At 31.9% G+C, this 144,179-nt stretch overlaps 2 protein-coding genes and 1 long non-coding RNA gene across 3 annotated transcripts; all 3 read left to right on the top strand.

Annotated features, from left to right (window-relative positions):
* Positions 1-34,895: 34,895 nt before the first annotated feature.
* Positions 34,896-82,031, top strand: LOC139503248 (ankyrin repeat domain-containing protein 6-like). Its single transcript, XM_071293008.1, has 9 exons — positions 34,896-34,916; positions 37,005-37,103; positions 52,127-52,225; positions 53,055-53,129; positions 54,247-54,345; positions 56,362-56,460; positions 68,093-68,191; positions 81,128-81,226; positions 81,939-82,031. Exons 1-9 carry the CDS (start codon positions 34,896-34,898, stop codon positions 82,029-82,031), a joined length of 783 nt encoding a protein of 260 aa, XP_071149109.1.
* An 11,112-nt stretch (positions 82,032-93,143) lies between these two features.
* On the top strand, positions 93,144-97,672 carry LOC139502994 (uncharacterized). The gene is made up of 3 exons (XR_011658992.1): positions 93,144-93,244; positions 97,168-97,266; positions 97,546-97,672. It is a non-coding gene; the product is annotated as an uncharacterized lncRNA (long non-coding RNA).
* Positions 97,673-101,014: 3,342 nt separating this feature from the next.
* On the top strand, positions 101,015-143,805 carry LOC139503247 (uncharacterized). Its single transcript, XM_071293007.1, has 17 exons — positions 101,015-101,131; positions 101,952-102,050; positions 103,475-103,573; positions 105,389-105,487; positions 107,056-107,154; positions 111,448-111,546; positions 113,078-113,200; positions 115,716-115,769; positions 115,932-115,959; positions 123,126-123,383; positions 133,995-134,672; positions 134,883-134,989; positions 135,824-137,068; positions 138,199-138,229; positions 140,847-141,115; positions 141,749-141,776; positions 143,492-143,805. Exons 1-17 carry the CDS (start codon positions 101,015-101,017, stop codon positions 143,803-143,805), a joined length of 3,747 nt encoding a protein of 1,248 aa, XP_071149108.1.
* Positions 143,806-144,179: the final 374 nt, after the last annotated feature.

Raw genomic sequence — 144,179 nt, 5'->3', positions numbered from 1 at the left:
TCTCAACATAAGGGGGTCTTAACCTTACTATATAAAGGAGGAGAAAGGGAAAATATAGAAAAAAAACGGAGACCACTAACTCTACTAAAATGTGATTACAAAATTATTGCAAAGATTCTATCTGAAAGACTTAAGATAGTACTGCCTAAAATTATTCATACCTATCAGAAAGGGATTGTTAAAGATAGAAATATAAGCGAGGCTAACCGAATGATTCAGGACATTATAGAATATATTGACATCGAAGAAGAAGAAAGTTTTATATTATTTTTGGATCAACAAAAAGCGTTCAATAGGGTTGAATGGGAATGGATAGATTTGATTTTGGAGAAATATGAATTAGGCGGGAAATTTAGAGCATGGATAAAAATGCTATTTTACAATTCTACTACATGTATTAAAACAAATGGATTTGTATCAATATACTTTTCGATTACTCGCTCAGCTAGGCAAGGGTGTCCAATAGCGCCTCTCTTGTTTATCATACAAGCTGAACCCATGGCATGTGCTTTTAGGGGTAACACTAAAATAAAAGGATTAAAATTACCTGGTGAGGGAGGGAACTTTACAGAAACTAATATGTATGTTTACAGATGACACCCAGGTATTAAATGAAAATGAAAAATCTGTAGAAAATACTTTTAAAATTTTGTCTTTATACGAAAAAGCTTCGGGTTCTAGAATAAACTATGACAAAACAAATGGATTACTTTTAGGGGCTTCTAAAAGAAACCGATTTAAATTTGATGAAATCAAATGGATTACAGGCAATGTTAAAACATTAGCGGTGTGTCATGGTTATGAAATAGATCACGATGATATTAGGAGAAAAATAATAGATACTGTTAAAAATTGTCTACACGTATGGAAAGGTAGGAAGCTTACATTTACAAGTAAAAAACTTATAGTAAAAAAAATGATACTTTCTCTCTGTTCGTACGAGATCGAAATACGAGGAATTCCAGATTAATATACTAAAGAGCTAAATAATATAATTTGGAACATTATATGGGACAGAAAAGTGAATAAGGTAGATCGAAATGTCTGCTGTTTGAATAAACTAAAAGGGGGATGGGAATGGTAAGGAAAGAAACGTTTATAAAAAGTAAACAAACACAACTTGTATATCGTTTTATTCAGGAGCCATTGGAAAGCTGGAATGCGGTCGGTAAGCATTGGCTGCGGAAATTTGATAAAAAATATAATGATGTCTTTTTGTATGTAACTGTTCAGCTTTAAATGGTTTAGATATGAAGCAATGCCACACGTTTGTCAGAAAATTATAGATACGTGGTCAGGATTCATTCAAAATGTCACCTTCAAATAAAAGTTATATTTTAAATACGAAAATATTTGAAAACTCTTCTATTCGTTTTAAAAATAAACCATTGTATTTCCGAATTTAAAAAATTTAACAGGCAATTCCTACAGATTTCGTGCTAATTTTGAAATCTTGCGGAAACCAGAATTTTGAATTATGAAAGTAAATTAAAGATATCAAATGACCTTGAAATCATTAACTTAAACAACCAAACAATTAAACCACCAAAGTCAAATCTCAAATATATTCGTACGGTTTTGAATAAAGATGTACCTCCAAAATGTCAAATTAATTGGGAGGAAATATTTGGAACTAATATACCTTGGAAAAATATGCGGTCGGGTTTAAAACATTTGAAAATTGAAAATAAAATAAAAGGATTTTAAAGAAGATCCATGCATAATATTTTATATACTGAAGAAAGATTAAAAAAATGAAAATTTCAAATGAAAATACATTTGTCAAAATGACAGTAATATAGAAACCCTGCAACACTTATTTTTTAGTTGTAGTACATAACAGTTAATTTTTAAACATCTCCAAGAAATACTAATCAAATCAAACATAGGAATGAATTATTCTTTTGTTGAAAAGGACATTCTGTTAGGTAAAAATACGGGAGAACTAAAATATGATAATTGTTTAAACATGATTAACATATATTTTAAATGGACACTATGGAAAATTAGGATTTCAATAAAACTTTACAAAACTCCTAAAACACCGCAAGATATTTATGACAAATAATCTAATATTAGTTCTTCTCTTGAAAGGCGTTGACATCATTGATAAGACAAAATTGGATTCGGTAATCATGAAAATTTAGACAGTAAATATAGTATAAAGTTAAAGTGCATTTTTCATGGTTTATCGTATAAGAATATGATAATCGATCTGATCAATTTATACAAACATAAAAAATATATATACAAAAATTAAACTATCATGTTTGAAGTAAATGCACATCTTGTGTGTGGGTATCTTATTATTTACATGAACTTACTATTTTGAAATTAAAGTATATAGCTGGTAGATGCTCTAATATTTTGTACACCAATTGTAAATCCACGGTAAAAGGTGGACTACATTTTATTGCCTTCTATTTCCCCTGGATAGATGGTTCATTTTGGAAACAGGGACCCTTAGTCTGTCCCTGGACGACTAAGGTAATTGTATACAATAAATATTTAGGAATGAAACGTTTAAATATGTCTTAAAAAGAAAAACTGGGTCTGGAAAGGGAAAATTTTGCTAATGAAAAGGCTATGCTCATATTTAGAAGACAAACTGTTTACGTGGTAAAGAGCTTGTATAAGTTGGATACACATGATGTAAAGTTATGTTGAACACCTACACTGAATTGCTTTAAACTGCATTTTTCGTATCATTTACAGTCTTAATCATGTAAAAATGTATTATTCTGAAAATCAAAGACATAGAATGGCTCTACCATTACGTATATAAACTAGCAATATATAGGACAAAGGTCTAAAAGACAGCTTTATTCAAAAAGTTTAAATGCTTCTTAAACTTAATATTGACTATAAAGTTGCACCTTGCTATAGGTATGTGGTAGGACATGGACTGGAGGCATATAGGATACAAACTGTCATTTGATATTTCATTGTTATTTATCAGTCTTTAACTATATTATGCCATGCATATTTCTTAATACAAACAGTACTAGTTACTCCATTCAATGCTTAGTTTCATCTTTTCCGCGGCATGAACTACCCGTAAATTGACAAAATAATGTTTGTTTAATTTGCAAACAATAGCAAGCATTGTGTTTTCTCAGTGATTCAGTTTTCAATCAAATTGCCTAATTAACACGACTTCAATAACTGTTTTAATTTGTTTTCGGGGCATTATCATTTATTACTGAATTCTGCAATTTCCGTAAAATTAACGAAGATTACCGAATCTGAACCACCACCACCATCACATACATCACTCATCATTACCATCACTGATCATCATCTTAATCAATAACACACGTATATTGATGTGACCACTGCATATAATTCTATCACGACTGCATATATCGTTGTGACCACTGCATATAATGTTTCAACCACTGCAGTAATATTTTCTGGTGTTTTTTTGTTGCTTGTCATTTAACTATTGGCTTCTAGTTATCATCACCACTCAATTTTTTCTAATGTAATTTTTTAAATCACACTGCCGGTAAAAAAAAATCCGAATATGGTGAAAATTTCAACAATGAGTCCTCAATCCATATCTTTGATTTAGAGTTTTAGATAGATTGGTTAAAACAAAATAAAATTACTGAAGTACTTAAACATTTTTCAAATTATTACTATTTGGCTGAAAATTCATATTTATTCACAGTCACCACCACATGTAAACAAAACGGTGCACGGAAGACCCGATTTTCAGATTAGCAACGACCGCGACATCCTCTGTATCTGTATGAATGCGTTGTCGATACCAATTCTGGCTTTAATATAACGGGTTGAGAGAGCGCGCCGACTACAGTGTCCAGTGGCGGATCCAGAAATTTACATAAGTGGGGGCCCATTGACTGACCTAAGAGGGGGCCCGCTCCAGTCACGCTTCAATGATTCCCTATATAAGCCACCAATTTTTTTCCCAAAAGGGGGGGGGGAGATTCTTTACTTGCTTTTCCACAATATTTGTTGCGTGGTATTCTCAGAACTTCTTTGCAGTTATGTGTCTCTTAGAACGTGCTTTTTGGAGAAATTCGTCTGGTTCAATAGCGGGAATCTAGCTTGTTCGTCTTGCAATTGTCTGGAGGTCTTGTAGTTCCAGTTTGGCAAGCATATTGGAGACACACCCGTCCTCTCTTGACTTGTAACCTATGGTGATAAATCTTTCCGCTTGACGTTGTATCCTTTGTAGCTTATTTATGTTTGTTACCGTGTAGGGCTCCCATACTATGGCTCTATATTCAATCGTTGATCAACGAGCGAGATGTAAGCTGTTTTTTGCAATCTTGTGGGCAGTATTTCAAGTTTCTTCTTTGAAAGCCTAGTGTTGAATTTACTCTCTTTGTCACGTTTAATATGTGGGTGGTCCATTTAAGAACTTCCAAAATGTGTAGGCCTAGGTACGAATTATGCTTGACTTGTTGTAGTATGTGTCCATTTAAACTGTAGATTTTATGGCTTTTGTTTCTGATACTAAGGATGTATCATGTTTTGGCATTGAACCGCATTCCCCAGTACATCCATAATGTACAAGCTTCTGACAAAATGATGAGGCCTTAGAAAGAGTTATTTAAAAGTTATCCTCTGTGTCCCTTCGCCATTCATTAGCGCCTGAACTAGGTATCATAAGAGTCAATTCTAAGCTCGTTCCCCTAAACACCTGCCTTAGTATATTGCACGTTTTACCCTCAATTAGTCTTCCTTTTTGCGCAAATAGTTATTTTATTGATTCGTTAACCATGTTAACCCCATCTGATAAGTTTGTGTGATCTTACAGTTAAACCTCGGTGATTAAGGCTGATCAATCATTATTCCTTATGTCAAAGTCACATCTTCAAATGCCATCAATGTCTTCCACGCAGTTTTTTTTTCCTTTTGAAGCAATCAGAGAACCATATCACAACTGGTAAAGACATGGAGCACAATAAGTGTGTGTAATCACTCATTTCCAGGTGCATTTGTAAATATATTTATCCAAAGCTTTTTGCCCTCCAAAACACAATCCATAGTTCGTCTACCCCTGTCACGGAATAGCGAAACAAAAACCACTATTCGAATCATAACTCGTGCAAGTTCGTGTTTCATTGCATCAGACACATGCACCATGATTCTATTGTCAGCCTCTTAATGTGAACATGTTGATAAACTTGAAATACATCTCGCGGTAGATAAGATAGAATATCCTGAGCATTTGTTATAAGAAGCAAGAGCTACATTTAGGGAAAAGGAAATACACAGACGAATCCAGAGTCAAAACAAGATTACGACAACAATAAAGATTTTTAAGTTTTTATTCGAAACAGCTTGCTTAATAGATTTTGAAAGAAAGGTAGTTGTAGCAACAATTACTCATGATGTTCTGTGCTATCCACCACATGGTGATGTTTCAAGCTTAGCATCATGTTCACGTAAAGAGGCTGACACTTATCAAGATGCATGTGTCTGATGCAGTGAATCACAGACTTAACTGAGTCATGACTTGAACATTCGATACTGATGTTGCTGTCATTGCGGTTTCGCTTCTTAGTGACATAGGGGCAGACAAACTTTGGCTTGCATTTGGAAGTGGGAAAAGCTCTAAATATATATATATATATCCATGACCTTTCAAATACACTAGGCATTGAGAGATTACACTGGAAAAGGAACTGCGTTGGTGACATGGATGGTGTTTAAAGATGTGACTCTATCATTTAGAATGATGATCGATCAGCCAACATCACCAGATATGGATTTGACCATGTCATTGATAGAACGATACGTGGTTTTGTTGTACGATCGAACAAACTTATCAGATGGGGTAACAAAGCAAGAAAAAATGTGTTTTTGAAAGAGGAAATACTTATTGAGGCTATTCCCACGACTCGGTCTAGTCTTTTTCAGCAAGTAAAACGTGCAACATACCATGGCGGATGCGAATGAGTAACAAACTTGGTATTGGTTCCTTTGTTAACTAGTCCATACCTTATGAATGGCGAAGGGGAAATTATTATCCATGGGACCCTTTAGGACAACTCTTTGTGAGGCCTCTTTATCTGATCGATAGGAGCTTGTACATTATAGATGTAAGAAACAATACCACGATCTTTGTAAATTTGGAAAATGAGATCTCAGATTGTGAGTAAACATGTATTTGCGGCCATAAATAAGTCATTCTAAAGATGTTTAAGAACTTTAGTGATTTTTTTTAATCAATCTATTTAAAACTCTACATCGAATATATGGATTGAGGACTCATCTTTGTAATTTACGGTATATTGATTTTTTTACCGGAAGTGTTAATTTTGTATTTAAACATATGAAGCTGAATAGAATTAGTGGTTTTGAGGATGACTTAAAGCCAAAAGTTAAAGACAAGCTAAAAAAAAAACAATTTTATTTACAGTTTGAAAAAAGTTGAATATAAAAAGGAAAAATTATCAATATTTCTATGTCCGCCATATTTGATATTACCGGAAGTAAGGGTTTTAAAAACATATGTCTTATACATTGTATCCATGAGAAGCCTCAAAGAAAGGTTCCTGCACAATGTCATGATAGTAGCAATACTTTTAAAACACATTTCCTAAAAATAAGCTTATAGTAGTACTATATCCGCCATGTTGGATTTTACCGTAAGTAAGGTTTTTGAAGACATCTTATCTATATCATTTATCCAAAAGTAGTACAAAATAAAGGTTTGTACCAAATATTATAGTATATGATAGTAGCATGTTAATTACACCTTTTCACATACTAGCCTTCAATATTGGGCTAATTTAAGTATGATGTCCGCCATTTTGGATTTTACCGGAAGTGATGCATTTTCTTCAAATGCCTCCCTATCTGAAATAAAAGAGAAATAGTTGAGGAAGGTCCACATGGTCTTTGCCAAATTTCATGCTTGTAGCAGGATATGCACAATTTTACTACATCAATGGTTCTCTGAACAATTAGTTTTTAATATTGTTCTTACATTTCTTCTGAAAAAAAATCCACATGTTTGTTATTAGTTATACTCTGAAACTAAAAGTCCAATCGACCCCTAACTTTGCAGTCAGCAGGGCATACATGTACTAAAAGTTCATAAAACAACGTGGTGCAGATATCTCTCATGAAATTTCCTAGAAAAAAGAAATGGCAATGCCGTAAAAATCGCTTGCTAGGTCCGTAAATCTCAGTGAAATCCTACAATAAAATGTCCGCTCCTAAATTGAAATACTAATTATAATCTGTGTTACAAACAGGTGCTGAAAAATGTACATTATCATAAAATAATCCTTAAATATGTTTTAAAGTTACACAGGATCAATTAAAGCGAAAATATGCGCTGCCGAAAAACTGCGATCAAAATGTCAATTTCCTACAATGACAAAAGAAATTACATTGTGTGCATTCCGTCTCTTTACATGTTGTCTGTTCGACGTCCCCAACTCAAAAGGAACAAATATACAAGTATATATAAGTTTTCGTTATTATAAACCCGCGTCACGTGATGTCTCCTCAATCTGGCGCGAGAGTCGCGCGCTGGACCTGAAATAAAATAAAAACTTTCGAAACTAAACATGAATCTTCTCCGGTAACACAATAATATAGACCCCTTACAAAAACAAACAAACAAACAAAACACACACACACATAACGAACAGTCATGTTTCAAAGGGGGGAAAGACCGTTTACAATTGCTTTTTAAAAGCAATTGATTTATATTTTCAATTGCTTTTTTTGTTTGTTTGAAGATTTTTTTGGTCAAATAATCGATCACAGATATAATTTGTTTCAAAATGTTTAAGATCGTTAAACAATATCCTAAAATTCATTACATGACGTCAAAAAGTATATCGGTAATTAGATATTCTAAAAATAACCGTGCAATATGCTTTTTGCTATCCGCCGTTTTCTCTCTACCTTCAAAAATATAGTTTAACATGTCACTATCCCTAAACTAATCAAATTTGTTAATACATACGAATTAATAATATTAATGTATATTACGATATGACCAACGATATAATGTTGTGAACACTGCATATCGTATTGTACTACTGCATACAATGTTGTAACCTCTGCATATAATGTTGTGACCACTGCATATAATGATTGCACGGCTGCAATTAATGTTGTGACCACTGTATAAATTAATAATCATCAACATACATGGCGTTCAATATACATTTTTCATTAATCTAAGTATCTCACATATCAATAAAGCTATTGAAGGAACCGCGCTAAATTTACGTTTGTTATTTATGTTCATTATTCCATGTTCAACAATGAATAATATAACAGTTTCTTATTCACTATTCAGCGTTCAATGATGAATAATATAATCAATGCGTGCCGCAATGCCAATAATATAGAGCCGTGGTGGTTAGTGAATCGGATTATTAACACAAAGGTTCCTGGTTTGATTACTTTTCCGGAATGATATTTTCATGGACTGAAATTTCGGCTGTCCCTTGACACCAATTGCAAGTATGGTCTTGAGGACACGATGATAGTCCGTCGGAAGGGAACGGTAAATGACTGACCCGTGTCAAAAGAGACATACCTCTTGCACGTTAAAGAAACCCTTGTAGATTTCGAAAAAGATCAGGGTAATTCCGCTACAACGCAACACTCGCACTCGCAAAGGGAAAAGGGATCAACATACGTTGCAAAACTTGTATCCCAATCCACTATAAATAAATATGTTTAAACTTAAAGGGTGCAATTTTGCACATTTTGAAATATACTGCAACGACCATTCAGTTTCCAAAACTGATGCGTCATCCGAAAGATTATCGATATAGGAACACACTGTATATAATTATTGTGTGCCGCAATCACCATTATAGGAGTCACGGAGCACCTACATGCCAAAATACGCGTGAACATTCAGACAAAAGTTTTTATTGAATAATATAATGTATATTTTGAATAACGGAACGGACTGTTGCGGCCCTTCAACTCCTGCTACAAGGAAGTACACCACTAATGCAAGTCCCCATTGATTTCTATGTTAAAATTCCTTAATTTCAAACACGCACAGCTCTTTTGTTTTAAGTTCAAATACAGTGACAATCGTAGCATGTCAAAGCAACACTTTATGGTGTCTGGAACTGAAAAAAAACATACCTTAAAATGGCATATAAGAAAGAAATGGTTTCCCGAACTTCGGATATACCAACACTGGTTATTCAGATTTGACATTCAGCAAAAGTACTCTTTTTTTAATTTTTGCAGTTGTTTAATATGCAAAACTATGAGTCAAAAAGTGTTCTAAATGATTATCAGTCATTCAGCTTTCATTTGATACCAACAATACCTAAATATTCTACATATTCTAAAAGTTACACTCATGCGTAGAAAGCGTTTTGTGTTAAATATTTACTACTTTCTGGTATGCGCTTTCTGGCCAAGGCCGTATAAGCCGTGGTGTAGTGGTTAGTGCATCAAAATACTTACACAGATGTTCCTGGTTCGATTCCCGTTCGGGATGAAAATTTCAGGAACTAAATGTTCGGCTCTCCCTTGACACCATTTTCGAGTATGGTCTTGAGGAAACGATGATAATCCATCAGAAGGGGACGATAAATGACTGTCCCGTATTAAGAGAGAGCTGTATCTCTTGTACGTTAAAGACACCATTGTAGATTTCGAAAAAAGAGTAGGCTAATGCCGCTACAAGGCAGCACTCGCACCCGCAAAGTGAAAAGGGATTAATATAAGTTGCAAACTTGTTTCCCAATCCACTATAAATAAATATGTTTAAACTAAGGCCGAATTAGTGGTATTACACCAAAAAAAAAAAAAAAAAAAGTATCAATAAAAGAGATACCTTATACATGTTATACGAAATATATTTGAAAGCGTATCGATAGAGGAACAAAAGGTATATATTCAATTTTTGAGCCTACTGATTTTTGAATATGTGATTTCGGTGCCGTATTTACAGTTATTATTTGATTACCAGACAACAGATTTTTTTTTTATTTACTATGGAGTAATATACCGTTGTAATTGACCCCTCATTGAATATACCCTTATTCCATGTTAAGAACGCAATGTTTTGCTTTAAACAATGCTTACTCCAGCAATATAAAACTGACGAGGCAATGGATTTGGAATTGAGTGAAATCAATGCGTATAATAAAAAAGATTATTGTTTTTTTCTTATGTTACAGACGATTGTTCCGACCTTTCAAAATGCTTCAACTCGGAATTTGCTTCGCTGTAATTGTAGAACTGTGCAATAGCTATTAATTAGGGCAGCGTATATAATCCATAGTCATAAAGAACTACCAATCAAGACAATGGGTCGAAACGTGGGTGTTTCCATTTGGTAAATTTGAATGCAAATACATTTCCCAAAACTTATTTCAAGCCTTCTTTTCTTATAAGAAAGATAATATGCTAGATATACTTACTGGAGGTAAGATAAGATGATTGAAGCTGTTTATTTTTTCTCTGATGATTTTTATGTACGGTTCAGCTACGTTTATCGACCGGTTGTATGTATCCCTTTTGACACTTATTACGCCACTATAATAGCAGACTTGTTTTTGTACTGTTATGGATCACAATTAATTACCAATATCAGTAAAGACCCGTCTGAATTGCATTTAATGATAAAGTCAACAACACCCACCGTTATCTTTATGATATTTTTCTCAATATACTGCCGACATTTACCCAAAGAAACATACTTTTAATTAATCAAATCTTAACGGTAATAACTATACCTCCTAGATTTAGATATTTCAGTTTTAAACGGAAAACTTCACACAAAAATTTACGACAAAAGGGACGATTTTTCGTTCCCTATTTTTATTGTTCCATGTTTGGATGGTTGTGTTCCTTTGGCACCATCTAACGATGTTTCTATTTCGCAGCCCGTTTGCTAATCATGTATCTGTTGTGACAATTTTGATTTTAACGAACGTAATCTATGTATAACTGGTGAATTATTAAGCCAGTGGTTTCGTTCCCACAAAATACTCAAAACCTTAACTAAATTCTTCCATAAATATTTAGTTTTGAAGTTCGGTTGCACATTAATTTCGTACATGTAGAAAACTTATTTTCAAACGGGATAGCACATCCTAATATTTACAGCAATTTTGTGTACCGTACCCGGAAATTTAGAAACGATCGTGATACTAAAAGGTTACTAATTCCACACTGAAATTAGATAATTCAATATTGTTCTTTTATTGTATCAATATTGATTTTGTTATCAGTAAATTAAAAACAAACTAAATATAACTAGTATGTTATATACATATACACATTCATGGATCTGCAATCTTGAAACTGCACAAGGTCATGTTTTTCTCTGACTGTTTATAACGTCTTTACATTACATCCATCAAATGATGGATGTGTAATGATTGATAATTCAGTCGTAGATGTTGTACTGTTATAACACATACTGTACCAGGTTAAGGGGAGGGTTTGGATCCTGGTAACATGTTTAACCTAGCCACATTCCGTATGTGTGTTCCTGTCCCAAGACACCTGTAATTCCGTTGTCGTCGTTTGTTTATGTGTTACATATTTGTTTTTCGTTCATTTTTTTAACACAAATAAGGCCGTTATATTTTCTTGTTTGAATTGATTTTCATTGTCATTTCGGGGACTTTTATAGCGTTATTGGTTTTCATAAGGCCGTACAGTGACTTATTGTTGTTCATAAAATTGTAAAATGATAAGTCAGTTAGAAACATTGAGGTATTCATTAATATTTTAATGGAGTTTAAAGGGACAAAAGTCTTAATTATTTTTTTTCAAAACCTAATCAAACTCATGTTGTGACTTTTTTGTAGCTTTTATTTATCTATTACTTCACCCCATATCTTATATTCTCTTTATTTTTAGAGTTTTTATAATGAACATCAAAAGACCTGATGCAGTGGTCAACCAGGTAACAAAATATTAATTGTTGTTTTTAGAAATTACTACATAATTGTTTCAGTAACAAATACAAAATATATCAAGGATGGCTCATACATATTTACAAACATAGTCAATGGATCAATATTTATGCGTGCTATTGATGATTGGTATTTGATATCTTTTTTTTTTAACATTCTTAAATTCATCATTGCATTCTTTGCTGTTTTAAGAAAATACGTAATGTGCAGCATACTATCAAGTATCCCTGTTACACACACTTATTACTGAATATCCAGGGAGAATATACAATAACACTTATTTAATTTTATATATAGTTATTTAATACATTTCTATTTTTTATAATTACTTCATTAATAAACATAGTATCATATATAATCTTATTGAAGTATTTCAAGATGTCACAGACGCTGTGGTGTGAAATATACGGAAAAAAATCCGTTATCGGTTATTTTAATACAATTTTGAAACATGTGAAAAAAAATTAATGAGATACAGCGTTGTTACTATTTCTTATAGTTTTTGTTAATTCATACCTTTGTATCTTTACAAGCTTTTGGAGGTGTTTGTTAATACTAAAGAATGATAAGTTACATATTTTTTTTGTTTGTTTCTTATAAGCTTTTGTCATGAAGTTTAATTTACAAATTTGACCCTAATTTCACTACTAGTGACCAGAGACATGTACTCTCTGTTGTGACCTTTATATTTATAAACATTATAATTATACTTATTATACTTATATATATATATATGTTCTTAGGCGGTTTCACATACAAAAGAAAAATATCATTAAACACATGAAAATGTTCAAAGCTTTGTTTAACAGATATGATAAGATACATGTTGTACATTATCTAATATTTTTTGTCTACAATACATTTACCCACCCCCTCCCCCTCCCAAACCCTTTTTTGTCTTTTTAATTTAATGTCATACTTCACGTGCATACATTCATAACTTACATACCTACATACATACATGAATACACGCTTACAAATGCTATAGTTACATACACATGCTACATACATGTACACATAAAAAGAGACATTTACATATATTTGCATACATACACACATATACATACAACATAGTAACATATATGTTTAATAGTACACTTGAAACATAGAAAATAAATACGCAAAATAAACATACTAGTACATGCATTCGTTTTTTTTCAAAAGTTAGTTTTATTTATTTCAAGATCTTCAACACCTTTTTTTAATATTTTGTTTCTTTCTATATCGGCCGAAAAATATAGTTCAACTGAACTTGAGATTTCATATTTACTCCTTGCCTTATTAATGAATTCATAATGTGATTTATAGACTGAAATAATATTAAACTCAGCAAGTGATTGAGTCCAACATAAGCATTATCATGAATTCTGTACGCTACATTGTATTACTAGAGAGTGTAGGCTTATTATATGTTTGTCAATACCTAGTTTGTTAAGTATATATTTCATTGATTTCCAGACGGACGGACGGACAGACGGACGAATGTTTGTCTGTAATACACATGCCCCTTAAGTATATAATATATTCCCCTGTTTATACTATCATATGTGTACCAAGTATCTTAACAATAGTAGCAAATGGGTTTTAAACGCCAAATAATAAATGACAATACTAGTCAATCTGGCCTGTTTTATAGAAGGAAATCAAGGGTTTAAGGATGCTTCTTTTTGTAGATTTTTGTGTTAATATTTCCAATAGAAAAAAACAAATATTGAAAATAGTCCGATGATTGTGTTCTAGCTATATAGATGATATCATAACCATTGTATTAAAGAATGTTTCACATACATTTTTTCTTTCAAATATATTCGTAGAATATTTATAGCACGAAACATAATGTATTCGCCTCAGATTTTTAGCTCATTTTAACATACATAAAACATATTTTATTACAAGTATTTAAAGTATATAAATTACTCCAAAACATTGATATTAGCAATCAATTCATATGAATTTCAAAATAAAAGATGGTTCTATTATGAATTGATATATATTTCCAAAAAAATAGGTCTGTGCCGTTCAATTTCTTACGAATACATTTGAATTTTACTCGCATGTGATGCGCGTGTTTAGAAGGTTTCATGATTTAAGTGTTCTTTTATAATAGGAGTGCATTGCAATCGTTTATAGGTTTTACCGCAAATCATACAACTAACAGAATGTGAATATCTAATATATCTGATAAAATTGAGAAAGGAAATGGTGAATATGTCAAAGCGACAACCACCCGACCATAGAGCAAACAACAGCCGAAGGCAACCAATGGGTCTTCAATGTAGCGAGAATTCCCGCACCCGTAGGTGTCCTTCAGCTGGCCCCTAAAATATGCATAATAGTACAGTGATAATGGACGTCATACTAAACTCCGAATTATACACAAGAAACTAAAATTTAAAATCATACAAGACTAACAAAGGCCAGAGGCTCCTGACTTGGGACAGGCGCAAAATTGCGGCGGGGTTAAACATGTTTATGAGATCTCAACCCTCCCCCTATACCTCTAGCCAATGTAGAAAAGTAAAAGAATAACAATACGCACATTAAAATTCAGTTCAAGAGAAGTCCGAGTCTGATGTCAAAAGATGTAACAAAAGAAAATAAATAAAATGACAATAATACATAAATAACAACAGACTACTAGCAGTTAACTGACATGCCAGCTCCAGACCTCAATTAAACTGATTGAAAGATTATGTCTTCATCATATGAATATCAGGTACAATCCCTCCCGTTGGGGGTTTAGTATCATACTATCATAAAATATATGAGAAGAACATAACCCGTGTCATGCCAACAACTGTTTTTTTTAGAAATAAATGTGTTTAGTTCCGATGCAAAGACCCTATCAGTGAATCAATGATGTATATAATTGATAATCTGAATCTTATATTTGTTTTATGTTGTACAGGATCTACTGAATGCGGTTCGAATTGGAGATGAACAGAAAGTTAGAGAGTTGTTAAAAGAAGGAGGAAGTGTTTCATATCAAGAATCAGTGAGTTGAATGAAGGAAGGAATCTTTATTACATAGGCAACGACATTTCTTTAGCATACTACAAGATATATACGTATACATATATGACAATGATGACAGACAACATAGAACAATTAAATAAATTGAATAATGTAGAGAAATCCTTATAATAACATGCATTACATATACACGTATTAGTTATACGTATCAAAAGGAATGTGTCGAACTACAGATTTAAATTGCTTGGTATTTTGGTTTTATATTTTATCTTGTTCCACAAATTGCTTGTATGTCGTGCAAAACTTATCAAGTTGAAACATTTGTCATTTTAAATCCTTGAATTTACATTTATATTATATACAGCATAACCTTCAATTATAAATTGCCCATGTTTGTTTTAGTAGGGCTAAGATACATGTTATATTGTGTTTACAATTATTTAAAATAAGAGCATGCCATCCTAACACTATATTTAATATAATTGTGTTTAAGTATGTAGACGTATCGAATCGATAATACTATAACACGATTTTGAATATTTTTGATCATCAAACCATGTTAATGATGTTTTCTTATCGTTCTGGTCTCAATTTACTCTTTCAAAAGAATTGTAAACTATTGTCAACTTTATTTAATTAGTAGGAAAAATTATAAGGCAGTGTTTTGCAAATAGTAATAGTTACATAGCGTGCTAGTGACCCAATACGGTATATATGGGGTCAGTAAATTCCATACGGGGTGAGACCCCATATATATCATATTACATCACTAGCACACTATGTAACGACTTTATCATACCGACTATCTTAATGTGTGAAATTTAGACTAGTGACCTATCAAAATAAGCAAACTTCAATACTGAAAACATTAAAAAACTACTTCATCCTATTAAAACAAATGTCAGCAATAAAAACTTGTTAGGTTTAAGTGTGTTGTATATATGAATGTCATTCAGTCTTGCTCATCAATTTCTTCGTCTGTTGAGATCTTTAAGATGTATTATCACCACTGTTTGTTTTTATAACGGGACGTCGTAACATCACAAATAACCGTGTATGAGATAAGACCCGCCTTCCTACTTACCTTATATGAAATATACACGTTTTCCACATAGATGCTTTTTTTAAAAAAACAAATCATATTCCTAGAAGTATATAGGAGGTAAGATACATATATATGTAAACCTCAGATCTATGTACAACCTCAAATCTGTGTCCGTTTCTCAAATCTATGCCCCATCGTGACGTCAATCGCTAATCTATGTCCATAAAAAAATATTCGACCTCAAAACTGTGGCCAATTTTTAATCATGACATCATCCGCAAATCTATGTCCTTAAAAAAATAATTCGGCCTCAAATCTGTGGCCGATTTTTAATTGTGACGTTTTTCTCAAATCTATGTTCGTTATAAAAGAAAAGGCTTTAAAAACTGTGTAATGTTTTTAGCGGCATGCGCAAATTTATGCCCGTCTTAAAATTTCGGCCTTATATTTTTTTTTTTATTAAGTCATTTCCCATAGTTCAATATTAATTTGTTGGTATGTGTTTTCCGTGTGTGTACAAGAGCTCAAGTATAAGTAAATCTAGCAAGATTATTTCGCTTGTATTTAAACAGGGTCTAAGAAAGTTCCTGATTAAAAAATATTGTTTTTTTAAATATGGTCTTGTATGATTTTTGTTTTATTAAGTAATTTCTCCATGTTTGTGGTTAAAATCATGTGTGTGTCATTATTGTATGCCGTCTTCAAGAATTAAAATACACATTTTTTTCTAAAAAGACAGTAAACAATTACTATTTGTATCTGCCTAGTCTTAAAAATTAAAACAACTTCAGCCAAGTTTACATTTGTAAATTCTTTGCCGTTGTTACTCTGTAATATTCTTGGCGGACCATACAGAAATATATATTTTGAAGTTAGTTCCGCTACATGTATTGCAAATTTTCCTTTAAATGGGCCACCAAATGCCAAGCGAGAAAAGCAATCTACTATGTTGCAAATGTAGTTGTAACCTCTGAATGGTGGCATTTTTTTAAAAGTTTATTTGCCAACGAGTCGGCTGTTAGCATAAGTTGCAGGAATTGTGCGCCTTAAAACTGTTGTTTTGGGAATTTCTACTGCATTGTTACAGCACTGGCAGTTCACGTTTAATTTAAATAATAGTACCTTGGTGCTTTCTCTAACGACAGGAAATACTGCACTTCTTAAACAGTAATAAATTGCATCATATTTTCTATGGTCTTTCATGTGGTTTTTGTTAATTATGTGAATTAATTGCTCTTTGTCTAAACATTTTCTATGATTGCTATTTAAGTCTTGAGATTTTTTGTAGATACATTTAGATTCTTGATCATAAAAGTAAAGCGACAAAACCTTTTTACCATTCTGTCCGAAAACGGCACTCTCAATTCGTCAACAATTTTTTTTGCTCCCCAATTTTGATGTTCTTCTTTGGCCTTTGCATTCTGTACAATGTACGACATATCCGCCCAAAACGATTCTGGATTTGAATCCTTTGAAATACCTTTTTTGCGCTTATTTAATATAGTGTATCCTTCATTTGGAATAGTGTCCTGCTCCGCCATCATTCCTTTTTTGCAATGACGTCATATACTTGATAAAGTTTTGTTATGTTTTTACGTTGATGAAAGGACATAAATTGGAGCCAAATATTGCCATAGATTTGAGTAAATAAGGGACATAGATTTGAGATACTACAGGACATAGATTTGAGACAATACAGGACATAGATTTGGAACGTCTATGACGCAATATTAAAAAGGACATAGATTTGGGGAAAGGACATAGATTTGAGGCCGGACATAGATTTGAGGCTTACATATATTCTTACATTGATACGAATTGATTATCGGATTTATCCAATATTGATAGTTAAATTATAAATTTTAAAGTCCGAGCCTCGGCGAGGACTTTAAAATTGACAATTTAACTATCGAGATTGGATAAATTCGATAATCCACGAGTAACTTTGTAAGAATCTGTTTCTCTAATGTTTAAAAAACACATTTTTTTTTGTTAACCGAAAATCCCCTTCGAGTGCCTTTCAGATTGCACGAAGTTGTCAATTTCATTAACACCTGTTATAGCATATTTTGAATCATCCAGTTAGCTAAAAGGTCATGACCCTTAACATTATCCAATGATCTTTTGAGATCACTCGCAAACACACGTTGATTAAAAAAATGTATACAATGGGTTCGAAAAGGGTAAAATTTCCATAGAATTAGAGAAAATATTTTATTCTACCCTCTTATCCACGGACTAAAATCAAATCAGACTGAATAAATATTGAACACTGTTGCCTATTAAACGTAAATGTGATTGAGGACAAGGAATATATAATCGAATATTTATGATCTATGTTTTTCGGTTATCAAAATTTCTTAGTGCACAATATGTTCTTTAATACCTTTTAAATGCCTAAGGGATAATATAACGCAACACGCCAAGACAGAAAACGAAAAAGTCCATACTAAGGACCAACATCGGTATGCAAAAAAAAAGACACAAACCCCATAAAACACCGGTGGATATTGTTTTTTTATAACATACGTTGTCTCCTTCATCATAACATGTTACGTTGAACATGTTATGTGTTTCCCTATCCAACATTATGGTACTACATTTCATATATATGCAGGCGTCGACAATCAGAAATATAATTGATTGCCAGTGGTATTGATCTAGGTTATAATTAATCACACTTAATAAATATAAACATATTTGATTGTCAGACATCACTTTACTAATTTTACTGTACAATTTATGCATTCTGAAAATCTATATTTCCAAACTGACTGTTACCGTCGAATTGAATATTTAAAGTATAGTGCAGCCGTGGAAAAGCAATTGCCTTAAATTATAGAACATGACAAAAAAGACGAGAAAACAGAGTCAGGAATAAAAGAGCAAATTTACAGGTTAAAGCAAATACTTCGTACAATGTAATAGACAAACCCCACAAAAAAATAAATAAACTCCATTTGTTAGCTTTTATCTGCTAATCATTATTGTTATGACATTGTAGTCTATATCATTAAAAGGTTTGGTTATTACTTCCTCATGTATTGCCCAAATCAATCAACCATATAGCAGCATATGTTTAAAATTCGTGACGTTTTATTTTAGTTAATACTGAAACTCATTTTGCAGCAGTTATATTTTATGACATGCTATACTTTCTTTGTCTTTAATTGTTGTATTAACCTCATTATATGTTTTGTTTTATATCCAGTTTGGTTTGACTGCACTTCATTCCGCCATACAGAATAAACATATAACAGTCGGAAAGCTGCTTATTGACTATGTCAGCGATTTAAACTTAACGGATAGGGTAAGAGTATAAAAATAACACTGAACAAAATATTTTAATAACAGACATTACAGAAACGTATTTTACCACAACATTGTATCACTAAATAATATGTTAACGCATGTTTGCGCCTGTCCCAAGTCAGGAGCATCTGGCCTTTGTTAGTCTTGTATTATTTTAATTTTAGTTTCTTGTGTACAATTTGGAAATTATTATGGCGTTCATTATCACTGAACTAGTATATATTTGTTTAGGGGCCAGCTGAGGGACGCCTCCGGGTACGGGAATTTCTCGCTACATTGAAAAAGTGTTGATGACCTTCTGCTGTTGTTTTTTTTATTTGGTCGAGTTGTTGTCTCATTTACACATTTCCCATTTCCATTCTCAATTTTATTGTTGTGTGGTTTTCTAACCAGTATTGTGAAACTGCACTCGGAATCGCTGCTTGGAAAAGCTAACATTACCACTAAAAGTAAGTGATGCATTTTAGAATTACGCTGAACAATTATGAATCATATATCAATGCCTTACATGCCGTTACAAACTTTATTTAACTTATAAAGCATTTAGAAAATAAATAACCTTTCAGTGGTACTGTCTGTCTCATTTTAATCTTATAATTAATCGTTAATGTTGAAAGCCTTAATTCCTTTAAGTTATCATATGTTGATGCAATATGATGAATATTTCGAAATACTAAGGATTTTCTGATCCAAGGCATAGATTGGCTTAGCCGTACTCGGCACAACGTTTTTGGAATTTTGAATAGCCAATGCTCTTTAACTTTGTAGTTGTTTGGCTTCATCACTTTTGTTTTTATCTGAGCGTCACTAGTGAGTCTAATGTAAACCAAACGCGCTTCTGGTGTATTAAGTATATGCCTGATACCTTTGATAACTATTGATACATTAACCCAATCACAAAACACCACTGACATCTCATTTCCATTTTTTGTTTAAAAGATGAGTTTCGGTACAAATCGAATTGATCAGTTAAGAGTGTCAATTGAAAAAAATTGATTTGTAAAAAATCGAATAGTATTTCATTAGCTTTTATTGTAAGGTGCTGATTATTTTTTATATTTTCAAATCATGCTATTCCTATTGTTGGGTTACTCCTTTTAAGGTTGGTCTATTAACTTAATTTGTCCCTTCTTAATCATTAAGCATGATTTGTATATCAGCAATGAATTGTTTTCTTTGATAAACAGTGAATTATAAGAGCAGTGTTTTCACTTATGATATGTAGTTTTGTGTTTTATTGTTAAAAAAAACAGCAGTTACGTTAGAAATGGATGATAATTATATCATATACAAACATCGAATCGGATGTCTTTGTACATAAACCTTGCGTTTGATTATTAAAAAAAATTAAAGGGGTTGAGATGTTTAACTTTATCAACGCCGCATGTTGGCGTCTTTCCGAGTCAGGCATCCTATTAATCACATAATTGTATTATGTGCTAATGCTTGTTTAAGCGCGATGTCGTGAATTTGTTGACCGAATATCTAACTGCTAAATGACAACACATATATGCCAAGGGTAACATACAGTCCTGTACTCTTTCTTCTGATATGACCTTCCCATTTAAATGTCTTTATTGATCTTCAACTTCAACATGTTGCATCCGCGGTATTTATCAAGAAGCGAACCTTTTCTACATGTCATATTTGACCATCTTTGGAAGGTCCTTTGTGAACGAAACTCGCGTCTAGGGTACACAATTTGAATCCTGATATCTATGATGATTATCTTCGACTAACATGATAAAAACGACGGGTGCGCACCATTTTGAGGAAGGATCTTTTAAACCTAACGGGCTAATGATAACTCTCGATGTTTTTTTTAATACTAAATGTTGTGTTTTGTGCACTTTTACCTTACAACGGTTTAATTTACTTTTATTTTGCATTTTCAGTTGCTTTTCTACATATGAACCTGAATATTGCTTTTTAATCTTACATCTTTCTTTTAATTCATTATTTATTCATGTTAACATTTTATTTTTTATCTGTACAGAATGGTTGTACCGCACTTCACCACGCCGCATATCTATTTGCTAGCATACTTCATGATGTCAATAAAAAAGACAAGGTTAGTAGAAAATAAAGCAAACATCAAGTTTATCATATTTCAACCTTCAACATGACACAGTAAATAAAAATATAACTGTATCAAATGTGAATTTGGAAATTGCATATCTGTACAGTTTGCACTTCTGTAATGATAGACAAGGCAATTTCTTTAAAACGTTTTATTATGGCAAAAAAAAACAGTACCAATTTAACTAGCATTTTGCATTTTGTTATCCTGTAATAGAGAGTTCTGATATTGATTTACTGCAGCAACAGTGACTTTTGAGTTTAAAATATTGAAAACAGATATTTCTTCAAATCGCACTCTTATAAATTTAGACCATTTTCCGTTGGAAATGATTTTACGGATAAATAGCCGCCGTTACTCTAAAAAAAGACCCCCGAACGGAGAGTTTATACACGCTACTTTTCCAAAGATCACAATAAAGGACAATGTGTCATATTTTAAACATTTAACATGTAAAAGCCCCAAACTTCTAAGAATTTAAACACTTTCTTTAATTTTGAACTACATTGCACAACTTTCATTTTGGATCTTCACCATAATTTAAGTTTGCTGCTTTCCTTGTTCATTTATTTAAAAATAATGTCGCTATGAGATAAAAGACAGAGACCGTATCAGAAAAAAATCAATCTGAAGAGTTAAGCTTTTTTAACTGATTATTGTTTTCTTTTTCATAATGTACTGTAACACCATTGTGCCAGCGGGGAGGATTGAGATCCCAATAATATGTTTAAACTAGACATACTCTGTATGTATATGTCAGTAGCATGGCAGTTTACTGTTATACAGTGGTTTACTTTGTTTCTGTGTTAATTTTTTATTGTTAATTTTTTTAGTACATTTATAAGGCCTTTGGTATTTCGAGGATCTTATATCTGACTATATATACGGTATGGATCTTTCAGGACTTGTTGTGACCAAAAATTGTTAATTTCTGTGTTATTCGGTCTCTTGTTATAGTTATTCAGTCTCTTGGCAATCACATCTCCTCTTATTTTGTATATGAGTCATTAAAGTTAATGTCTAGGATGTATTCTATCTTCAGGAAATATTTATTAACTTTATATTTAAGGTAATGTCTAAAAGATCTAAAGATAGATCAGATTTGCTGAAATTCTATTTGTTTTATTTTCATCCAATCTAGGTTTGGATTGTCCTCAGGTATTTTTAAATGAATCTTGGTTTGTGAAACATCAGAATAAAAAAAAATGGAATCTACAGCAATGCGGGACGCTACTTTGTATTATATATGTAATGAAAATATGTGTTTAATCCACAATTGATAGAAAAAGAGTAAGGATTACACAAAACATGTAAACCTGCTGCATTTTAGCCCCTTTCATAATCGTGGGTATTGTTTTTATTTTGATGCATGTAATATGTTTGGCGTCCCTTTTGATGACCTGGTTCGTGCCCTTGGCATCTCAGGCTCTTTATTGGGGTTGTTGTCTCTTTGATTGCTGTTGTTGCTGGTGGAGATTTATTTCCCCGAGGGTATCACGAGCCCAGTAGTCAGCATTTTTTGTGCTGACATGAATTGTCATTGATATTGTTATTTTTATAAATTAACTGTTTACAAATTTTTGAATTAAAAAAAAACTAAGGCTTTTCTACCTCAGGCATACATTACCTTAGCTGTATTTGGCAATTTATTTTGGAATTTCGGTCCTCAATGCTCTTCAACTTCGTACTTTATTTGGCCTTTTTAACTTTTTTGGATTCGACCGTCACTGATGAGTCTTTTGTAGACGAAACGCGCGTCTGGTGTATACTAAATTTATTCCTGGTATCTATGATGAGTTAATTTTGACACGTTTCCCGTTTAATTTTGTTTTATTCTATGCTAATCAATAATTAAAAAAAATACCATTCATGTCAAGGAAAACATGATTAGTGTATGATTAATATTAATCATCATTCCCTACAATATGTTTCCTCAACGTAACCGTAAAACTCCTATCACGATAGCGCGAGCTTTGAGGAGACATGATCAACTTGAGGAGGAAATATCAGCAATTTCCCAACATGTATTCCATCATTGTAATGAAATCATGTCATTTACAAAAACAATTTTACCAAATAAATTACCCTTGGATACCATTTTTTGCATTGTGCAATTTTTATGTTGCCAAATTTAAATGTTATGCTTGAATAAGCAATAGTTAAAACGTGCCACAGTAGGACAACTGGATGTGCCTTTTTTTGACAAAATGTGATTCGGCGGCGCTAAATAGTTCTACGCCAAAAATTGAACTATTTGCGTCGGACGACGTCAACTGAAAAATGGCGCGCTTTGGTATTTTTTTTATGTTCTTTTTCAACAAAGTACCAACAATAAATATTGTTGATTGTAAGCATATCTAATTGAAAAAATATATGAGTTTACATATTATTTTTATTTTCGAACATCAAAATTAAATAGAGATCTTATTTTTTTATATCTGAACAAAGAATTTCCGATTTTTATTTTCCGCACTGTAGGATTAAATGACTAAATAAAAAATGGGAACAAAAAAATACCTATTCTTCGATATTCTAAACATTTGTACATCCTCTTCTCGCGAGTTTTTTTTTATCAAAATTTGTATAGAGCAGGGATGGTCAAGCCAGGGCAAACTTGTGTTCCCATTTTAATGCAGGGATCTCAATTTGTATAGGTTTATCCTTACTTGGTCGGTAAAGTTATAATAGGAAGAGTTTCTGTTTTTGTGATTCAATTCTTGAAAAAATATCGAAGCAAAATTGAATTTTACAACATTTGGGTAAAAGTCTAATTTACCATAAAAAAGGTCCAATAATTTTGGAATAGCTTAAATTCTAACATGACGTCCATCAAACGCTTTGAGTACACACCCGTGGTAAAATATGAATATTTTGACAGTGCTGTTCTGATTGTACTCCCACGTCAGATGCTTTTTTATGGATCAGGTACCCGACGTCATAGAAAGATGACGAACGAATATAAGCATTTTACGGGAAAATACACGCTTGTGAAACCGAAAATCATCACAGCAAGAAAACTTAAACAAACACTGCTAAAATCTGGAATACACCAATTATTTTCATACATTAATACATTTATGTAAATTATCATTTGAATTAATCCAAAACTGTCTAATTACGTTATTGAAAATAGTTTAAGCATGTCACTTATTCAGTTTGCTCCGTTCTTAGGGGTGCGTTTCTTTATGGGAACGGCAAATATTGTCATCCACTTAGAGCACTTCGATCCAAAAGAAGTGCCGTTATTATCCTATTAGAATCGAAATAATTCATGGAATGCTTGAATATATCGTGATTTTACCACGGGTTGTCCCTTTATGCCGATATTCTACATAAAATATTTTACGTAAAATATTTGTCATAAAGGGCCAACCTATGGGAAAATCACAATTTATTCAAACACCCATGAATTATCTCTTAATTAGCCCAAAGGTATAATTGAGCTTTCTTAAAATTACACTCATGGACAAGAAAAGGGAAACACATGAGGCCAGAGGGAAGATAAATTTCATGAAAACATCTGAATCAATAATCTGATTTTTTTACTAAATATGGTGAAATTTCGCTTGGACCAACAACAAAAAAACAATCTCCAATGCTATCTTCAACAAGAGAATAACAGCATCCTACATTTACTAAATCAGATAATAAAGGACATACCTCACCAGTATTAGAGACAATAAAATCAACACAGTCTCAATCAACTGTTAGTAATAACAGTAATTTTCTACCGCAATAAGTGGTCTTTTCACCAATGCAACATTTACATGATTTAATGGTGGAAATTTCAATTTTACCTTTAACAATGCGACATCATCGTCATCAGATCAACAACCCTCAGATGACAAAAAAAAAAAAAGAGAAATAAAGCGAAATTGACAGTAACAGTGATAGTAATTTCTAAAATATAATAATCATTCAATTCATTTTAAATCATTTTCAGATTAACCAGTATTTGTGGGATTATCCAATATTTTCATTACTCAGTATGCTTTAACAACTTTTAAAAAATAAACGCAATAAATATCTGACCAACACATGTATTTTATTTAACAAATCTAAATGCATTGCAAAAATAATAAGAATTTCTCCAGATGCTCTACAAATAATAAGACTCACTGTTTTAGTAATATACTAAAAGTATACTGAAAATGGGAAAACACATTTTTGTTTTAAGAAATTATGATTTAATGTATTTGCAAAATAAAGCGAGCAAATTAAGCAAAAAAGTCATCTTGCATATCAACCTATTATTACTAGTACTGTTTAAAACTTCAATTTTTTTCATGTAACCTGAAACCAGTCTGCCAAAAAACAAACAAAAAAACTAAGAAGATGCAATATAAAAACACCAATAAAAAGATTATCAACTTGAGATGAAAGCAAATGTACCTGTCCATCATGTATATTTCCTTTAACAATGATCAAAATACATACTGTGTAACAAGCTTTCAACAAAAGCACCAAAAACAAAAAGCTTTTGACGACTGATAATTCGGTCTTGCTTTCTACATATATTGATATCAATATCAGTTGCAAGTTACAATGTGAACACTGGTATCAATCATAATGATATTGGCTATATCAGGGGAAAATCCATGGCTATATGTACATTAATCATTCACATGAGAGTGATTCAAGTAGACAAAATATAAAATGACTAATACATGTTCAATATGTTAAGATTCCATTCATAGTAGTTAGTGTGTCAGAAATCATTTCTGATATTCTTCCACAGTCATAATAACCTTTCATCATTACCGAATTGAACAAAGAAATAATACGACGGGTGCCGTATACGGTGCAGGTAATTTTTACCCTTCCGGAGCACCTGGTTTTAATCCCGGTTTTTAGTGGAGTTCGTGTTGTTTCTTATATTTATTACTTACTGTTGATGATAATGTCCTTTGGTTTTGTGAGTCTTTGTTTAATCCATTGTTTTGATTGTTATGGTCTTCCTATTTCAGTGTAACTAAATTGGAATTTGAATCTAAGACCTTCTCATAAAGAGATGCTCTGACCCCTGAGCTACGTAGTTCAATGCACTGAAAGCATATACATTTCTCTAAGAATCATAAACGTGGTATACCTTATCCATTTAACTCAAAGTTGCCAAAAGAATGATACATTAATATTAACGTACATGGACCAACAGTATGCTGCGAAGCAATATTGAAAAACATTTCAATAATTCAGGTAATCTGGTTCTGTTAATGTTCCTTTACATTTTTTCAAGGAAAAAAACACCCCCGGGAAATATGTTTCCTCAATTATAATTATATATAAGGCAAAGCACTGAAAGGAAATGGTACCAAATAATTTGAACCAAATACCGTCCCAATGCAATTTGGTGGGGAAGTCTTTACAAAAATAACACCTACCTTCTTCCATTTCCTCTCACGTATAAATAGCGGGTACAAGGTGTGATATGTCGAGGTATAATTACAAAAAAGACAATTTTACAAATACCTGTCTCTTCTAACGAATAGCAACTACTAAATATTTATGCACTCTCAGACTTCATACAAACAACATTTTGATGCGAGATTTCTGGATGTTTTTGAGTGCCGCGTATGCTTTGAAATTGTTCAGTAGTCAGCGAGAAGAAATTTCTTCTTCTGGTGATATGAAATACTTCGATCTTTTCATCTATCATTCAGCCTTTTTTTTTCTTTTTCTTGTATCATCTTTTAATATTATACATCAATATATGCATTATCATGTACACAACATATTTTTCTTCGTGTGGTTATTGGAAATATTTTACCCATCGTATTTTGGTTTTCAGCGGTTCAATATGTCAAAGACGTCTGATGCCTAGTAATAACAGAGACATCCAGTAATAACAATTCCCGCGAAATGATTAAAAAGGAAATTTTGATCAAAAACATTGCTTTGAAAGATGATAAAAATGTTATCTGAATGTGGATTGTATAGATATTGAAAGATATCAGCCCGCTGGGCAGAATATGAAGCTAAATAGCTCGGGGTATGACATTTTTCTATATCTACATATCAATAACCGGATAGCATGTACATATTAAACAAAAGACATAGACACAGATGTTTCTCATGCTACATGTTGACTTACCATCCCAATATTTTACAAGTTATCACAAACAATCCGATGAAATTGGAAAGGGATCGACACAAGCTTTTCGTAGATCAACATTCCTTCAAAGGTTCGCTATATAGAAGTGTTTTCAACTTGATAATTAAAAAGTTGGTTATTATGTTGAATGCATCTATTCCATCAAACTAGAAATAAAGTATACAAAAGATAGAATAAGTTGGCCTCATATCTTGACTCGAAAATGACAGTGAGTGTCAGCTTTTTCATTTTTTTTTTTATTTAATGAATTTGACTGTCCTTTTGATATATTTCGCCCAACCAGTTGTTTTTCAAACCACGCCTTTTTAGAAGATATTTCCTATATTTTGACGTTCTAAATACAGTGGTACAGTTTCAGCAGTAAAAGGAGTTCCAATGGTAAATTGCATTGTCGATATATATACAGCAATGCAAGATATAACTTTATTGGTGAGAGCTGATTTAACATCAACAGCAGCTCTTTGTCTCTGTACTCTTGCAAGAATACAACTGCTGTCTGACTTGTGAACTAATACCGAATACTAAAAGGGTGCCCAGACTTCCGAAAGTCCCTCCATTGGTACGGGAAACACCATATTTTGCAATGTTAATTGAAAGACTAACAATGATGTTCATCTTCAACAGTGTCAATTTGGTAAACAATATGTTGGCGATGCAGAACCGCCATTTCACAAATGAATGAACGGCGACTATGAATTCAAGCCAGACCTTCCTCTCAATCGACATTTGAGATCCACTGACAACACACGGACATATCCCAATCAATCGACCATTTCAATCAAAGGAAATAACACTGATTGGTCTAGGGAGGATGGCCTCGGGAAAGGGAAAGGATTTAAAGAAAATAATTATAATCATTATTATTATTATTATTATTATTATTATTATTATTATTATTATTATTATTATTATTATTATTATTATTATTATTATTATTATTATTATTATTATTATTATTATTATTATTATTATTATTATTATTATTATTATTATTATTATTATAAGTATTATTATTCTTGTGAGATTTGTTTTCCCATTACATTGCTGATGTAACATCTTAACTGTCATCAGCTTAAAAATTTTGGAATTGTACCAGATTATTTCGCAAATTACTATTTTTATCTAAAGTATAATCTTTGCTGAATATGTTGTAAATAGCAAACTGACCTACGTTATATTTTAAATTTAGAATTAAACAAGAGTATTTGTGTTCAATTTCAACAGTTGTTTAATTGTATAAATTTAAAGATTGTAATAGTTTAATCAGATTAGATTGATATGATTGAGTTACTAGTACATCATTATCAAATTGATTAAGGTTATCTAGAATCATCATTATTTATTGATACATGTGTAATTACAGTGAAACGTTTCGATTTTTTTGTTATTGGTGTGTTGTTGTTTTTTTTTAATTTATTTTATTCAGACATAGTCAATGGTTTCGTATTTGTTCTGAATTCATAATCTCTTTGATTTTCGACTTTCTTTGGCCTTTTTGAATATATCTTAATTTTACATGAGTATTACTGCAGAATCTTTTGTGTGCGAAGTTTGCGTCTGGCGTACGAAATATGAATTCTGGAATTATCTCACCTGTTAACTCATAAACGCATAACATTTCGAGCTCTTGTGAGTATATCACAGTCATGTGATTTTGACATAGATATCCCTTCGTTATCTTTCATTTTTTTCAACTATTAAAACATTGTAAACTTTAATCTGCACAGAAAGATGGAGCTGTACATCCAAGCATCAAATTTAAAGAGCTTAGAGAATTCACCACGATGCTAATTAAGGGTGGTATTGATCTCAACATTCAAGATAGGGTAAGTTGATGATAGATAATTGCGGTATGATTCAAATAAAGACAATTATTCTAACGAACTGGTAAAATGACTTTAATGGTTAAAACTATGAAGTTGCGAAAAAAGTTACATGTGTCTTTTGACATACGAATTTGCATTTATACACAGTTTAATTGTTTATTCATAATGTAAAACAAGGATTTTTTTTATTTTTTTCCAATTTTTGTCAATTTTCATTTAGTTTAGCGAAATTTTAACTAAGTTTTTAACTAAGTGGATACAACATTTGTAATTTAGATAACTTTGATAATCTCATGATTTTCCGAAAACAAAATGATTTAAACTTCTCTTTGTAAAGTTTCGAAGCCATTCCAAATCAGTATTTTTACAAATTATCAATGATGAGGATTTTTAACTTGCATTAGAGTTCAATGAAAAGGACAGGACCTCCTCGTTATTCTGATGCTCATTGAAAGATTGAAGTTACGTTTCTAAACTTCCTGTCGACAAAATGCAAAAAGTCCCGGCAATAACAGAATTCATACTAGCTTTTAACATAAACCTGATAACTCCATTCATCTTGCTTTGGTATTACAATTACACCATCAGTTAGGCTCTAATTGTTTTCATGGTTTTTGTGCATTCTTTTCTGAAGTACGTAGATATCAAACAACTTCATCAAATTTTAAAATAGACAGAATCTAAGACATGTCCTATGTACCTAATGTTATTGCTGTATTTATAATAGGTGGTCGTACTTTACATGAGGGAGCAGAAAATATTAACAAAAATGCCGATGGTACAAATGCATTTCACTTACTTGCTAGAGTTGAAATTCTATATCAAAACGAATCATCAAACGCCCACATAAGTTCCATAAATGTTAAACGGGGACTAGAAAGATTTCTGAAGCTGAATGATTCGAATACCAATCGTATAGCATGTTACATTTCGACAATCCAACAGAACGGTATGGACCGCCTTGTTATTCTAATGTTGATGGGAAGATTCTGTCTTTTTCATCGAAAATCGAGATTTATCTGTCCTGTCCTTGGTAATTCTGCGACTTCTTTCGAGACATAACTTTGATTCGATTTCATTTCCTGCAGAAAGCACTGAACATATTGTTCCATTTTGGCCCGGTTTTTACAAAAGGCAAAATCAGAAATTTCGTTTGTAGCCTATGCTCCGGTTATAGATGCCATGCCTCGACATTGCAATAGTATTTACAACTGTGAAACGATGTTTAGATATGTCAAAACGTGCTGGTCAACAATATGATGTGAAAACATTTGACAACTAATTGTATGGTGTAAAATGGTCTATTCTAGACGTCTTCGATGATGAACATTGGCATATGAGGCTATATCTCATGGCTCTTTTGTTTAATTTTTCTATTGGTGTTAAGACGAACATCGTTAATTAATATTGAACCAAATGTATATCACAGTTCATTAGCTAAAACACACAAAAGCGCTGAAGGTATTGCACAGTTTTTTTTATGATAATTAGAAGAGAGAAGAAAGATACCAAAGGGACAGTCAAACTCATAAATCAAAAACAAACTGACAACGCCATGGCTAAAAATGAAAAAGAAAAACAGACAAACAATAGTACAAATGACACAACATAGAAAACTAATAGTTTAACAACACGAACCCCACCAAAAAATAGGGGTGATCTCATGTGGTCCGGAAGAGTGAGCAGATCCTGCTCTACATGTGGCACCCGTAGAACATATGTTGCCATTGTTTGAAGAATTCAAAATACACTCTTGTAAACTATCACCAACCTTCGCATTTTGGGATATGTTTCTTCGTGCATTTGAAATATTGTTGCCAATCGGACGAACTATGCTAGGTGGATACCAGCCTACATATTTAAATATGTTGAATCTGTCTGAAACAGTAAAATCTGTCTTTATGTCATGTGAGTTTTCATAAACATGAACCCTTAAATAGGATCTGAAGTTATATGGCTACAGAGAAAACTATTATTAAAGATTCTAAAGGTTGTAGAGGCATCATATGACTGACAAGGGAACAAACACTGTACTTCGATAGATGCTTTCAAGACACATCCTTGCGGATTATAGTTCTGAAATGAGATCAAGATCGAGATTAGTCACAGATGCAGATATTGAACACAAAGAAAACTAGCCAACGACAATGACAATAACACGTGACAGGAAGAATGTCTCTGATTTGATAGGGTATATGCATTCAAATATAACCTACAAATTCAACGTTGCCGATCATCCTTAGCCATTGATAAATTCTAGTATTTCTCGCAAATTAAAGCCTCAATAAATGTTCATGCGTGCTTTCTTAAATCTCTTGAACATCGCAACCAGATGGTTAAATCTTTTGTGGAAGGCTGCACTAATGAGTCTGAAACGCATGTTTTCTACAGTCCTATGTCCAGGTCTACTCTCAATACTTTCGATGAAACCAAGACCTCCAAACCCAAGGGTTAATCAGGTGACTGTGGTTAGGCACATATAAACCCAGTAAAAATAGTTCGTCATGCTTTAGTTCTTACAAATGTTCATGAGAATGAGACTGTAGTCAGGATATTGGCATATCCTTTGGTCCAATACCTTCCGCTCTGTTTCATGATGATGGTACAATGTGAAAATGTTGAAAAATATGATATAATTCATCTCCTTGAATGACAATTTGCTCTCTTTTCAGTCTTCCAAGTAATGATGATATCTAACAAAAGTGTCAGGCTTATAACTTGATACGCCAGACGCGCGTACGTCTTCATAAGACTCATTCATCAGGGACACTCAGATCATATTAGTTATAAAGCCAAACAAGTATAAAGTTGAACAGCATTAAGGACATAAATTCGAAAACGTTGTGCCAAATCCGATAAGTTTTTAAACGGGTGATAAAGAATAGCAGTAAACATTGCATGTGCATCTATCGCCTCATTGTATGATCCGTAGGGAAAGTTCAGGTATGATTATGATGATCCAAACAAACTAAGGATAGAGTTTGTCGCCACAATGGATGCCAGTCTTGTGAAAATTCCTCCATGTGAAAACACATTTTTACAGCACATCCCATGTGCAATGCTTCAAACGCAATTTCGATAAACTCATACTTTCCAAAGACTCGTGTTGGTAAGAGGGTAAACACGTTTGCTCTCGGTTTTCTTTGAAGGACCTATGTCAGTAGATTTTCTTCAAGACCTTGTTGTTTGTACGTATACGTCAAGGGAAAATAGCTTGCAACAACAACTGTGTATGCAACCAACAGCAATCCGCGTATAGCAATATTTGTTCATGCGAAGGGTCTGATGGTTTTAGAAATCATTTAACTCACCGAGCAATATCGGAAGTATACGACGATGAAAACGATAACTGATGTCAGGTTTTCGAAAGTTGTCATGCCCTTTATTTGTTAAAATACCCCATGCCACCAATCTGTCTAAGCGATCCATATGTGATTTTGTAAGGAAAAGGCACATAAAACCATACCTAAAAAATCCTAGAGTTAGAATATGCGCTGAAACTTTAGTCCATCATTAAACTCATTTTATTTAATTGCCTTGTGAAATGTTTGTGACTGGTAATACATATACATCACAAAAACCAAATTGACTTCGTTTCTTTTTATAAATGCCGTAAAATTCAGAAATATACCTTTACAAGTACATGCGATGTAAAAAATTAATTGAGATTCGAATGGTCCATCTCCTATTTTGTTGCTAGTCTGAATTTTATGAAATATGCATTTGGTGGTTTCATTATTTTCAAATTTAATTTGAAAATGAAATGTCACAGTTTATTTCATTATGAATTTCTTGTTTAGTAACATTTTATTAATATTTTTTCGAGACTTTTTATAACCTCTGATGAAATAAATTGACAATAGTGAAAAAAACTCAATCACTAACCTTTGATTCATTTTAAAAAGACTTGCACCATATTTCAATTCTACGACCACGCAAAATTTAAAGAATAAACTTTTTTTCTTTCCAAAAAGTCATAGTTTAGCTTGCAGGTAGGGTGTTCCATTAAAGTTGAAAAAATTGTTTGCTTGGTCACTCCACTAATAAGACATTTCTGTTAAATCTTGCACCTTTTTTTCAATTAGTTACTGTATCATATAAACATTGTAATATTTTATCTGTACAGAAAGGTTGTACTGCACTTCACCACGCTGCATTTGAATTTACAAAGTTGCTTTTTGAAATCAATATAAAAGACAAGGTAAGTGGATAATAAATCAAAATGCAAACTTAAAATAATAATCAATCAAGCTTTAACGTGACACAACAAATTCCAATATAACTGTATTAAATATGAATTTTGAAATTGCCCATCTTAACAGTTTGCTCTTCTGTAATTATTGGCAATTTATTATCCCTAAAAAATGCCACAAATGTTTCTCATTAGACTGTAATGATATCGTTGATTTTTTGGGTATAAACATTGATTTTTTTATCAGTAAATTTAAAGCAAACTAAATATTTCTTGTATGTTATATACATTTATACACATTCATGTATCTACAATATGTCGATACCTGTATCTTGGCATTGCACTAGGTTATTTTTTTCTCTGTCTGTTTATGAATTCTTTACACTAAATCCATTGCCTGTTGGATGTGTCCGGATTGATAATTTAGTCTTAGATGCATGATTTGTCTATAAGTAGGAATGTGCGTCATAAGTTAAACATTTAAGTACCTCAAACTAATTTGATTTTAAAAACTCACTTTAATGTTGATCCACATTGTAGCCTCTCCATTTATTTTTGATATTCATTGGAATACATTTTTACTGCTTTTTATATGCCTTTATATGATAAATTTAAGTCTCTGTGTGGGAAAAGACAGGAAACTTTTAAGAAACCAGTACGTAAACGAAACGAATTATCTATGAATACTAGTATTCAATAAAAGAGGCGTAGTTTTTAGAAAGTGAAGAAAGTGAAACCGTTGTTTTATTGCTATGTTCAATAGCGAACGATCGTACAGAATCGTGGAAAAGCAAGGTTCAAAATAGAAATCATGATATCTTCAAGATATTGTACATGATTTGTTCGCATACAGGGAAACACCTTGTAGGTTGAATTCTAAATTTAAAATATTTTTCAACTTACACAAATGTACATGCATTTCTTCGTTTTCTGCCAAGTTTTTTTTAAACATGACGTATTCAACCTCACCATTTCGTGAAAAGCCATTTTTTCAGCATTTTCGCTTAGAATTACACAACATTTTTGGATTTATCCGCTAGAGGAAGTTAATAGTATATTCATTTCTACACTAAGGGAAGTAATTTATTCAAAAGGGCTAAAGTCACGTGGTTCAAATCATCTGAAAATATACCCTTGATTTTTGCCATATGATTAATGTGTAACTTTTTGCTGCTGGGTTTTCTATAATAAAAAAAAAACACTTTCAATCAAGAATCTATTGGTTTCGATTACTGGAAAGAGTAAACATACATTTGTATGCACTTTTCATTAGTCGTGACGGCAAATGTCGATATTAAAAAAAAAACTTTGTTTTTCATGACCTATTCATAATGTGAATATATGCTGATTTGATAGCTAAATACAACGAAACTTACTGTTACAGCCCTTTGGTGGTGTAAACTTTCAAAACTAAAGTGTATGGTGTAATGGTGTATGGTGTATAATGCAATGGTAGAATGTGTATCATGTGTATGTTGATATGGTGTGTGGGGTAAAAGAAATGATATATTGGTGTATGAGGAATTGTGTGATAGTGTAACGAATTATATGAATGAATGGTGTACGATATTGCACTGGATGAAACCGAAGTTCATTTTATTTTAATCTTTCGGATTGTAAAAAACTCCTATTTACATATTAAAATATGCTCAGATTTGGTTGTTGCGTTTAGATAATTTTTTCCTGAGACAATAAAACATGTTATATTGGAGCCAGTCTGAGATATGCAAACAACTGATTTCTGTTGATGACTCAGTTGTTTGAAAAAAAGGACATTCATGTTTGCACTGTTGACTTGGGCAGGAAAAAAGAAATATTAATTATACTACACTGGCCATAAACATGACAAATTATTGCATGACGGGATCGTTATCTCGCAAAACCGAGTATACTTGTACTCGAGTTTCCGAGTTCGACTTGACTGGTTAACTGTACACCATGTACACCAGTATTACATTCAATAGCTTGGTACTGTTGTTGTTATTTTATATAATCAACAACCATTAGTTTTTTGCATTGTTAATCGATTTATCTGAAAACAAAGTTCGAAAGATTTACGCTACACTTTAAACATGATCAGTACTTAATATATCGTTTTTTCAAAAAGGCAGATCATGGACTTATTTTTATTTACAAATATATGTGTATATGTTTTATCTGTATTGTTTATATAACCATGCTCATGAAGGTCTGAATTTTATTCATGAATTTACAATATTGTGATCAAAATTCGTTTTTTAAAACAAAAAAATAAACGTATTTTTGTAGTCGCACGCTTTCTTCTAAATTTATTTGCATAATCGGTAATTTTGGATCGTGTAGAAAGAAGGGGAATGGTGTATGGTTTAATGTGTAAAGTGTATGGTGCAAAGGTGTAACGTGTATGGTGTAATGGCACAAGGTTTATGATGAAAGGGTGTATGGTAAATGGTGTAATGGTGTGTTAGTGAGAAGTTTACACCGACCAAGGACTGTATTTTTGTTTTGTTAGTTGATAATATTTTCCAGATATACTAGGCCATATAAGTATTTCGAACATACAGGTATTTTTCTAGATATTCAGTATGTAAACTTTGCATTACTACATGTATAACAATAAACTGTATCTAAAAAAAACACCTAATGATGGTTAAGCAAAATGTACAATTTACAATTTAAATGATACAAAAACATTGACTGTTGGTGCCACGGGTTGGTTGTATCCCTAGTTGTATTGTTGATTGTATTCTTAGGGTGACATTTACTTTCACAAGTGACTTAAGCGTTTTGGTTGTGCACGATCTTTTGTATAAACACCCTTTGCTCTCAAATTGAACGCTTTTTCATCAGATAGTAAACGAGTTGATTTGTTGTGTAAAAGTTCATTTAAATATTTTGGAAGATGTTTTTCGAGGTTCATATGTAACCATTTACTCGTGATAACAAATTGGTAATGACCATTGTTATCAAATGTATTTACTACAGCTTTGACTAGTGAGTAAAATTAACAGCGTGAATTTAGTTAATCTAGTTATTTCTTAAGTAGCGTCTTTTAAATGATGTGACAACTAACAGGGTCATACCTTATAAAGAGTTACGTATTCAAAGTAAACGTGTCAATTACCATGAACATACACATACGGTCGTATCATGCGTGTATGATAACACCATACAAGTGTATACTCATGTTCAATCACATATTTTATAACTTTTTAAGTCTTTCTTGCATTTTATATATTTATTTCTTTGACCTTTGTATATATTTTTGATTGGATCATTTATAAAGAGTCTTTTGTGTGTGAAATTCGCGTCTGGCATACTAAAATTGAATCATGTGATATGTAATTATTTTATTTTACTTACATGTTCTACATGTGGAGATGGATCTACTCAGAAACATGTGACATCACCGGGAATTAGCGGGATACTTGTTTTTTAGTCCTTTATTTCCATGTTGTGTGATCTGCACTTTGTATTTTTTTTTGTTAATTTATTTCGACATACATATCCATTTGTTATCTTTCAAATTTCGTTTATAAATGAAAACTATTTAAACATTGTTATTGTGTATATATACAGAAAGATAGTACTGCACCATATACCACTGCATTGAAAGAGCTTAGAGAATTCACCAAGTTGCTTATTGAGGGTGGTATTGATCTCAACATTCAAGATAGGGTAAGTTTAATCCTATGTCAGTCTCTGACATGACGGTACATAATCTTGTTTGAGGGAGTTCGCTTCTCAGTTTCCAAATAATTATTTTTTTAAATCACTAGTTTATGTTGATAGGGGATTAATAAAGGAACCAAAATGAGCAACAAAATATATATATATATATATATATATAGGTCAATGTGCATATTTCAATTTTGGCGGGAAAATACTCTCTTTTGTCTTTTCAAAGCTTTATCAGATAACTTATCATAATACATGTAAAAGATTTGTAAAATGATAAGTAGGGTCAAAGGGCATTTTTTTAAGGCTTTCAAATGGAAAAAAAACAGAGAATTCCGTAAATCTGACCAAAATCCCATAACATGACAAGCAAACTTCCTTAACTAAATAAACTATAAGTTTAGAAAATGAATATATGTTCAGATCGCATTGCTGTAATTAGAGATTTTAGAAGGATTAACACTGTGTGACATTTTACAATGATTTGTGCACAATGTTACATATTGTATAGAAAATGTGTAATGTGCCTCTTTTTTCAAAGCTTGGTCTAACATTAAAGCTTATTATAATTATTCATATCAAATCAAGTTCAGTATTGTATGTTTTGTATGGTAGTCGTAATTGATTTGTCATTATTCTGCTCTTTTACGGGCAATGGGATTAGTAAGAATAATTTGTATTTGTATGTGTCATATGCCCCAAACTTCTGAACGTTCATAAATATACTAAAATTATGCACTCCCTCTCCCAAAAAAACCTTTATAGATTGTAAGATACAAATAACAAAATTATAATTCGAAATATACCCACTCACAAAATTGTAGTATGTGCTAATACGAAGCTGTTAATAAACTTTGATATTGGCTACCGGGTTGATTTGTTACTCATTGTAGTATTCGTTATTGTTTTTCTCCTATGATAACATATATGAATTCCTTTGAAATCTCTTCGAACATTTTACACACGAAATCACGAGTTGTTTTGTACGTTGTGGACAGAGTGACAACAGATTAGTTGCAATGGTTGTATTCTCAGTTACATTCTCTCAAAGATGACATCTTTATTTTCAATATATCAGTGAGTTTGGACCTTTTTGAATATTGACTCTTCCGTACCATTTAACTTCGTACTTTTGATTAAAGTGATCATCAGTGATGAGTCGATTGTGAACCAAGCTTGCATCTGGAGTAAAATATAGATTGATAAGTTAATAGTACTACCATGAGGAAAAGAATATGTGTCACATTCAGTTATCATCCATTCAAAAAGTTCATGCACAATTCAGATATTTTGTTGACCGTTATGCGATAACTCATGAAATTACATATGTTCTAAGGTTAAATCAGGGTTCTGCGGCGTCGTCGTTTTTTTTTTTCATTTTTGCCATGACATTTTCGACAGTTTATTTTCGACAAATTGCTTTGAATATCACTAACTAATCTTACATATTCTTTTCATTAATTACTGAATCATGTTGAAATTGTAATATTTTATCTGTACAGAAAGGTTGTACTTCGCTTCACCACGCTGCATTTGAATTTGCGAAGTTGGTTTTTGATATCAATGAAAAAAACAAGGTAAGTGGATAATAAATCTAACTTCAAAATTCAAGCTTCAATATGACACAAAAAATATCAATATAACTGAATTTAATGTGAATTTTGAAATTTCTCTCCATTTTGTACCTTTTTAATTATTGGCAATGCTATTTTAACCGGTTTTATATTTAAAAAGCTTATGATTGAGAGTTCATATGTACAATTATCCTTTTTCGTGGTTAAGTTTGAATTTCAAATTTTGACAATGAATATTTCTTTAGATCGCACTTTTTTAAATGTAGACAATTGTCACGGGAAGTATTTTTACTATGTCAACTATATATTACTATGAAGTTTCGTTGAACTGAGAAAATGGACATTTCATCTACAATATAATGTTTTTCAAAAGTCAAGGTATAGGACTGTGCCTCATAATTTGAACATTTTAGTGCCTCATGATTTGAACATTTTAGTGCCTCATAATTTGAACATTTTAGTGCCTCATAATTTAAACATTTTAGTGCCTCAAACTTAGTTCTGTCTTTTGTGATTTTAATTTTTTAGAAGAGTTTATAGACTTACTTTATTTTTTAACTACATTGTACTACTCGGATCGTTCTGGATATTCATAAAGATTCAACTTTACCGTTTTTCAAATGCATTTATAGTCTAATTTTATGTCTCTATGAGGTAAAAGATAGAGGTGATATCAGGAAACCAATACGTCAACGAAACACAATGTCTACAAATTTAACATATCCAATGAAAGAGGCGTAGTTTTTGAAAAGTGTAAAAAGTGAAACCGATATATACATATTTTTTAAAGGTAAATGTGTAAAAAACACTTTTAACTCATAGCAGTATTATTAAATCAGAAGTCTTTATTTATTGTCGACTATCAATTCGTGAATGTTTTTTTTACATGAAGTCTCTAGAAACCATGCTGGTAACAATGTGAAACATTACAGAATACTATTAATGTGGAGTAGTCAATCATTCCAACATTCACGAATTAAATGCCTCCATAGTTTCCAGGTCACACCCTACTACTGTAATACTGTTTATCTATACAAGTTCACAATGTTTTCTTTAAATTGTTAGTTTGGAAGTTTTGTTACATTAATATAATATTTAAGTATATATCTAACACACTTTGGCTAATATATGACCTAGAAGGCTAACAAAAAGTCAGATATGCAAAATTTATATGCATGAAGAATCAGTTTGATATATAAATTCACTTAAAGTTTTATAGAAATGTCTGCTAAAATCTTTGTTTTTGAATATCTTTAAAGCAGAGTATATGTTATTTTACAAATTTTAAAGGCCGTTGTAAAAATAAAAGCATACCCTTACAGATTAATTTTTCAGTTTCAGATTTTTCTCAGTTTGTTTTTTTTAATCTTCTGTTTCTCAAATCTGCTTTTTTTTACATTTGTATATTGTATCTTTAGCTTGTTATTTGCTATGCTGCTGTCACAAAAAGCACATTCAAGTGTTACATTCTACTTATGGGGTTTTGACTTGATAAAAACACCCAACAACAATATACTATTGGGTTTAGTGACTATAAAGAGAAAAAAAATATTCCCAATAATCTTGAATACACATATAGATATATTAAAAAAGTGCTTTTAATAACCGATGCAGAATGTGATTTGATATATAAATTTAACAAAACACACTGTTATGATTTTTTTCCCCATTAGTTGATAATATGTTTTGTAGAGCCGTGACTGCTTCAGACATATTTATAATATAACTATTTCTTAAACCGCATCTTTCATTAGTTTGTACGATACTGTATAATAGATATTTCAGCTGATCTATAACAATTCCATTTTCATGTCTGATATATCATGTGCTGTGATATGAGGCTATATTAAAACTGACGAGGACAGTTATCCCGAAAGTTTTATTATTGTAGAGGTTTGGTGGTTAAATGGTCTAGTGCATCAGGCACAGTGCAAGGTGATTTGGTGCCATGATATCTCAGTAGCATTAGGTCGAATCCGGGATCAGGAAAGAACAAAAAATAATATTACTCAAATTTACAAGCCTCACATTATTGGGCTCTTATTAAGAGGAATCATATACAGAAAGTGTTGCACTGTCATTGATCTGTAATATGTGTCTTGACATTACCCAAGGTCATGTTCTTCTCTGACTGTTTATGACGTTTTTACTCTAAATTCATTTGATAGTAAAATGTACTAATTGATATTTTATATTTGTTTTAGCTTTCAAATACCAGATCTGTATTAAGTGTCGCTTTGTTGTAAGGGTGTCCAAGTACCCGGACAGTGCAACCTGTGATTTTGAAGATGTATTTATTTTCGTATATATCTTAAGCATTTTTCAACTGGTCTCAGTATTTTTTTATTTTGTTGTTATGTAAAACTACTGTCCTAGGTTAAGGAGAGGATTGTGATCCTGATAACATGTTTAAATTTGCCACATTATGTATGTGTGTGCCTGTTGTAAGCCAGGAGCCTGAAATCCAGTAGTTGTCGTTTGTTTCTCATGTTTCTATTTTATATACTTTGTTTGTCATTTATAAGGCCATTCTTCTTCCGTAAACACCCATATATCACAACCAGTGATAATAATCATACTAATAAAAAACAAAAAAGGGTAAAGTGCAATACAAATTTCGAATCAGAACGAAAAGTCATATATATAGATGTATATATAACTCTTCTAAACATCAACCCAACAATGTTAGATCTGTAAATTTGCTTTCGCAAATTTTTGGTTCTTCCCTCGGCGGGATTCGAACCCATGCTACTGTGATATCGTGACACCAAATCGCCTGCACTGCAGTCGTCCCGCTAGACCACACGACCACATGGGCTTCAAAAGTAAAGCTTTCGGTGGCCATGTGTTACCTTTCTACGTCAGTTTTAATCTAGCGGCGTACTACAGTACATGATATATAAGTAGCATATTAATCTATTGCAATAAAAAATCATAATATCTAATAAAATTTGTAGATTTAGCTAACTAAGTCCTAATATTTGTTTAAAGTAACATTCGTTTATAGTGGAAAGTAGTTTTAACGTTGATTCAGCTACATTTAAAAATTACTTGCCGGTCCCTCTCTGTGATTACCATAAGAAAACGCTGGTTCATTTCTCAATCAATCTAACATCAAAGAGGAGATAATTAATTCGATTTACATTCATAGTCTTTTTCAAAAATGATTGGTATGTAATCATTTTAAACGTTTCAAATTTAGGAAATTATATTCGTACATCAATGTTTTTGATACACCAATAACAAAAACTGAAATATATTGAATTGATACACTTTGTAATTATTCAAAATTATATCAGAAACGTAAACTTAATTATAAAATAATGAACCTGTCAAGGGGAGAGAATAATCGCATAACTTTTTCGAATTGACACATAATACAACGAATTGTCACTCTTGCATACGAATGGCACATCAATAGAATATTTTAACTGCGCAATCGTCTGCCACCTTCAATGATGATTCTAAATTATAAATATAACCAAAAGTTGTTAATCTATAGATAGTGAAGACTTATGAAAGCTAACCCACTGTAAAAATATTTTTTTCAATTTTTTAAAACTTCCTCAGAAAAATGCTCGAGCCACTTGACTTTCAAAGCTCAAAATTAACGTTTTTACACAATATTTGAATAAAGTAGTTAAAGATTATTCGCTTCTCAAAGTTTAAGACGCAATAAAAATCGTATGCTTGCACCTTCCTACCGAAATACGGATTAAATTAAGTCCTGAACATTTCGACATTTCTTCGTATATTTATAACAAAACCGGTTTTAACCAAATCACAAGTACGTGTTAAGATTCGACTGAATACCTATATCTCGATATGGTCAGATAAAATTGCTAATATAAGGCATGGAGATATGTATATATATATATTTATTTATATCCATCAATATACATCAATCCAACAATGTTAGATCTGTAAATTTGCTTTCGCAAATTTTTTGTTCTTCCCTCGCCGGGATACAAACTCATGCAACTAAGATATCGTGACACCAATTCGCCTGCACTGTAGCCGTCCCGCTAGATATATATACATTATATATACTAGTATTTCAATACACACAATCATTTGTAAATCAATCAATCTCTTAATGCATGATACAAAATATCAAATAGCATGAATGTAAAAATTAACATGACCTATCGAGTAGACCCTGTCGTGCCGAATGATTTAACCGCCAAATCACACAAACCACTTAACCTAAACGCCACCTATATGGGTAGACAATTCAGAAGAAAATAATTTCATTTTAATTCATAAAATCAACCGACTGAAATTATATTTATTTTTATTGTTTAAATTATTTTATGGACTTTATAGCTGACTATGCAGTATGGGCAATGTGATCTTTAGCTGTTAATTCTTGTGGCATTTGTCACTTGTGAAGAGTAGTCTATAAAGATTTGGTATTGAAGTTTGGTTGTACCTGTCGAAAACTTATTTCAAACGGGATAGCACATCCTCATTTTTACGGAAATGTTGTTAACCGTGCCCGGAAATTAAGAAATGATCCATGTAAACTTGTTGCTCCTTAAAATAAACTTATTCTTAAAGGTTACCTATTCAACACTGTGATAAGATCATTCAATATTGTTTTTATTGGTATAAATATTGACTTTGTTATCAGTAGACTAAAGGCTAACTAAATATTACTAGTATGTTATATACATATACATTTTCATGGATCTACAATCTGTCGATACCTGTAACTTGGCATTGCACCAGGTCATGTTTTTCTCTGGCTGTTTATGACGTCTTTACACTTAATCCATTGTATGTTGGATGTGTACGGATTGATTGCTTTGTCTTAGAGGCATGTTTTTTTATTAGTTGAACTAGCAGTCAGATAACTGCGAGTACTCTCAGATCTGTTTATTTTGTCTTTTTGTGTCGGGATGTATAAGTACCCAGCCACGTCCACTTTTATTTTTTGTCTATCTGATGAGTTAAGCCTTTTTCAATTGATTTTTATAGTTCGTTCTTATGTTGTACTGTTATACCACTGTCCTCGGTTAGGGGGAGGGTTGGGATCCCGCTAACATGTTTAACCTGCCACATTATTTATGCATTTGCCTGTCCCAAGTCAGGAACGTGTAATTCAGTGGTTGTCGTTTGTTTATGTGTTACATATTTGTTTTTTGTTCATTGTTTTACATAGATAAGGCCGTTGGTTTTCTCGCTTGAATTGTTTTGCATGGTCTTATCTGGGCCTTTTAAAGCTGACTATATGCAGTATGGGCTTTGCTCATTGTTGAAGGCCGTATGGTGACCTATAATTGTTAATGTTTGTGTCATTTTGGTGTTTTGTGGATAGTTGTCTCATTGGCAATCATACCGCATCTTCTTTTTTATATCATTTTGCAATCATATCACATCTATTTTTTATATGAGTCATCATACCTAATGCCCAAAATTTTTAAGATCTTCATGACTTATCTATTAACTTTATTTTCAAACTTATTTTCGTAAAAATCACTCAATATAGACCAGTTTTGCTCAAAATGTATAAGTTTAACCAGTCAAAGAGACAATTACATGAACTGACTGGCTCCCAAAAATGTATACTACTAGTTAAAAAAACAGGACGTCAAATTGAACACCGACTATACTAATAAACACACATATTATATCTTAAGGGAGCAAAATGCAGCCAGGATTGAACTGGTTTTGTTACATCCTAATTGTCATACTATCCAATAACGCACATTAAGTTCAGTATATTTCAGTAATCAATGTGATGTCTCGCATAGCTGAAGTTTCCACATTCTTAAAACAACTGTTTCACAATTCAAGACTTTTTTGAAATATATCAAGAAAATCTGAAGTAAAGGTTGGGGTAGTAAAAGTGAAAGAATGAATTGAGATTCTGAGAAGTTTGAGCCAGATTCATGTTAAAAATGTGAAACTCAGCCTTGTATTTTGACTTTAAATGAAGTACACATGAGCTTTCCATATTACGGAATAATGTTTACGAGACTTGTAACTAACAGTGGCTCCGTTAGTTTCGCCAGTTTCGCCAGACGCGCATTTTGTCTACAAAAGACTCCTCAGTGACGCTCGTATCCAAAAAAGATAAAAAGGCCAAATAAAGTACGAAATTGAAGAGCATTGAGGACCAAAATTCCAAAAATATTGCCAAATACAGCTAATAAAGAAAAGAAATGCAAGTTCTATTGATAAAAACAAAACTTATACATTTTGAGCAAAACTGGTCTATATTGAGTGATTTTTACGAAAATAAGTTTGAAAATAAAGTTTATAGATAAGTCATGAAGATCTTAAAAATTTTGGGCATTAGGTATGACGACGGACGCCGGACGCCAAGTGATGAGAAAAGCTAACTTGGCCTTTTGGCCAGGTGAGCTAAAAAGGACATAAAAGATATACATATTTGATGTTAATGGGAAGAATAAGTGTAATGTTTCTTAACACAAATATTTCTCAAGTGAGTCTATGTTCCCTATGAATATCAATCTTACAATTGAAATGATTAATCGGCTCTTACCAGCTAGTTTTTAAGGCTTTTGTGTCTACGGAAACCAGTACGAATAACATTTTGTTCTTATTATCATAAACATTCATGTCAGCTGATGTTGCTAGCACTAGAGAATATTTTATTAATGTCTTTACTTTTGTAGAACATATATTAATTTATAGTTCACGATACCGAAAAAGAGACGGGATTGTTATTACAGCAATTTCGAAAGATCCACTGAATATGTCAACTAAATATTCCATTACGGTCAACACACCCGTGTTGTTGCCAGTTAGATGTTCGAAGGAATGATACTTTACATATGTCATTTTAAAAAAACGAAGATTTTGTTTTTTATCTCAGAGTAATAAATAAAGCCAGTAGCGCCAATGTCAAAAATTCATAAACATCTTACTTTGACACATTCAAAAACTTTTTTTTCGCATAATAAAAACCAGTTGTCGACATTTTTCAACTGAAAAGTACATGAAACATATGAAATTTGTATACTAATGAATTATCATAGGACAGAACATGTTGATCATTTCAATTGTAAGATTGGAATATTGATATTCATAGGGAACATAGACTCACTTGAGAAATATTTGTGTTAAGAAACATTACACTTATTCTTCCCGTTAACATCAAATATGTATATCTTTTATGTCCTTTTAAGCTCACCTGGCCAAAAGGCCAAGTTAGCTTTTCTCATCACTTGGCGTCCGGCGTCCGTCGTCCGTCGTCCTGCGTCCGTCGTCGTTAACTTTTACAAAAATCTTCTCCTCTGAAACTACTTGACCAAATTAAACCAAACTTGGCCACAATCATCATTGATGTATCTAGTTTAAAATTTGTGTTTCGTTACCTGGCCAACCAACCAAGATGGCCGCCATGGCTAAAAATAGAACATAGGGGTAAAATGCAGTTTTTGGCTTCTAACTCAAAAACCAAAGCATTTAGAGCAAATCTGACATGGGGGTTAAATTGTTTATCTGGTCAAGATCTATCTGCCCTGAAATTTTTAGATCAATCAGACAACCCATTGTTGGGTTGCTGCCCCTAAATTGGTAACTTTAAGGAAATTCTACTGTTTTTGGTTATTATCTTGAATATTATTATAGATGGAGATAAACTGTAAACAGCAATAATGTTCAGCAAACTAAGATTTACAAATAAGTCAACAGGACCAAAATGGTCAATTGACCCCCCAAGAAGATATTGCACTTTATAGTCAATTTTTAACCTTTTTTCGAAAATCTCCATGATCTTTTACAAAAAATCTACTTCTCTGAAACTACCGGGCCAAATTAATCCAAACTTGGCCACAATCATCATTGATGTATCTAGTTTAAAAATTGTGTTTTTTTACCCGACCAACCAACCAAGATGGCTGCCATGGCTAAAAATAGAACATGGAGGTTAAATGCAGTTTTTGGTTACAACTCAAAAACCAAAGCATTTAGAGCAAATCTGACAACGGGTAAAATTGTTCATCTGGTCAAGATCTATCTGCCCTGAAATTTGTAGATGAATCTGACAACTCGTTGTTAGGTTGCTGCCCCTAAATTGGTAATTTTAAGGAAATTTTGCTGTTTTTGGTTATTATCTTGAATATTATTATAGATAGAAGATAAACTGTAAACAGCAATAATGTACAGCAATATAAGACTAAAAAATAATTCAAAATGACCAAAATGGTCAATTGACCCCCTAAGAAGTTATTGTCCTTTATAATCAATTTTTAACAATTTTCATAAAATTTGTAAATTTTAACTAACATTTTCCACTGAAACTACACGGACAAGCTCATTATAGATAGAGATAATTGTAAGCAGCAAGAATATTCAGTAAAGTAAGATGTACAAACACATCACAATCACCTAAACACAATTTTGTCATGAACTGTCTGCTTCCTTTGTTTAATTCACATATACCAAGGTGAGCGACACAGGCTCTTTAGAGCCTCTAGTTTCTTTTTGAAATGGTTTGAACAAAAGAGGGAATAAAATATTCTGTGATCTCAATTCAAGGTAGCTCCCCTTGAAAACAGATTTTTTTGTCTGATTTAATGCTGAAATGATACTCTTATACATCATTATATTCCCAGAAATGTCTTTTATTTCCCCATATGAGAGAAACTTTCCACTATTACTAATCACACCATTTACAAAAACAATACAAATACCAACTTTTATAAATTATATGTTTTTGTTGCTATTTATATTCTTATTCATCCAAAATGGACTAGCAAAAAATGTTTCCATGTAGAATTTGTATCTTTAATAGCAAAACATTGTCATGCTTTAAATCCAAAATTGGTTTTTGACATTTTAAATAGTGTTTGTTGTGTAACTTTTACCTAGTTTGAACAATTTTTATTTATCCATATCTGTAAATGAAATATTTAACCATTTAAAGTTAGAACTAAAGAATTGTTTTATCCATGTACACTTTTAAGCTATCATACATAGATTAACATTAATCATCTTTAAACCACCATTCGTTTAATCCATGAGTAACACTTCTTTTTTAATCATATGAACTGATGAGTTCCACAAAAAATGACACATAGCATCACTAATTTTCCTCATTAACACATGATCAGCATTTGGGTCTTTTAATGTTGAAAAGAAGAAACGATTCAGTACGGGAAGAATAAGATTTTTAGCCACATATATTTTATCAACAACTGTTAAGTTTCTTTAAGACACTTAAATTCAAGATTTTATCTGAAGATACCTGTCAGTATAATTTAAGTCTTAAATCTTATCAAGATCAATATCAATGTTTACTCCTAACAGCCTAAGAGAATTGGATCCCCAAGATGCCAGAGGGACAGTCAAACTCATAAATCGAAAACAAACTGACAACGTCAAAGCTAAAAATGAATAGGACAAACAGGCAAACAATAGTACACATGACACAACAAAGAAAACTAAAGAATAAACCACACGAACCTCACCAAAAACTAGGGGTGATCTCAGGTGCTCCGGAAGGGTAAGCAGATTCTGCTCTTCATGTGGCACCCGTCGTGTTGCTTATGAGATAACAAATCCGGTAAATAGTCTAATTCGGTAGATTACATTTATGAAACGGAGGGGGATTGTAGTTACGACGTAAGGCACATATCCGATATCATTTGTGAAACGATTATTTCATAACGGTCAACTAATGCGTATGGCGTCCATAAAATTTACAAAGAGATGATTTCAACTTCACCATTTGGAACTCTTAATTTAATAGCTTCCTTGTGAGCAACAACCCTCTATCAAGAAATCATGATAGGACATGCAAGCACTGGAATATCGTATCAATTGGGAGATGTATACATAAAATGCAGGTGCTGTTAAATGTTGCTACTTCGAAATGGAAAGTTCACAATTGAAAAGCTGAAATCCTCTCTTTTGTCGTAAAGTTTTGGTTTTAATCGACTCTCATTGTAAATTTCTAGATGTAAGTAAGGATATGAGGCACGAGGTGGTCATAGTACAATCGATTCTTACTTTATCAAGATACGAGGCCGACTTAACTGTATCTGTTGTATCCTTTATCTCTTGATCAATGGGATATGTGCGTTCGATAGAGTCACCAAATTTTGAATTATTTAGTCAAAGAACATCATCTATATAGCGGAAAATAGAGTAAAAGGATATTGCTTAGTTCTTATCTTTCTTCGTAAGAGGTTCCTGTATGCACTGAGCCTCATAATATTAAAGAAACAAGTCGGCAAGGGAGGGGCACAATTTGTTCAAATTGGAATGCCGATAGTCTGTTCAAAAACGCGTCCTCCGAAACTGCCTCATCTATAATAATTATTTCCTCTTCTAGATTATGTTTTTCATCCTTCCATCTTCTATTTCAACTTTTGGTATATGTTTACTTGTATTTTTGTTTTATTAAAGAACTCAGAAGTATAAAGTCTTTCCTTATATCCTCCACTTCTATTTTTTTTTTATGTTTTAATTGATTTATTGATTCTTTCTTTAAATTTGTTTCTAATGAATCAATTTTCTTTTGAAAATTAATAAGGAATGATTGAATTTCTACTGTCCTTTATTGTTTATACATGGGTTAAATTGTAGCTCTAAAATCACAAAAGAATGATCCGAGCAATAGCTAGGTTCAATTGTACAATTTACTAAATTTGTTAACATGTTATCTGTAAAAATAAAAATAAATCCAACATAACTTGTTTAGAATGCTTCTTTTTCCTTCATGTATATCTACGAAAGTCTGGAAAAAGTTCACTAAAAGGATCAGTCAGGCTCCTAACCTATGCTTTATAAAATTTTATCCCTAGCATTACAATGTATCAAATGTAGATAATTACAATAGTCTATTGGGGGATACAATACAAGATTAAAATCACCACATATTATAAAATTTTCATTTTCAAAATCTTTTATAATACACATAATGAGATGGTTAAAATTAGGATTCTCTGCATTAGGACCATACGTATATGTACAATGATAGAAGTACTATATCCTTGTCTGTAACAATATATAATGCTACATAATTACCATTGAAATCGTTCTTCTCGTTTAATACTCTTAACTCAAATTTATTATTGAACATTACAGCAACTCCTCTAAAGTTTGAGGAGAAAAATGAAAATTAACTTTCATTCGTGAAATGTGTATCTTGAATACAATAGATGTTGCATTTTTTAGACTTAATAAAATTAAATACATCGCTTATCTTTTCAATGTCACCTAGACCTTGACAGTTAACTGATAATATCTTTACAGAACCCATTCAATTATGAGTAAAGTTTTTTTTTGTGAAGTCCAGAAGAATACAATAAATTAATAGCAATATTCATCAAATAGTTTAATTGTACTGAGAAAGTATCTTGTTTTTAACCAACAACAAAAAAAAACATGAAGGGAAAAAAAAATAATTTGAAAAAGTGATAAAACTATAAGATAAAAAATTATAGACAGTATCAAGACAAAAGGCATTCTTCCTGTTTTCTGCACACAATGATTTAAATGATGCAGTTTCAAAATATACAAAGCAGATGTTTATTTCGTAAACTCTAAAAAGTCAGAGTTACTTCCCTTTTCTCAGTCTTTTGTTGATGTCATCATACAACCCATATTTCATTTCGAGACCATTATCAGTTCTGCCATAAATGCCCCAGTTTTAATACCACGCTTGATCAAAGCTTCCACCATCTTCTAGTCTTTTTTAACATTATCTACAAATTTTACTTTATTTCTTAGTTCTTTACTTTTTCTCATTATACTCCTCCTTACGCCAGTATTAAAACATCATACGATTAATGGTCTTGATTCTAGATTTTAACATTTGTATACAATTTTGACGGAGATCGTGTTGCTCATTCCATAGAAAATTAAATACCTTAATGATATTTTCTTTGGAGTATTGTTCATTGTAATCACTTCATATATTTGTTACTTTAGCAATTTCGGTTGTTTCAGACATTTTTTTTCTATTTGATATATTGATATTGTTTTGACTTCATTTTGATCTATCTTTTCTCTCAAATGTTCATTTTCAATTGATAAGGCTCCACCTTTTCTTGCATTTCTGTTTGGATTTTATTCAATTTTTCGTTCATCTTTTTTATCTAAAATAGATTCAAATTAACTTAAAAATTTCCCACAATACCAGTAACCATATTCTATAGGTCAGCTGCTTTGAAAAGGTCTTTTGTTACTTCATTCAGATCATATTTTGTTGTAACATCCCTGAGGCTAAAGTAATAGGTTCAGTAGGGCCATTTTTCGGCTCCAAAATATAGCTGTTTTACAAAATTGTGAAAATATAATGCTTCTGCTTCAAGAATATTGGCTGTTTTTGACAATATAATGCACATATATCGTGTACTATTATCATTAAGTCATGATAAATTACTGACATCTTCACAATTTTTGCATTTTAGTTAAATTTTAGACGGTGTTCCTCTTAAATGAAAGTGGCCGCATTCGTGGTTATTCATAATATTTAAATGTAAGTTGTATTTGATGATAAAACATACCATATATAAAGGTTGAGGATGAACATGGTTTCGGCCACTTTTATTTTTGACAGAAAACATCTGAAAAGTAACGATTTTTTTGCATATTTGATAGATTTTTCATAGTTAAGCTTGATTCAGGGCGTTTTTATTGACTTTATCAGTTAAAAACTTTCACATAAACGAAATGAATCAATTGAAATAGACACTAAAGTGTTGAAAAAGTTTCCAGAATATTTCATTCGATGAACCTGGTCTTGAAGGTATAAAACTTTGCTCAGTGCTCGAAGCACAAAAATCATGCTCGAAACATGAAATCCAGCAATTTGATTGGTTGATTTTCGAGTCTGAGTACAAAAATCATGCTCGAAGGTTTTATGACCGTGAGGCTAGAAATTTGAGGCCAAAATCAGCCATTACTCCTTTCATCTTGGTCTTTTTTTAAATTTATTATCCCTGATGAATCCATACTAGTATTATAATCTGTTGACATATCCGAGAGAGTTCTCTTTGGTTTTTTTTTACTTTTACCTTTATATTTCTTAGCTGTTAATAAAGACTGAACAGTTTTTGCCTGTTTCTTTTGATCGGTTAATTAACTTGAAAGTGTAATTGAAGGATACTACCTCCAGGCATATTTCACACATTATAATTATATAAGTATATTGTAGATAAATCAAATCATTTAAGTATACACAATAAAATGCTAGAAAATGTCTAGTATGTCATATATTATTGAAATTTATCTCACGGAAATGAATGCATCACTTCACAATCTTCCTCTTGGCCATAAAATTAATTAATTTTAAACTTTTAAATTGCTAAAAGTATTACAAAAATTCGAAGCTAACCTTTCAAAGTGTTATCAGATCAGCAGCTATTTTTGTTTGTTTTATTTTGTTTTCGACATAAATATTCCTTTTCTATTTTTCATATTTCTTTTATTGTTAAAAACTATGTTAACATTGTTATCTTTTATCAGAAAGACAGATCTGTACCTTCCAAAACTCTATTGAACGAGCTTAAAGAATTCACTAAGTTGCTAATTAAGGGTGGTATTGATCTCAACATCCAAGATACGGTAAGTGAAAGATAAATCACAATTAAGAATATTAAACCATATGTCCGCGGCCTTTGACATAACATGACATGATATATACTAATATTACTGAATCTGATTCAACTGTAAATTTTGAAAATGACTATTTCATCAGACCGCATTGCTGTTAATAAAGACAGTTAGAGGTAGAAATGGTTTTATGATTAAAACTGTGAAACTTTTAAAAAGTTACATAGTGTATGGAAGGTTTGTATATACTTCAATTTCTTTTAAAACTATGTCATAATTTCGGGTTATTTCTTTTTTGGCATATTACAGTATTTATACATGTCAAATCATCTTAAGTACTGAATGTTTTGTCTTGTAGTCGTAATTGATATACAATCGTTTACAGGATTAAGATTCTAAATATCTCATACCAGCAAAACTGTACTATGTGATGATAATAAACAGTGCAGTGTTATATGATCTACTCAATTTTGGGTATCACGGGGTTTGTTTTGTTTTTATGTGTTGTTGAATTTTATTTCATCAATACTTTTATCTTCGTACTTTTAAATAACGGATCATAAGTGATGAGTATGTTGTTAACCAAGCTTGCATCTGGAGTGAACCGTGGTTTATAAGATGAGTTAATAGTAATAACATGACCAAAAAAACATGTGCAATTTGGTGAGGTTCTTATTACACAGTCTTCTATGTTGTTTTGTTCACTATATTTTAATCGTATGTCGTTTTGTAAAATGAGTTTGTATATCCCTTTGTAGAACCTTTTATGTATTTCACTATTCTTTTATCATTAGACAAATGTTAGAAACAGTGTTAACATTATTATTTTGTATATGTACAGAAAGGAAGTACTGCACTTGTCCATGCTGCATCTGAATTCTTCTATTTACTTACTGATTTCAATATAGAAGAACAGGTAAGTGGATGCTTAATTATAGTTGATCAATCTGTTTCATGACATGAAACAAACAACAATCATTGCATCAAATGGAATCGTTTCAAATTTGATATTTCTATAGGTTGAACATCCGCAAATATAGACAGTTCAATTTTCATAGGAATTGCTTTAGAGTTGAAACTTTGCCATTTCGCAATGTGTTTCGTAAAAAAAACCTAGAATCGAATTCATTTGGACATCTGTAAATTTGTATTATTATTTGAAATATTTACCCTTATAGCTTTGCGATGAACATAAAGATTACATCTTGAAATCAATACGTAAACTGAACAAACAATGACAAAATATCTACACCAAACTATATTTTACATCTTTACCATAATTTGATTAGGCCGCTATTGATATGCAACCTTCAGTGATGCTAGACGCCAAAAATTAATGCTTACATACATTGCAATTGCTGTTGCAATTACAGACTAAAAGGTTGTATACTTTGATAGGCTACCGTATTGATTTGTTATTCATAATTTGAATTTATTTGCCTTTATCTTCCCTTTAGAATATTTCACAGACAACACCAAGAGTTTGTTGACCGTTATCGAATATCCATCTGACAAAAACATATATGTTCGAAACGTGTATTCACAGTCCCGACCTCTTTTCTTGTAAAATTACATACCAAATTAAAAACAAATGTAGCTATTTCATTTTTGTGTCATCAATGCTCTTTCTTTTCGTACGTTTTGCAATTCTTTTTTTTTTATCTGGGTATCACTGATGATCGATTCTTTCGTTTTCTTTTCTTGCCTAAAAAACACGAATCCTAGAATATATAAAGTATATGGTACTAACACAAGCAAAATAACGTGCGCCACATTTGGAGTAAGATCTAATGAATATGCTTTTTTATATGAGTAGCACTGTTGTTGCGAGGTTTGTATTGCTTTATTTGTGTCTTTTACATTTGGTTTTGCACTGTTTTTGTTGTCTTCGTGTTTAATTTTTTTTAAATGGCTTTAAGTTGTCAGTTAGTTTTCGACATTAAAGTTTCAATATAAATGATATACATTTGCTATCTTTGATTTTTTATTATTATCCAATAATATGTACACATTGTAATGGTTTATCTGTACAGAAAGAAAAATTTTCACTTCACGAAGTTGCACCTAAAGAATTTACAGAATTCGCCAAATTGCTTGTTGACGGTGGAATTAATCTCAACATTCAAGATCGCGTAAGTGGATGATAAACTAAAATTGAAAATGACAAAGCATTTGTCCATATTGACAGGACATGACACTCTTCATTATCACTGCGTCAACTGTGAATATTGCACACATTTGAATATAGACAATGCAAGTTTCCTTTATCACTCCTCTTACGGCTAAAATAGAGAAGGGAAAGGTACAAGAGGGACATTCAAACTCATAAGTTTACTGTTTTACTTTGACAATGAAATTTTGTAGAAAATAATATGCTGGAATGGAAAGTTACACGCACTACTATTTTATCAATTGTCAAAATGTAAATAGGTGCTGAATAAATAAAGGCAACAGTAGTAAACCGTTGTTCAAAACTCACAAAAAACTAAATCGGGGTAACAAACTCAAACCGAGGGAATTAAATATAACAACGACATAACACTAAAATGTAACACACATAGCAATCTTTTTCTTATATTTAATCATGTTTAATGTTTTAAAAGTTTAAGTGTTGAGACATACACTAAATTTCTGCACTACCCCTTCTTCAAATTTGAAAATTTGCATGTGTTCTATACTGATAACATTCCTCAACTATGTCTATATGACATGAATATATACTGTGGATTCATTTATGTTCGTGGGTATTTTTCAGGGATGAAGGAAAACTTGCAGTCGATGGTATTTGGTTTCCTTTTTTTCCAAATCCCTGCACACGCGTTCGTAGTAATATTCAACGAATCATAATGAATACACCGTAGAACATATATGATGTATATGGATACCAGAACGTCTCTGAACAAAATATTTATGAATCTTATATATCTCACTGATGTCTCAAATTTGCTGAAAAATTATTTGTTCATGAGAGTGAAATACTAAGTAATTTTTTTAGAAGGAATGCTCTATTTTTATTTGTATTGGTTTCTGCAGCTTATATCTTTATGCCACGGTCAAATTAAAATGCAGTTTGGTTTTCTTATGGGTTTTCAACAGGACAAAAACACCCAAGAGTAATCATTTAGAACTTATAGATTTTCATGACAGAAAGGAGAAAATATAGGCACATTTTATCAATCTAAGTTACACATGTGCATATGCTTTGAATTTTCTTTGTGTACATGCCTATCGGATAAACCATGCATTTTTTTTTCCATAGAAATCTTTGAAGATAAACCAGTTTTTGTGCCATTCTATATAATCTCTTTTTCATTCCATCTTGATTGCACTTCTGTAAATGAAGACAATGCACGTTCTTTTATGAATTCCTTTAACGGCTAAAACTGCGTTATGTATACTATGAAGTCTCATATAAATTGTATCCTATTTCATTAGCACTGCTATTTATTTTCAAATGTCAACACTTAGAGCGGTGCTTATTATATTCAACTCTGGATGCAAAGTATTTCCCTGTAGTAAAGTCTAACTTGTGTTCCTGTTAATGTTCTGTTCTTTGGTCGGGTTGTTGTCTCTCTAACACATTCCTCTCTCCCATTCTCTAGTCTTTAATATTCAATCTAGAAAAGGTTTTTTTTATTTGAACAATAGCTGATTAGTTTTGTTTGATTGTTTTAATCACATTTATTTCCTCCTCTCCTCAATAACGAGCTAGCGATTTAAAAAAAAAATCAACGCCTGTTTGTGTTCCTTTCAATATTTTTCACATGCTCTTCAACTTCGTCTTGAATATCAATGATGAGTCTTCTGTGGTCGAAACTGGAATCAATTCCAAAAAATGCTAAGCGTGGTTTTAGGAGTTTATCATACTTACATTATCAAAATGACAGGTGCCACAAATAGAACAGGATCGGCCTACCCTTCAGGAGCACATCAAGTCACCACTGATTTTAGTATGACTCATTTTGCTCTATTTGTAGTCTTCTACATGTATAATGTGTTTTGAGCACTGATTTCATTTTTGTTTTTGTTTTTGTCATGGCATTCTATGTTTATTTTCAAAATATGAGTTTTTATATATCTTTCATCTTTTTCAACTTTCTTTCATTATCAAAATCTTTCTGAACAATACGTATGTTTTATCTATACAGAATGGTAATACTGCTATTCATTACGCTGCATTGAAAGAGCTTAAAGAATTCGCTATGCTGCTTATTAAGGGTGGTATTGATCTCAACATTCAAGATAGGGTAAGTGGGTAATATCACAATTAAGACTGTTCAATCACATGTCAATCTATGACATTTCATGCTAAATAACTATGTGAATACAGGCATTTCAGTTTCCATATGAACTCATTCTACGGCTAAAACTATGCAAATTTTACTTCAAAGTGTCTCTAAAAATCAAATCCTATAATGGAAAATTAATATGCGCTACTAATATTTCATTGGTCAAATTATGGCTGTGTGTCACATATTCAACTTGTATATGCCGCAGACTTCAAAGAGTTTAAACCTTCACTAATATTTTGTATTACTACGTATCCCGTTTTTCAGTTTAGGTCTTTCTCAGAATTCAATTGAACAGCTGTCCATAGGTATTATTACTGGTGAAATTTTCTATTAAATCTATGATATGAAATATAGAGGTCATTTCCTTAAAGCAGTACGTAACCTAGATAATATATCTATGATCAACATCTGTCTGACCAAAAGAGACGAGTTATGGAAAAAGCTGCATTTTTAAACCTATGTTAGCATTTATTAAAACAGACAAGTATTGAAAAATAGAAAATTAACAGTCATTCCCCAGGTGTGGGAATTTTTCGTTGCAAGGAAGACCTGTTGGTGACCTCCTGCTGTTGTTTTTTCTATGGTCGGGTTGTTGTCTCTTTGACACATTCCCCATTTCCATTCTCAATTTTATACTTATTTATCAGAATATTATTACAAAAGAAATTACTGCATATACCCTAAATTTCTTTTACACTATATTAGTCCTGGTATCTATGATGAGTTTATTTACAACCACTGGGTCGATGCAACTGTTTGTTGAGATTTTTTTCCTCGAGGGTATCACAAGCCTAGTAGTCAGCACTTTTTGTGCTGACATGAATTGTCATTGGTATGGTTATATTTATTAATTTACTGTTATCAATTTTTTTAATTTTTTGAAAAACTAAGGCTTTTTTCTACCTCAGGCATAGATTACCCTAGCTGTATTTGCAAAATCTTTTAGGAATTTTGGTCCTCAATGCTCTTCGTACTTTTATTGGCTTTTTAAACTTTTTTGGATTCGAGCGTCACTGATGAGTCTTTTATAGCGTATATACTAAATTTAGTCACATGGCCATTTTCCATGTTTATACATTGTAGTTTTAACGAATTTGAATAGAGGACTTATATTAAAGTCATCTTACCCTATGTGCTAAGAAATGTATATCAGTGTTTTCAACCTTTCTGAAAACAAATATTAGGAATTTCTAGCATACTACACATGTAACTTATTCTTCTAGTAATTACGCCTTAATAAAGTTCCATTCACCTATCGTCGTCAAACTATCCATTACTGCGTATATACTAAATTTAGTCCCATGGCCATTTTCCATGTTTATACATTGTATTTTTAACGAATTTGAATAGAGGACTTATATTAAAGTCATCTTACCCTATGTGCTAAGAAATGTATATCAGTGTTTTCAAACTTTCTGATAACAAATATTAGGAAATTCTAGCATACTACACATGTAACCTATTCTTCTAGTAATTACGCCTTAATAAAGTTCCATTCACCTATCGTCAAACTATCCATTACTGATATACAAATGTCTGCCTAAAATTGTCAGTTGAGAAATCCAATAACATTGGTTTTATCTCTTACATGTGCCATTCATCAACGTCAAACTATGCACGCCCTCTATGTTTTAATAATAAGTACGATACTACTGCATGGTAAGTAACTAAATGACTAAACAAATGACAGGATTATCATGTAAATACTGATAGCTTTGTTTATTTATCATGGGATTTATCTAAAATTTGGAATTGATCATTTAATACTCAACTATGACAACACCAAATAAAACATAAAAAGTATTTTCGAAGAGAACAAAAACGTAAAATTAGCAACGTTGGTAATGACTTCATCACCATTAACAATAAAAGGACCAAATTAAAGTGCTTATAGCTTTATTTCAAGTATGTTAAATAATGAGTAGTTTGACCCTAACTACATAGTATACATAAACGTGAAGAAATAGTTTTAAACAACATAATTTGAAATCGTTTAAATAAGCGTCAATATTTCCGTATTGGTTAGAATAGTAAACAATGGCATAGTTAAAATAGTTCAAAAGTTCTATAGAATTTATAAGCCATAACATTAAAACTGTCAAAACCGGTTTGCCTAATTAATTTTAGCTGATCGATATGCAATCAAACTATATTTGTTCATACAATATGGCTTTTCAGGATAATTAATTAGCCAGATGTTAAATTGTACAATCGGACAGTAATGAGCTATTTTATTTCCTAAAACACTTTATAAACATGTTAACTAATCTTAAGGACACGCCGAATATATATCGCTTTGAACTTACTTTGTAACTCGAATGGTATTATACAAATCGCGTAGTAAGATATTTACATCCTGACTTCGATTTCCTAGTTTCCCTGTGACGAACCTCCCCAATAATGAAGACACCCGGATGACAACATTCAATGTTCATTGTGCATTGTACGATAATGTTTCGACCGTGATAAAATTTTGTTCGATAATATATATTAATGTTATGGCTTATAAATTCTATAGAACTTTTGAACTATTTTAAATCTGTGTCTATTTCCAAAATTAATTCTTGGGCCACACCAATTTAATTTCTTGTTCTACGGATTTTGGGCAAGCAAGCGATTTGAACATTTTAATAAAAAAATATATAATTTGCAAATTTTTGAGGCGAAGCGTGAAAAGTAAAGATGACCGATTATATATTTTTATAAAACATAAATAGTAGGTTTTGACAATATTAAAACTTTATTTATCACTTGTGGTTTGACATTTCTTTAATTTCTGAAGTAATTTTTCCCTGTTCACCAAGAAATAATTAAATCTGGCCTATGTATGTGTGACTGACATTGAGACAATTCTCCATCCAAGTCATAATAAGTTTGGGGCAACGCCTTAATGTTATTAATATCCCTTTTACATGTTTTATGAGGGATCAATACAAGTTATAATATATTTGTATGTACAAAAGGGCTCAAATTTCTCAAAGAACTATATATCAATCTGGTATTAAATGGTCAGAACATGTCCAAGAATTTGGCAATATTCCTGGACTTTAACCATCTTAAATTAACACATTATTCAAAATAAGTGGACAACTCTTTGAGAAAATGTTGTTTAAAATATGATGTAACTCTCCTCTTTTTAAATACAAAATTCTAAGTTTTCAAAGATTTTGTATAGAAGAACTTTACAAATCCTTGGTATTTCTATTTTTTTCTACAGCAGTAAAATGACATCTTGTCTGAGGGAGGCTTGTTTTAAACCTGATAATAAAAACCACAGGTCAAAGTACGGCTTTTTACACAGGGCTTTGATACAGACCAAACAGCAAGCTATAAAGGACCCCAAAATTATTAGTGTACACAATTCGAACAGGAAAACCAACGATATAATTTATACATGCATATCCAAACGGGAAAATACTAATGAACAACATCAACAAACAATAACTGCTGAACGACAGGCTCCTCAATCAATCAGGACAAGTTTCTAAAAATGCAGCGGCTATAGATAGTTTTGTTTCGCCAGCATACAATATAATTGCAGTTGAAGGCAAATCCTTCAGAAGTTCTTTGTATTTTATTCTAACAACGAACATTTTGTGATATGGAATATAAGTAAGGGGAAAAGAAACCACATTTTTGTTCTTAACAGGTATTTCCGCTGTTCTAAATTTATATCGGAGCACTCCCACTTTTAATAAATAGGTTTCATGTCGAAACAAATATTCTCAGAGATATTCACACAGTGTGGAAGGGTGCTTTTATGTTGAAAATCGTAATATACAGGTTAGACTGTGGTTTTAAAAACAAATGTTGATATCTTTTTATAATATTTACAAAAATAACGGTACGGGAAATGGACATGATAACATTTCTGGATGCGGGAAGCGAGAATATAAAAAATAAAAAATAAAATCTGTTTTGAAAAAAATAGTTACGGGCGGAAGGAATCAAATTGTTGTGGCCTTACATACTTTTGGTTTTTTTACCCTGTAGGCGAACATTGCCCATGTGAAATTTATAAATTGTTTGTATAAACATGTGATGGAAAAACAAATCTTAGGTCAGACACACGAACACTACAAACTACTCAGAGTCTGAAAAGACCAGTTTTTGTGCTCGACCCTAAAGTCGAGCACACATTTTACATGACTTGTCTCGACTACGTCTTGACAGTACTAAACTGTACTTAATCTTTCTCGACTAGATCTCGACTTTACTTAAGTCTGAGTCAGTACTTTATGATGTTGATTTAGTCTGAAATGGTCTCGAGCAATGCTCGACCAGTCTTGACCTGTCTCGACCAGTCTCGACTCAGTCTTAACCAGACGCGACAAGTCTCGACCTTCAAATTAAATCTTGACTGGTGTAAATCAGTCCGCCTCACTAAATTAAATTATGTTTACACATTTTTCAAATCAACTTGAATTTTCAAAAAAACCATACAGCTATCTTAGTAATACATTGATCTTACAGAATCGTAGGTCATTTTGTAGTTTGGTGTAGTACTGTCAAATTCAAGAATTAAATCAATCTCGGTCAAAAAAACTAGAATTTGCTGTTCGGGCTCTTTTCAAATCAACTTGAATTTTTATATATCTAGTCAGCTACCTAGATTTATTTAATTCTTAAATTTGACAGCAATACAACAAACTTCATAACAATCTAGGATTCAGTAAGATCAACATACAACTTAGATAGCTGCATACTTTGATGAAAATTCAAGTTGATTCGAAAAATATATAAAAAAAATTAAAGTGTACTATCTTTTTACAGTCCAAACTGCAAATATTAGCTTTTTTTTACCTAAATTATTCTTTTCTCACATTTTCCCGCAATAACAAACTAGATAATGACCTGGGATTGAGTAAGATCAATATATTAATAACTTAAAGATAGATGTATACTTTGATGAAGAAACAAGTAAATTTAAAATAGTTATTAAAATATTAAAATGTACTTTATGAATTTTGTGCAAAATTGCAAGATCCTGCCTTTTTTAACCGTGATTAATTATAATTTTATTTTCAAATTTGACAGCAATAAACCAAACTACAAAATGACCTATGATTCAAGAAGATCATTTTATTACTGAGATAAGTAAATAGATAAAAATCCGAGTTGAGTTGAAAAGTTTTAAAAGGAATTAAAGTGTACTATCTGAATATAGCACGAACAGCATATTTTACCTTTTTTCACCTAGATTGATTAAATTCTTAAATTTGACAGAAATACACCAAACTACATACAGACCTTGGATTCAGTAAAATCAATATATTGCAAAGATAGCTGCATAGATAAATGTAAATCCAAGTTGATTTGAAAAAAGTAATAATAAGAATTAAAGTGTGCTATTTGAATAAAGTCTGAACTGCAAATTTTAGCTTTTTTGACCTAGATAATTATATTTCTAAATTTTGACAGCAATACACCAAACTACATAATGACCTCGAATTCAGTAAGATCAATATATTACTAAGATATATGCATAGATTATAGGTATATTGATCAAATATTCATCCGTGGATCACATATCCCACTTCTCATTGGTTACGTGCTACGTGTACATTTTTTTGAATTCTTTCAGAGTTATATTCCAGGTCACTCTCTTTAGAGGTCGTCCAATTTTTTTTATCTTTATTCTCTTAATGTTTATTATTTTGTACATTTTATTTGGGTCACTGGTTTGAGTTATTAGATTAAGTTTTAGATACGTTTCAATATAAAATTGAGAATGGAAATAAGGAATGTGTCAAAGAGACAACAACCCAACTAAAGAAAAAAACAAAACAGCAGAAGGTCACCAACAGGTCTTCGATGTAGCGAGAAATTCCCGCACCCGGAGGCGATATGCATTTTTCATTGTCAGCGCACCTTCCTGTAGTTGTCGTGTAACTGTCTAATTAATTTCTATTTGGTGACTATGATTTTTTTCAAGTGTCTTTAACGATATACCCTAGTTCCTGTTTCTTTTGAATGCTATTGTAAGTTTTTTTTTATCAAAGAGATTTGTGAACTGGGGGTTGTCTTGAATGAAATGCCAATCATTTCTCATAACGGTTTGTAAATTTCCCGTATTAGCGTGGTATTGTGTAATGAAATATATATTATAGTGAACATATAGAAACACGCAAAAACAAAAACATACTGTCAGAACTCTATAATCGGAAAGTCCATAATCACATGGCAAAGTATTTTTGTGGTTTTCTTTTGTTCATATTGACCATTCCAACGTTGGAAATTAACGATTATGGAAGTAAAACGAAACTTTCGTGTTACAATCCGAACAACGCGTGAATTATGATGCAAATGTTAAAAAAGTGAAAGTGAAATTTACGAGTCGGAGACTGATGCTACCAAGGTCTATTTGACATACGAGGATATGCAAAAACAAGGTCAAACTATTATTTTTGTACAATTCTTATCAGCACAAAAAGTTTCCAAAATCTTTAAGGCCAATTAATACGAGGATTCAACACAACGATCATACGTATTTGCGTTTTGTATTTTGATTTATCAGTCTATACATTGTTTGTGATTTACAATCTGACAAAACCTTTACATGCATTTTATTGGACGTCACAAGTCATTTACTTCCAGTCAAAAACGGAAACCTGTTTAAACAAACCTGATTAAACAGACTCGTTGTCCGAACCTGTCCTTTTTCATAGTCCCGTTTCCGCCCGGTTTATACAGGTTTTACTGTACTAGAAGGAAATAACATTCCTTTTCATGCCATCTCCAGATTTCAGTTAAAAGGATGATGGTCATGTGTTCTTCAAATGAAAATCAAGCATAAAAATTCCCGTTAGAAGTTTAGTATCATAATAAAAAACATATAAATAGACAACTATAGTAAAGGGCAGTGGCTTTATCTAAAGATAGTCTGGAAGAATAATTTTTTAGTGTATATTTTGAAGTCGTAATTATAGAGAGCCAATTTTTCATCTAAATATCCTAAAAAATGGTCTTTACTGATTTTAGTCATAAATTGGAACTTATTTAACAAAACATAAACTGGTCTACAGGAATAAAACCACTAATTCAAAGCCCCATTGCTTTTTATGTTAAATTCTGCAATTTCAAGCATTAATGGCTAATTTGTCTTAAGTTCAAATAAGGTGGCAATTATTTCATGTTGAAACTGTACCTTATCCTGACTTGTGCTGAAAATATCAACATACCTTAATTGCATACAGCTATGCATATGAACTATTTTGTTTAAACTATGTTCTTCTTTCTTGTATGTTCTTTCCGACCGGGCCTAAGTGAGTGGTTTTGTACCTATAGCATCACCAAACTTGTAATAATGACCTCTGCTTGTCTTAATTTCCTCCTATGGTCTATTTCTAGCATATAAAAACACATAAAGCTTTTTTCAAAACACTATATCACTCAATTCAAGCTCAAATTGGACAGGTAGTAACATATGCATTAAACAAAGAAAACGTCATTAGGATACTTATAGTGACAGATATGACATTTTTTTTCAATGCTTACCAGTTCTAATTTGTTAATATCTACTCAAATAACAGTGTTCTTACCTATATGTCTTATCTTTATCAGAGATTCTTTCTTGAATATAAATGCAGTGGTCCAAACATAAATATGATTGATAATTTTGATCCCCTTTTTTCTACATAATGATAAAGGGGCGTGATTTGGTTAAGAGCACATTTTTATGTTTAAACATAGATTAACAATTCATATATCTCCAAGCTAGACAACTTGTTAAAATGGTTATTAAATGCACCTCTAGTGACATTTTGAAATTTCTATATAAGTAAATACCAAAAATAATTCACTAACAAACCCAATAAAACAAGTACACTCATTAAATAATTTGATCACAATCAATACTTATACTATAAACTAGTCATAATATACAAGTTTCATTGGTTTCAGTGGTAGATAATGCAAACATTAAAATTCAAGGCAAAAATGCACAACTTTCTTTTATGTTCTTTTTGACCGGGCCTGAATCAGTGGTTCTATTCCTACAATAAGCGGTGCACCGTTTGTTCCTGTGGGAATTCTGATAACTTGACCATATACGAATTCTCAATATCGAACTTTTTTTTTCTAGCAATCATTTAAGGGCATTTATTTATAGAATCAAAGCAAGTTCTTTTGTTGTTTAGAATTTTGAATTCGTATATCAACCGAATCAAAAAAAAGAAACTGATCTTATGTTGACTGCTGTTTCTCGTTTTATCCATTTTGAACAGTAATTAATCACGAAGTATGATGTTCTATCACTCATTTCAATCAATTTTTGACGAACGATGTATAGGTGCTATATGTTGCACTTTGTAAATACAGCTGTTTCTCAAAACACGCCTCTTTTGGGGAGAAATTGAATATTCATAGAAAATAAATTGTGTTGACATACTAGTTCCCAGTTATGCTCTTTGTGTTCCATATCGCAGAGACCGAACTTAGGAATGTTACCAGTAAATAAACATAACATATTGTTTACATTAACATATGTGGTAACCTTACATTCGAGGGAGGGGTAGTTAAGAAAATTAGTGTAAGTTTACACTCTGAGAAGTTCAGGGTATATAAACGTTGAAAATATGCCGCATAACCCTATATTTTGACCTTTGAAAAAAATTATGGTGCATATGAATTTTCATAATAAAAGTGGTACAGTTTTAGCCGTAAAAGGAGTTTCAATGGGAAATTGAATTGTCAATATTTACAAAAATGCAACCTTTACAAATGAATGATTTCAGCTCTCGGTTACGGCCGATGTAAAGGTCGCCCGTAGAATATATACAATACTAGAACATACTCGTGATATCGCGGGTCCGGGACTGAATTAAAGTATATATAACTATGCGTATGCCTTATTTTAGTATTGGTATTGTCATCTGATAGAGTCATGCCGATTATAAGATGCACAGTAGTTTTCTCTGCTTTCAAAATCTCTCTGTTTGAACCCGTCGACCTGGAACCTATTAATTATTGGTAATATGAATAATTTGAAAAACAAAAGGGTCGGGAATGAAGTATTTTTTACTCAACAGTAAACAGCAAAATTCTAAATACACCGTTTAGGGGGTGCGCCTGTACGTGGAAAACAAAAGGGCCTGGAGTGGTGTAATTTAAATCAACAGCATAGTACTATATTATTTATATATAAAGTTGAATTCTTTGATTCATCGTTTTTACGCGATGACGGCTGACAAATTGGATCTCGCAATTTTAGTATTATAGATGACTTTTCTTGGATGAATAAATCTTCATATCTCTTTTAAGCACGGATTACTTTTCATTATTTTAACGTTTACACACATTGTTAGTTTAATCAACATTTGATTTGTTAAGACTATCCCTAGTGTCATTTTTTCATATTCCTCTGAAAATTATATTCCTTCTGAAATGTCGAGACTACATCGTGCAACGTTACGCAAATCGTGATGCTCATACTATAGTCATCGTTTAATTTTGTGTTTAGTTCCCCGTTTCTTTCTTCGTTGTCATTTGCTTTTAAGCTCACCTGGCCCAAAGGGCTAAATGAGCTGTTCTCATTACTTGTCGTCCGTCGTCCGTCGTCGTCTGTTAACTTTTACAAAAATCTCCTCCTCTGTATCTACTGGCTGAGCCAAATTTAACCAAACTTGGCCACAACCATCATTGATGTATCTAGTTCAAAAATGTATCCGATGTCCCAACCAGCCAACCAAGATGGTCGCAATGGCTAAAATTGAACATAGGGGTAAAATAAAGATTTTGGCTTAAAACTCTGAATGAGGTAATATTGTTTATCAAGTAAAGATCTATCTGCCCTGAAATTTTCAGATGAATAGGACAACCGGTTGTTGGGTTACTGCTCCTGAATAGGTAATTTTAATGAAATTTAACCGTTTTTAGCTCACCGGGCCCGAAGGGCCAAGTGAGCTTTTCTCATCACTTGGCGTCCGTCGTCCGGTGTCGTCCGTCGTCGTCCGTCGTCCGGCGTTAACTTTTACAAAAATCTTCTCCTCTGAAACTACCGGGCCAAATTAATCCAAACTTGGCCACAATCATCATTGATGTATCTAGTTTAAAGTTTGTGTTTTTTGACCCGGCGAACCATCCAAGATGGCCGCCATGGCTAAAAATAGAACAAAGGGGTAAAATGCAGTTTTTGGCTTATAACTCAAAAACCAAAGCATTTAGAGCAAATCTGACATGGGGTATAATTGTTTATCAGGTGAAAATCTATCTGCCCTGAAATTTTCAGATGAATCAGACAACCCATTGTTGGGTTGCTGCCCCTAAATTTGAAATTTTGCTGTTTTGGGTTATTATCTTGAATATTATTATAGATAGAGATAAACTGTAAACAGCAATAATGTACAGCAATTTAAGACTCAAAAATAAATCAAAATGACCAAAATGTTCAATTGACCCCCTAAGAAGTTATTGTCCTTTATAATCAATTTTTAACAATTTTCATAAAATTTGTAAATTTTTACTAACATTTTCCAATGAAACTATACGGACAAGTACATTATAGATAGAGATAATTGTAAGCAGCAAGAATGTTCAGTAAAGTAAGATGTACAAACACATCACAAGCACCTAAACACCATTTTGTCATGAACTGTCTGCTTCCTTTGTTTAATTCACATATACCAAGGTGAGCGACACAGGCTCTTTAGAGCCTCTAGTTTGTTATTATTTTGAATATTATTGATAGAGATAAACTTAAAGCAGCAATAATGTTCAGCAAATTGAGATCTACAAATAAGTCAAGATGAGCAAAATGGTCAATTGACCCCTTAAGGAGTTATTGTCCTTGATAGCCAATTTTAACAATTTTCATAAATGTAAATTTTGGTAAATTTTTACAACATGTTTTTCTCTCTGACTACTGGGCAAATTGCATTGTAGATATATATATTGTTCACAGCAAGAGTGCTCAGAAAAAATGTTATATCTACAAACACTCATCACTATCACCAAAACTCAATTTTGACATGAATCCATCTGTGCCATTTGTTTAATAACATTAACGTTACCAATTTTACTTCACCAGATGGCAATTTCGACAAAACATTTTGTACATGTCTCTTTGGTGATGCTCGTGGCCAAAATATAAGAAATCCAAAGCTTATATGAAAGATGAAGAGCTATAATCCATAAGGTCAAAAAAGTATAGCCAAATCCGTGAAAGGAATCAAAGCTTTGAATGAGGGATATATATTCCTTTATTTATAATAATTTCTAACATTTTGTAACAGCTTATTTTAATAAATACAAAAAAATGGTATTTCCATGCCAGTACTGAAGTACTGGCTACTGCGCTGGTGATACCATCGGGAACAAACAGTCTACCAGTAGAGGCATCAACCCAGTGGTAGTAATAACATTACCGTTACCAATAAATATGCACATAGACCAAGGTGAGCGACACAGGCTCTTAAGAGTCTCTAGTTTTATTGCCGTGTCACTAACAATAGAAATCAGAAGATTTGGTAAGATTTTCAATGAGACAACTCTCCGTTAGTTTTCGATGCATCAGAGTGATTTACGTTATCTTTCGCATTTCTATTATTCCTAAATACTATGTTAACTTTTTTATGTTTTATCTTTGCAGAATGGTAGTACTGCACTTCACCAAGCTGCATTTAAAAAACTTACAGAATTCGCCAATTTGCTAATTGTGGGTGGAATAAAACTCAACATTAAAGATAGGGTAAGTGAATGATAATTCACAGTAAAGAATGTGTAATCATATATTAATCTCTGACATTTCATGATTAATATGATTAATTCAGATAAACTGCATAAACTGTGAATTTTGAAATGAATGTCTCGTCATGTTGCACTTCTGTAAATATAGAACAAATACGTCAGGAATCTGATGTACAGTAGTTGTCGTTTGTTTATGTAATATATACGTGTTTCTCGTTTCTCGTTTTGTTTATATAGATTAGACCGTTGGATTTCCCGTTTGAATGGTTTTACACTAGTAATTTTGGGGCCCTTTATAGCTTGTTGTTCGGTGTGAGCCAAGGCTCCGTGTTGAAGGCCGTACTTTAACCTATAATGCTTTAATTTCTAAATTGTTATTTGGATGGAGAGTTGTCTCATTGGCACTCACACCACATCTTCCTATATCTAATTACCAATATAAATCCCCTCTTCATATTCTACAGTTCAAATTATAATTAAACAATAGTTATCTTTGAAAATTATATCCTAGAAGTTCAAATGAAAAACTATTTTATATTGCTCTTCGGCTTTTCTTTGTCATTTAGATAGACTTCTAATAAAGTTCTACGGTTTTTTAAAAATTGTGCACATCCTGTTACAAGCAGGAAATTTTGCATAGACCTTTCTCAACTATTACATTTTTATTTCAGATAGGAATGCATTCGAAAAAATGTTTTACTTCCGGTAAAATCTAAAATGTCAGACATCATACATTCAGCCCAATATCGAAGGCTAGTGTGTAGAAAGGCGTTATTATCATGGTACTATCATATTATTTGGTACAAACATTTGTTTTGTACTACTTTTGATAAATTAAATAGAGAAAATGTCTTTATTAACCCTACATTCTGTAATATCCAACATGGCGGACACTGTATTAAAATAAGCTTAAATTTTAGGGAGGGTAATAAATGTGTTTTTTTTTAAATTGCTACTATCATTACATTGTGCAGGAACGTTATTGTGGTGTTTCTCACATTGATACAATACATATGTTTAAAATCCTTACTTCCGGTAATATTCAAAATTGCGGACATAGAATTATCTATTTATTATTGTTATATTCAACCTTTTTTCTAAATGTAAAGAAACTGTTGGGGTTTTTTTTCTGTTCGCTCAACTTCTAAAAACCACAAATTTTGTTCTGCTGTACATGTTTAAATACAAAGTTGACATTTCCGGTAAAAAAAAATCTAATATTCCAAAAATGAGTCCTCAGTCTATATCTTCGATGTAGAGTGTTGGTTAGATTGATGAAAACAAAATAAAATCCTTTTTAAAATTACATAAATGTTCGGCCAAAAATAACGGTCACCACCAAATGCAAAATCGCAGTGCACGGGAGACACGATTTTCCACATTAACAACAACAGCGGCATCATTTCTTACATACTCAATATACAAGCTTCTGATGAAAAGATGAGACCTCAAAAAGAGTTTTTGTTAAAGGGAGCCTCTTTGTCCCTTCGCCATTCATTTGCGCTTGGACTAGATAGCATACGAACCAATCCCAAGCTCGTCTCCCTAAACACCTGCCTTAGTATATTGCATGATTTACATACTTTAAAACATTAACAAAGTTGAAGAAATAGCCTCAAAAAGTCTTTCCTTTTGTGCAAATAGTTATTTTCTTGCTTTGTTAACCATGTTATACCCATCTGTTAAGTATGTGCGATCTTACAGTAAAACCCCGGTGATTTAGGCTGATCAATCATCATTCTTTATGTTAAAGTCACATCTTCCAATACCAGCAATGTCTTTTTTTCCTTTAAAGCAAACAGAGAACCATATTAAAATCGGTAAAGGCATGGATAACAATAAGTGTGCTGATTTTCCACATTTACAAAGACTATGGTATTGTTTCTCACATCCATAATGTACAATGATAATGCTCCTGATAAGATGAAGATAACTCACATTTGTTCCTTTGCCATTCATACACGTTTGAAGGAATTGTTAGCATAGGAACTAATTCCAAGCTTGTTACTCATTCACACCCGCCATTGTATAGTGTGCGCCTTACATGCTAAAAAAGACTAGACCTAATCGTGGGAATAGCCTCAATAAGTCTTTCCTCTTCCAAAAACACATGTTTTCTTGCTTTGTTAATCCCATCTGATAAGTGTTTTTTTTCGATCTTACAACAAAGCCACGTATCGATTTTATTGACATTATCAAATCCATATCTGGTGATGTTGGCTAATCAATAATCATTCTAAATGCATAAATCACATCTTCAAACGCCATTAATGTCACCAACACAATTCATTTTCCAGCAAACGTGTTATCTCTTAATGCCTAATGAATTTGAAAGGTCATGGATAGATAAATATCTAAAGTTTTTTCCAATTCCAAATGCAAACCAAAGTTTGTCTGTCTGTATGTCACGGAAAAGCGAAACATCAACGACATCAGTATCAACTGTTCGAGTCATGACTCAGTTGAGTCTGTGTTTAACTGCATCCTCAAAATTGTATTGAGCAAGCTGCTGTGAATGAAAACTTGAAAGTTCTTTATTATTGTCGTCATCTTTCAGAAAATTTTGCCAATTTCGAGGATTTTTTTCATTCTGGATATGTTTGTGGATTCCCTTTTCCCAAATGTAGCTCTTGCATCTTGTAGCAGCTTTCAAACTACCAGTATTGTCGATGTTCGCACCCGAGACAACATCCACTGTTGTTACAGTTTCAATTTGTTTCCTAACGAGTATACTAATTTGGTAGTTTGACCTTACCTCAATAAAATACCTCGAAACTGTATCAACAATTGATGAAGTCTTTGATGAGCATGGTAGTTGTAGCAACAAATGCTCAGGATATTCTATCTTATCCACCAAGTGATGTGTTTCAAGTGTAGTAGCATGTTCACATTAAGAGATATATTCTAGAATCATAGTGCAGGTGTCTGGTGCAGTGACACACGAACTTAAACGAGTAATGATTCGAACAGTCGTTATAGATGACTTTAATTATAATCGAGGCTATTCCCTCAACTTGGTCTATAGTCTTTTCAAGCAAAGTAAAACGTGTAATATACTATTGCAGGAGCTTTGGATTGGCTCTTATGCTACCCAGTCCAGGCGGTAATGGATACGGCGAAGGGACAAAGATGATCCCTTTTAAAAAAAACTCTTTCCGTGGCCACTTTATTTTGTCAGAGGCTTGTAAATTGTGGATGTAAGAAAGAATGCCGCGGTCATTGTTAAAGTGAAAAATCGGGTCTTCCGTGCATTGCCTTGTGTGCATGTGGTGGTTACTGTTAATAAACATGTATCCCTGGCCAAATAGTAGCAATTTCGAAAATGTTTCAGTACTATGGTGATTTTATTTTGTTTAAATCAATCTATCCAAAACTTTACATCGAAGAAATGGATTGAGAACTCCTATTTGAAATTTACGCCATATTTTTACCGGATATGTCAACATTTAAACATTTACACCATGATAGAATTAGTGGTTTTGGGGATAACTTAAATCCAAAAGTGTAATGACCATTGAATATTTGAATAATAAATTAATATTTCTATGTTCACCATTTTAGATAAAACCGGAAGTAAGGGTTTTGAAGACTAAAATCTTATACATTGTATCCATCAGAAGCACCAAAGAAAGGTTCCTGCACTATGTTATGATAGTAGCAATACGTTAAAAACATTTCAATTACCCACCTGAAAAATAAGCTTATTTTAGTACAATGTCCGCCATGTTGGATTTTACCGGAAAAAATGTTTTTGAAGACATCTAATCTATATAATATATCCAAAAGTAGTACATAACAAACGTTTGTACCAAATAGTATGCTAGTAGTATGATAATAACACCTTTTCACATACTAGCCTTCGATATTAGGCTGATTCAAGTATGATGTCCGCCATCTTGAATTTTACCGGAAGTGAGACATGTTTTTTCAAATGCCTCCCTATCTGAAATAAAAGAGTAATAGTTGAGAAAGGTATATGCTAAATTTCATGCTTGTAGCAGGATGTGCATATTTCATCTGAAATATGCTTGTAGCAGCCGGACTAATGACTAATTTCATTCACTACTTGTCCGTTTAGTGGTTTGGTATTCACCCAAACTGAATTTGACCGCTTCTTTATATGCATTGGTATCGATATCTTTTGTGTCATTTTACAGTATGGATTTTACTTCGTCAAAATTGTTTCCCCATTACGCCACCTCATATTTATAATCGTCAAATTGGAAGTCATTATAATGATGATGCGCTCTCAGTTTAGCTCTCGAAAAACTGATAAATTTATCCACATATTACCATGACGATCATCGTATGCATTTTTAATTTTTATATGTATCTTCAAGTGTTTTAGCATTATTTGTATAATTGGTTGTCCGGGATTTTCGAAAGTTGAAAAATATTTTTAAAAGTCTTATTTCATGTTTCGTGAAAGGGCACACTAAAAACTTTCAGAGAGTAAAGAATTATTATGCAAGATAAAACACACAAAAAGAAAGTTTTTGTAAGAGATGCATTTTTAAGACCAATCAAAAAAGTTTGTCGTCAATTGTACTTTTAATTAAATAAATATATTATGCGAACACCCCTACACTTTTGTTGTGACTCATTTGAAAAGTAGTTAACTTGATACATTTATTTCATTTTTAACTACTGTAGGTCTGAAAGTTAAGTTACCAACCACCAGCCAAATATGGATAAATCGGTTGTAGAGTTGTCAATCATAAATATAATTATTTCTGTGCAGACCAAGCATTACATGTAGACGGGCGGAAACAAGTGAACGCGGCTTTCATCCGCCTGCACTTCATGTAAACACCGCGCTACCTGTGCGTTTCCTCCGAAATTTCAGTATACAGAAAAAGTAAATGTTTCCTTTGCGTTAACTTCCACGTAAATACAAAAAACGGCGCGTCTTCTAATTTTGTTTAGAGTAAACGGGCTGTTACTTGCACGTGTATTTCCGAGTGAACGTGATAAAGGCACATGATATGTTTGTAGTAGACATTTTTTCTATGCTTGGTAGTAATCGTTTGTTTCTATGTGTGTAGTGAACGAGTATTAACAAAGCTTTTCATCTTATCCTGGATAGACTGACCTTAAATATCAAATAATAAGGTTCATCAAAATAAAATGACCAACTGGTCATTTTCGATGGACATATTGATAATAACAGTTAATTAATAATGTTATTACACCTCTTCAGTTAATTGAAGCTTAATCAGAGTCACGTTCATATTTAATATAAATCAATTAATCTACACCAAAATCCAACTGGCTGACTAAGGATAACTCGTAAATCAAAATTATTTAACAGCATTAACCAAAACTGACCGTATTTGCACTTTATCATGTAAATCTATATAACTGCTTTTTTTAATGTCTATATATATTTTATTATACAAATGACAGCAATATTGGTACAAAATAATTACAAAATTGTGCTTGCATCTTTTTAGAGTGCCTACAGGACAGGACCTCTTTTTATTCAAAATTTTTAATCTTTAACAATTTCATTAGTTTTCATACGCTAGACTGACTTCTTTAACAAAATTATGTATCTGCATCAAACAGAACAGACCATATTTGCACTTTTTTTTTGTAAGTCTTATAGTCACATATCAAATCTGTAGTTTTTATTCATCACACTGACAGGTAAACCAAAATTATTCGTTCGCTTTAACCAAACCTGACCATATTTGCTCTTGATTATGTTAATCTATATAGCCGCATACTAAAGCATTATTTTTTTTATGCAAGGACAAATATTATAATATAGATGACAGCAATATTGGATTACAATGACTACTAAAAATTTCCCGCGTGTCCTCTTTTTATTCGAAATATTATATCATAAACAAGTTTAAGTAGTTTATATACCTCGAATAACAGAATTATATAACCGCACCAACTAAACCTGACCACATTTGGTCTTTATTATGTTACTCTTTATTGCCGCATAGTAAATCGTTGTTATTTTGTGGATGTCAAGAGGGATGGATATTACAAAGAACAGCAATATTGAAACAAAATGACTACAAAAATATCTTGATAAATATGGAGTACCAGCATGTCCTTCTTTTATGTAACATATTGATTTGTAGACACATTTCAGTAGTTTTGATACCTCAGACTGACTCGTAGAACATACGTATTTGATGCATAAACCTTACCTGACCATGTTTGTCCACATCAACAAAAATATACCATATTTGCACTTTACCATGCAAGTTTATAAAGCTGCACAGTAAATGATTTTTTTATGTCAGGGTGAACTGTTTTATATAAATGACAGCAATTCAGGAACAGAATGACTACACAATTTTTTCACTTCAATTAAGAGTATCAGTATGCTAAGCCTTACTCAGCTAGTAAAACTATGTGAATGATTCGCAATCTCGACAATTTATAAAAATGAAAATTTGTGTGGGAAGATTGTGAGATTGTTATTCAACCAGAAGGGATAAAAGAGTCAATACAGAGTGTGTATTAATCACGTCAACTATAGGTTGAAGCTTTTTCATAAACGATTTCTAGCACTTCTGCTTTTCGGATATGTCCGTCGTAACTTTTATATGACTTCACTATAATACCAACAGGCATTGTGTATGGTAAATCTGTTTGTCCTTTAAAAGAATTACGTCTCCTTCGATGGGATCATGGCGATCTTCGGTCAATTTTCGTCGTTGTTGCAAAAACGGCAGGTACTCTTTCCTTCAACGGGACTAGAAAACACTGTACTCGTCTCCATTCGGCAACCTCTATTTATCGTTGGTCGAGTTCTTCGAGATGACCTGAAGTAAAAATGCAGTCGGTTTTTTTGTGTCCATAAAATAGCCGGAGTTGATATTAACGGATTTTCTGGATCTGTTAATACAGGAGTTCACTTAAGTTCACAAATTCTGTCAGAACGGTGGTGAGTTCGTCAAGAGTTAGGCTTTTTTTTCGGGTGCATAAAGAAGCATAAAATCAAGAATTCTCCCAGTGATACCAAACATTCTCTCCTAGGCTTCATCCATGTGGGTCAAGTGCAGCAGATTCAAAGTCCAAGTTGTAGTAGAATTTAAGGCTGTATCTTCAACGTTGATTGATCCAATCTTTAAATCGTCGATTGCACCAATAAAGTGCGTTCCACGGTTAGATTGGAAAATCATAAAATGGCCTCTTAAATCGGCGAATCTTCTGACGGCGTTTTCTAAGTCTGAAGAACTTATTTCCTCGATAAGTTCAATGTGATAAGCTCTTGTCACTAAGCATTTGAATACAATTGCACAATTGTTTTAAGTAGGTTTATCTACGACGTGTTTTACGTTAAACAATTGTCCGGTCTTCTATTTTCAGAATCGTAGCAAAACCATTGTCATCAAACGCTGATATGACTTCCGCACAATTAGAGGTGAACTTCATAAAATTAACAGCTTCCTCTTTTGTAGGACATGACTTAAAAAACCGTCGTCGACATATCAGTATCTGATGTTATGATGTCTGGACCTTTTTCTGGGTCAAAGCATAGTTACGCCAGATGACAGACTTTTCAAAAACATTAACTCTCATGCTATATTCAACACAGTGTTCTTGTAGGTCGTTATGTTCATGCTATAAAAATCTCAGTTAATTTTGATGATATTTTCTTTCTACAGAGCAGTGAAACATGTATTGAACGCAAGCACATACTGCGAACATTGTTTTTCAGAAAGGCAGCAGTACTCCAGAGAGATCGTTAATCAAGTATGGACCGTTACATCAAACACACCCCTAATCTGATCGGGTTTCTTAGATTGATAAACACCGAACAATGGTAAATACCAGCACTCGTCATGGTCGTCCAACGGTGGAACGAGCTGTGCATGGTGATATTCAGACTGGCGTCTAACAAATTAGCTAGATGAACAGCTTGTTGTGTCTTGTTTGGTAATGGCTGTCGATGCATTCTGAACGATAACGGTTCTACTCAACTTCCTTCTGATAACATTTTTAATATACTGTAATCATCAATATTTCAATCGAAAATGACTAGTAATTAGTCAATAAATTGTGATGGACTTTATCATTTGATATTTTAGGTCTGTATATCTAGGATACAATGACAATCTTAGAAAACGCTATGTTTACTACAAACAATAAACATGCATTTACTTTTGATGGAAAAAGAAGACTCGTATTTTTTCACGTTGACGTGGAACTAACAGGTTAAAAAAAATTAAAATGCCCGTTCAGTCTTTAAAAAATTAGAAGACGGAACTTTTGCGTTAACGCGGAGTTGAACGCGAAAGTAAACGCCCGTTTACTTTTAATATCCACTGAAAAGTTAACGCACAGTGAATGCGGCGCTAACATGAATTCCATGCAATTTAACGACGCCGTCTAGTTTTCGGCCCGTCTACATGTAATGCTTGGTTTGTACCCAACTATATATGCCAGTGTGTGTCCGCTAGGTCATTTAAATACCAAATATAGTGAGGAAACATTGTTTAATACCCCAGTCCCACTAGGCCACAATCGCACTACGATCTGTGAATAAAAAGAAAATTTGACAAGCGTAGTGAGATCGTGTAGATCACAGTGAGGTCGTAATACGGTCGTGGTAAGGTCTTGTATATCGTAATGAGCGTGGTCAATTTTGAACATGTTCAAAACAAGCGTTTTGCGGTCGTGGCGAAATCTGATCGTAGAAGAAACGCAGTGAGCGCGTAGTAAGATCGTGGTACGATCGCAAAGGTCGCTGTACCATCGTAGCGAGAGCGTAGAGAGAGCGTGATTCTATTCAGGGATACTACGCTATGATCTCACAGGGACATTATCATCACCTCTGTACGATTATCACGTTCTCACCGCGACCCAACTACGCTCCCACTACGACAATACCACGTTTACACCACGCTGTTCAAGACCACAGAACGATTCTAGCACGCTCATGCCGTCCTCATCACGCTCTTCCTACGACCTGTTTACGTTCGTACTACGACTATTTCGAGTTCTTGTCATACTGAGGCTCATTGTCACATAAATGTATAAAAGCTCTCCAGTTTTTGTTTAAAGCATCAATTTCAATTGAACCATGGAAACACAAGACCATGGACATGTAGTAATGCTTCTTCAATCAATAACTCAGATACAAAATCTTAACAACCAAGCCATACTGTTGTTATTGAAGGAGGAAAGAAGAAGGATTCGAAGAACATTTAGACGGCATAGGTCCTTTTGAATTCTTCCGTGGTTAGCAGCGGAAAGGAGACTCTTGTTTTGTCATTATGATCAGTTGATGACCGAGTTATGAATTGAGGATGAACCTTCCTTCTTCAATTTTTCAAGAATGCCTCTAGTGATGTTCGTTGAACTTCTTAAGAGCGTAGTAAGATCGCGGTGTGAGCGTGGTATGGTCGTAATAAGGTCGTGGGACGAGCGTGCTATAATCGGAGTAGAAACGTGGTAAGATCGTGTTGCAATCGCATAAATCGTGGTATGGTCGTAGTAAGAACGTGAAGAGCGTAGAAAGGTATTGAATGAGTGTAATGAGGTTGCAGAATGAGCGTGGTGAGAACGTGGCATAATCGTAGCGGGATCGTTGAAGAAGCGTAATGAGGACGTGAAAGCAACGGAAATGTACGTTTTCATGCCGCTTATACCGCGACCTTACCACAATCTGATTTTATTTTTGATCGTGGTGAGCGTAGTGCGATCGTGGTCTAATGCGACTGGGGCTTGACGATTACTACGTAACTGTAACATGTTATTGTTTTATTTTTTTTGCACTTTCAAAACATTGTGTAGAATTTATCCTAGTTTAAAACAAAGACATACTATGCGTGAGTAATGTCTTAGGCTGTGTTCACACCAAACGCCGTGTAGAGTAAACATGTTTATAATTAGTTTAGTGTAGTGTACACTGGTTTCACATTACATTTGTTCACATTTATACACCTTGTTTAGCTACCTGTACATAAGGTTTGTTTCCACTTGTAAACTATATGTCATTAAAAAGTTTATTACGTAGAACTGAATTCAAAATTTTTGGAAAATTTTTCTAGCGGTAAGGGAACAACCATTTGACTTCAAAAGGGGGTGGGGGATGGGAATGGAAATATTCCGATCCCCTGGCCAATTTGATCCAAAAAAAATGGTCATACAGATGATAAAAAAAAATATTCTGAATCAAGAGTTTCCCCATACATTAAGGTGTTAAATTTTGAAAAAAAAGTATTTGATCACCAGCATCGAAGAAAAAGGAATAAAAACGTACGCGCGAAAAAAATCTAACTCAGATAAAAAAAATAACCCCCCCCTTTTTTTAAGTTAAGTGGTTGCTACTTTATGAAAGCCATTTTTATAATTTGCAGTAGTTTGAATATACTAGAGAAGTCTCGATAACGCATTAGGAAATGTTAGCTACAACAGCGTGCTTACAGCCGAAAAAAAAGGATTGAAATATTAGGGATCACTACATTTTTATCTTCTGTTCGTTTCAAATGGTATTTCTTCTCCAATTTTTTTTACGAGTTATTTAACGGATCTGAGATACTAGACAAGCATATCATTTACCTCACACTTTTTTTAGTCATGCATTTATGCGTGAATCGTTTTTTGAGTAAAGACCAGTGGCGAATATTTCTGTGTACGTCAAGTCGATTCGGGAAGACCTTTTCAAATGAATTAGGCAGCAACTATTTACTTCGTTTTTTGTGGAGGGGGAGGGGGCGTGAGCTATTGATTTTTTTCAGGACAAATTTTGGTGACAAGTCGAAATTAATTTTAGCATTATATATAGCGGCAGCTGAGGGTGAAACAAACAAAAATTTTGTCAGGGCCAAAAACTGGAAACTTGTTTTGTTTCCAAAACAAAATCCATAGCTCACCACCCCCACCCCCTTGCCTTTATGTTTTGTACTCCACTATAATACCCCCCCCCCCCCGAAAATCAATTGGTTGCTGCGTTATGGGTTCGGCAATGATGCTGCTTTGAGTCTTGATTAGGGTTAATAAAGTACGTTAATTTTTTTTACCAAAAAAAAATCTGTAAAATTTAGACAACTAATAATTATCAAAAATATCAATTTTACTCAAAAATAGTTTTCTCCTTAAATATATACACGATAAAACTAAATGCCTAGTTTTGTGTACACTTAACCTACACAAGGCCTACATTGACTATCGACTGTGTGTAGGTAAAACATGATTTAAACTACATGTAAACATTGAGTTCTATCAATGGGAACGCAATTGTGTTTAGTTTACGTGTGAGTTACACTAACACAACACCGAATTTAGGTCAATGTGAACACGGCCTTATCCTTTCAAGTGTAATATACGTCAATTCATTCAAAAATTCACCTATTATTTTACTGTGTATAATCTTCAGTAACCATATGCATGTAACCTCAAATTTGCAAAATAGTCTATAGAAACGCTAAAATAATATATCTATATAATATATATATGCAACTCGTCTAAACATCAACCCAACAATGTTAGATCTGTAAATGACGTACAATGAAACACCCGGCCATCGAAAGCTTCATTTTGATGAAGCCTAGGAGGTCGGGTGGTCTAGAGGAACGGCTACAGTGCAGGCGATTTGGTGTCAAGATATCTCAGTAGCATGGGTTCGGATCCAGGCGAGGGAAAAACAAAACAATTCCAAAAGCAAATTTACAGATCTAACATAGTTGGAGTGATGTTTAAACGAGTTGTATATACATAATGTACACAGCATTGTATCACCATCACTGCTGGTGATCCGATTGATAAATCTGTTGTAGAGTTATCACTGACGCAGATAACGCAGACGTACTTATAAATGTAATTTTTTTCTGTGACTGTATTTTACATTAATTTGTAGGATCCTTTACACTAGATAATTAAGCTTATCTTTAAAAAAAACCTCTCTATGCCTTATATATCATGTACTGTAGTTTGACGCTAGATTAAAAATGACGTACAAAGGTAACACCCGGCCTCCGAGAGCTTCATTTTTATGAAGCGCAGGTGGTCATGTGGTCTAGCGGTACGACTACAGTTCAGGAGATTTGGGGTCACGATATGTCAGTAGCATGGGTTCGAATCCAGGCGAGGTAAGAACAAGAAATTTGCAAAAGCAAATTTACAGAATGATGTAAAATGTTTGGCTTGATGTTTAGATGAGTTATATATATATATATATATATATACTTTTTCACTCTTTTGGTCTTTTGGAAAATGTTGTTTGTGCTGTTTTTAGACCCTTCTACAACGAATTTTGTTTGACATGCACACGTATAAAAACTGCGGTTTTTATCCAACGCAGTCATAGGTTTGAACGTAGTTTTCAATTTAGACTCGTTTATATATATATATATATATATATATATATATATATATATATATATATATATATATATACGTCTAAAAAAAGGACCAACGAGCTAAAACACTATGCAAAGGACCGTCTAGAAAAGACGATGCTATGCAGATAAGGAAAAAAATATATCAGTCTAAACATTTGCACAACGGTACTGATATACGATGTTATTATACAAAAATGTTGTTATTAAATCGTGTTGACAAATAGCCTTCTTCTGTGTTAAAGGTTGTAACAATACTGATATTGGTGTACAAATAGATTAGAAGTACAGGTATGTTTTGGTCTATTGATTTTAATCCAAAATCTTGAATCTCATAATACAAACAAAACACTATACTTCAATTCAATATACGTGATTTTTCGAACGCGACCGGATGCACTATGATTTAGTTCATTACACCTGTATATAGAACTCGACATAAAGTTGTCAATAAGAAATGACTTTATAGTCCAAAAAAAAATTTCTTTAATAAAAATGGTGTTTTACATTCAAAGAACATGATGACGAGCTCAAAATGAGTACCATATGCATGTTACTCTTGTTTCTTTGATTGGACAATAGAAAAAATTGTAATACTTTTAAATACAAAGTGTGTCTCATTTTAGAATGACTTGACAGCACTGCATACTGCTACAAGAAGTGAGCACACACAAATGGTCCGTATGCTTATTCAACGTGGATGTTATCTCAATGATCAGGACAAGGTAAACATATGGCGAATCGCCTTTACAAAATCATATGCATAAGTCGTATAAGAAACTTTATTATGTTACTGCTCAATTTTTACGGATTTTCAACAACAAAAAATGAATATAGTAATAGCAAAATATGAAGAAAATAACGAAAAAAATCCATGCTTTTGATACGATGTTGCACTGGATGGAACAAATTGTATCAAATGAAACAACATGATAATTATTAGTTTTGACTAAGGCAATGTGGTATTTTTATGTATTATTTGAGACCTTATTATTGTTCTTTAAAAAAAAAATCCCCGATTGATATTTAAAAAGACACGTAAAGATATTCAAGCTTATAAGTCAAAAACAAACTGAAAATGCCGTGTCAGGAAAAGACAAACAGTACTCGAAACACAAAAAAGAAAGGTGAACAGTAACCTTGAAGTAATCACTGGTGCCCTCGGAAGTTTGATTATACTATGCTTCTGGTTTGACACTCGTTGTTTTATTCCTGCAAGTTCATATCCGGTAACTTATTCTAAAGATCACATTTGAAGAAGGGATTGTGGCTAAGGCAATTGGAGCATGTTCGTCGATTGAAAAATATATTCCATAGTTTAACCTAACTAGCATTTGATACTTTAAAATGATCCTTTATGTACCAAAGTCTCGATCATTTTCGCTTCCATAATTCATCTATAAATTGTATAAAGGCGTAATATTTCGATATGCATAGCTGGGTGTTCAACAATGGATGGATCTTAGCACCGATATTAGTCTAAAAGGAGAGTACTTCAAGGATGCACCTGTTCTCCAAAGATCTATATGATCGCTGTTGACATCATAATATGTAAATTAAGGATCCATAAAAACATTGAAAGTTTTGAATTAAAAAATGACCATTTTTAACATCATTATAATTTGTTTTAGTTAGCAGATGACACCGCTTTATTTCTAAAATAAAAAAATGAAATTATAGTAGCATTAAACGTTGTTGAAATATTTTGCACATTTTCTGGTCTTTAATTAAATAAAAACTAAACGGAAGGCATTTGGATAGGAAAACTAAAAAAATATGTAAGAAGATGATATATAGTTCAAAGATAAACCCGTTAAAGTGTTCGGCATGAATTTCGGTACAAATAAAGCAGAATGTACAAAACTAAATTTGGGAACATAAGTTTGAAAAAGCATTAAAACTATGAAATTGAGAAACCAAACATGTAAAGTAAAATATTGTCCTATGAAATATAAACAATATTTCACAGATGAATACTATGGCATTTTGTCTTGACAAAGGGAGGTTATATTTTGTGTGATTTAAGGGGACGACCATTTGATATTCTTGTGGGGGGGGGGGGGGGGGCAGGAGGGTTTTGAAAATAAATAACTCAGCCTTGATAATCACCAAAATAAATGGTTTGTTCTTTGGTAGTTTGAAAATAAATTACCTGACTTGCAATGTATTGAAAATGAATAACTCAGCAGGTCTACAGCTTCTTGGGCCTTCAGTGGTTCAAAAATTTGACAACTTATACTTTTAAAAGAGGCTAGGTAAAACCATACTTCAATACTATGTATGTATGCAATACAAGTATATTGGTTGAGAATATAAATGATTCATTTCGTGAAGAAAAGTATAAAATACTTAATCTTATTATACCAATAGATGTCTTTTATAATATACTATGTATTTGTGTTTAGTTTTTCATGTCTTGCTATGTATTCTCTTTAAATGTTTGTATATATTGTCCTATAGTACACAAGTATGTGTCTGAGGTTATGAATAAAAACTTGAATCTTGAAATTTCTGCATGGGATTATGATTGATTTTGATTAAATTGTACATAATAACTTGACTATTCATGTATTATTCATAATTAACAAATATTTTAAAAATTGTATGTTTTCGAATATCATAAGTATAGTTGTAAAAATGAATAATCAGTCCCTTGCCTTAATGCAAATGAAAAAAAATGCTTTAATAGGGCAGAAAATGAATCATCTGTCCTCTCAGTTTACAAAAATAAATAACCGATCAAAAGCAGTCCTCCACCCACCCCCCCCCCCCCCCCACCCCCCCCCCCAGAATATCAAATGGTTGTCCCCTAAGACAATATTCCACAGATGAATACTATGAAATGTTGTCCTATTAAAGGGAGGATATGTCTTTTGGTTATATTTTGCGAGTATTGAGAAAACATTTCATAAACAGATTATCATGGATTTTGTCTCTCATGAAGGAGAGGTTATCAAAATTTAACACATTACTATAACATATTCATGTTAGATATTGATATATTCATGATGTTGTTTGACTTATAACAAAAAATGAATACAAATTGATATTACAGTTATTCTGTACTCATGCACCTCTTAAACTATATTGAAAAATATATTTTGTCAATTTAGTATTTATATTTATAAATTCTATTTGTTCAGTTTTTTAATATAGATTTACAAAATAAGTGCTTGACTTATATTTGTACAGTATAATGTAATATAATAAAACAGATGCTAGACAATTCTCACTATATATTTAACCGTTTGTAAAGAATTTATGCAAATTTGAACCCGCTATTTGTAATGATATAAATTCCTTACTATACACATGATTGTTATTCTCAGTTATAAATCTAAAAATGTACATGCTGCATGCTTGTTTATTATTTCAAATTGTGTAATAAAATGATTAAAAAATATTTAATATTTTCAAAACCAGTATTTTATAGTGATGTATTGTCATGAACAGAATTGCATAGTCAAATATTGTCATGAACAGAACTTCATAGTGAAATATAAACTCGGTGTTGTGTTTATGTAACTCACACGCAAACTATACACAATTAAGTTTCTATTGATAAAAGTCAATGTTTACATGTAGTTTAAATCATGTTTTGTCTACATGCAGTCGATATACAATGTAGGCCTTGTGTAGGTTAAGTGTACACAAAACTAGGCATTAGAACATTAATGTTATCTGGCTCACTTCAGAAAAACTTAGAATAAATTGGAAAAAGGCATTTTTTAAACCGTCAGCAAAGTAACTCTCTTAAGAGTCTACACAATTTTATTTTTTTGATTAACAGTATAAATATTTAATATTGGGATTTACATAATACATCATATCACTGTTATTCCGGATTTTTGTATTGTTATGATACAAATAGGGTCGTATTCTTTGATATTTCTAATTTAAATTCCTTTGCATTTTCCCGTTGTTAGAGCAACGTATTACAAAAACATCATCACTGATAAAAATGTTTAATATGATTTGCAGTGGTAACCCTACTTTGTACTTGTAACAACAAAAACACTCCTAGTTACACTTTTGCTCTAGGTAGCCTACAAATGAGTTGATTGTTTTCTAAGTTTGGTACATTATTTGGACTCGTGACTAAACAAACATTTTCCTAAGATACGAGATGTGATCGAAAAACATTCTTCGGTCTCTAACATGTTGTGTATGGTATAACAAATCAATTACGAGCACTTTAAACTAAATCTAAATTTTTGCACATTCCATGTTTGTACAGTATGAAGCTCTATCATCTATGCGTATTGGCATGGCCTCTTAAGCAAGAAACGATTTTTAAATAAAATTTATATCTATAACAATTATTAATAAAGTTCTTTACAGAAATATTTGTCTAAACTTGATATATTTATTTGTTATAAAACAAACTTTACGTAGCTTTATTAACTACTTATCAAGACTCAAAGCATCATCATTGCAGAACACATAATTAATTTAAAAAAGGTCTTCCCGAATCGACTGGACGTACACAAACATATTTGCCACTGGTCTTTCGTTTCTCAAACGATTCACTCATGTATGCATTACTAAAAAAAAGTGTGGGGTAAATTGTACTGTTTGTCTGTATATCAGATCCGTTAAAATACACTTAGAAATTAGACAAAATCATTATCCCCTCCTTTTTGCAAATACCATTTGAAATAAACAGATAAGAAAGAAAAATAGAGATCCTTAACATCTCAATCCTTTTTTTCGTCTGTAAGCGATCTGCTGCAACCTACGTTTTCTAATACGTAATCGAGACATCTTCAGTATCTTTAAACTACTGCAAACCATCAACATGGCTTTCAGCAAGGACCGTCTTAACTTCAACTTAAAGAGAGGGGGAGGAGTATGTGTTTTTTTCTAAGTCAGATTTTTTTCGATATAATCAATCAAATTATTTTTTTAAAGATATAAAATCATAATGAGGGGTCGTAATCCCAAAATCCGGGCATAAAACATGAAATCCCGAACTTCAAGAAATTTAAATCCCTACATCCCGCAATTCAAAAAAAATAATTCCCGGATCCCGAAAGGACCAATCCCGAAATCCCAAGCTTAAAAACATCCGATCCCGGAGTCCCGATTAAGGACCTATAATGTATGGGGAAACTTTGGATTCAGAATATTTTCTTTCATCATCTTTATGGCCAGAATGTAATGAATATGGGTTTTTTTATAAAGGAAATCCCCCTCCTTCTTTTTAAAATCAGAAGGTCGTTCCCTAAATGCGAGAAAAGTTGTCAGAAATTGGTTCTACGTAATGAACATTTAAATGACAAATAAATTACAATTGTAAACAAACCTTGTGTACAGGTAATTAAACAATTTGTAAAGATGTGAACACAGTTAATGTGAAACCAGTGTACATAAACTCATCATCGATACCAGGACTATATTGTATATTGTAAATACGCAAGACGCGTCTTTCGTCTACAAAAGACTCATCAGTGACGCTCGAATCCAAAAAAGTTAACAAGGCCAAATAAAGTACGAAGTTGAAGAGCATTAAACTATATACTGGTTATCGAAATTCCACAAAAAAATTATTTAAATTCCGTCTCATCTCCGCATATAGTAAGTGTTCTACTACTAATTCATCAGTGCCTTTCACTACCTCCCTTACTACTTTCAAAGAACTTGTATAAACAGGTACAGGTATCTCGTGAAAATAATGATATTACATATTGTTGGAGTGTTAAACATTCTTTGGAAGTTTAGGTTTGAATTCAATGATTGTTGTCTATATGATGGAATTGTGTACGACAGTCATTTCAGTGAAAGCTAAGTTACTTCAAAACAAGGTTTACTCCACCATTTGCTATATAAGAACATGCATGTACCAAGTTAGGAATATGACAGTTATTATCCATTTGCTTGAGCTTTACAATTTGCCATTTGAATACGAACTTTTCAGAGTTTGGTGTTTTTGTAATTATATTTGTATTTATTACATATATTTGAGATGTATACTGCATTTTATGATATGGTATACATTACAATTTATCAAAACACAATTCCTGTAATTCGTCTGTAAAATAGTATCTTATTATGTTTGATAAACTCATGCACATTTATTTTAGAACTGTTTTGTCTATTTACTTCCTTGTTCTTGTTCATGTCATAACTGATATTTATTATCTCAACAGGATGGTAGCTCTGCACTTCACCACTCAACATCAAACCATAAAACAGATATCGTCGAGTTATTAATCCACGGTGGTATTGATCTCAATTTGAAAGACAAGGTAACCGAATGATTAATCACCTTCAAAAATGTCTGACACGACAAACATGTATGTCATTGTACCTGGTTATTAATGTGGTAATTATATTACTTTTCGATAATGACTGAAGGATACCGTGACTTAGGCCACGCATATGCATGTGTTTGGAACATTTTACTGGGATGTGAAACATATGCAGAAACAAATAAATAATAATTATCCAACCATAAAATTATGTGTGAGTCATGCATTTAAAACCATACATAAAAAACAGTCTAAAGTAACTCATGTAAATTGCATCGTGAGTGTATCAGCTTTTACACAAATTTTCTTATATATATATATATATATATATATACATATATCCAATAACCATGTTTGTAGACATAAACTGTAGTTATGATGTATAGTAAATGTCCCGGGGGTTACGTCCTATATTTAAGTGGTATGAGTGTGCCGCAAAACAGGGTCCTTTTTGCATGCCCTGCTGGTTAGAAAAGAGTCTCTTTTTTCTGCCTTGCTGTTAGAACAGGGTCGTTTTCCATGCCCTACTGGTGAAAACATGGTCTTTTCTCAAACAAAGTCTTTGTCTAGTACAGACTTGCTTATTCAACTGTTTAAGTTACAGTCTAGAACTCGGGTCTAGAAAAGCATCTATTTGTTACGGTCTAGAACAGGAAATACATTTTCCAAGCGTGTCTAGAACAGGGTATGTTTTTGAATATTTCTGTTTATAACAGGGTATGTTTTTGAATATTTCTGTTTATAACAGGGTATGTTTTTGAATATTTCTGTTTATAACAGGGTATGTTTTTGAATATTTCTGTTTATAACATGTTTTTTTAATGTTTTCTGGTAAGAACAGGGAATAATTTGGCAAGTGATGTCGGAACAGTTATGCCCGAAAGGATAGTCAGCAACCCTCCTTCTTCGGGATTGGATGCGTATAGCTTATATACCTATATGGAGTTATTTTCTTTCAGAACCATTGGTCATTTATTCTCCAAATCACCCCGGCGATCCCAGGCATAACATAATGACCTGTGCGTGGTCATTATTTTTATTGATAAAAATGCAATCTATTATTAATTTCAAAGTTATATTTGTCTGATAGTTTTTTGTTACCCATTTGGGAAAGTGTTTCTAAAAGTTCAATCAATGGTGTAAAAAAATCATTGCCTGCATTTTAATTTTTATAAACAAATACTGTGGATTCAATATTATTCGTTGGATACCAATTTTCGTGGATTTCGTGGGTACAACAGAACCACCAAATTAAATATTCATCGATTACAAACTTTTAAATAGCTTTATATATAAATTCGGCATAACCACGAATTTAAATATCCACGAACAAGCAAGATTTTATTAATCCACGAAAATTGGAACCCACGAAAATAAATGAATCCACAGTATAAGGTTTGTTAATTTATCACTACAACATGTACAATACAAAAATTTATTTAATTAAATGTTGACATTCATAAAATAAAGCAATATTTAACATATTCGTGTGTAAGATTTTAAAAATCTCACTGAGTCACACTAAACAGGTTGGTTGGTTGTTGGTTGCTTAACGCCTATTGGCAAATAGTTCTTGCAAGTTTAGGTCGATAAACACTGAATACGAAATTATACTGTGACCTATCAAATGATCAGCTAATAAAAGAGTAACATTCACGTAAGTCATAAAAGAGGTGGGTGGGGATGCTATATAAATATTTCAAATATATCTGTTAAAAATGTATTGCTATTCAAAAGACAATCTTTCTGAATACTTTATTCGATTCAATCAAAATTGTAGAAAAATAACGTCTTTTCCGCGGTAGAAATTTCATTACTAATAGAAAAAAAAACATACCCCCCCCCCCCTTTACAATAAACTAACTTGTACAATGAATACCTTACAATGTATCAGTCATACTTCGTTATCGAATGGCAACGAATCATTTGTTTCTTTCTTCAGTAACAGTAATATTTTTTTTTATTCTGTATGGTTAATAATTTCTTATGTTCATATTTAGATTAATTGGTGAGTTTTATTTCACATTCTAAATGAGCCGTATGACGTATTGAGACTTGAACACTAAGAAAAGGAACATCCCACTTTAGTGTGGTCTGTAAAATAGGAAGCTAAATTTTGCAAATCGTTATAAAAAATAATATAATTGTTATGCTATATAAGTCTATAATTCAGATTATGCATACGTTAAGTTTTTCTTGTCGTAGAAAACACCATCGGGTTGTTCTACCACAAGAAAAAAAACTTCGGTTCACTGTCTAGTCACTGTCTAATCTCTGTCGGATTACATTCGGTAGAATCGGGACGCAATCGTTACAGACTCGGTCAAATTTTACATGGCGAAAGATCCAAATTGGATAAAGCTGGGGTCACATATTCACGATTTTTACTGCCGTCCTTGACAGGACCATTCCCGATTAAAATTTATTAAAAGTCTGATCAAGATCCTATAAATCGTGGATGGAAATTCAAACTTTAATTAAAATTTGTAAAAAAAATAAATTTAATCACGACAACAATCAGATATTGTTCAGGAAGCGTCGATATTCAACCGTTTCCAAGCGAATTTATCCCGATAATCCCGTTCTAAATCCGCTTCTAATCCGATTTGTATCTTTCGCCAGGTAAAATTCGACCGAGTCTGTCACGACTGCGTCCCGATTCTACCGAATGTAATCCGACAGAGATCAGATAGTGACAAGACAGTGAACCGACGCTGACGGAAGTTATCCGTTCGAAAACTGTCGGCATACTCGGGATGATCAGGTACTGTCGGAACGTAATCCTATCACGGTCCGCTCTATCGCATTGCAAACGGCTTTGTCTGGTCTCAGTCGTATTGTATTCTGTAATTGTCGGGACTCTGACGTGGGTATCATTGACGAATTTAGAATTAATAACGGGACTGTTTCGGAACGGTTTCGGCAAAAACGGTTCGCAATCGACAAGATCTGGATGCAATCTGGACTCAATCGGCAGAAAAACAGCAATGAAAAATTTCTCCAGATCATTCCCGTTCCACAGGACACCGTCCCGAATACACAGAACATTGTAAGGAATTCGATCCGATACAGCAGAATCTGTCACGACATAGGCACGATTGTAATCCGACTAGACAAAATCGGCTGAGTTTCCCCGAATGTTACGGGACGCACATAACTGTCGGGGTGCTTTGCCGAACTATTCGGACCCTTCCCGACCAGTAGGAATCTGTTACGAACTAAAACGACTGCGTTCAGACAATAATAGGACATTCCAGATAATTGAGGATACTAATCTGACTTTTTCACTTTTCGTGTCGTATCGCTGTCTGATCTCAAACGGGAGCAATAATCGGCAATGTGTGAACCCCGCATTAGAAGCGGATTGAGAACGGGATTATCGGGACAAATTCGCTTGGAAACGGTTTAATATCGACGCTTCCTGAACAATATCTGATTGTTGTCGTGATTAAATTATTTGTTTTACAAATTTTGAATAAAGTTTGAATTTCCATCCACGATTCACAGGATCTTGATCAGACTTTTGACAAATTTCATTCTGGAATGATCCTGTCAAGGACGGCAGTAAAAATCGTGAATAGCAGTTTTCACCAGTAAAATAATTTACGACCTTCCAGTAAAGACTGAAAACACTGCGAAGTCCAGGTGAATCAAGCTACATGTAAAATAAACATTCACAAGAAAATTTAATGAATTACACAATTAGCAAAGTGAGAATGTTTTTTTTTAATAATTCTTATTAAGTTTAAACCAATAATGTATGTACAAACACCCAAATGCAATTAAAATAAAGTAAAGTGTCTAATAAATAAAGGTATATTTAAAGTCAAAAACCTTGTAAGGTTTTCTTTTTTTTTTATCAAACCTTTCTTTTGTGATTTTTTTAGAATGTACATATTAAAAAATCGTCCCTTATAGTACATTTCCTCCTAAGGGTACTACATATATATTATAGATATATATTTAAAGCATAGACATAGACTTGAATTATGGAACATGAAAAGAAAATGTAACGATAATGTCATTTTTAAGAAAAAAAATAAGAATTTCTTCCAGATTGCGTATTCTAACAATCAGATCACACACTTATTTCGTTCAAACTTAGTCATAAATCGCTGATCGATCCGTTATAACTGAAAAGTATACACTTACTAAAATATATTTATTGGGTTGATGATATTGGCATAACTCAACAAAAGTATGCTACTAACCAAAAAGGCAGATCATTGAATAAATTGTTATCAAAATATTTTTTCTTAATAATTAATGAGAATCACGATCCCACCTCAAGACTACGTGTAGAACACTTGAAATGCAATATACAATAGTATGTACTGTACGTCATAGAGAAATTAAGGATGTTTGCTTGTCATGTTTTGGATTTTTTGTCAAATTTTCGAAATCCTCTGGTTATATCTACTTGAATGCCTTAAAAAAAATTGCCAATGAACCCCCATTTTTCTTTTAATAAATCTTTTACATGTATTATTATAAGCCATTTGTAAAAGTCTTATAAGATCTTATTAATTTTTTCATAGTTTTTGAGAACTTTAACTGGTCAATGATAAAACAAAGAAAATCAAGAGAGAACATTTTCCCGCCAAAATTCCAAGGGCTAATATCTCGAAAACAAGCACATTGACCCCTTTATATTTGTTTGCTTTTTTTATTCCTAAAATAATCCCCTATCAATATATAATAGTTTTATGGAACGTTATTTATTTTCAAACTGAGCAGCAAACTTCCTTAAGATGCTTCCTGGATTTGTGAAGTATACCAAACGCTGATATACTACTATTTAGTATAGGTGTCCCGATTTTCTACCGTAACAATCATTATACGAACTGGAGGCCGTCGTTGAACTTTAGTAAATAATTAACACATGCAATAAGTCTAAGTGTCACCGTATGATTTACCAATCCTTATAAAAAGTTTTTGGAAGATTTAAGTTACAACTTGGTACAAATTTCATGAAAATATGTTCCCTTATTTACTAGTAACAAACGGAACGGTATGTACTCGAATCCTCTCAACAAAACTGTTCTACTGCAATGATCTAACTAACTGACTTATAACTAAGTTCAAAATCATGACAAATTTAATAACATTATGAAAACCAATATCAGTGCCACGTGTTTAAAGAAACGGTTTAAGGTTTTTATTTAATTAATTTTCAAAATTCTGTTAATTTATGTGAAAAACAAATTGTATAAATAAACAAAACGACAAATACCTTTAAAAAACAAAAGCGCAAAACTTAACGTCTTGTCGATTCAAATGTTTATGGTGTTGTTGATTTGTGCAAATGTAAGCCATTAAATAATATCAGACAATTATAAACAAAGTGTTCTAGAAATGTTGAAATCATTATCATATGAAAAAAATAAGCCGCTTGTTTTCCTGTTATGCTGTTTACTTCTTTAAATTCTATAATGATAAATAAAATAATCGCAATTATTGAATGATACCACAGCACCAAACCGTTGAATGTCGTTCCAACCGTTCTTGATACATAGCAAACGGAAATCTGTTGTATCTATGATGAATTTATTTACAACAAGATCAATTCATTTAATTCGTACTTCAAACAATATATTATGGTGTTTAACAAACTCAAGCAACATTATGTTAGTTGCAATTTAATCTGTAATGGCATACTTACTTCGTTACTCTTTTTAATGTCAGAGTTGATATATATTTTCTCTCAAGGATGAAAAATCTGCCCTTCACCATGCAACATCAAACCACAGAACAGCTTTCGCCGAGAAATTAATTGACGGTGGTATTGATATCAATTTGCAGGACAAGGTAAATAAATGATAAATGGCGTTGAAAAAAGACTGTTACGAATTTGATTAACACCTTCGCCTTCAACACTTCAAAAAATTATCTTAACTCCCTGCAAATATAACTCCGTGTGAAAGCGGACCAATATCTGGATTAACAGTGTTTTATTCGATAATCGTCAAACATACTCCTTGTGTAATGAAGAAGAGAAAAAAATACCAATGATAACTTGCTTATTTCCTGCAACACGCACACGTACACTTGCACACAAAACAATTAAGGTGTATTCAAGTTTTCAATGCTTTATCTAATAATCATATACATTGAAACGCCATATTGAACATATTGATTCATTTTACTATGTACTTGTTTGTTGCATAATCGTCATCGTAGAAATACAAATATATGTCGTTATGGCCTATTTGTTGATAAAAGTAGGTTTAGGGTTGTACTTGAGTATGAATTTGAATTTGTCTGAATTATGTTTGTGTGTCTGCTTTTGAATCTTTCTAACAAAACAATATGTAAAATAATTCACACACAACATTCGCTTTTAGGTGCTTGTTGTTCTTTCTTTTCTATTTAATAATATGTTCCTCTCTTCAGGATGGACAATCTGTACTTCACCATGCTGTATCAACTTCGAAAAAAGAACTCGTCAAATTACTAACCGAGCGTGGTATTAATGTCAATTTACAGACCAAGGTAATTTGGAAACTGACAAAAGTGACTGATTACATTAAGATTTTTGATATTTTGTTTTGCTTCACAAGAATTGCGTTACTTGACAAATATTATTTTTTTCTGTTTTTCATGCCGAAAATCATTTTATATTAAGTACTTTTAATAATTCAGCCTGGCTCATAAAATATCTATTTGTGGTTAGCATACATCATGTAAACTATGATGCCTTAATTGTTGTTGTACATAATATTGACAATTCTGAGACGATAGCATATGGGAATAATATATATACTGACTGACTGTTAGTATATAATGTTGTATTTTGGATGTTTGTAGCTTATAAACGTTCAGAATCAAATAATGCATTCTTGTTCACGACTGGAATCTAAATATATATATATATATATATATATATATATATATATATATATATATATATATATATATATATATATATACATAAAGTCTCTGAATGATTGTATAATAAAAACTATAAAACAAATTCCCATACGTTTCGGCCATTACGGCCTTCTTCATTGGAATAAATTACAACATTGAAACAACAATTACATCACTTGGATACATTACGTTATAATAACTTTTATGACGTTTATTTGCCGCGTTTTTCGCATTTTCAATATAAATATATTTATCATCGTTCATACATTGTGTTGAGTCCTTCAGGTTCAAGAGTTTTTAATTTTTTTATCCAAAAGGCTTCTTTAGTTTTTCTGTAAGTTTCTGTCCCAAATACTTTTTCTATGGCGGTAACTTTTAAATTTGTTATTGAATGATTGTTCTGAATGAAATGGTTGGCTACTGGATCTTCTGTTTTCTTTGTTTTCATTTTTGAAAAGTTCAATAGCATTCGTTGATATAGTGTATCACCCGTTTGTCCTACATATATAACTTTTTCACATTTTGTACAATTAATCGCATATATCACGCCTACGGTTTTACAATTTATTTGTCCCTGAATGGTATATTCTTTGCCGGTTTTGTCACAAAATAACTTGGTTTCATTTAAATGTGAGAATAGTGCACATTGTTTACCACATGGTCCACATCCATTAGTTTGCTTATACACATATGTTTGTACACATAGAAAACGGACAACTTAAAACAGATCTTTATACAAAATCAACAGATAAACACCAATACGTACATGTGTCGTCAAGCCATCCAAACTCTGTAAAAAATGCTATACAATATGGACTCGGCATTCGTGTCAAAAGAATTTGCTCAACAGAAGAAGATTACAAAACAAGAAGAGAAGAAATAAAAACGCACCTAAAAGAACGTGGATACAATAACTCGTCCACTGAAGTTCAATTGAAGAAAGTCGACAAATTAAACCGAGAAGATCTATTAAAGTACAAACAGAAGAAAGAAAACAACAGGGTACCTTTAGTAATTACTTTTTCCAATGCGCTTCCAAATGTACATTCCATTCTTAGAAAAAATCTTAAAATTCTCCATCAATCCGAAAGACTAAAGAAAAAATTTCCCGATCCGCCTATCGTGGCATTTAAACGTGATAACAACATAAAAGACATCTTAGTACACAAAAAGCATAATTTATTATTTTATAAGCAAACTAATGGATGTGGACCATGTGGTAGAAAGAGTATTTGGGACAGAAACTTACAGAAAAACTAAAGAAGCCTTTTGGATAAAAAAATTAAAAACTCTTGAACCTGAAGGACTCAACACAATGTATGAACGATGATAAATATATTTATATTGAAAAAGCGAAAAACGCGCAAATGAACGTCATAAAAGTTATTATAACGTTATGTATCAAAGTGATGTAATTGTTGTTTCAATGTTGTAATTTATTCCAATGAAGAAGGCCGTAATGGCCGAAACGTATGGGAATTTGTTTTATAGTTTTTATTATATATATATATATATACAACTCGTCTAAACATGAACCCAACAATGTAAGATCTGTAAATTTATATATATATCTTGTGGTCAATTTTATTCGGCAATCGCCAAAGGCAGTCAGCAGGGTTAAAGAACATCAGTCAAATGCGTTTTGTTTAAATATATCTTTTCACTTTTTTGGTCTTTTGGAAAATGTTGTTTGTGCTGGTTTTAGACCCTTCTACAACGAAATTTGTTTTACATGCACACGTATAAAAAATGGGATTGGTATCCAACGCAATCATAGGTTTGAACGTAATTTCAATTTTAACTCGTTTATATATATAAATATATTCAGACGACCCAGATATAACTTATACAAGTAGCAAAATTGGAAACAATCAAAATATCCTTGAAAAGATGAAATATTTCTCAGACAAGGGGTAATTTTGCTGATGTGGAAAAAAGACAAAGAGAAAAGACAAATTTATAGTTTTAATTTTAAAAAAGGGAAAACAATTATTATATTTGGAACCTTCTCAAATATGGATCCACTTTTTGATAATAATGAGAAAGATTGAAGTCTATGCATATAACAAAATTCATGGACATTTGATAATAGATAGAAGTCTAGTTATTTGGAAAAGTTTTGTTTTATCCAAGAAGTGTTTTTTTAAGAAATAATATTATTTATGACTTGAAATGTCCCCCTTCTGAAAGGGAGGGTCATTACTTTGAGAAGAAATTCCTACTTTGAGGGGTTGTTACTAGATGAATTTGCCAAAAAAGCAAGATTGTTCATAATTATACCACACATTATGTATGTGCTGATATTTTACACTTTTCGATAGAACAGTTAATCTAAAGCAAGTAAATTTTGATGAATCATGTGTAGAAGGAAACAGTTACTTATTCGTACCAGAGCAACGTTTACCTAGATCTTTTGTATATACCACTGTATCAAAAACCAACTTATGATCCCGAGAGATATATATTCGCGGATTTCACGATTATACATATAACGCGAATATAAATTTTAGCGAATATGTAACACTCAATTTGTTCCTTATCCTGTATAGTCATCGAGTATATTTTACAATCAGAAAATCAATTTCGACTTCAACAATTCCTTTCTGTATGATATCCGAATGTATGTATGTTGATCAGCAAGTTTCAAATTGAATAGACATTATTTACTGTATATCAGAATACACAAGAAAAATAATATTAGTGTGTATGCTCTGTAATTGTAATTCAATAAACGTATAATTATGTTCTTCGCCGTGGGAAAAGACTAATACGATTATGGTTCACATAATAAACGTTTTCCTGGATCTTTATATCTACCAGTATATATTTACCATCGTTACAAGAACATGCTTTGTAAATAGAAATAAAATGCAGAAATTTTATACGTTCAGGTATTTAAATATCCCATATCTTATGTTTATATTCTTAACAAAACACACGCATGTCGGCATCATCCTTAAAAGTTTACCTTCAAACAAACTTTTTTCGGACGGGAAATAGTAACGATACTGTTGTCAAGTCAATAAGATTTAATGCATATTTTTGTAATAAAATTGATTCACTTATAGGGTATTTGAATTGGAATTAAACACATTTATTCTAAACTAGTTGTTAGCATGATATGGGTGGTTATGTTCTTCTCAAATATTATCTGACAGAATCATTCTAATTTTGTTTAAACTAAATTGAAATCATGAACCATTGCTGAATTTTGTATGGATACGTATGATACGAAATAACACAAACACGGTAACGTATCATAAGCAGACATGTCTTGAGGTCTGTTCATTACAGATCAACATACTTGTCTGCAGCTATCCAAAGAAGCAGACCTATTTCAGGGTTTACTAATGACGAAATTGACTTCCTTTGTTGCTTAGAACTTTTTACGTAAACTTATAAAGCAGTCATAACGTCTGCCCCAAGTTAACATGTCTACTGATTAAGATTGCACTCATCTGTAAAAACAATATTCTATTGAATTTAATACACATTCATATCATTCAAATTCATGTTAAAATTAATATGATTGTCTTTGTCTTCAGAGTGGAAAATCTGCACTTCACTTCGCTACAGCAAATACGAAAACAGAAATCGCCAAATTACTTATTGAACATGGAATTGATCTCACACTTCAGGACAAGGTAAACAAATGATAAATTACATTGCAAAGCTCCAATAAAACGAGAAAGTTTGAAAAGACATAACCGACATCAATTTCACTATAAATGCATATAAAAAAATATTGCATTAAATGGAATATTGCGTTTTTTTTCTTATATACAAAATATGCATTGCATTGTCATAGAAAAGAAATATCCAACAGGAAAATGCTCGAGGAGCACCATTCGGCTTTCTTTTTTTTAAGATTGTTTTTTTAAATAAATGGTAGCTGTGTAATTGCAATGTGTTTATCCTACTAGGATGGATGGACAGCACTGCATGCTGCTATAAAGGAGGAAAACCCAAAACTGATCCAATTGTTAATTGCTGATGGCGGTAGTCTAGATATACAGGACAATGTAAGCATATTATTAGATGCACTGACAACAGCGTAATCAAATGTGAACGTCTAACACGACACATACATCATATATTGTACTATATTAAGGTTTAAAGAATAAATATTAATTCTAATACGTTTGACACCAATATATTTGAAAATTATGAACCGAGAAGACAATAAGCTTTGATTTTCTCTTGTTTATCTTTTATTTTTAACAACATGTAATGCGATAGAAAGTGACAGGTTTCGCTTGCTTTTAAACAGGGCTTAATCGATCCTTTTCTGTATAATAGAACGCCTGAATTTGCCAGGAATATCCTGTGTTTGCGCTTTTATTTTCCCGTTTATATATATACTTTCTGTTTAATATTCCTCGAAAACGCGCGTCTGGCGTAAATTAGGACAACAGTAGTATACCGTTGTTCAAAACTCTATGAATATGTTTGCTTTCACAACATGTTCTCATCGCAATTAACTAGGTGATTAAAAATTACATCCATGAGATGTACTCACCTACGTCATAGTTCACCTGTGTAACATACACTAGCTTTAGTTTTAATTTGTCGTTTAATTGAATAATTTCAATTAAGTGAACAAAAAACTGAATTTATTCCAGGGGTGGTGGTGGATTGTGTTAAGTATATTTAACCCTATAAATTCATATAAAATCTCTTCTTGAGATTTCAAAAATTACCATTTTATATGAATTTGGTTAAATATACTTACCATGAAATTACATTTATATTATATAGAATATTTACTGATTAACAAGCAGTATTTCATTTGGTGGAGGATAAATTCTCTCACACACATACAATTTCAACATATAAAAATTTATGTGAAATTTTTTAAAAAGTAACTCCATTAAATTTTGTAAATACGGATATTAGTAAAAACCGAAATTACTGAATTTATTATACAATGAAGCTATGCTGCATAACTATATGTATCAATGGCAAACTTTGCAGATTGTATAAATACAAGTATGCAAAATTAATAGACTTGATGTAGAGTTGTCTCAATGGCACTCACGTGTATATATACCCCATCTTTCTATATCTGATGAATAAATAATCTGCAGGTCAGTATAGAAATAATTATATTAAAGCTCCTTCATTATGAGCTAAATGTGTTGTAATATTTATGCAACAGTAAATAAGCATTTATTTCTGAATAGGTTGTTCTTGTTGCTTGTACAAATCGACAAGAACTAATCCAACCTTAATTTCATTACTTTCCACTTTGAAACTTAAGTTTATTTGGAAACATTATTATCTTTCTTTAACTTTCCATTGTTTTCTCTATGTTAATATAATAACAGATAATATATGATTGCTGTCATCTTTTGATAACCTGATCAATATCACATCTTTGGAAATAAATTCTTTTCTACTTAATTAAAGAATTATAATCAATTAAAATATACTTTGTAAATAGGTGTCCTTAATACAATCAAAGTTTATTAAAGACTCAAACCAAAGTTGTTTCATGATTATGCTAAATCTGGATTAATCTTTAAACTTTTTTAAAGTTATAGTCCCTGAGAATTTGCTTCTCTGCTAGATATACTACTTTTAATATTTTATAGATTTAGAATAAAATATTTTCATCAAGAGAAGTCTTGTACTATTGTATAATGACAATTCTCTAAACTGACTAAATTTAAAAAATCTGATAAAATTTCTATGAGTGGTAGAACCTTTGAATACAATGTCTACCATTTCAACCATGACCAATATTTTTGTTTTGTATTGGACTACTCAAGTGTAAAAATACAGAAATGGACAAATCAGTGGAAAAGTTTCAGTATACATGTTTCCATTGATATACTGCTTCCACAGAACATTTGGATGTTGAGCTGAATTAAAGCCATGATTGTTGTCCTTATAAGTCCAAAAAGAATGCTAACAGATGATTTTCTCCAGCTATGAAAAATCTGTCTAAAATAAAATGTTTTGATATTTCTAATTAACATTTGACAACGGTTAACTTTCTAGAATATCTTGCCATGTACAGTTCCAAATTTAAAGAAAACAAAAAATTTGACATAATGAACAACTCTTGTATGTTGCTCTTGATAATTTGTATATTAATTTCAGAAATTATTTCGCTATCAGAAATACTAAAATGCAACTTAAAGATTCTAAATCATGCATGTTGTTCTAGTTCCTATGTTTCCTGTATGAAACATGTCAACATTAATCAAATAGACTTGGGCAAAATCCCTATTCTATTTTAAGTCTATAGTGATCCATTGAGCACGTTTTATATTCAATAAATATGGTTTATGTTCCCTGAATGGAAGGTTAACCAAAATTCGATGGACAAAAAACAAAATCGGAGTAACAAACTAAAAATGATGGAAACGCATTAAATATAAGAGAACAACGACACAACATTAAATTGTAACACACACAGGATTAGACTAAGCATAGACAAAATCCGATGAGAATATCAAATATATCATCAAAACCAAATACATGGATTTCTGATAGAAAAGTACCGTGACACGTCTTATAATAATGTAAAATTAACGCTTCAATATAAAAGAAAGCAAACGACACAACGGAAACACAACGTTATAATGTAACAAAAACAGAAACTTTTTTTTACATGACTTGGTACAGGACATTTTTTCAAGAAAGAAATGGTGGGATGAACCTGGTTTTGTGGCATGCCAAACCCGTTTTAATGGCAATGTTAAACATAACATTTAAATGACCACATAACAGTACAGGACTTATACAAATAAATAGGAGAACATATTAGGCAAAAAAACACATGAGTAATAGCTAACAAAAAGCACCAGGTTTTAAATTCAATACGCCGGAAACGCGCCTCGTCCACACAAGATGTACCAGTGATGCCAAGAAATAGAAGTTCGAAAGTCAAAACAAGTACAAAGTTGTACAGCACTGAGGTTCAAAAGTTCAAAACGGTTGTACGAAATACGGCTAGGGTTTTCTGTTTGGGATAAGAACATTATGAAATATTTGTTTGAGATAAGAACAATATGAAGTTTCAATCCTGGTATCTATGATGAGCTTATTTACAACCACTGGGTCGATGCCATTGCTGGTGGAGATTTATTTCTCCAAGGGTATCACCAGCCTTTGAATTTGAATTTTTGAAATACTAAGGCTTTTCTACAGGAGTAGATTACCTAAGCTGTATTTGGTAAAACTGGTAGGAGTTGTTGTCCTCAATGCTCTTTAACTTCGTACTTTATTTAGCTTTTTTGACATTTTTTTATCCGAGCGTCACTGATTAGTATTTCGTAGACAAAACGCGCGTCTGGCGTAAATATGAAATTTCAATCGTGGTATCTATGATGAATTTACTCAATATTTTTGTTATTTTTATTTTTCCATTCAATGTTATGTTAAATGCGCACCGCTCTTCAGGATGGAAATTCTGCACTTCACCAAGCGGTATCGACATCAAAAACTGAACTGGTCAAACTAATAACTAATAGTGGAATTGATGTCAATGTAAGAAACAAGGTAAACATTATAGTGTAGTGACAAAGTATGCCCATATATTTTGCGTTTTTGTTTTTCAAATACAAATGCGTTATATTGCATAATACAAATTCTACTGTGCCAGATTTCCCTGTCTTCAGTCAACATATCATAAGTGATGCTTACGTGGACGAGCTTTTAAACTAACAGATATCGCACTGTATATCAGGGACCGTATGTATAAACACACTTCAATTAAGAAATCCAATCGAAAAACTTATTTATCTTACCACATGTTCGAGACAAATCTTAACTTAAATAACTTTAAGCATACGAGCAGAGAGCTTTACATGCACCTACCTGAATTTGTAACGGATTTCGTGTTTTTTGAAAGTTTGAAATAAAAGCCAAATTGAAGTAGCTTTTAGAATACTTCCAAGTTAATTTTGAGTTATTTTAAGTCTTTAAGTGAATTAACGTACCCAAGTACAGCTTGGATTTCATTGCTCAGTTTTGTCTTCATCTTTTTGTCTGTTCTGGTTGATGTACCGCATGATTTATGGTTGTAAAAAACGTGGTTATCGAGATCTACGGCCTTGTTCTTAATATTCATTGAAATGGAAATATTACTAAAATTGTAAAAATGGGAGGGGGGGGGGAACAGTCGTATATCAACAAGTAACATATAAACAAAACAGCCAAGCAAAGTGTTACAATAGTTTGAATAGCTTGATCATGATAGTTATGTATACAAACAGACCAATGAGAAAAATTAAAATTCACTGTAACGACTATAATCATAATTAGACCGATTTCAAAAGAAATTGAATTCATTGAACTGCAATGTATTTTCTCAATCTAGGTTGGTTCTACGGCACTTCATGCTGCTACAGAAGAAAGAAATACAGAAGCTGTCAAGGTGCTTCTTAGAAATGATATTGATTACAGAATGCATGACATGGTAATTTGTATATAAAGTTAATTCCAACTAACTCCAAATCAAATGAACAGTATTTAATCAGGAATTGCCATATTTTGAATACTCATATTCATATTTGTTTTGGGTAAATTGCTGTTACTGAATGAAGCGATGTATATCAGTCTGCAGAACTTGTCGATATTGTATTAGTGATATGGTCTAATTAGGTCATTTAACTAACTCGAACTACATGTTTCTACATATACACTACACACATGAATTTTAGTTGCTACAGTGAGATTCAGTATTAAGGCAATATTAAAACATAGGTCAATATCAATATCTTGCTTATGCGTACGACAATTGTTAATTAAAGAGATAAAACTGAATTATACTGTACACAATATATGGGCAGGAGACATACAATGAGTGAAAAGATAGACGAGTAGGAATAGGATAGTTTTTAAACATCCCCACACGTTCTTTAGGGATCATGAATTATTTTTTACGAGAATCCTCCAGCTTTTCATGTAGGCTCTTTAAGCATTTTTATTTTACGGACGCCATCACGAATCGGTTAGCCGTTATCGAATAACCGTTTCACAAATAATATCGGATATGTTCCTTACGTCGTAATATATCGTATTAGTGTTGCTTATTTTTTTAGTTTTCTATGTTGTGTCATGTATACCATTATTTGTCTGTTTGTCTTTTCATTTTTAGCCATGACATTGTCAGTTTATTTTCGATTTATGTGTTCGACTTTCCCTCTTGTATCTTTCGTTCCTCTTTTATGTGACAATAATTCTCTTGATCCTTTAAACTTCAGTTACATCTACGCCACTTCTATAATAAGGAATGTAAACCATTATAGAGGACGCTCCAATAGCACCTGTTTAAACATCTTATCAATTAAAATACATTTTGCCTGAAATATTACAACACAATTAGATAGATAAGAAACTCTTGAAAAGCAGTTTGTAATGGTTGGAAAGTAACCTCAAGTCTCCACAAAAAGTAAAAGTCATTAAGTTATTTTCTTATTAAATTTAATAAAAAAAATTTTGTCAAAAGAACCATGGAGTTAGTTTTCAAGATTTTTTGTCGGATCTATTTGTATCTAGATTGTAAAATATTGGTAAATGTTTGAGTATTCCTTATTTGTTTGCAAGTCTGTCATCGATTTGCACCATCCTGCAATTAAAGAATTTTTATTACAAGAGAATTCCGCTCTCAAGAATAAATCTTTCAGTCAAGAATAAAACGGAAAAGATTAATAAATCGTGATTGCTTGTTAACAAAGCGGAACTATTTCACTTCTTTGTTTTGTACTATAATAGGTCATTGTGGCTGTTATTGTTAGCACAAAAAACTGTTATCTACACTTTCCATTAATAAACATTGTATTGGTATTCGTCTTTCACAATTGTCTTAGACTAATGCTTGCTTTGTCATTCTTTATCAAGGATGGTTGGACCGCTCTTCACCGTGGTGCATGGATCGGAGAAGTAGAAATAGTAAAGCTGATTATTGATAAAAGCAATAACATCAATGTTAGGGCAAAGGTATATATTATAATATATAACAAGTTAAAACATAGATTGAAATGAATGGATGATCATATACCAATCTCTTATAACACATATAATCGATAAGGCGATTACATTCAAGATTCTGACCAGTTATACATAGATTCCATTTATTGACATTTATAATGTCCCTTAAAAAAAGCGTGCAGCAAATGAGTTTAACAAAAGTGGCCGTGTAAAAATGGGCCAATAGAAAAAAATGGAAAATAAACAGAGGTTCAGGGGAACAACTTTCAAATATTTGAATCAAATTAACTTAAACTGTTATTCAGTAAACTAATAGTTACATATATATGCATAGTGTAAAACATGTACTTCAGATGGTTTTTAATAATTGTTTACTGTTTTCGTTATAAGTACCTTTGCCAAACATATTTTTCATGTTTTCAAGGAAATGACTTTATATCAAGAATAAATGACTAAATATGCATAAATTCCAGAGTTTTCTTATTGCCTAAATTGATGTTCGGCAATAGGATGAATAACCATCATCGAATTCCAGGAAATAAGCTTAATGCCCGAAAATTTCAGGCAATAACATAATGCCTAGGCGCTAGCTTATTGCCTAACATTTAAGCTTAATGTCTAATTTCACTTATTGCCGCTAACATATATATATATATATATATATATATATATATATATATATATAACTCGTCTAAACATCAACCCAACAATGTTAGATCTGTAAATTTGCTTTCGCAAATTTTTGGTTCTTCCCTCGCCGGGATTCGAACCCATGCTACTGTACTATCGTGACACCAAATCGCCTGCACTGCAGCCGTCCCGCTAGACCACACGACCACCTGGGCTCTCAAAAAAAGAGCTTTCGGTGGCCATATGTTACCTTTCCACGTCAGTTTTAATCTAGCGGCGTACTACAGTACATGATATATAAGGCATGAAGATGTTATTGTTACAGATCAGCTAAATTATCTATAGTAAAGGATCCTACAAATTAATGTAAGATACAGTCACAGAAAATAATTATATTCATAAGTACGTCTGAGTCAGTGACAACCCTACAACAGATGTATCCATCGGATCGCCATCAATGATGGTGATACATGGCTGTGTACATAATGTATATACAACTCGTCTAAACATCAACCCAACAATGTTAGATCTGTAAATTTGCTTTCGCAAATTTTTGGTTCTTCCCTCGCCGGGATTCGAACCCATGCTACTGTGATATCGTGATTCACAGTGCAGCCGTCCCGCTATATATATATATTAACTAAATCATTATAACCAAAAAATTCAGAAAGGTGTTGGTTCATTTGTTTTTAATGTGTAATAATATTTATTTTGTTATGCGCCAGCGCAATACCAATTTGCCGGTACATTAAAAAAAATATTTAGTTAATATCTCTGTTGAGCAAATATTGCTAGAATAGTATATTAAATTAACATGTTGAGGAAAACCATACTTTCTGATATAGTGTACATATCATAAGAAACCACAGAAAAATACCGACCAATAATCGCTGTTATTTGTAAAAGATATTTTTACTCCTTGAAACCAGTTTAAGAAATAAAAATTATATGATAATTGAAATATGCATATATCATATTTATGTCAATACAATTTAATAATTAAAGAACAAACAGTTACACTTAGGGAAATTATAACACGATACTCAATTGAGTTTTTTTATATCTGAAATTATATTGTAATGATATAATTACTAATGTGTCATGAAAATAGAGGAGCACAACTGCAAACTTCTTCTGTTGAGTTTATCGAATGAAAAATGATATTTCCTAATTGTAAAACATTTCTATTTCAAGGACGGTTCAACCGCTCTGCATCTGGCAGCAAATCATGGACAACCACAAATTGTTGATCTGCTTATTGGTAAAGGTATTGCCGTTAATTTACAAGACAAGGTAACTTGTACACATATAACAAGCTAAACATATGACTTTCATGAGACACAACTCAATATTCTACGTTATAAATATGATATGCAAATACAACAGCCAGACATTTTTTTTAACAATGTAAAACACTAATGAAGAGTCTTAAATTGGAATCTTTAATTCAAAGTTTAAAAGTTACCGTATTGTATATCCTTTATATTCATTGATTATTTACCTTATCTAGTGTATGTAATTGTCCCAACTCTAAATTTGAAGGATCGTGATTATAATCTTAAAATTGATTTTTGTTTACATTATTTCAAATGTTAGACTATATCATACGTGTATACTGCTTTGGTTTGGTTAAACATGTCATTTAGTTGGTTTTGACAAAATATTTTTTCTGTTTTATGGATGTTTACGATAGAAAAAGATTTCAGAGGGACAGTCAAACTCATAAATCGAAAATAAACTGATAAAGCCCAGGATAAAAATTAAAAGGACAAACACACAAACAATAGTACACATGACACAATATAGAAAACTAAAGAATAAACAACAATAATCCCACCAAAAACTAGAGGTGATCTCAGGTGCTCCGGAAGGGTAAGCAGATCCTGTTCCACATGTGGCACCCGTCGTGATGCTTATGAGATAGCAAATCCGATAAATAGTACAATTCGGTAGGTCACATTCATGATTGGGAAGGGGATTGTAGTTACGACGTCCGTAACATTTACGAAGAGATGATTTCAACTTCCCCATTTAGAACTCTTGATGTAATAGCTTCCTTGTGAGCAATAACCCTCTATCATGAAAATCATGATAGGAAATGCAAGCACGGGAATATCGTATCAATTGGGAGATGTATACACCGTATGCAGGTGCTACTGGAGTATTGCTATTTAGAAATGGAAAGTTCACAATTGGAAAGCTGAAATCATCTCTTTTGTCGTAAAGTTTCGTTTTTAATCGACCCTCATTGTCAATTTCTAGATGTAAGTCAAGATATGAGGCCGACTCAACTGTATCTGTAAAGCGGTCATTGTACAATAGATTCTTACTAAGACGTAATAAAAAAAATCCTATATGGGAAATATGTATGATATTACACAAATATGAAGGGCATTTATTTTTGTTCACGTCTTAGATAGCTTAATACATGAAATATTAAGGCAATATATAGGATATGTCAGTTTATTTTCGCTCTATCAGTTTGACTCTCCGTCTGGTATCTTTCGTCCCTTTCTTTTAATATAAATTTCGAACTTAAACATTTTGCTTTAATTCAAAGGAAATAAATAAAGACTGTCGATTAAACTTTTTTGTATATTTTTTTGTCACTATCCGGTAAGTTAAGAAGTCTTTTGTCATTTGCAATGTATGGTTGACTTCAAATATGGACAGGATAGCGGATTTGTTGCTACGTATTATACCAAAATAAACAAGTAAACTATGCATGATATATGCATTAATAATAAACTACTAATTGGTTTATCAGTGCGACACAAGTTATTTCAATTTCTTTGATGGTAAACTTTTGTTATGTAGTTATTCAATGTCATATTTAATTGTAAAAATATTTTACTCACCAGAATGATGATTCTGCACTTCACCACGCTTCATGGAATGGACATACAGAAATCGTCAAATTACTTATTGACGGTCGCATTGATATTAATTTACAAAACAAGGTAAACGAATGATAAATCATAGTTACCATTTTCAATCACGTGTTAAAGTATGACACTCCTCATACCTATTCAATTGTATCCAATTATTAATATGAAAAAGCTATTTCAACTAACAAAGACCGGACAAAGTTACAGAGAAATGGATTAAGAAATTTCCCTAAATTTGAAAACACAACACAATACACAAACCAATACACAAATAGAACGTAATAAACCAAACCGCGAATTTTACGTAATCACATTAAACTTATAATTCCACATTTTTAATCAGTATGTTAACGAGGACCTATTTCTACCATGTTGAAAATCAAACAACAGTGAACACTTTAAGAAACATACAAGTCGTAGTTGGACACTCCCCTGACACCAATACAAATACATATAACACACTTATTAATAACTAAGCGCCAGATTATTTACACGATTTAGTTCAGGATTATGTATCAGATATTTGTAATCATAATTTGCGTAACAGTCAGAAATATTACTATTCCCGTGAATAGTTTATCAGCTTATCAACAGTCTTATTTGTCGTCATATATTGCACTGTGGAATTCTTTAGACTTCATTATAAGACATATTCCTACATTTTCATTTTTTGAATTAAACTTGAACAAACTATAGAAATATTAAATCTCTGAGATATGGTGTTTTATAAGATCGATTGTATTCTGTTTTACACACAAGGCTGCGTAACAGATGTAGTGCACTGCGTGATGACTTATGCAAAGCAAATTTGATACAAAATGCAAATTGTTCATGTGGTTTTATTAATGAAAATGTTGAACACTATCTACTATATTGTATTAATTTTTCATCTCAGAAAAACCTGAAATTAATGTTTTCTTATGTCAATATAACTATCGATTTATTATTTTTTGGTGATGATGCTTTAAGTACTGAAGAAAATGTTAATATTTGTTCATTTGTTCAAAAGTATATAAAAAATACCAAACGTTTTTCTCTGCATTGACAACCTTAATTGTATTTACAACATAGTATGTGATTAAAGATATTCTATATACATGTAATGGCAATAATCGAATGATCGATATGAATAACTACTGTTATGTTATGTTATCAATAACGATTCAATAGATTTTAACGAAAGAAAATAAAAATAAGTTTCAAATCTATTCGTACCATTGTGTAGATGACCTCCTTTTCGTAAACTTGGATAATATATTAAGATCCCACGCTTTATTATGAGAAAAACACAGACACTTATTAAAGTTATGTCCTCACAAAAAACTTCTTAGATAATTCCACTCACTTTTCGGTGTATTTGTGTCTTATGAATACTGTAAAAAGATGCAGTCGATTAAAATCCATTGATTCGCTTAAAAAAGTGTGCTTTTGTTTCGTTTCCTCATTAATTAATAGTTTGTTAGTATGAACTATTTGATGTGTTCATTTTTTAATGTGTTTATTTTGTTGGTTTGGAGAGGACGTTACTAACTTGTAAAACTTGTGTCTAATACATTTGTTATTTCGAAAAATAAAATAAGTTTAAACTAAACTAATCAACGCATTTGTTCTACTCAATAAGATAATTTATAATTGTATCTAGTATTCATGATTTTGCTTAGTTTTACTATAATTGAATCCCTTCTGCATCATGTCCTAGCATAAACGTTATTGTTCTTTACAACATTTCATTATCATCCAGACTCCAATATATGTGTTTATCTTTATCTGAAATTTGGTAAGATGTACGTGTCTGCATTTCAACAATCTAAAAATAAAGTAAGTGAATAAATCCCATCCGAACAATGCAAAAAATACATTATTGCATCATCTAGTATGTACGTTTTACGTTTTTTTTAAGAATACTCTTTTCGTTTAATTTTTTTTTTACTAGCGATCGAAGAAAATAGGGAATTTTCTAATGCATTTGTAGCTGTTAATAAATAAACTCATCATATATACCAGGACTAAGCCCTTCTTTAAATATCAACTTTTTCCCCGAAATCTTTACCAGTGTAACATATTTATGATACAGAAGAGAAATACTGAAAATGAATGTTTGATAAGAATATGCAGTGACTACGTGTGAACTAAAGCTACTATCTTGCTCTTTATTATATTCTAATGATTTGTTCTTTTTTTTATATAATAACTACAGTATTCATTTGAAAATGACCTTGCTGTCTATAAAAAATTCTTATTATTATACTTCTGTGCAGAGCAAAACCTTGTGGAAAATACTCCATATCAGTGAAATGTCTTCAAACTAAACTAAATAACCAGCAACATGTTTAACAAGAATCATTCACTCTTGAAGACCCTGAAATGTTTGAATGAATTTGTGGCGTAAATAAGCAATTATGTGTTAAATGAGTTTGGTTTATATACTATTTGATGAATTAACAATACTTTTTTACTTTTAAATGAACGGTTCTAAACATTCGACTGATTATAACTTCTACGTGATATAAATAATTAAGTGTAGGAAATAATATGTATATAAATTTTATCTTTGAACAATTTTGAAAAGACCATTTATATTTCATTAAAACAAATTTCACATTGTCCAAACACAAGGACAAAAGTATCATATGTTGTTAATAACATATTAGTTGAAATAAAGAAACTCAGGAAACTAAATGTAATCAATGCTTTATACCTGCACAATTACTTTTTTTTAAACTCTAAAAAATATATACTACATAGATATAGGAAGATGTGGTGTGAGTGCCAATGAGACAACTCTCCATCCAAATAACAATTTAAAAATTAAACCATTATAGGTTAAAGTACGGCCTTCAACACGGAGCCTTGGCTCACACCGAACAGCAAGCTATAAAGGGCCCCAAAATTACTAGTGTAAAACCATTCAAACGGGAAAACCAACGGTCTAATCTATATAAACAAAACGAGAAACGAGAAACACGTATATATTACATAAACAAACGACAACTACTGTACGTCAGATTCCTGACTTAGGACAGGTGCAAACATTTGCAGCGGGATTAAACGTTTTAATGGGCCCAAACCTTCTCCCTTTTTCTGAAACAATAGCATAACATCACAACATAGAAAAACATACGATAAAATATCAATTGGCAGACTTAACTCAATCAAAAAACGTATGATTACACAATGAACGAATAAATTTGATCTGCGATATCTGAATACAAATGCACAGTTAATTAAATATTAGAGACAAACATTCATGACCAAAAGGCTAACAAACAAATTGAAACACACTGAGAAATATTTAACCAATCAATGTTCACTTTACAAAAAAACCGGTTTTTTATAATCTTGAAGTTTATACAAATGTTGTAAGAATAAGTGAAAAATTGAATATATTACAAATAATCGAAGCTGGTATACAGACAAGATCCAAATAAATAAAAAAAAAAAAAAAAAAAAAAAAAAAAATGTGTCGACTTTTGTAATTGGTTAACACCACGCAGATATGCAATATATATTCAGGAAACTACCGGGGTATATACGACGTTTTTATCCCCAATTGGAATCTGAAATACAACATCTTAACATGCATTTATTACTATGGGACGGAGTCAAAAGCTAAACAGAACACTATAGAATGCCAGAGAGTCACACAGGGCAAAAATATGCATTTGTCAGAAATATATTTTAATACAAAATCACGCAGTTCATACCTCGAATACTTTAATTTGATATAGTTTGTTATAATAAATCAGTACATGCAGGATAAAATTATATTCACAGCATGCTACAAAATCCATTACTGATGTGGAACATATCAGGTTTGGTCTTTAAATGCTAAAGCCACGCACATAATCAAAAACATCAAAACTTAATTGAAAACAGTCTCTTAACAGATTAGAAATTGAACAGATAAAAAAAAAGTGCATTGAAATTGATTTCTCATAATTAACAAACGCCTGCCCTGGAGAATACCATTTAGGCCGAGGTGATCCGATATATATATAATAAATGTACTTTTTCACTTTTTGGTCTTTTGAAAAATGTTGTTTGTGCTGTTTTAAGAACCTTCTACAACGAAATTTGTTTTACATGCACATGTATAAAAACTGCGGTTTTTATCCAATGCAATCATAGGTTTGAACGTAGTTTTCAATTTAGACTCGAGTATATATATATATATGTAATTCAGGTATCAGACAGGATGTATACTGTAACATTCCCCGCTTAGGGCTTGATATAAACTCTAAGCAAGGAATTCAGGGTACATACCCTTTCTGCGACCTAAATAACATATAGTAATTTTTAGAATTACTTATACTTAACAATGAAAGTTTTTCGTTAATTTGTTTTGTTATGTTTTTCTTTGTCCAGCTTGGTCGAACAGCAATTCACTATGGTGTACAGTTCGAGAAAGCAGAAATAGTATATTTGTTTATTGAGCATGGTGTTAAACTTAATCTACAGGACAAAGTGAGTGGTAGATATACTATATATATAACACATAAGACAATAACAATCAAAACCAATGCAAGGAGTAAACAAAGACTCAAAAAACCAAAGGACATTTACATCAAAAGTTAAAAATAATAATTAAGAAACAACACGAACTCCACTAAAAACCAGGAGTGAACATAAAAGCTGGATTTCAAAGGGACTTACATTTGTAATATTTTATCAATGGTTAGATACCCTTGGTGCATACTAAGTGCAGTCTGATTGCAAAATAATATTTTTTCCTTTGTTTCCTTTTCTTCAAATCGAATCTTAATTGTATGGATTTAAAGCAACATATACAAACGTTCAATATCCAAATCAATTCTTGTTAGGCTAGAATATGCAAATTTGTACTCGATTGTCGTTGACTTTATTTGACATTATGTAATACCAATATTAAGAATATAAGACGGATAACCTTTATAGTTATCAAAGATACCATATTTAAAATTTAATCCGCCAGACGTGCGTTACCTCGATATTAGACTCACCAGTTACGCTCAGATCAAATTGTTATAAAGCCAAACATGTATAAAGTTAAAAAGTATTGGGGACACAAAATTCTAAAAACTTGTGGAAAATACGGATAAGGTAATCGATTCATGTTTGCCAAAGTTTTTATTCTTTACTTTATATTTGTATGTCGCACATTTGAAAACATTATTAGTAGCAGAAACGAGATCATTGTGTGCCTTTCTGTGTCTCATGATATTGCTTGATTGACACTGAGATTTCGTGCTGGACCTTACGAAATATCTTATTGAGATGTTCCATCAATTTGCCTAAGCGCAATATATGATATCGTCATTGGTGCTTGTCTTAATGATACATGAACATGATTCTGCCTCCATCCGGATCTTGTCAATATATAAGTATCTATATGATACTGATTTAAATTTGCTTGTAAAGATACACATAATAATACTTAATTGCAATTTGCCATTCAAGTAAATTTCTGACAGGGGGCGATTGGGTGGTTTATTTTATACGTATTAGCAAAAAATTAAACTGCCTAACAGATCTATAAATTAAGACCTATCAGATGTAAAGTGTCTGTTCATATTGGATAGATGGGCTTAAATGGTGTGAATTGACATATCAGAACTTTGCCCACATTTAGATACAACGCAAGATAATGTATGATACGAAACTGTCTAGATACAAAGGAATTCTTATACTTAAATAGGCTTGTTTGTAAGCCATAAGATGTAATTATTTTGACCTTGCTGCAAGACTCTGAGATGTTTGTAACATAAACTTGTAACAATCGTTTCAAGTTTAAATTTCGAAATATGACTTTACTATAAGTGAGCATTAAAAGAATACTGACTGAGACGTAAGTTTAAGTTTAAGTTTTATATGCAAGCAATGTTCAATAATTGTGGGGGGAAGCGCTAATTGTTAGTACACATATCTGAATAAAGTATATGTTTGAAAATATTCAATTTTTTAGATAAATAAAAAATATTGAAATACATTTTTATCAATTGTAATTTTGTTTTTCAAGGATGGTGATACTGTATTGCATATAGCTGCTAGAATATCTAATTTGAATCCAAAGTCTATCGTATCTACGTTAGTCGCAGATTTCCTAAAACACAATTGTGATCCCAGCATACGAAATTTTGTCGTGAGTAACAATGAAGGGAAATATAACTTTAAAGTTTACAAATTGTTGTATTATAATGATAGCATTTCAGTGGTGTATTAACATGTCGTTTCACAAAATTTATCAACACAATCGAGTTTCTCAAAACATAACCTTTGAGCATTGCAATGAACTCATAATGGGTATGTATTCTCTAATACATATATCAGTTTTGCAGTTAACTAATGTGTTTTTACTTTTCATAACGTTTTATAAAGTCGCCAGTTATTATGATAACATGATGATGAGTGTGTCTGTTTCCCGAGTTCGAGTTAGATACATTTAGGAAAATGTAACTTATTTACCCGCATTGGTACATGTAACCAGAATATTGACTGATGTATAAACCCTCCTGGAAAAAATGATACTGAATAATGCTGAATGTTTGAGTTAGATTGATTCTTAACACCTTTTTGCACTGTATTTCACATAGCTTTAGCACAAATTCCTTGTTTGTGATTCAAAATTGTTTTTTTTAAGACAGATATAATTCTTACCTCATAATCAGTTAATATATAAATGTTATCGTAGGTTGTTTATATATACATATATATATATATATATGTATGAAAAGTGTAGATAACAACTCTAACATGATAAAATAAGGGGGGATTGTCAAATGAAAAAGAACTAGACTTTTGGCACTCAAAGAAATACTCAAAAGAAAGAAATGCAAAAAATGTTAGAATAAAAAAAAGGAAAACTAATTTTTTTTCTTCAGTTTACCACACCAAAACCCGTGTTAGCTCTTTTTTCTCAAAAATAAATGCGACCTGTTACAATGATCATTTGGCATCAATCAATACTAAGTTGTCCTTTCAGGCTTAAAGGGTAAATTAACCGAACTTGATAGACGGGTCAGTAAAAAATATCAGAACACCTGCCTTTTTTGAATGAAAAGCGCGTTCTGGTAAATAAAGAATGAAGGATTGTAGGATTTTTAGAATTTGAATGAAAAGTTGACACGATTTGGGTTTAAGTTTATGCTTAACATGATTTTGAACAGTTCCCTGTTTTTAGTTTACCTTACACTTGGCAAAATTTATCTTTTTAGAACGCAATTAAAACTTTTAACGAATAATCAGATTTTTCTAATTAATCATCAAATGTACCAGGATTATAATTTAGAGCGCCAGACGCGCGTTTCGTCTACATAAGACTCAGCAGTGACGCTCTGATCTTTTTTATTGATTTCTGAAACAGTTTTTGTATTTACATTTACATTGCAAGCTCGCTGTCAAAAGTTGAAACCAACAGTAGTAATAACAAAATAATTGGTTATCCTTATTTCGATTTACACAACCTTTTTTTACACAAAATGTATTATCAAACGATCAGTTGCATTTTAACTTATATTATCAGCCGTCTCAGTTTTACCCAATAAACTCCTTAAATTAAATTTGCCATGTATTAGTATCTCGCAAAAATTCGACAACTGTAAACATCTGTCCATTATTTTCAAATCAGAACATGTAGAAAAACACTTGTAAAATTGTAACATGTGTAAGGGGTCATACGACCGATCCAAGCCTCTATTTGGTTTATAACATACCATGCACAAGAATTGTACTGAGAACAGACACTTAACATAAATATCGTCAAGTTAACTTTTTTATTGTACTAAAAAGTACTGAAATCACAATGTGATCGGTGTAAACTCATCGAACATTTCAGGGTCATCCCAACCGTGCACAATAGCCAGAACAGTTGTATAACAGTACAACATAAGAACCAACTATCAAAATAGATATAAGAAGATGTGGTGTGAGTGCCAATGAGACAACTCTCCATCCAAATAATAATTTAAAAAGTAAACCATTATAGGTTAAAGTACGGCCTTCAACACGGAGCCTTGGCTCACACCCCGAACAACAAACTATAAAGGGCCCCAAAATTACTAGTGTAAAACCATTCAAACGGAAAAACCAACGGTATAATCTATATAAACAAAACGAGAAACGAGAAACACGTATATATTACATAAACAAATGACAAATACTGTACATCAGATTCCTGTCTTAGGACAGGTGCAAACATTTGCAGCAGGATTAAACGTTTTAATGGATCCAAACCTTCTCCCTTTTTCTGAAACAATAGCATAACATCACAACATAGAAAACATACGATAAAATATCAATTGGCAGACTTAACTCAATCAAATAACGTATGATTACACAATGAACGAATAAATTTGATCTGCGATATCTGAATACAAATGCAGTTAAATAAATATTAGAGACAAACATTCATGACCAAAAAGCTTACAAACAAATTCAAACACAGGACATCATTGAGAAATATTTAACCAATCAATATACACTAAGTCTTATAGTTTATTTGAATACACAATTGTGTTCATGTACGGAAGTGTTACTATTCATTTGCAAAATTGATGAGCTTTTCGGTCAGTGATTTGAGTTATTTAAATGGACAACATTAGAAACAAAACTTAATAGTTTGCTATATTTTTTACAAATATACATTTGTTTTGATTCAGGGAAAGAAGCCTATAGCTTTAACCGGGGACGAGAAAGTTAAAGATTTAATAAAGGTAACGTTTTTTACATGTTTAAGATAAAAAATAAAAAATAAAAAAAACAATTATTGATGACGAAATTTAAAAAAAATATATACGACTATATTATATCTTTTTGTATTTTCTAACATATTTTAAAACAACAATATAAATGTATGTCTTGATTCTGTTTTGTAGGATTATGAAAACAAAAATGCTTTACATGGTGAGTTAATTAATTTCTTAAAGAAAAAGCTTTTGGTGAGTTGATAAGTGGCAACATGCAAGCGCTTTTTAGACGAGACAACCGCCATTTGTTTCGTTGCTATAGTAATAAGTTATAGACCTAGTTTCCCGTGCATAAATTTAGTGTTTATTGAAAAGAAATTTGTTTTGTGATAATTTTCCATGAAAAAAAAATCAAGACAATGTTCCTTAGCCCATACCAAATGTATTTTTGAGTATTTGCGTTTGTACTCTCCAATTTGAGAGACTAAGGTAGTTGATATCGATAATACAATTTTGAATAATACTATGTCTTATGGTCTTAAAAACTCACAATCATAAATGCATGTTACCAGGTTTAATGGTCGCCTTTTATTGAAATACAAAGGTCTTGTCTGAACGCAATACTCTGTTTCATACTCTGCTTGGACATCTAAAAAAAAAACAAATTGATGCTCGCTGTTTATCAATCTTTATCTGAATTAATTATAAAGATAATGACATTGACATTTGCTCAATTGTCCATTTTAAAGTTGACAGATGTGATTTATCAATTGGAACAATTCAACACAAAGGTAATGTGTACCTGTTTCAAAAATCATTACCATATCGAAAACAATAGTTACCTTATATTATGAACATAAATCATTATTCTTGGATGTATCTGTACAAATAGGGAGCAATATAAATCTACAAGCTTGTTAAACGTATGTATACAGGGAGGGAAAATGAAAAGTGCTAAAATGATAGAAAATAATCATGATCTAATCAGACTGAACAAAAAGTACTTACATAAATAATGCTTATGTCTACGGTTTTATTGTTCTAGGTTGATATATGAAACAATTGTATGACATGACACGAAATTGATGTATGCGTAAAGTTAGAAAATAGGATGTGTCTATGTATATAAACTTTCATTATTTCCAAAGTTATATTTAAGTTTTCTTTGACAACATAAACATTTTCTTCTGCAAGCGTAATAATGGGAGCTGTGAACATAAATAGTGACTTAATTGTGTGTCGACAATAAAACAAAAGAGACAAAATGTCTTTAGTATATGCCGTTAACACACGTTTACAGGATAAAAGGGGAATCCAGTGAACATACGAGGTTATCGTGTGTTTTAGATGTGTTTTTCGGAATATGTACCACCAACTGTACGTTGGCATGTACAGCAGTTCATTCAGGAAAAATCATTACGATTAAAATTGATCACAGATAAAAATGGATATTGTCAATGATCAGTTTTTACATTTAAGGTTGTTTGTCTCAGCAATACAGGACTTTTCTTGTCTTCATTTCCATTTGTTTCAAAGCAGGAAATCCAATCAAAACTGATAGTTTCTGTATTGTGGTTTGGCCATTAAATCTTGCTTCTATTATTAAATCGATTTTTTGTATATTCTGTAATTTCAATCTTCGACGGGATTATAAGTACTTTGATTGATAACATAAAAATTATGTCAAACTGCAAACATTTTTTGGCAGTGCATTAAATACGTTAGAAGTCTTTTTGTTTGAGTTCTTGTAATATAACACTTCGATTATACATTTATTTAAGACACGCTATATACATCGATCGCATATTTGCTATTATCGGACTACAGATGAATTATCACGTTGTGATTGGTTAAACGCCGTCACGTGGTGACCCCCTTTGAGACCGTATGGGGTTAGTAAGTTTCATATGGGGTTCGTGACGCGTTAATGGCGACGTCATCTATTAATGTTGTTGTGTTTCATTGTTCATTTTTCAACAAAACTCCGCAGAAAAAGCCCAGCGACCGATATATTCGTTATACGGTTAACTACTGACCCCCTACGGATCCATAGAGGGTCAGTAGTTAACCGTATAACGAATATATCGGTCGCTGGGCTTTTTCTGCGGAGTTTTGTTGAAAAATGAACAATGAAACACAACAACATTAATAGATGACGTCGCCATTAACGCGTCACGAACCCCATATGAAACTTACTAACCCCATACGGTCTCAAAGGGGGTCACCACGTGACGGCGTTTAACCAATCACAACGTGATAATTCATCTGTAGTCCGATAATAGCAAATATGCGATCGATGTATATAGCGTGTCTTAAATAAATGTATAATCGAAGTGTTATATTACAAGAACTCAAACAAAAAGACTTCTAACGTATTTAATGCACTGCCAAAAAATGTTTGCAGTTTGACATAATTTTTATGTTATCAATCAAAGTACTTATAATCCCGTCGAAGATTGAAATTACAGAATATACAAAAAATCGATTTAATAATAGAAGCAAGATTTAATGGCCAAACCACAATACAGAAACTATCAGTTTTGATTGGATTTCCTGCTTTGAAACAAATGGAAATGAAGACAAGAAAAGTCCTGTATTGCTGAGACAAACAACCTTAAATGTAAAAACTGATCATTGACAATATCCATTTTTATCTGTGATCAATTTTAATCGTAATGATTTTTCCTGAATGAACTGCTGTACATGCCAACGTACAGTTGGTGGTACATATTCCGAAAAACACATCTAAAACACACGATAACCTCGTATGTTCACTGGATTCCCCTTTTATCCTGTAAACGTGTGTTAACGGCATATACTAAAGACATTTTGTCTCTTTTGTTTTATTGTCGACACACAATTAAGTCACTATTTATGTTCACAGCTCCCATTATTACGCTTGCAGAAGAAAATGTTTATGTTGTCAAAGAAAACTTAAATATAACTTTGGAAATAATGAAAGTTTATATACATAGACACATCCTATTTTCTAACTTTACGCATACATCAATTTCGTGTCATGTCATACAATTGTTTCATATATCAACCTAGAACAATAAAACCGTAGACATAAGCATTATTTATGTAAGTACTTTTTGTTCAGTCTGATTAGATCATGATTATTTTCTATCATTTTAGCACTTTTCATTTTCCCTCCCTGTATACATACGTTTAACAAGCTTGTAGATTTATATTGCTCCCTATTTGTACAGATACATCCAAGAATAATGATTTATGTTCATAATATAAGGTAACTATTGTTTTCGATATGGTAATGATTTTTGAAACAGGTACACATTACCTTTGTGTTGAATTGTTCCAATTGATAAATCACATCTGTCAACTTTAAAATGGACAATTGAGCAAATGTCAATGTCATTATCTTTATAATTAATTCAGATAAAGATTGATAAACAGCGAGCATCAATTTGTTTTTTTTTTAGATGTCCAAGCAGAGTATGAAACAGAGTATTGCGTTCAGACAAGACCTTTGTATTTCAATAAAAGGCGACCATTAAACCTGGTAACATGCATTTATGATTGTGAGTTTTTAAGACCATAAGACATAGTATTATTCAAAATTGTATTATCGATATCAACTACCTTAGTCTCTCAAATTGGAGAGTACAAACGCAAATACTCAAAAATACATTTGGTATGGGCTAAGGAACATTGTCTTGATTTTTTTTTCATGGAAAATTATCACAAAACAAATTTCTTTTCAATAAACACTAAATTTATGCACGGGAAACTAGGTCTATAACTTATTACTATAGCAACGAAACAAATGGCGGTTGTCTCGTCTAAAAAGCGCTTGCATGTTGCCACTTATCAACTCACCAAAAGCTTTTTCTTTAAGAAATTAATTAACTCACCATGTAAAGCATTTTTGTTTTCATAATCCTACAAAACAGAATCAAGACATACATTTATATTGTTGTTTTAAAATATGTTAGAAAATACAAAAAGATATAATATAGTCGTATATATTTTTTTTAAATTTCGTCATCAATAATTGTTTTTTTTATTTTTTATTTTTTATCTTAAACATGTAAAAAACGTTACCTTTATTAAATCTTTAACTTTCTCGTCCCCGGTTAAAGCTATAGGCTTCTTTCCCTGAATCAAAACAAATGTATATTTGTAAAAAATATAGCAAACTATTAAGTTTTGTTTCTAATGTTGTCCATTTAAATAACTCAAATCACTGACCGAAAAGCTCATCAATTTTGCAAATGAATAGTAACACTTCCGTACATGAACACAATTGTGTATTCAAATAAACTATAAGACTTAGTGTATATTGATTGGTTAAATATTTCTCAATGATGTCCTGTGTTTGAATTTGTTTGTAAGCTTTTTGGTCATGAATGTTTGTCTCTAATATTTATTTAACTGCATTTGTATTCAGATATCGCAGATCAAATTTATTCGTTCATTGTGTAATCATACGTTATTTGATTGAGTTAAGTCTGCCAATTGATATTTTATCGTATGTTTTCTATGTTGTGATGTTATGCTATTGTTTCAGAAAAAGGGAGAAGGTTTGGATCCATTAAAACGTTTAATCCTGCTGCAAATGTTTGCACCTGTCCTAAGACAGGAATCTGATGTACAGTATTTGTCATTTGTTTATGTAATATATACGTGTTTCTCGTTTCTCGTTTTGTTTATATAGATTATACCGTTGGTTTTTCCGTTTGAATGGTTTTACACTAGTAATTTTGGGGCCCTTTATAGTTTGTTGTTCGGGGTGTGAGCCAAGGCGCCGTGTTGAAGGCCGTACTTTAACCTATAATGGTTTACTTTTTAAATTATTATTTGGATGGAGAGTTGTCTCATTGGCACTCACACCACATCTTCTTATATCTATTTTGATAGTTGGTTCTTATGTTGTACTGTTATACAACTGTTCTGGCTATTGTGCACGGTTGGGATGACCCTGAAATGTTCGATGAGTTTACACCGATCACATTGTGATTTCAGTACTTTTTAGTACAATAAAAAAGTTAACTTGACGATATTTATGTTAAGTGTCTGTTCTCAGTACAATTCTTGTGCATGGTATGTTATAAACCAAATAGAGGCTTGGATCGGTCGTATGACCCCTTACACATGTTACAATTTTACAAGTGTTTTTCTACATGTTCTGATTTGAAAATAATGGACAGATGTTTACAGTTGTCGAATTTTTGCGAGATACTAATACATGGCAAATTTAATTTAAGGAGTTTATTGGGTAAAACTGAGACGGCTGATAATATAAGTTAAAATGCAACTGATCGTTTGATAATACATTTTGTGTAAAAAAAGGTTGTGTAAATCGAAATAAGGATAACCAATTATTTTGTTATTACTACTGTTGGTTTCAACTTTTGACAGCGAGCTTGCAATGTAAATGTAAATACAAAAACTGTTTCAGAAATCAATAAAAAAGATCAGAGCGTCACTGCTGAGTCTTATGTAGACGAAACGCGCGTCTGGCGCTCTAAATTATAATCCTGGTACATTTGATGATTAATTAGAAAAATCTGATTATTCGTTAAAAGTTTTAATTGCGTTCTAAAAAGATAAATTTTGCCAAGTGTAAGGTAAACTAAAAACAGGGAACTGTTCAAAATCATGTTAAGCATAAACTTAAACCCAAATCGTGTCAACTTTTCATTCAAATTCTAAAAATCCTACAATCCTTCATTCTTTATTTACCAGAACGCGCTTTTCATTCAAAAAAGGCAGGTGTTCTGATATTTTTTACTGACCCGTCTATCAAGTTCGGTTAATTTACCCTTTAAGCCTGAAAGGACAACTTAGTATTGATTGATGCCAAATGATCATTGTAACAGGTCGCATTTATTTTTGAGAAAAAAGAGCTAACACGGGTTTTGGTGTGGTAAACTGAAGAAAAAAAATTAGTTTTCCTTTTTTTTATTCTAACATTTTTTGCATTTCTTTCTTTTGAGTATTTCTTTGAGTGCCAAAAGTCTAGTTCTTTTTCATTTGACAATCCCCCCTTATTTTATCATGTTAGAGTTGTTATCTACACTTTTCATACATATATATATATATATATGTATATATAAACAACCTACGATAACATTTATATATTAACTGATTATGAGGTAAGAATTATATCTGTCTTAAAAAAAACAATTTTGAATCACAAACAAGGAATTTGTGCTAAAGCTATGTGAAATACAGTGCAAAAAGGTGTTAAGAATCAATCTAACTCAAACATTCAGCATTATTCAGTATCATTTTTTCCAGGAGGGTTTATACATCAGTCAATATTCTGGTTACATGTACCAATGCGGGTAAATAAGTTACATTTTCCTAAATGTATCTAACTCGAACTCGGGAAACAGACACACTCATCATCATGTTATCATAATAACTGGCGACTTTATAAAACGTTATGAAAAGTAAAAACACATTAGTTAACTGCAAAACTGATATATGTATTAGAGAATACATACCCATTATGAGTTCATTGCAATGCTCAAAGGTTATGTTTTGAGAAACTCGATTGTGTTGATAAATTTTGTGAAACGACATGTTAATACACCACTGAAATGCTATCATTATAATACAACAATTTGTAAACTTTAAAGTTATATTTCCCTTCATTGTTACTCACGACAAAATTTCGTATGCTGGGATCACAATTGTGTTTTAGGAAATCTGCGACTAACGTAGATACGATAGACTTTGGATTCAAATTAGATATTCTAGCAGCTATATGCAATACAGTATCACCATCCTTGAAAAACAAAATTACAATTGATAAAAATGTATTTCAATATTTTTTATTTATCTCCTCCGGCCTCATCCCCTATGGATTTTACTAACCCTCTATGGATCCGTAAGGGGTCATTAGCGAACCATATAACTTAAAGTGTTTTCTATTGTGAAGCAATATGTAATTGCGTTTTCAATATTTAAATCGTCTTCAATTTTTTGTTTAACTGCAAACAATATCCATTTTTACCGATTCTCATGTTCGATTAAAATGAATTTGATTTTCTCTGTATCTCTACCACCCTCAAGTACTTGGAATATTTTCCAAAATGAAAGTACAATTTGTAGCAATGAAAATTGCAATACATACAATGTATAAAACTTTAAATATTGCAATTCACAATTGCAGTTATTTTTGTTATTATATTAAAATCTGTTCGATTATGATAATAAAAATAGATCCTGAAAATTATGACAATACCCATAAATTAAGATTACGTTGCGTAATATTGTACGATTTACACAAGTTTAGTTTACAAAATAAGCACATTAATGACGAATGGAAAGAGCATTGATGACTCAAAAATTGAACAAGATAAATGTGCTGTATATTAAATATCAACTTACCTACTTATATTCGAAATTTAGGTCTCCCGTTTGAAGTTAGAAAATTAGATAAGAATTCAGCGAAAGTGTTCTCTCAAATATTGGAAGAAGAAAGCTATCCCCACTTTGAGTCGAGAGTGATGTTAGCTGGCGAACAGGACACAGGGAAGACAACTATAGCCAGATACCTTGTTGGAAAACAGCCCACTAAAATCAGAATGTCAACCGATGGAATAGAATTATATAACGGTCTTTCATATATGGATTATGAAAGGAATATCTGGCTAGGTGGGAAGCAAGGTAAGACTAATATCTAACCGAAAGAAAAAGTTAGAAAGATATGTTACATTTCAGTCATTATATAACATATAACAGGATTTATAAAAAACTAATATAACTTCCAACTTGGCTCTGCTTTTGTAAAGTTCAACTTGTATATATCTTGTAAGCACTATATCTATATGTAAACTGTACGTCTTAATAGTGCAAGGATATCTATGTTTAGCAATTTGATATACGACTATCTACCAGTAACTGCGAAAACTCTCAGACTTGTAGTTAGTATCTTGTTTGTTGTCGGAACGTATAAATTCAAAGCAACGTTGATCCTATGTTCTTCCTACTTGGTTTTTTTTTTAGCTCACCTGGCCCGAATGGTCAACTAAGCTTTTCTCATTACATGATGTCCGTCGTAGAAGTCGTCGTCGTTAGCTTTTTAAAAAATACAATCTCCTTTAAAACCGCGGGACCAATTTTGATAAGGCTTGGCAAGAATCAATATTTGGTTATCTAGTTTGAAAAATTTGTCCGATGAACCCACCAACCAACCAAGATGGCCGCCATGTCTAACAATAGATTTTAGGAGTTAAATATAGAGTTTGATTTATACTCCCTAAACCAAAGCGTTTACAATAAAACAGACAAGGGTAAAACTGTTTAGACAAATTGGACAACCCATTGTTTGGTTGCTCCCCCAATATTGATGATTTTAAATAGGATCTACAAATAAGTTGATATGACCAGAATCGTCAGTCAATCCCTTCATGATGTATTGCCCTTTATGGTCAAGTTTTAACAACTTTCATATTTTTTGGTAATCTTTTACCAAAAAATTTCTTGTCTGAAACTACCGAGACATACTTGGCCATAATCATTATTAGGGTATCTAGTTTAAAAATGTGTCTGATGACCGCGCCTTCCCACCATCATGACCGACATGGTTAAAAATAGAACATAGGGGTAAAATGCAGCTGTATATATAGAATGTTCTTGTACTTTGTCAAAATGAAGATTTCACTATGCTTTTTTCCAAACAAAAAATAAAAAGTATAGGTCACAGTACTATTCTTTAAAAGTACGAGGGGGGTCAAAATTGCAAAACTTAGCGTAACTTAGTCATGAAAAAACACATTTGTGTGCATCAAAATAAATCAAAGAGACATAACTTTGAAATAAGATATGAGAAAGTTTAATAATATATTTACGGAAAATAAAAAGAAAAAATGGTGTCTTCGAACTTGTTTTCTTTTTTTTTGCTACATGTAAAAATAAATATTTTCCTATGTGTCCAGTATAAAATGTGTATTAAAAAGGATATCTTAAATGGCATGTTTGTAAAATTAATTCTAAAAGCACACGTATTTGATATTGGTTAACACATTTTCGATAATGCAATGAATAACTTAGTTTCTTTGTGTGAATAAACAGTTTAACAAATGCAATGCAAATCTCTCTCTCAATCTGCAGATTTCGGCAAAGAAATTTATTTACTGTGATTGAATTGCTTTACATTTATTATCGCAGGGTCTCTTAAAGCTGCCTATGCGGTATGGCGTCAAAATTCAATTTTATTTATTTTTAAATATATCATTTTCACATGTTTTATCAGTAATGAATGAAGAATGTCAAGTTTTGGAAGTTGCTTCGACGTCATAGAACTTAATTTAAATGTGCCGTTTATGGCCTTATTGATGTCTGCAACACTTTTATTCAATTTGAGCTAGCAATGAAAACTATTCCGCTGGAAAACAAATTTTTGATTTTAATTAAACGGTCTCAACAATATAGGTGAGTGGTGCGATGTTAAACTGTTAAATAAATGATTGTAACGGTACGATAGGACGAAGTGTAAGTTGCAATTCGAGTCGCATTATATGGGGCAAGAATGAACACGCCATTCGAGCTTAATACAATTATGAATAGTGATTCTGGTTAAATAGTAGACACAGCATAGATTTAAAAACTACATGTTTTCTGTGTGCTGCCTTACTTCAACAAATGATGTGTTTTTAAGAAAATCGAATATTTAGACAAAAACTAATCTTCCCCTAAGAAAAAGGGTATATAAACTTTAATCAGTTGGAAGGCAAACGCCTGAATCTGACAGATAAAGGTCAATTTGTCGACACAAAAAGGACCCGTATGTAAAAGGTTTACGCCCACAAACAGCGCCACCTATAATTTTTTTCTACGGCATCTTTGAGAACGATGTTTCGTTCTGTAGTAAATTAAAACATTAAATTAACTAAAACATAGAAAAGTAAGTGTAAAAAACATATTGAAAGATATATTTGCAGCTGACTGGTTATGCATGATACGCTGGCAATGTGCGCAATGTCCTTTAATCGAAGATTGAAAATTAGTTTGTTTCCTACGTCAAAATGGCGGATTTCAATGTTTACATTTTTTCCTATATTTATAATCTGACACAATTTTGTATCCAATCATTTACTAGCAATTTTATTATTGATTTTTGGAGATCATCTAATTAGATTTGCCGTTAGAAAGTGGCTATACGTTACCAGCCATCGTTACAAAGTAGCCATGTGTTTTGTGGGGATACCTTGGGAATGTTGTGTATTCAAAAGTTACGGTAAAAATCAATGTTTTCTTCATTATATTTCCATGCATACACAAGTCATACCACCAAATCCATTCTTTACAGACCTCATAAGGTAAACAGACATATTTAACTGTCTGCTTTAGCAAAAATTCGTGTAAATAAGGCCTGATGGGTCGTTTTCAATTCAAGTACAGTCGACAAACACGTGGTAGATTGTTTATGTTTGACAGTTTGCTTTACCTTAATTGCACGTCGATGTTACTATATACTTAGCAATAACCTTTATCGTGTTATACTTTCAAGAGTTATATAATACATCTTGTCTAAGAAACAGGTCTAGCGAAGTGCAGGGGCTTCCTTTCCTAGGTCTTTAAATAGTGAGGGTGTAATATGATGTTTACAAATTACCATATTTACATTACAGCATTTTTTTTGCATTTGATATATTTCATATACATGTACATTTTATGTACACAAAGAACTATAGAGTAAATAAACATGCATGGATTTAAGACATTTAATTCCCACCCTAGGTATAAAATTTTATACTCATGATAGGTTGGAACAAATAGAGCAGATTGCAATTATTAAATGTCTAAAATCCTGATTGATGGGGCCAAATCCTCAACATATTTTTTTCTATAAAGTATACAACAGCTCCTCCAAGGATTAGTAAGGGAATACTTTACATATAGTCCAATGGCTAAGTCCTGTCTTTTTTGTCTCTGATATTTCCTTATTTATATTATGATTTCTATTATTCTCTTGTACATGTAGTAAGACAAAAGCTATTGGTACTCTTATTTTCCTCATTTGCCTGAAAACAATGGAATGTATTCATTGTTGATGTATGTAAAGTGACTTGTAATTTAACTATTGTAATTTAACTGTCACTGCTAACAGGCACTTGGACTCTGGTGATAAGTTTCTAGACTGTTATCTTATTGGCAATTATACCATATTTAAATGTCAGTTTCCCCTTTATAACTTTTAAAGAAAAGAATTAAATGATAGTATAATAAGTTGTAAAAAATTTGAAATGTTTAGCACAAGTGCAAAATTTAATTGGCATTTTATTCAAGAAAATCTAGAGGTATTGAAAAATGTTGCAATTTAAAATAAATGTTTTGCACTCAGAAAACTATAAATACAGTACAGATATTGTTTTAATTAAGACTTTGAGAATATTTGCCTGTTTAATAATCATGATAATAGAAGATATAATTGTTATACCCTTTTTTTCTAATATATGTGTGGCCCTGGTCTGGCTGTGGTTTAAAATCTAAGAATGGAGTTGGTTTATATTCATGTTTATCTGATTTATATCAACATTGTTGTGTCAATTATATAAATCATTGTAACACATTACTTTGCTTTTCATGGCCTTTTTTAATTGGAATAAAATATCTTATCTAATCTTACACCACATCTCTTTATTTTAGTACTAACAGGTTAATTTTAAAAGCATTTGAAGTAAGTGAGATGTTGACAAGCTTTTATATAGTCCATGATTGTAAATACAGATAAAATCATGATTTTTTTTTATAAAAGTAAATAATGTGATTAAATTGATTATCTCAATTAAAAGAACTGTCATTCTTATTTGATACTATGAGATTATTTCTGATATCAGAATAATAAATATCTTATTGTTGTCCTTTTTACAAAATAACATGAACATACTTTATTTAAGTCAAGTTTTATTTTTGTCTATGACTACTATAACATGGGAAGTGTCCGTGCAATCTCTATGTTATACATTTTAGTATTATCAGGTTTTTGTTTTTCAATTGATTATGCATTTTAGAGCAGGTAAGTATGAATTTGAATTAAATTTGAAGTTGATTCAGTATATTTTATGTTATAATACCACTATAATAATTGTTTTTCAACAAAGCATTTTCAAACTGTATTTACTGGTCAGCTTTATAGCTTATTATTCAATCAATAATTTAATTTAATGCACTCAACAGTTGGTTGCAGGACTTTTGAATTCAAATATAAGAAGAAGAAAAATAAAGCAAAATTTGAAATAATACATATAATAGGAATTATGATGAGAACTGCATGATATCAGGTTGCAATACAGCTTTTGCTCAGTTATCTTTGTGTTGATTATTATGTTCTAAATCCCTTTCTGGTTATTTGGGTTCAGATATTTTCTCTTGATTAAGGCAAGCAACATAACTTGTACATCTTATAAAGGTTCTTATCTCAGGGTGAATCCAGACAATTTTAAACATAAGTGGTGGTATTCTCAACCAAGGATAAAAAGGAGAGTTAACTATATGATCCCTGAATTCAAATGCATTAATCTTCCATAAAAAGAGGAGGTCACCAGAACCCCTGGGATCCACCACTGTATCTTATAGCAGGTACAATAAAACAAGCATTGTACATGTACTTCTGTCCACTGCAAATTCATACTATTTTCATTCAAAAGTATAAATGTTCACAATTTTAAAGACTATATTTCCTTTGTTTCCATATTCAGTTTGCTTTCATGCAATGAAAAGTTCAATTCTATTGTAACACAGATTCTACTGACAACTGATAAACCCCTCTTGTATCCTTCTATCTACCAAAAGGGTGTTTGAGAAAATACAATAAGTCCAAGTTCAGAATTTTCTTCTTTGGAAGTGTTCAATAACCTGTAAGTACTTGAAAAAAATGTCATATTCAACCTTTCCATGACTATTTTAATGTTACAACAGTAGAGGAACATGGAATATTGAAAATTTACTGAAGAAATCGTCGAAATATATCTGCAATCATTAATTTTACTCGAATTTACTGTTGTGAACTTGCAATATCCTACGATGCGCGTACCGAGTTATCTCCCTTTGATCTCCGCTTCGCAACGAATAATCTGACACAATTGCGTATCCGGGGTATTTGTGATCTGATATAGTAAAATAAGAAGCAAAAAATGGTTTTACTTCATATTTTATACCCCTCAACACGTTATCAAACCTATTTGAGGAATTATAAAGGATTTTCCGTGGACCTACGCAAATTTTCAGAAAAAAAGTTTCACTTCACTCGTGAATTTATAACATTTTAACAACACTTTTTAATGATAATTATATAAAATAAGGAAGCTTATTCAATCTAGAATTGAACTCTTTGGTTTTTATTAATGTACGAGTACAAATAAGACAATACGAGTCCAAAAACCACGAGGCGTGCACGTTTACCAAAAAATCGTAAACTCTGACCTTTTATCACGTGACCAATGTCTTGACCTTAGAAGCCATTAAATCGTTTGCCGTTCAACTGAATCAGCTCTTGAGCCTGGAAGTTTCCATATGATTGACTGTTAGTGAAACCTTCTTTGTTGCAGATTACTGTGCAGGTTGTAGAATAATTTCTTTGCATAAATTTAATGTACCAAGTTCATGATTATCACATATCTGTTTTCATTTATACCAAGACCAAGTTGTAGTAACCATCGAATTACTGTATCGCAACCCTACAAAGTAGCAAAATTAAGATTGTGAGTTCAAATCTCGCGAAAACATGAAGGCTCGTAATCTCGACTCCAATCATAAGTCACTACAATATTCACTGAGTTTTCTTACCGAATGACGGTGGTTCTTTCCGGGCACTTATTTTTCTTCCACCATACATGATAGTGTTCCATGCTTATAACAATAATTCAAGACAATCAATAATTCGTCCATATCGATATACTTATTTATGAATAAAAAATTGTAAAACTACTGTTATCAAATTCTTTCAAAGGCGACTGTGATTTAATTGGTATAAGAATTCAATTGGGATAAAGCAGGAAATAAAATTAATGATTACATATATGTGCCAGTATTGATGTATTTTGCAATTCTAGTATTTTCGACATCTAAATTGCAAAAAAATGTATACATCTTGGGTGTCTCCAATCATCATTCTATTTTTATTTGTTTTTTTCTATTGACATGATAGAACATATACCGGACAGATTAAAACTCATCCCATGTAATTCTATAACTTCAACAAATATACATTCTGAACTCTTATGAAAAGTAGAAATTAAAACAACGACTAATAAACGATGGTACACATCTCATACATTACCTAGGATGAAAAGCATGCATATTTGACCTTGTATGCAATCCTTTTTGTTAAAAATTCATGCTATAAAAATTAATTTCACCAAAAAAGAAATATTCTGAGTGGATTGAGTCTCAAAAACACATTATAAGAAAACAATGTATTACAAATAGGACTCTACCATGAATATTAGAAGACAGAGCAAGCAATACTCATTATTTCTTGGATTTACTCCCCGGTAATATCATGGTCCTTGATGTGATACTGTTTCCCGAACTTTTTGCATGTAAACAACAAAAATGATGAAATGATCCGAGTGACCCGATAGAACAAATTGCGCGTGGTAATAATAATGTCGGATTATACCACTTATAGATACCTGTTATATATATGATGAGTTTATTTATAAGAATCTTTGCAATCATACTACATCATCTTTGTTTCAGACACTTATAGTTTTTTTAACAAAAGAAATATGTTCATGAACCTGCTTTGATCCAATGTGGTCCAATTGTGCATCATAACTGGTGGAATTGTTTCTGTCTTGTACTGAGTTACAATTTTTGACTAAGATTATCAAAGATCCATCAAAACAGCATCTGATACAAACAGTTATTAACACTTTTTCATATTTGGATGACGTATTGACGTATTGTATAGCAATATAATATTTCCCACAGAACGTAACCAAACATTAGCGTGCAATAAATCTTCAAAATTCATGATGTCATCAACGACAAAATCTTAGTTTAAACCATTTTTTACTTTCAAATATTATATTGCTAGACCATAAAGCGGTTATTGTATGAAAATTGGGGAATATTGTCCCTCGTAGAACATATATTGCACTAACAAACTCGTGCAATATAAAATTCTAATCGGGACAATATTTCTGATTAAAGTGAGAGGGTTAGTGCTATAGAACTAGGTTTAATCCACCAGTTTCTACATTTGAAAATGCCTGTACCAAGTCCGGAATATGACAGTTCTTGCCCATTCGTTTTTGATGCGTTTTGTTATTTGATTTTGCCATGTGATTATGGACTTTCCGAATTGATTTTCCTCTGAGTTCAGTATTTTTGTGATTTTACTTTTTTCTCAATATTCATGCAATAACTCTATAATATACTGCTGAACTTACTTCAAATAAATCTGATATTAACACTGCCTTTTCAAGGATCCTGATATTTTGTTATCGGGATGCTTAATACAACATCCCTACAGTAAATAATATGCTTTCAGATGGTAAAGATCCCTTGTCACCATCTTGCAGATCTCAACTTCTTCGATTCGATGGTTATATGCAATTGTATCATCGGTACAATGACATTTTTAAGAAATATAAATCAATATGCAGAGATCTAATACGTCCAGGTATTGCATTCCAATCATTTATTGCAATATTCTATACAAAGTAAAAGAATGTTGTCATTCATCTCCATAGCTAATTAATCATAAGAACAGACTTAATCAGACAGGACTTCGTTATAAAACTGACATATTTTGGTTTTAAAATACTGATTCACTCATAAGGTATTTGCATCGACATATACTCGTTTATTCTTAAACCAGTTGTTGTCAAGTAACTGGTTATGTTCTTCTCGTGTATTTCATGATGATAAGACATCATATCCCTTACAGGAGGGATTTAATTGATTTTTAACATAATCTGTTAATCGGTGTTATTGAGGTCTCAAGTTGGCATGTCAGTAGTCCAGTGTTGATTTATGTACAACTATCATTGTCAATTTGCTTAGTTTTTTTACCAATTCTGAATCGGACTATGACTTCTTTAAAACTGAATTTTACTGTGCGTCGTGATATGCGTTTGTTTATTCTCAAATGGTTACAATTATATGGGAAGGGTTGAAATTTCAACAAAACACCGCCGCATGTTTGATCGTGTCCCAAGTCTGGCATTTGTTATTCTTGTATGTTTTGTTTTTTGGTTTATTTTATTGATATGGTTTGAAGATTGATGTGTTGTTCATTTGCATTTAACTAGCAAAGTGATACACATTTGTGAAAAGGCGATCTTAATCCCGCCTCTATGGTGAAGACCTATTGGTGGTCTTTGTCGAGGAGACCGCGGGACCGGCAACGTATCGGAAGTCACATTGTATCTAAGGTCGACGTCACACGGCGACGTCTCCTTTTATTTGGTTAGTAACTAGTAAATGTCAAACTACAAAGCTGTTGTGTATTTTATCAGATTCATATTATAAGATATCGTCCCCACAGTCTTCGGCTGCTATTTGCTCTTTGGTCCTGTGTTGTCTTTTTGACACACTCTTCTCTTCCATTATTAATTTGATATATTCATCTTGTCAGTTTGTAACCTTTTAGCGATTGATGACTTCGGATCACCGGTATACTACTGTTGTATTTATTTTGCATCATATTCAACTGTTGTAGGCATTTGTGATCACTATTTGATAATTGATTGGTTATTATGCTCCTTGGTACGATATTTTCGTAGAAATTTTACTAGAATCGCTGTAGATGTCATCATACATTATACTAGACTTTAATCAAACTATTGAACTTATTTTGACAAAACTTGAGAATACTTCCACAAAAGTTGGTTGAAAAAATATTCACCTGCATTTGACAGTTGTATGAAATTTATCCTACATTTCATAGCAGTAAACTCGTTAACTTAAAACTGAGGTGCTGCATATTACCATACATTTGTGTTATCATTTGGTGTTTCTTTATAACATTTTGAAGAAAACTTGAGGATTAATAGTTATTTACAGCTGGTACAAAAGAAAAACGTTGGTTTCCTTCAGTGATGTCTATTACATGTATTTTATAAACAACGACTTTTTGTAAAATTTGACTGTTGCACTTGACAGGATCAAGCTTTATGCATGCCAAGTATTTCTTTATTTGAAACTCAGAAAAAATCTGAACAATTTAAATTAGAAAGATCTATCTGGTGGTACATCAACTAAACTGGGATGTTGCATATGCACATTTGGCCTCGTTAAAATGTCATATTATTTATGTCATATATTACAGAATGAAATATTATGAGTTGATTGAGTCTCAAAAACACATTTTAAGAGAAAAATGCCTGGACATAGAATTCGACCATGAATATAAGAAGATAAAGTCAGCACATTTTTCTTATGTTTTGCCTGAGTAGAAAAAAAAATCTATTAGTAACACCCTTATAGATACATATATAATTATAAGTTAATATTTTTTTTCTGAAGCCCCAATAAAAAACATTCTCTTATAGGGAAGTCGTTTATGTCTCTCCCTAATGCGGGGCGTAAATTAAAGTTTTACGTCAGGACTTATTACCACATCAGTTAAATTTTATAGTTTATTCAGCTTGAATACTCAGTTGCTCATTTATTATCACATTTCTTGCATAAATGTGTGAAAACTATATAATTTTTTTAAATGATTGGACTAAAATGTGAAACTTTGAGAAAATGTAAAAATTAGATTAATCTTAAAAACAAGACGAAGTGGTAAACAAATACAATAATTTTATCCAACAAAAAAAAAATCTTTGGGTGTAATACCACCAGTTAATATTACGTCATATCTGGTAATTTCAGAAAGCTGACAGTTGTAATACCATTATTTCTACATTTCGTTGCAGTAAAAACATATTAAGTCGTTAACATATATTGGTGTTTCTATATAATTTAGTACTTGGAATTACCTGCTGATGTATAGCTTGCACACATAGAAAATTGTGACAATTGCATTGGTTACCTTGTAGTGATGGAAATCGTATTCTAATGCAACGATATGTTTTGTGAACTTTTGTATTTCTGTTTCGTTTTTGTTGATCGGATGAGATGTAAACATACATTTGAGTTTTGAAATTAGCTTTCGAGAAGGTTAAGATATAAAGCAATGTCCTAATACAGCTCAAAATATTCAGTGATAAAATTAAGTAACATTCCTTTTTTGGCTAACTGTTAGTTTATCTTATTAGACCAGAATTCTTATGCGTCATGACATTGAAAATCTTTTTAAATATTATCTGGTTGTAGATTTTTCCCTAGAAGAAATCATCATTAGTCGATCCCTTTTGAAAGAAGACGAAACACAAGATAAAGCACCAATGAATCAATTTGTATTCGACAGGCCAATAGACCATACGCATAAACAAAACACGAATACACAATACAGCGGCAGACCATTAGGAAGCTCAGTTTCTGACGAAAACAGTGCAGGTGGTATTAACAATCATAACGAAATCATTGTTCCTGATTACCAAACTGGTCGAGAAAGTACGGATTCTTCCAAATACAGAAAAAATGGTGAAACTCCTTTAGAAGAAAAATTAAATGAATCAGATGATGCGTCTTTACAGTCAGGTTTCCCTGGTGACAGGAACACACATATTGTCACTAAACCTGGACTGATTAGAAGGCTTAAAACCTTTTTTGGCGTTACCAAAAAAGTAGGAGAAATCAAAGTGTCAATTACAAAGGAAAAACTATTAAAAATGTCTTCTACAGTTGGGAGGAAGCAGTTACATAGTAAAAAGATAGCACCAATAATTATCTGGGATTTTGGAGGACAGGATGTTTTCTATTCAACTCATCAGACATTTTTAACATATAGAGCAATTTACATGATTGTATTAGATGGTAGAAGAAAACTGGACGACCCATGTCCTCTGGACCAGTACCTCCCAGGAAAGACTGGTCATAAAACAGCAAAAGGTATGTATATAAATACATTATTTTATTTTCACTAGAAATTTGTACAATATACTTCATAAAAAATTGAATGCATACATCATATGATTTAAGTCCATCTTTGAACTTGGTGAAAGAGAGAATAATCAAGTTTTTTTTATTAATTAGAATTCAGATATTCCTCAGGAATTCGTCCTCAATCATTGACTTTTTTTCATTTGTTTACTTTAACAGATTATCTATTATTCTGGATAAACACAATTGTAACCTACTGTAAGGGGAATATTAATGGTTTTCCGAAAATTATGGTTGTTCTAACGCACAAGGACGAGGTAAAGGCAGTAAGTATATGTATTTGAACAAATATCTTTTGCAATATGAAAAGTGAGGTTTTTTTTTTATCATTTTCAAGGTAATCACAGTTTGTTAATAAAAAAACACGTTAAAAATTGATTGAATCTTAACTTCTTGTTGATTGCGGAAACAGTGTGTGTTTGTTTCAATTATTATATTAATTGGTATTTTCACATGTATGGACTACTTCGAAGAAGTTATCACTAGGATTGATATCTATTATGGGAAATATGCGTTTTGATCTTAGTAACACAAGTTAATGTGACGCAAATACGATTGAATTTAATCTGTGTGTGTTTACTGTTTATCCTTACTTGTTGAGAGTGATATCCAATATTCTGTTACGGGTTTTCATCAAAGCATTTGTTGATGTAAAAATTTGGTCACAATCTGTATAACTGAAGTTTGACAAAGGCTGCATCTGAATTTTGTCAAAAACCTTTCCTGGATTTCTGTTGAATTTCAAACTCTTCTCTTTTATATGTTTTCGATCTTTTAAGAATTTGGTATTTTAAGTTCTATTATTAATAAAAATGCTCTAGATAAATGTTGCATCATATTCAATTTTTTGGTTTAAAGCAATTTTGGAATCGTAAATTTGCAATCGGTGCAGTTTGATATGTGATTAAACGTTTACTATGCTCATATAAAGAATCTAAAGAATCAAACTAAATTTTTAAACTTAAAAATATTCTATCAACAATCTACATCAAAAATACTCGATGACTGGTAAAACTAATTATAAACGCATCAACCAACATTTTTTTTAGGTGCTAAACATATCTGATAATCAGTTTTTATCATTCCATTGTATTTTTTAGGATGACGTTGACAGCCAAAGACTAGGAATTTTCGCAGAAATCAGAGAGTTGTTTGCACCAACGCCATTAATTCAACATTTGGTGATTGATGATCAGATATTTGTAAACGCGAAAGACAAAGATGACCCAGAGATGCAGAAGATCAAAGATGTTATCATCAGCGAATCAGAAAATCAACCAACATGGGGTGAATCTCTACCGAAATGCTTCATCCCTCTAGAATTAGAATTTGCATCACTCATCAGACGTAACATTCCGCTAATTACTCTAGAGCATCTAAATACAATAAACTCGGCGCAACCTATTAGACCTCTTTCGGAAACTGAGTTAAAGGTATTTTTGAAATTTCAGCACTCAATAGGCAAGATTTTGTACTTTGATGAGAACAAATTGGACAAACATATAATTTTGTCACCCACACTTCTCATTGATGCCTTTAAATCTATTGTTACTGATAGAAGGTTCTGTAAAGGAGACAAACAAAGACAAGATTTGTGGGATGTGATGGACAAGCAAGGAGTGGTATCAAAAAATGATATCCAAACAGTTTGGAAGAAAAAGAAATATCGTACATTTTACAACAACAAGGAATATTTACAGAAAGTTATGACCCATCTGGATATTTTGGCAGAACCAAAGAGGTATGATTCAGACAACGAACGCATACCTGCTGATTTCTACTATATTGCAAGTATGGTCAGAGCAACAGATACTTCTGGATACCTTAAGTCAGATGGCTTCACAAAGAGAAGTATTGCCATAGCCTTTCAATCTTCATCATTGATGATACCTCCTGCATTATCTTTTAGATTTCTAAGTTACTGTCTATATGTCTGGGCGGTAAAGACATACGGGGAGAAAAATAAGGACATGCTATTCCATAGATCAGGGGTTTTTACCATTGATCCTTCTTTGGATATGTACATTATTTGTGAAGATGAAACTATAATTGCCCGTCTTGTTCATGCTAGAACAAACGCAGTAATAAAGAGGGATTTGGCTTCGAGCATCAATGAATGTTTAACATCTGCCTTGGAGAGAATAAGTCAGTTGTATATAAGAACCAGCAGCGACAAGAATCAAATCAGTGATGCATCCTTTATAACCAGAATATGTTGTAACTCACCAGATAACCCTTGTATCCGTGACGTCAGAAAGCAAAAAAATGTTGGCAAAGTATGGATATGTCCTGAACATGGCATTGAACACGAAATGCAAACAATCAATGCTTGGTTCCCAGGAAAGGTATACATACAATAGGGTTATGATTATAAATGAAGTTTTTATATTACTTAATTAATTGAATACAACTTATCTTATTGATTCTTTTAGCGTACACAAAAATGACGCTTGGTGCAATGCTACCAATACGGATTGGATTAGGTCATTTAATGTGCCGTCCATGATAATTGTCATTCTCAAACGACATTTTGTAGCTTTTTTATAACATAATTATGAATGGTTTCATTAAACTTTTAATTTCAAGACGATCCGTCTTGTACCACTTAGGTTTGGTGTTTATTCATTTTCTGAAGATGTTAAAACATTAATTTTGCCATGCATCATAAATTTGAATTTCGAAAATTTACCGTAGATATATGTTCTTACACGTGTGAGAGCAGTTCATCTTGTGTTTTACACCAAAATTCAAATGAAAGCTCATTGTTGTGCCAGCGAATGAAATAAAACAATATTACTTATTAAAGTAAGATGTCCGGTGGTGCTTATTTTGGCTTAAGTTAATTACATCCGAAGAAAGATTTTTGAAACCCATAAGTGTCGTCTGAAGTCGTTTAAATTTGTTTATGTAAATTATTTGAACTGATATGGTCGTGAAGACGCTAAAATTTAGATTAAAATGGTTTTTTTTTAAATCTATGAAATATGCCACAATAACGTCGCTGCAGATGTGTTTTGTCTTAAATTGAAGTGACCGCATTTGTTTTCAGTTTCAACCTTTATATATGCTGTTCCTTATCATCAAATAATTAATGACAAAACTATATCAAGTCAATACGAAAACATATCATGTAATATCGAAATATCATTATGTAATGACTATTCCATATTTAGTAATATCACAACATCATTACGTAATGTCAAAACCATATTATGTAAAGACTCACTATCATCAAGTAATAATAGAACAACATCACGTAATATCAGAGTTCCATATAAGACAGCTGTTGCGTTCCATAGACGACGATCGGCACAATTTGATGAATACGCTTTTATAAATAATATTCTTTGTTTACCTTTAGACCGACATCAAGAATTGAGAGAAATGTAATGTCACTGTAGAATAGTAAGAGCGAACCTACTGGAATACATTTTTGTAAGGACTAAAACGCTTATCAATTTTTTTATATTCGCAGGATGAAGACATGTGTGAACAAGAATGCCCAGGTATTGTATTTAAAATAAAGCAATAATGAACAGAAATGTTGTTAGTTAATTGTATTTTACTTTTGCGAATTCTTGACAGCCATATTAACTTAACGATAAATCATCTCGTTGCTAGTGGTCTTTTTGTGCTCATAATGCCATGTTGGAAACTACAATATCAGTTTTATTTTTGTTGATGTATCAAATGATTAAGATACACGTTACAGTTTATAAACATAATTTGAAATCAAATGTCTTTTTTGCATTAAGTTTTACATATATTATTTACTATCATTTTACAAATGTACCAGTCGGTAGAAAATGGAACTTTTTGGCAAACAATACAAAATATGTCTATTTTAATTCAAAGTAGAACTACTAATTCTAAATGTTGCATATGAGTTCTTTTTATACAGTTACATGTAATGCCCATAATTCAAGTTTTCCTCTAAAACATGTGATTGAAATCACAAATTACTAGTCACTATAAAGAGATGAGCACTTCAAACTGTCAAATATTGCCCAAGAGATACTGAAATTGATGATGCTACAAGTCCAAATTCACATTAAAAGTGTCAATGTTTTTTTGTATTTTGGGTAGAACTCATAAGAAATATAACTTACAAAATTAATGCACAAATATAAAGCTAATCTGCATTAAAACAACAATAGTTTAATGAAAATTCATATGTCGAAACTGACAACACCATTGCTAAAAAGAAAAAAAGACAGATGAACAAAAGTTTACAAACCATAACATAAAAAAGCAAAGACTGAGCGACAAGAACCCCACCAAATCCTAGGATGATCTTAGGTGCTCCGAAAGATAGACAGATCATATCCACGTGTTCCGGTTAATGTGTTGATCATGTTAGTGCAATTACGTATTTATCTTTTAAATATTTGAACAGAACAATTAGATTCCAAGTCGACAGCATGGGTATATATCAAGTTGGATGTAGAAAATGCCCAGCCTCCGATTTAAAAAAAAAATTAACAGGGACGGAGAACAAATCAATCTATAAGTTCAATAGTTTGTGTGTCTGCCCTTCCATTATGTTACTTAAGGAAAAATTCCAAAAAATCGAAAATCGAGTTAACCTTTTTATTTTAGGGCGTGTTTGTTGAATATTTTGTCTTGAAAACGCATGAAGCAAAATTATTTAAAACATCATCTCGCTTCAGATTCTCTCATTTTTTGTAAATCAAGGCTGCAGGTTAACTTTATAACATCAAAAATTCAAAGTACTAAAAAATGAAATATACGGGTCAAGTGAAATGCCTTACTAATGAATCATAAAAACAGAGAAGGTGTGTTCGAATAGCTAAATTGTTCTTAAAGTACCTGACGACAGTCTTTTTAGATGGATCTTGGATATCTTCAACAAAAACAATTTTGTGCGTGTGGTAATTAGGGTTTATAGTCTTCAACCACTGCACATTTTTAGTCTGCCCTTCAACAAAATATTTAATTATAGGGATGGGCACGATTACTGACAAATGTAATCGATTAATAATCGATTACATGAGTGATTTATGTGCAATCGATTAATAATCGATTAATCAGATTTTTGTATGTAATCGATTGCAATCGATTACTTTATCAAAAGTAATTACATTACTTTTCGATTACTGTCAATTACATGCTTCAACATTTGTATCATGTGTATAGTGGACATTTTACAAAACCAGTATTTGAAGCATTGTTTTCAAGTTATAAGTTGACAGTTGTTTTCTAAAAGGAATCTGTTACTGAGGATCAGAAATTTAAAAAAAAAAATACTTTCAACATGAATGAGAGATGACATCGAAATGTAATCGAAAAGTAATCGATGATTACCATGAATACATCAAAAATTTTGCTGTAATTGATTAAATTACGATTACATGTAATCGAAAAAGTCTTCGATTACAGATTACTGTCGATTACTGGAAAAAATGTAATCAATTACAATCGATAACGATTACAGATTACGATTTAATTCAAATTGTTTTTACATGTTTATGAAGTTTTGAAAATTACACCTGACAACCGATCAGACAATAGTTTTTAGTTAACTCAACGCAGACTAGGACATTACCTGGTGCTCATTAGCTAGTAGACATATTCGTCTTTAATAATACAACTAACATACAAGTATCTTAATTGTGCTATGTGTATAAACTAAACTGGCAGCCCGTCATCTTTACAATGGCGTAATAGGGAGTTAATTTTGAGAAGTGAAATCCTGACAGAGACGGTTTTTTTGTGTATCTTATGATGTCTTACTACGAAAAACATGCATTTGTGTTATCCAAGCGTCCATTTTGTAGCTATGTTTTGAATTATTAGATATGAAAAAACAACGAACAACATTTGAAATCTAAGACATCCGAACTTGTTCATTTAAAAGTTACTTAGACACGGATAAATGTCACCAATGTCATAATGAGCTGATGCGAGCTACGATGTTGATTGTTTTTATTGATCTGTTTAAGAGGCTCTGCATCGGATGTGTTTGTTGTGATGATTCGTAAATGATAGTAGATATGAAGCTTTTAATAAGCATCTTATGTCACAGGTTTATCATTTATTTCAACAATCGATGTAAGTATGTCAATAACTGCTATATGATATATATGCCATTTCCTATTACAGTTACAAATGCAGAATTTTTGAAGGAAAAACCAACAGACCTAGACCTACGTCGCTTATCTTTATTGTACATGAAAAATGAGATAAGAGAATTTGCATTACAGTTAGGGTTGAATTCCGAAGATTTCGACAACCTATTACATATTGAAGAAACAGAGACATGGAAATTTGAAGTCGTCAGAAAATGTCGAAATAGTTTTGCGTTAACATTTAGACATATCAAAGAAGTATTCGAACGAGCCGAAATACCAAATATCCATAGACTTTGCAAGGTACACTTTCAATTGATGAATCGAAAACGTATATCTGATAAATCAATTGGTTGTTAAATCATTTGGTCTTTTTTTATTCTCTAATAGTATTAATTTCAATAGTCACATAAAAGTCCACAAGAAATTTCGGACAGCCAATTCAAAATGTGATGTTTTCCGGTATCAACGTACTTACTGAAACAAAATTACAATTAAAAATTAACGTATCGTACAAAACAAGTGAAATGCAACAACCTGTGTTTGTCCGAAAACAGGATAGTTTTTTTTTCCTTTGGTTAAATGATATTTCCAGGTGTCGTTATCGGCAACACTAGGTGATAAATAAAGATATGTATTTCTGAATCAGTATGTGACATTTTTATAAATTCGAAACGCTTTAAGGGTTGACATATTTCAAATACACTTCTGAAGATATCTAATATTTGTGTCGATATCAGGTCTGCGTCATTGACGTTTACTGTACGTATTATCTTAATAATACTTGTTTTTTCCTATCTATTTTCTTTTTGATAATTATTTGATTTGTATCATTCGACAATTATGAAAAATTTAGAAAATATTTAAAATGAAAAAGTTTGATGCTAAACACCTTCTTATTTTATAATGACAAATAAACAAATATATTTTTTACAGCTTGTGAAAGGAGATCCTATTGATTTTGGTAAGTTATATGTCTCTAATATTAAACCGGTAGTTGAAAAATATATACCTTGCCAAGACCTTATCCACGATAACTTTTGTTTTCTAGCTCTGTTATCCCCCCCCCCCATTGTTTTGTATTGTTTGTATATATATGTTAATATTGTATTCCTCTTGTTACACGTATGTATTGTGTCTGAGTGATCAATTAAAAAAAGTTAAGAGTTGAAAGTTTTTAGAACTTCGACAACCACACGTGCACAGAAAAACTCATGGAATGTTGAAGACCAAATTGATTACGTAAAAGAGAGTCGAATTATACAAAAGTGTTATCCAAGCTTAGACAAAGACAAACCAAACTTTGACAATTCGTACTCGGTGGGAAAGAGGACGAGATTTCCGGTTACAAATGTATAGTTATATCAGTTGTCATCAGTGAAACTGATCATCAATAAAGGTCAAACAAATCGTAGCGGTTTCCGTAAAATGTTCCAATGTACGATTTTAACTTCACTTCTTTGAATTCTTGGTTCAAAGCTTTCGTAAGTAGCAACTCTCTATCACGGAAATCATAATAGGAATACCGTATCAATTAGGAGATATATAGTTCATTAGCAGGTGCAACTGGATGTGTGCTTAGTAAGAATAAAAATTTCACAATCGGAACTGAAATGATTTCTGGTGTTATCAACCGACATTCAATGTCAATTATTGATGTAACAAAGCGGGACCAATTATGTCAAATTAAATTAAAGTGGGGAATAGTTGTAGTATGGACGAGGTCAAATGTTTGTATTCAGTACTAACGGAAGGATATTCAAATTCTATGTTTCCAAAAATTCTTTCGATTTTGAAGTATCCACATCTAGTCCCTAGAATAAGCAGTTTCACAATATATAAGTGCAATAATTTTAAAACAGGTTTTGTGGAGCACTTGAAAGACTCAATAATTTGATGTAGCACGGATGAAATTTACGTAATTTAGAAATCCAATGCAGCGAAGGAAGATTCATTTCTTCACTTATAGTTAAGATTTAGATGAAGCAAAACTTGGACTTATAAATAACAAAAATAATAAAATAAAATATGGAAGTGCTTCACATAATGCCTCAACATTGTAAGCGTGTCTTTCAATGTTTGTTTTACTTATAATCCAGCCTTTAAGATTGTTAATGTGGTATCACGGAAAATGTGTTAATACAGCTAGGTATGACCTAAACTATACCAAACAAGCTATTGAAAGGTCGAATGATGTAGTAAATAGTCGAGGTATTATTTACTTAATATTTTAAGTATTTGGTTATATGGGTACAACTTTTATACAAAACCTGAATATCAAATTGGTTTTATGAATTAACAATACTTGTGTTTAATTAGTATCACGTATATACACTTTTCATGAGCGGTGGAGGGACTTTGTGTCGGGTAGTCTCTACTGTAGCCCCTCTTTATCATGTGCCAAGACCAACCCGCTATGTAGAAATATATCAAAATTTAGAGTGTTTTGTTTTATGACTTGTGTTAGAATATCAATTCATCACTGAATTAATATAGAATTGCATTCCTCGTTTTGTATATATCTTTGTTATTGTTTAATTCTTAATTTTTATTAATTCATACGTTAATTTTTTTTCAAATTTGTACTAATATATGATATCATATTATATTGTAATAAGCATTATTCTAATCTTAAATAAAAAACATATAATAATAGTTCCTTTTCGTTTCATTATATAGATAAGGAACCTGAAAAGTGGGACATTGTACCAACAGAGAAACATATTGACAAATTAGCTCCATTAATTGGAAATAACTCCTTAAAATTTCTGATTGAACTTGAAATGGAGTTCAATACCTGGGAACGGATAAACTTCAGGCACACAGTTGAAAGAGATTTGGTCAAACTCAATAGAGAAATCTTAGAGGAATGGAGAAATACTTTTTGTAAAATGTACAATCTGAAACCAACTTTGAGAACAATTGCACAGGCATTTAGCAAGATTGACAAAAATATAAAAATTGTTGAAGACACGTTAATCGATTTATTCTGATTTGTTTGCTTTCTTGAACTATTTCCTGTTGTTTTCTTCGAATGAAGTGAAATTAAGTTGTTCCAAAACATTCAAGCTTTTTAACGAGAACATGCGCGCAGTAGAGTACATATAGTTGTTAATTTGTAATATATATATATATATATATTTATCACATTTTTTTATTTAGGGTTTGGAATTTTTTTCGTTTATATTAGCTCTTCAATTTTGTTGAAAGGCTTTAAATTTTTATAATAGTACATCACAAAAGATATATTAACAGATATCACGCTAACAAAACTCAATCCTGTTTAATTTATCATGTTTTGTTTCATCTTTCAATAAATTTAATACAATACAACAAAAAAACAATTGATGTATTGTATGAGTCAGAA

Source organism: Mytilus edulis, chromosome 14, assembly GCF_963676685.1.
Source record: "Mytilus edulis chromosome 14, xbMytEdul2.2, whole genome shotgun sequence".
Classification (NCBI taxonomy): Eukaryota; Metazoa; Mollusca; class Bivalvia; order Mytilida; family Mytilidae; genus Mytilus; species Mytilus edulis.
The sequence above is the reverse complement of the archived record's forward strand: the minus strand, read 5'-3'. Positions and strand labels throughout refer to the sequence as shown.

Excerpts from the sequence above, each read along its gene's own strand:
- LOC139503248 (XM_071293008.1), top strand. The coding sequence starts at position 34,896 with ATGGTAGAATGTGTATCATGT. Across the intron at positions 54,346-56,361 it reads ATCTCAACATTCAAGATCGC|AATGGTAATACTGCTATTCA; the intron begins GTAAGTGGATGA and ends TTATCTATACAG. Across the intron at positions 68,192-81,127 it reads AACTCAACATTAAAGATAGG|AATGACTTGACAGCACTGCA; the intron begins GTAAGTGAATGA and ends GTCTCATTTTAG.
- LOC139503247 (XM_071293007.1), top strand. The coding sequence starts at position 101,015 with ATGCGCACCGCTCTTCAGGATGGAAATTCTGCACTTCACCAAGCGGTA. Across the intron at positions 115,960-123,125 it reads AAACAAAAATGCTTTACATG|GTCTCCCGTTTGAAGTTAGA; the intron begins GTGAGTTAATTA and ends TTCGAAATTTAG. Across the intron at positions 138,230-140,846 it reads GTGTGAACAAGAATGCCCAG|TTACAAATGCAGAATTTTTG; the intron begins GTATTGTATTTA and ends TTCCTATTACAG.